The 144,179-nt window shown below is 35.5% G+C and overlaps 5 protein-coding genes and 1 pseudogene across 7 annotated transcripts; 4 read left to right on the top strand and 2 right to left on the bottom strand.

The window, feature by feature from the left end:
• Positions 1-22,684: 22,684 nt before the first annotated feature.
• LOC306867892 (protein SEC13 homolog) lies at positions 22,685-35,532 on the bottom strand. Its single transcript, XM_079413830.1, has 9 exons — positions 35,227-35,532; positions 34,266-34,310; positions 34,065-34,180; positions 33,726-33,877; positions 33,504-33,637; positions 30,894-31,027; positions 28,140-28,260; positions 27,750-27,896; positions 22,685-23,424 (listed from the first exon to the last, which is right to left on the bottom strand). Exons 1-9 carry the CDS (start codon positions 35,227-35,229, stop codon positions 23,314-23,316), a joined length of 963 nt encoding a protein of 320 aa, XP_079269956.1. The 5' UTR covers positions 35,230-35,532; the 3' UTR covers positions 22,685-23,313.
• Positions 35,483-47,636, top strand: LOC306867891 (cullin-associated NEDD8-dissociated protein 1-like). The gene is made up of 15 exons (XM_079413829.1): positions 35,483-35,658; positions 36,919-37,062; positions 37,236-37,390; positions 37,463-37,586; positions 38,723-38,979; positions 39,162-39,267; positions 39,751-39,896; positions 40,274-40,560; positions 40,647-40,788; positions 42,416-43,918; positions 44,065-44,160; positions 45,775-45,944; positions 46,093-46,257; positions 46,332-46,439; positions 46,527-47,636. Exons 1-15 carry the CDS (start codon positions 35,591-35,593, stop codon positions 46,749-46,751), a joined length of 3,696 nt encoding a protein of 1,231 aa, XP_079269955.1. The 5' UTR covers positions 35,483-35,590; the 3' UTR covers positions 46,752-47,636.
• A 152-nt stretch (positions 47,637-47,788) lies between these two features.
• On the bottom strand, positions 47,789-50,222 carry LOC306867893 (large ribosomal subunit protein eL32-like). The gene is made up of 4 exons (XM_079413831.1): positions 50,127-50,222; positions 49,417-49,517; positions 48,417-48,598; positions 47,789-47,964 (listed from the first exon to the last, which is right to left on the bottom strand). The coding sequence occupies exons 2-4, from the start codon at positions 49,510-49,512 to the stop codon at positions 47,835-47,837; spliced, it is 408 nt and encodes a 135-aa protein (XP_079269957.1). The 5' UTR covers positions 49,513-49,517; positions 50,127-50,222; the 3' UTR covers positions 47,789-47,834.
• A 1,462-nt stretch (positions 50,223-51,684) lies between these two features.
• Positions 51,685-58,248, top strand: LOC306867700 (protein SSUH2 homolog). Its single transcript, XM_079413528.1, has 13 exons — positions 51,685-51,729; positions 52,017-52,069; positions 52,294-52,383; positions 52,474-52,543; positions 53,558-53,687; positions 53,773-53,833; positions 53,927-54,045; positions 54,131-54,193; positions 54,285-54,367; positions 55,054-55,146; positions 55,551-55,656; positions 56,642-56,749; positions 57,242-58,248. The coding sequence occupies exons 1-13, from the start codon at positions 51,707-51,709 to the stop codon at positions 57,383-57,385; spliced, it is 1,143 nt and encodes a 380-aa protein (XP_079269654.1). The 5' UTR covers positions 51,685-51,706; the 3' UTR covers positions 57,386-58,248.
• Positions 58,249-58,586: 338 nt separating this feature from the next.
• On the top strand, positions 58,587-68,943 carry LOC306867701 (protein SSUH2 homolog; annotated as a pseudogene). The gene is made up of 8 exons (XR_013786125.1): positions 58,587-58,693; positions 62,576-62,671; positions 65,181-65,319; positions 65,465-65,544; positions 65,623-65,715; positions 65,928-66,033; positions 68,243-68,349; positions 68,690-68,943. The product of XR_013786125.1 is annotated as a protein SSUH2 homolog (transcript).
• Positions 68,944-70,534: 1,591 nt separating this feature from the next.
• On the top strand, positions 70,535-130,493 carry LOC306867624 (semaphorin-3D-like). 2 transcript variants are annotated; one of them, XM_079413392.1, is made up of 18 exons: positions 70,535-70,691; positions 92,859-93,055; positions 117,438-117,598; positions 119,489-119,551; positions 119,852-119,971; positions 120,156-120,249; positions 120,855-120,983; positions 121,922-122,064; positions 122,489-122,603; positions 122,690-122,759; positions 123,221-123,365; positions 124,508-124,730; positions 125,386-125,474; positions 126,383-126,424; positions 126,667-126,824; positions 127,806-127,870; positions 128,135-128,268; positions 128,359-130,493. In XM_079413392.1, the coding sequence occupies exons 2-18, from the start codon at positions 92,920-92,922 to the stop codon at positions 128,770-128,772; spliced, it is 2,301 nt and encodes a 766-aa protein (XP_079269518.1). In that variant the 5' UTR covers positions 70,535-70,691; positions 92,859-92,919; the 3' UTR covers positions 128,773-130,493. The 2 variants fall into 2 exon arrangements, with proteins under 2 accessions (XP_079269518.1, XP_079269519.1); XM_079413393.1 differs by lacking the exon at positions 70,535-70,691 and adding an exon at positions 91,547-91,812.
• Positions 130,494-144,179: the final 13,686 nt, after the last annotated feature.

The raw sequence follows: 144,179 nt of genomic DNA, 5'->3' as shown, positions 1-144,179 counted from the left end.
CTTTTTTTTTCGTAACATCTGTTTAAAAAGTGTAAAGAGGAAAAATGAAAGAGAAAAATGTAATAGGTTATTGTTTTATTTCATATATACACCATGCTCTTTTAAATATTCAGAGATTTCAGCCAAAAGCAGATAATGCTGAATCTAACTGCAGTGTGTAAATCACAGCTGGAGCGGGGAAGAGAAAATTGCTTTTATTGCCTTTCCAAATTATGCAAACGATTAGTTGAATAAAATAATTGTGAGGCCCAGCAAACTGGCAAACAGATACTTGGCTGTTGCTCGGCTGAGGAAATAACATCAGGAGGAAAACACGAGGTGAAATAATAATAGAATATAAAGCTGGAACTGACTGTGAAGAAAAACAGACTGACATATGATGATCTGATCACATGATATAAACAGATTAATACAGATAAAACAGGAAATATGCCTATAGAATACATACAGTATATATAAAATGTATTCTTTACATTTATTTATATAAGTGAATATAAGTATTATTTTTAACCAAATCTAAAACCACAAATTAATTAATTAATTAATTTTAAAAAATTATATATATATATGGCTGAAATAAAATAAAATAGAAACTTTTATTTCAGCTAATAGCAACTTTATTTTTTAACTTGAGGTACTTAAATAACTAATCAAAAACTAACTAAAATCAAAAATTAAAACTATAAATATGACAATGGAGTCTAATCATATAAGAACTGAAATGCTGCATGCAGGGTGTGTAAAAAAAAGCAAAAAACAAACGGCACTGACTAACTGACTGATAAAATGAAACGTATAAAGGTGGAACGAAGATTTCACACTTGGCGAATGAGCAGATTCATTTGATCTCACAACGAGCCGGCAAATAATCAGCTTGTTTTAGCAACCCTAAAAAAAGATGAGAAAATCAGCCATGCAAGACTGACTCGCCTGAAGCAGCCATTTTATACACGAGCCGTAGTAAAGAGAAAGTCTGTAATTCATCTTTTAAAAGGTCAAACGTGCTTTAAATACAGTTCAGCCTGGAGAAAGAATTACAGACACAACCTACTGTTAGTACACCATTCTACGCAGTTACTTAAACACCAGTCAGAAGTGTTGAGGCACAAGATCTCAACTGTTTCTTCTAGAGAGCAATGAGAAACATCTGAAAGCTGTCGATAGTTGAATGAACGACAAACACTGAAGCTTTAAATCAGTCAGATCGTGTGTAGCTGTTCATTTCTCACAGGAGAAACACAGCCTTAGTTCTCATGTCTGTTAAAGTGACACATTGGTATGGATTTGTTTTGAAAGTATGAGATATAATGCAGCAGACGCTGATAAGTGTTTGGTTAGCACTATCAGGAGCCGGCAGCTGTTCACTGTTGTCCAGCGAAAAGCAGCTCTCTTTTATTTTTCACTTGGACTTCTTGAAATTTCATTAGGAGCTGATAGTGAGAGCTCTTTATCTCTGTTGGTTGCTGGATTGAATGTGGTTTTAAAAGCAGACTTGTCTGTTTTTAATGTGTTTTTGTAGAGGAATGTACTGTGTTAAACTCAACGACAGAATAAAACACACACACACACACACACACACATACATAACTGCCTGATGTGCAGTTGTGTTGTATACAGATATTTCAGTTTTTATTTGAGTGTAGATTATTATATCTGAAAATGAATAAAAGTTTAATATAACAGTTTTTGTAGTATGGTAATTTATGACGAGAGAGCTTTTTGAGTCGTTTATAAAATTAGTTGGGACAGATTTTTCCTTAAGTAAACTAAACTATTGTTATCAATATCGGCAGATATTGATCATCATTGATCGTCATTCTTAATAATCGGTATCAGTATCAGCTGAGAAATTTAGTATCGTGCATGCTTAATATACACACACATATGATAATATGAAGTTTTCATCAACTGGATTGTGTTATATTATTGTGTAATTATTATTATTATATTTAGCAGGTGAGTGTGTGTGTGTGTGTGTGTGTGTGTGTGTGTGTGTGTGTGTGTGTGTGTGTGTATGTGTGTGTGTGTGTGTATATGTACAGGTGCATCTCCAATAATTAGAATATCGTGAAAAAGTTCATTATTTTTTGTAACTTATTTCAAAAAGTGAAACATTCATATATTCTAGATTCATTAGATGTAAAGTAAGACATTTCAAAAGTTTTTTATTTTTTTATTTGATGATCAGAGCTTACAGCTCATGAAAGTGAAAAATCTAGTCTTTCAAATTATTAGAATATTTCCTAAGATCAATCAAAAAAAGTGTATAATAATTTTTTTCTACATAAGTAATGTATAATAATAATAATCATCATCATCATCATATGTATTATTATAAAATAATATATAGAAATATGCATATTATATTTGCATATAATGTACATTTAAGTCAAACTTCCTGCCCAATGAGACATCTGTGCTGAGTCTCTGTTCAGTCAGCGACAGTGAAGCACAGGCTCTTGGAAAGCAGCACATCAAGCTGTCCATCAGAGCTGCAGGCAGGGCTTCATTTGTGCTGGAACAGACCCAACCCAGATCCAGCTCCTCCGCAATTACACCAGGAACCTTATTTATAGTTTAATTCACCATAAGACATTTATGCTATAATTTGTACACGCTTCAAGTATAAACACACCTAGTAACATCATAGCATTGCTCTAGTAACTAATGCTGTCTGTGACTGGCAATATCACTGTATCACATGGAGAACTCATGATCACTCTGTAAAAATAATGTGAGTGCACTTGTTAAACACACTCAAACACTTTCCATAATCAAGCTGACAGGCGGTCATTATTTCTGCAGCGGCCTGATCTCCTCATGCAGCAGTGGCTGGAAGGAGGCGGATCGCTGAAGATCTGGTTTAACATGCTCACTGTGAGCGTCAGTGGCCTGAATCTCTGGCCAGCGTCAGTCATGCGTGTTTGCACCGCTGTGGGCCAGCGGGGTTCACATGAGCACCACTGGAGCTGAAGGTACCACAGGGATGGCTGACAATAATGCCAATCAGGTCTGATCCCAAACGCACGACACTGGGAAACCTCAGCTTACCGACTGAGCAAAATATATGAGCTGTCTGATCTTTGGCAGGTTTACTGCATGGCAACACCTTAGAAAACAGCCATACATGTTTTATGAAAAAAGCTAATTAGATTTAAATTAAAATTAATTATTAATGATATTTTTAGAATATTTTATATATTTGTATTTAATATTTGAATTAATTATTCATTTAAATAAATATATTGCTATTATATACTATTATAACATTTAATTGTATTATTTATTTCATATCATAATTTACATTTATGTACTTTCTAATTTTACATTTAGACGATTCATCTTGTATAATTTAAAGTTTTTATATTTGCAATTTATAACAAACTAGATAATTTAAAAAAAACTAAATAAATAAAATATTTCCACATTTTTCACACCATTTCCTCACAAGGACTGTGCCAGATTACAGACATAAAGACAACTGTCTTTCAGGCTCTTAAAAAATAAATAAATAAAGTAACAATAAAAAAACTAAAAAACAAAAACAAAAACACTGCTACGTGTACCGAGTGCAGTGACCAACTGTGAGAATTTTTCCCAGCGGGGTGTTTATTGGTTTTTTTTGTGCCGGGGTGAGGATATCATAAGCAGAGGGTTGGGAGACAAAAGCAACAATAGGCATGAAGGCCAAGTCCCTCACAGCTAAACCCTGAGGAGATAGTCAAGCAGCTTTTGTTGGTTAAAAAAAGAAAGTATATAAAAAGGCAAAGACATAAAAGAATATCATTTATGAAAGGCTCAAGTAAAATCCAATCCTTTCTGTCTTGCAGTTTGTCTCAATCCAGTGCAAAAGCTGCTGCTGGAAAAAACTTCCACGAGTGAGGAAAACGACTGGAGCTTTAATTCAGTGTGATCGATGTAACGGTAAATAGATTCCTCAGACAAGCACCATTGATCACATAAAGACCTGAACGCTTCACAGCAATCATCTGTCATCTTCTGGAGGTCTAATATGGCTCCGTAATCATGGGAATTATGGGAAAAATACTGTGCCATTATATAAGTTTTATATATTTCATTCTGGAGGCTGAAAGTCAACATGAAACCGTCAACAAGCCTTTTTACTTCTCAAATATGACGAAAGAAAAAAAAATAGTGTTTTATAATATTATCAAAAACGAATTGGATCGTGGGTGGATGTCAATTTTTACTGTTAACTAAAACTGCTAAAAATTATTTTTGTTAACTGAAATAATATTAAATAAATATTACATTACAAGCTTAAATTAGAAATAAACTGAAATAAAATTAAATAAATTATAAATGAATATTAGATTACAAACTTTAAAAATAGACAAAAACATATATTTGTCGAAATAAAATTACTCAAACTTAAATAATTTATCAAAATTAAAATAGAAAAATTAACAACGAACAAAAAATCATAGAATCAATAAAATTCATATTAGATTAAAAACTTAAATAGAAATAAACTGAAATTACTAAAAATTTTATAAAAATACATTAAAAGCAAAATAAAAATGGCAACGCACGTAAACAATAATAAAACGATGATTCAAAATTGTAATAAATAATATAATAGTATTTACATAATTCCAAAATAACATTTTTGTACTGTTGTGGCAGTAAACAGCCTCAAGGGGGCAATAAAGTTCCCTTCAAATGCCTGTGCCATTAAATAGGATGTTTTTATTCAAGAAGATATTTAGTATTTTATACCTGTCAACAGTTTAAACAGTCTATTTTAACTTTAACTTACAACAGAAATTCATGAAAATTCATAACTGTTTTACATTTTGCTAAATTGGTGTATGAACACTTACAATCTAATTCGTACATTTTCGTAATTCCTGTGCAGGTTCGTAACTTCGTGGAAATTGTGTTGAATGTTGCTCAGCCTTTACAGTAATTGAAAGATGAAAGAAAGAAAAACAAACTGTATGCTAATGCTAATGCTAATTATCGCCTTAATTAGCCCCTTGTGGTAACACTGAGGAAGTAGCGCATACTTCCGTTGTTTATGAACTGCGATCTGACATTTCGGAAAGCAGCAACATATGAAAATTAGCTTGTGTAGCAAGAACTAGCATTTATGTATTTACACAGAGTATGCTAACTGGTTTGTACTTGCTAGAAGTTAATTTACTAGCATTTGCACATTGTGACTGTTCATTTTGTTCAAAAACCTCTGTAATCAGGCTAAAAACTCAGGGTTTTGTCTCCCTAAATGCTCTTGCATCTTTCACAAAAGTATGCTAAAGCCTAACGGTGCATTTCAGCTAAGCTAAGAAAGCTATGTAGCCAGCAAGATGCTTTTGCTGCAGTTTCCATGGCCTCTTGCCAGTTTTACAGCACAGTGAATGGGGTTAGACGCTTGCCATTTCAACAATCTTTCATCTTGGATTATATTCTTCATCTCGGGCGAGAGGAGAATCTGCTACTCCTGCCCTAGAGCTCTCTTTAGCGTCTGCCCACCATCGCGCAAAAAAAAGAGAAAAGCTCCCCACAGACATCTCTCTTGAACATCATCACACGATAATTCAGATTCCTCATGTTCCACTTGTGTGGCGTAGGGGCAGATCAGGAAAGCGTGAGTGCTCACATGAGACAGATCTGCCAGTTCGAGTCAAAGGTTGAGAGAGGAAAGTTCCTTTCGCACTCCACTGGGCCGCATGGAAGCTTTGCACCGATCACGAACGCTTAAAGTCACGTGTGCTGCGATGTATTACTGTGGTCCTCTGGAAACACACCTGCTCGGTCTCAAAATCCCAGAATTCACTACGTGATCACATTTTGACTAATAATATTACTTACACATTACATATGTGTCATAGATTAAACATAACCAAAAATTACCATGGTATTACTGTGTTTTTTGGATGGTAATCCCATGGTACATTTGGACAATATGCACCATGGTACTACCACTACTGTTTGGGAAATATACCATGGTAGAATTATGATATTCTTGGAAGAGCTATATGAAAACCATTTTGTGAATTTCAGTTGTATATTTTAAAGTACCATAGTATTACCATTGTATTTCACACTAAATAATAGAGTTATTTCACATCTACCATGGTTTTACCATAACATCTTGTAAATGCACCACGCTGATAATGTGTTTTTAAACATACCATAGTATTACAATGATTTTTGGACATGTACCATGGTAATACTGTAGGGGTTATTTGCATGCTGTACCATACTTTTTGTTTGTTTGTTTTTCTACCATTGTAGTACCATAGTAATTAGAGGGTTTGCTTAGACATAGTATCATGATAATACTGTGGTGGTTTTAGGACATTATCATCACTTACAATAAAGTACCATGGTATGACCATGATGTTTTTAGACACTGCACTATGGTACTCACTCTACTATTTAGGAAATGTACCATGGTAGGATCACGGTAACTTTGGAATTACTATACAAACACAATGGTACATGAATTTCAGCACTATTGTATATTTTGAAGTACCATAGTATTATCATTCATGGTACAGTAAAGGATTGAGCTTTGACACATCTGCCATGGTTTTACCATAGTTTTTCATACATTACCATAGTTATACCACGTTTTTCAACATACCATTGTATTACAATGATTTTTGGACATGTACCATGGTAATACAATTGTTTTTTGGATGTTGTACCATAGGTTTTTTTTTTTTTGTACATCTACCATGGTAGTACCATAGTAATTTGATGTATCTTGAAATACCATATAAATACCATTGTTTACCATATATGAATACAGTCTTAATTCAGTCATGGTGATATCATGCTGAATAAAATGGGCTGACAGCTATTTATTGTTTTAGATCCAAAATCTACTTTCCAGTTGAGACAATAACAAAATATGACATGTTACTATGGTAATACCATGGTGTTTTGTTTTTGTTTGTTTTGTTTTTTGGACAATATCATCACTTACAACAAAGTACCATTGTGCGACATTGAATTTTTGGACATTGCACCATTGTACTACTACTACCACATTATTTTGGAAATGTACCATGGTATATCATGTTATATTTGGAAGTACTGCATAAAAACCATGGTACATGAATTTCAGTACCATTTCAGTATATTTTAAAGTACTTTTTGCACATCTGTCATGGTTTTATCATAGTTTTTCCTACATGTACAATGGTGATACCATGTTTTATCATGTACCTACATGTACCATGGTAATACTGTGGATGTTTTTGGATGTTGTGGTGTTTTTTGACATCTAACATATTTGATGGTATTGCTAAAAGTGTCTACCATAATTATTTGAAGGTATTCTTTTGAGTATCCTGAAATATCATATAAACACTACTGTATATTGTGACATCATAATGAATAAAACTGGTTTTAAACATCTAAACATTAGATAATTTTCAGCAACATATTAATAAAAAATGACTTACACACAGAAGAGTCTTTGAGGGTCAGATGTAAGACTTTGACTGTATGAAAACTGAAGGTTTGTGCTGAAGAGATGAGAATAGGTTGGATGTTCTTTTAAATGATACGCAGACCTCAAACTCAAAGCGACAGGCCCCTGCAGCCAAAATGACGGAACGTGTCGTGGTTCCCCTTCTTGATCTTGTGTCTTGGAGCCACAAAGCAAGTCATCTAGAAAGGCAGAATTATACTGAATAATGGCCAATATGCCGGAAATAAACAACAAAAAGGCACAATAATGAGTGCCAGGGACTACTGAACACAAACTGCTGTGCTGAGAGCCGAGGATAACATCGCAGTAAAAGCTATTTTAATCTGATTCACTGAAATATGCCTCCTTAAGACCCAATTAAATCAAAGTTTTGTGTTTTTTAGTCCATTTCTGTTAGAACTGAGGCTGTATTCTAGTGTAGTCCTAAAAGTTGATTAAATCAGTTTATTAAAAAGGCTGTTTAAGCCAACAGACAATGCTGACAATAACAGGTTACATAAAACATCTGTTAACAGATCACAAAAACACTTTGAGACCAAATGATGTAAATAAATATGTAGAATTACCCTTAATAGTGACAAGCTTTAGCTTTAGAAAACTAAAACAGCTATTGCTAACTGAAGACACGTTTATGCAGTTTTGTACTGTGGCCATCTGCCTCATTTTTCAAGAAGCAAATATCAATTGCACTAAAGCCAATACACATGGTTGCCACTGCACTCAAAAAAGCATTTCAACAAGCTTGATTTGCTGAAATCAAAATCAGGGATGATAACAGGTAAGGGCCAGCCAATGAGATTGCCGTTTGCGCATTAGTTCTGCCCAGCAGTTCTTTAAAAGCTGAAAAATTCCAAAGGAATGCTGTTATTTTGACAGGAAAATGCAACAAAGAATATTGTTTAAATGTAGCACGTCAATTCTGCATGTTATGTAAGACTCTCTCGCTTTGTCTCTTTCTTTGTGTGAGACAGAGCAATGCAAGTTGTGCGCCTTCACACAAGAGGTTACGGTACATCAAATACAGGTGCGCTGTGAATCCATTCAGTTGAACTGAAAAATAGCACAGATCGCTTGACGGAGAGTGAAACTCTGAAGCGCTCAGTCAGAGTGTTTTGTGAGTGAAAATATATCTGTGCTTAAAGGGGTCATATGAAGCAATTTAAAGTTTTCCTTTCTCTTTGGAGTGTTACAAGCTGTTTGTGCATAGATATGATCCCTGAAGTTGCAAAGACTAAAGTCTCAAAACCAAAGAGATATTCTTTTAAGACTCGACCATGACCACCTAAAACGGCTCATTCAAACATGCCCCACATGTCTACGTCACGGTGTGGGGAGATTTGCAAATCAAGAAAACAACTTTGTCAGTTTGACAACACGCGCTGCAAATGCTCACAACACAACCAAATAAAGAAACGCACTGCAAATACTCACAACACAACCAAAAAAGAAACATGCTGCAAATAAAATTCTTTATTTGGTTGTGTTGTATTTGTCATTATAACAAATCATCATTACACAAACAACAGAAATGCTGCCTTAACACCTTAACATGGCCACAATGTGCAGGTCTCCACATATAAAATGAAATGCATTCAAAATTGACGCGTTAATGTGGACAAACAGTGGCCATGGACACGGTCAAATTTCACTCACTCCATTTAAAGATTTTCAAATGTTCACCTTCCACAGTCAATAAATCAGTAATAGTTTATAAAAAAAACACTACCTCAATACCTTGACATCAACAGATGGACATATAGTGCACAAGGCTGACAGTCAGTATAATGTTGATAATGATATACAACAATTTTAAATATTTGTTGTGTAAATGCATATTTTACACAATGTCGGCCTGTTAATCAGTCTGTGCAATATAATAGTCTATTAGACAAGCAAATCCATTTATTGTGTCTTTTTATATAAGCTATGTCCTATGCAATGACAATATAAAGGACACAGATATTCTCTGCCATTAACAATGTAGTGTAGCACTGGAAACATTCAGTCCAGTCTGTCCTCTTTGCATCTCCTGTAGCTAACACTAATTACATGCTTTGCTTCCTTATACAGTGTGTCCATTTATAGCGTCCTCTTTATCTTCATCCTTTACTTAAACCCTCAAAAATGCCATGGCAAGCCCTCTGTGAACAATAGCTTTCAACTTCGTTTATTAATTACTTTAACAAAATTAAAATAGCGCTGTAGAGCTTGGGTTGAGATAGGAAGAGGAGCACAGTGAGTTTCTGAAAATAACAAGACTATGAACAGTAGCTGAAGTTTTTTACAAATAACAATAGAGTAGCTTAGCCAAACATTCCGCTTAATGCAAACAATGTTCATCAAGCAATAATTTACACAACACTCCAATAAGTACAATATAATTCTGAGTAACTTCCACTTTAGGCACAATGTTGCCAGTTATAAAACGCCGTTTTAAAACGAAAATGCACTAGTGTAAACAGGGCCATAAAATGTTTCCGTCCAGATTTTTTTTTTTTTTTTACGAATCAGTTCACTTATTGATTCAATTGTCATTTGTCACCACCTACTGGCGTAATGATGTAACTTATAATCAAATCCACAAAACAAAAACAAAAAACTGTTTTCATACAACACAAGAAATAATGCCCTTTTTCAGTGCAAAACGTTGCACAGCATAACTTTAAATCAGAAAGTTAGACTAAAGCTAAAACAGAGTGAACTTTTCCAAAAATGTAGAGTTTGTTGGTAATAACTTACCTTTGTAAGTACACACTCAGATCAATGCAGGAAAGATAAAGAGGGTGATAGTGCCAGCGAAAGTTAGAGGATAAATTTAGTTTTGTAGACATTTATTGTCTGAGCCGACATTGGTTTTGGTCATAGACAGTCGTCCAGTTATTTCATTTATCTCCACAGATAAATGAACCGAGGCAAATGTATTGAGCTGTAGGAAGTGTCAAGCTTTAGTATCTGTGTTGACTATCAGACAGTTTCTAGTAATTAAAGATTGTGAAAGTGATTTTTTTTCAGTTTCAGAGAGTGGGGTTTTTGAAGAGAGAGATTGTGTTGTAAACTTTGCTACTTTTACTTAACTTAGAGTTTAAACTAATGCAATTAAAGTAAAACAAATTAAATTTAAGAATGTCTTGTATCCATTGGCATTTTAAGAAAGCATCTATAACATAAGTCCACAAAAATATGACTTCTCAAAAACACATGGTCCAGTGTACAGTACTGTTAAAATGTAACACTATAGCTTACCTGTTGGATATCACTGAAATTGGCATCTTGAAATGTTAGCTAAATGGAGGAAGGTAGCACTGGCTGAAACTGTATACATAACCCTGCAGGATTACATTGAAAAAAACAACAAAAAACAAACTATCACTTGTTTCTCTAGGGTGTCACTTTGGTTACATACATTTATAACATCTGAGAGAGCTAGCGGTTATTTGGTTAGGCTGATAATACCTGAAGAAAGCTAGCTGTTAGCATTACCATTCATCTCAAAGGCAGTTAGCTTGGTTGTGGTGTTTAAGTAAAAGAACATTTAATCATTTAAAGGGATAGTTCAACCAAAAATAAAAATTCGGTCATTATAACCTCATGTCATTCCAAACCCCTAAGACCTTCATTCATCTTCAGAACACAAATTATTTTTGATGAAATCCAAGAGCTTTCTGACCCTGCAAAGACAGCAACGCAACTGACACGTTCAAGACCTGGGAAGGTCGTAAGAACATTGTTAAAATAGTCCATGTGACAATAGTGGTTCAACCGTAATTTTATGAAACTACGAGAGTATTTTTTGTGTGCAAAGAAAACAAAAGTAACAACTTTATTTAACAATTTCTTCTCTTTCATGTCAGTCTTCGGTGCGCGTTATGTAGGGTGACCATACATCCTCTTTTCCATGGACATGTCCTCTTTTTGTACATAAGAAAATTAGTCAGGCCAGGATTTCTAAATCGTATAAATGTAGTTTTCTACATTCGCCATTTGCTTATGTGCGTTTTTGTATTAAAGCTGAATTTCTGACCATTACCACCTGCTCATGCAAACATTCTAATATTACATTTATTTTTTGCGCATTAGGGAGCCGCTATCAATATGCGGAGTATTTAAATCTCTTATGAATGAGCGCTCACTGTTCACTTCCACTTTTGATTTGGTGATCACACGCACTCTGTGTTAAGGGAGCACATCTTATAAGTTCAAATATCTGTCAACCTTCAGCATGGTCTGTCATGGTGACTGTATTATATCACTGTATTTTGACTGAATGCAATATGTATTTTAGGTATGGAAATGACATATTTTGAGTTTGGATATTATATAACCCCCCTCAAACCACCCACAAACCCAACCACCAATCAACCACCCACCCCCAATTTAAATTCCTGAAGAAATGGGGTAAACGCTCACAGGTTAGAATGTGTTGGTTTGTGTTTTAATATGTATTAGCTCAATATTAAAAGTTTATGAAATGGTAACGTTTTAATGCATTAGCGTACGACTTTGTTTTGTTGTATTGTGTTGGTTTAGCAAAGTCTTTTACAGATAAATTTGACTGTCTTGGTATGGTATTCCAGTATGATGGACAACGTACATATAGCCACCATGCTAATGAGGCATCTATATATGTATATCTATGTCTGCATATACCAACAGCTGCTAATGTGGTTATGCTAATTTCAACTCTCTGCTTAGGAAATTGTGTTTTCCTGCATGGCTTCGACAACATACAGCAATAAATGTCCCATGGAGTTAAGAACGATATTATTCCTGTTTATAAAAAAACGTTTAACTGTAAATCACAGAACAATTTGCTTCTGAAGAGAATACAAGCAACAAATTGTCAGTGAGAAGGTTTTGAAGGTTAAATGCTGCAACTCATCATAAACGGCTGCAGATGTCACCGCAAAAGAGCACCGCCGTATGTTTGTGAACCCCACATCTCTGACTAAGTGAAGAACGGCAGACTGTCTTTCGCGGGAGCTGCCCTCCCTGTGGTTGTCTGCGTTTACAGGCCACTGCCTCTCAGAGCAATCAGACCCCAGCAGGCTTTACTCCGCAAAACCAAGCAAACCCGATAGTGTGTGTATGAGCACTGTAGATCAGCCATCGGTGTCGCTCATCACAATGTCAAGTCCGAGAAGGGTGAGTCACGGTGAGCCAGATTCACTGTCACAAAACATTGACAGTACCACACCAAACCACTCACGTGAAACAGGACAGGAAACAAACATTCCAGACGTCGTATATTATAACGGATTGAAAATGAAGCTGTATTTATCTGCTTGGGCGAGTCATCAAATCACATTACCCACAATTCCAATGAGTGACCTAAATGAAGATTAGCTAAAGCTCCTGGCACGCATGTCACTTAACATGGCAAAAACCGCATTCAACACAGTCTGTTTGGGGGCTGGAGTCATATATATCCCTTCATTCCCATGATCTGATAGGGAAGTAAGTACGAACACATGACAAAAGGAAGTGACAATAACGGTTGTGAATCATATTTGTTTGATGATCCCGGCTGTTATACGCTTCATAAGCACACAAGCATGTGGGACAATCTGGCAAAATGTCGCGTTGAGGAAAAACCAGCCAAGCAAATTAATTAAACACTTCACCACATGCTGAAACAAACCCATGATGAGGAAGAATCTGGCCAACATCAATGTGAATATGGTAATTATGAAAAACAAATTGGAGAAAAAAAGGTCAGGTTATTCCATTTTAATAAAAAAAAATGACTAATATAATGTAATTATCATTTAGGATCTAAAATTAAAAGCTTAGTTCATCCAAAAATGAAAATTCTTGAAGATCATTTACTGACGTTCACGTCATGCCAAAACTTATGTCTTTCCTCCGTGGAAGGCAAAATGTGATTTAAATTAGAATTGATCTGAATTTAATTCAGTCAGCTATTAACAACTGGGACTGGATGACTGATTCAGTGAGCTGAATCTGCAAGAAGCAGATTCATTAATGAATCATTTAGGTTTGTGAACTGCATAAAATTATTAATTGACAAATGCAGATTCCAAAAACTATTTGGTTGAATTTTTCTGTGAGTAATGACATTAATTAATATTTTTATTTTTTTTATTTTATTCAGCCTGTTCTTTCACAGAAAGTTTTTGTATAGCTTTAAAAGACTTGGAATATACTCAAAAACAAGACTCGCTGATTCATTAAATTTTGTGGAATCCATAAACTGGTTCACTGAAAACACAGATATTTTCTGTGAATAATGACATTAGTTTTGGTCTGTTTTTTCAAACAAAGTTTTTGTATAACTTCAAAAGCCTCAAGAACCAGGTTCATTAATGAAACGTTCAGTTTTGTGAACTGCATAAACCAATTCACTTAAAATACAGATTGTAAAAATGATTCAGTCAACATTTTACATTAATTTTGGTCCATTCTTTCACACCATTCTTTTTATTTTATTTTTTTGCACAACTTCAAAAGATTTAGAATACAAAGTTCTCTTTGATGGTTCTCTTTTGATTATATACTTAATAACAGGATATGTTAATGAATCATTCAGGTTTGTGTAATGAATAAACAGATTCACTGAAAAATACAGATTCATAAAATGATTTGGTCAATAATAAGAGATGTTCCTCACTGCAGAACACAAGATCCAGGGGGCGTGGTTGGATATAGAAAAAAATATATGGATATAGATGGTTATATGGATATTGATCCAACTCTTCCCACCTTACATTTACCTAAACCTACCCGTCTCCACCCCCTGATCCCTAAACCCACCCATCCCCACCCCTAAACCTACCCGTCTCCACCCCCTGATCCCTAAACCCACCCATCCCCACCCCTAAACCTACCCGTCTCCACCCCCTGATCCCTAAACCCACCCATCCCCACCCCTAAACCTACCCGTCTCCACCCCCTGATCCCTAAACCCACCCATCCCCACCCCTAAACCTACCCGTCTCCACCCCCTGATCCCTAAACCCACCCATCCCCACCCCTAAACCTACCCGTCTCCACCCCCTGATCCCTAAACCCACCCATCCCCACCCCTAAACCTACCCGTCTCCACCCCCTGATCCCTAAACCCAATCATCCCCACCCCTAAACCTACCCGTCTCCACCCCCTGATCCCTAAACCCACCCATCCCCACCCCTAAACCTACCCGTCTCCACCTCCTGATCCCTAAACCCACCCATCCCCACCCCTAAACCTACCCGTCTCCACCCCCTGATCCCTAAACCCACCCATCCCCACCCCTAAATCTACCAATCTCCACCTCCTAAATGTGGATCCAACCCCGCCCCCTGGATCTTTGCTCTGCAGTGAGGGGCTACTGAATAATAAATTAATTAATAAAATGATATACATTTTCATTACAGTTTATCAGTTCAGCCAAACTGATTATGTGAACTGCATGAAAGATTTCCCGAGTCCCAGAGAGCTTCATGGATGAGCATGTCTAATGAGAATAGCAGCATCCTTAGATTTAATACGAGACAAACAAGATCAAGAATGAGGGTTAATGTAGGGTTACAGTTTTCTTAACCACTTTGGTAATATATTATAGAAGATTTGTCAAAAACTATTTTGAACGTGATTAAAACATCTTTGGGAATGTTTTATCAACAGCTATCAGTAATAGGCGTACTGAGCAGAGTCACGCTATCGCTCATTGCATTAAGTCATTTTCATTCACAAGATAGTGAACCACACATCTCTTCATTACCGCATCTGCTCGTTCCCACGATACTCCAGAGTCTTCAACGTTCCCGAAGCTCTGAATATGTTTATAATGAAATATCAAGAGCTGAAGAGAGGTTGTGGGTTTGTCGTGCAGTGTCGTGAGGGCAGTTTATGCCTCTAAAGACCATGCGCGCGTTTTCAGTTTGAGCGCGGATGGTAATATCATGAAGGCCTGCTGCTGCTAGTGTCGTTTGTAAAACTGGTGAATTGATAGGAGAGGGATGTTAGCCCGAGGGATTTGTAAAGTGTGGCACCAAAGTAGATTATGCAAATTGGACACGTTATCTTGATCGGTTCTAAAAAATAGATGGGAAACTGAAAAAATGAAAAACTTAAAATTAACTTGAGCTGAGTTTGGGGTGTGTTAGTGAATCTTTTTGATACTTTAATTAATTTAATGTGTATTTAACTCAATATAAGGTTTGATTCATCTGGAGCCAGATTTACACACGACTCAACAGTTTTGCAGATATAGGGTTTGACTATGATTCAGTTTTTTTTATTATTAAATTCACACAAAGGTCACTGTAAAATAACCTGAACACACCTCAGCTATAATGAGAAAGTTTTTAGTTTGTGAACTAAAATGAATTTTGATATTTTGGGCGGCATAATGTAAACATCCCCTATACTGATATTATGCTGAATAAAAACAAAACACAACAAAACTTATTAAAAATGTAGCATTATTATTATTGTTATTGTTATTGTTATTATTATTATTATTATTATTTATAATAAAAACAGTTTTGGTAAAATATCTGTAATATTTGAAAAAGATAACTTGTTTGCAATAAATAAATAAATAATATTTATTATTATTATTATTATTTTAAAAAACTAAATTTGTTCGCCATATGATGCACACAATATATTAACACAATATATTAATACTTATTATATTAATTATTAAAACATCATATTTTAATAATAATAACAAACACATTTTTCATTAAATTTCAACTTTTCTTAAAAATGCTATAAATGTTTTTCAAAACATAAACCATCATGAATAAGAGTACATTTCTAAGAACTTGACACGTGTTTTAGACTCGATTTTTAAAGAATTGTCTTTTTTGTTCAACATGGATACTCTTATTTATTAAAATAATTAAGATTTGTTAATTTGTCTTATGTAGATTGTCTTGCATGCATTGAATTTCATGCAAAAATGCCTTAAAATTATTATTTTTAAAGATTTATGAGTATATTTTCCAGAACTCATAGAGGGATTTGTAAAGTGTCGACTCAAAGTGAATTAATCTGACATTATGTAAATTTTTGCATTTTTATATTATGCAATTTAATGCACTGGATTCACAATTTTTTTATATGGCTTGTAGTGCTCAAAAAATCATATCACTGCATTCACTGACAAACACACATAACCTCACAATCGCATTTTCACAACCGGCCAGTACAATAAACTTTTGTTGAGACAATCTTTCTGTGATTTGTCAAACAATGTTTGCTATGACTGGACTTCAGCAACAGGACACAACCCTTTGATATTTAACATACATGCGATTCCAGAGCCTTCTAAAAATAGTAGGAGGAAGATGACGGCTCTATAGCGGAGGGCAAATGAGCATTCTGCTCTCTGACCTCATCCTGCTCTGAGACACGAGGCAGAGGAAATATTTCTGAAATGCCATTTCAAATGGCAACAGCATACACAGCCACATTCATTGAAAAATGAAATAAAAAGCAGCAAAACATAAAATAAAATAATTTAAAATAAAATAATATGCCATTATAATTGATCAGAAGAATTGATAAACAATATAAAAAAAGCAATAGGACCAAAACCTGGTGCAGAACTCAGTTCAAGGTCTTGAGCATTCATGCAGCTACGATCAATTCTGCTGGAGCTAAACGCGGGAATCTGTCCAGATATACTGCTGCAACCACTACAAGATATGATCAGGCAATACTCTATCAGTGCTACAACTTCCTCCAGATGCACACACACACTGTCTGCAAACTACAAATTTATTCTTGCTATTCTAATTTAACTCGGTTCTTATGATTAATGGGATCTCGCGTCTTGGAATATAAATTCTGATAAGGAAAGAGGATTATCTCCTGAATGAGAGAGAGAAAAACTGAATAAAATTGCAATTTTTCTCCTTGTTCTTCTGAGTGTTTCAACAACATTTTTGGTCAGCGCTGAATAACGGAGTTCATTGCTAATTAACTATATATGTCATTTACTGATTGTGATTAAAAGTGTTTTAAAAGTATCGTCACACAATGTGTCTTTTTAGAATGTGACATTCTCACCTCTCTGCATGCACAATTTATGAGATCTTCTATGCACAGTAGATGAAAACGTTGAGGCATGTTAAGCGACTCAGAATTTCTCCCCTGGTCAATAAACATTCAGTCCTTCAACTTTAACTCAAAACACATCAGCAACTGTATTACAATATCTTAAACATCACTGTAGAACATCACTGTAGATCAAGATGCAGAGGACTGCCTCAGGGTTACATACTGGGGCACAACTCAATTTTCGTTTGACATCATTTTACCAAAGTGTTGAGTTGAGTACCTCAAGGCTATGTACTGGGGCACATCTGATTTTGCCTTGGACTTCATCATTATACATTAGATAAAAGCTCAGGAATACCCCAGGGCTATGTAAGGGGGCCATTCCTGTTATGCAATTCCTTGTGAATTCTATAATTTATAAATGAATAAATAAATAAATAATTGTGTGTTGTAATTAAGCCAGACTATGTTTAAAACGAGTATACAAGACTTTTAGAAAAAGGTTCTGGTCAACCTGGAACAATTCAGCTTTATTATTAACTATAACTTAATTCATTACTTCATAATTTATAAATTCATTAACAATTAAAATAATGATCTGAAATAATTATGTATTCTATAAATATAGTATGTTTAGTTTGAAATATTTTTGAGAAAAAACAAATATTTCGTAATAAATTGCCAGTTTTGTACATTAGAAGTTGCATAGCTTTGTTAAAAATGGCAATATAAATAAAAGTAGTTAAATTATTTAAAATTCACACCATGTTCATTTTAATGTGATACTGTGATTCATCGAGGCATTACCACAATAAGAATGAGAACGTTTCTGGCATTACAGAAATGAAAATTGGATAAAAAGTACTTAATATTTAATAAAATAATGTGAATTCGTAATTGTATTGTGATAATGTTATAGAAGACAAAATAATATGATTTTCATATTTTAAAAAAAATCTAATTTTAACATTTATTCAATATATTAAGACATAAAAAAGTATTGCATATACGCTTGAGACATCATTTTAGACATAATTACAGACACAAAGCAAGGAAAAACACATGGCACTTGATTAACACGTGGGTTCAGAGCAGCAAACGCAGTCACTTGTGGTGAATTCACAGAGCTGTCTATTACGCACACCCTAGAGCTTCATTTGCGCATTTACCAATATAACCGATAAGCGAATTCGCACTAAACTCGGTTTATAAGTCTGAAATCCATTCACTTACCCTCGTCGTGCATTCTCTGCAGGCAAAAAGTCAGGTTTCTCCTCCAGCTTGGCATGGCAAATAACTAAGAGTAATGCGTTAAATGCGGAGAGAGGCGGAAACAGACGCACGTTTGTGGTGATGATGGATAGGGAGCACGCAGCCGGAGATGTGTCGGTGGTCAGGTGTAACGTGGACAGATCCTGTGGTGTTCATGCAGTGGTCCATGAGCGGGCATCAGCTGTCACTCCTGAGAGCGGAGCGCAAATGACTCACGCGTGTCACCGCCTCACCAAAGTGTGTGAACGCGTGGACCGCCGGAACGCTCTCAGATCCGCGCAATATGCCACAGCAAACTCATTAACCCTTACCTTCTGATGGGCTCGGAGAAGTACGCATCCTACCATTCAAGACTCTACTGAATGATTAGCATATTCATACACCACGGGTTAGTTTACATATTTTACTCCAAGGTACTGTATGGTGTGCAGATGGTACTTTGTGAGTAGAAAGATGCTTTGACGTTTTGATTGCCTAAACATAACTTTTTTTTAATTTTTGGAGAAAATTTTTAACTTTTTAAAATGATAAATATTTTGCATTAGGAAATTTTATTTGTTTTTATATAAAACATTTATTTGTTTTATAATATTTATTTAAAATGTATTGAAAGAGTATATTTTTGTTGCATAAAGAAAATGGTTGTGTTTGTTATAGATTGTGATGTCATTTTTAATTACCATGAAGCACATTCCTAGTAAAAGTGAGAATCGTCTTTGCATTTTTTAAAAGAATATCATCTTAAAGGTAGTCCAGAAATGCAACAAATAAATTATGAATATAATTTAATTATATAATTAATCAATTATATATTTAATCAATAATGAACATAGTTTATATGTTTACATATTTAAAATTATTATTATTAATTTAATTGTGTTATATATTGTGATACAAGTTTTAATGATAATGAAACACATGCCCTAATATAATAAAGTAAAAGTGGAAATCATCAATTTTATTAACTTAAATATATAATTCATTATTTTAAATGTACTATTTAATTAACTTGTATATCTAAAATATTTGTAATTATTTGTATTATTTAAAAATTGCTAATTAATTTAATATTTTTGTCATTATTACCATAAATTAGAACATTTTTAATATTAAAGGAATGATAATTAGAAGTAAAAAAAAGCTTAATACATACGTCACAATGCAAAAAAAAAAAAAAAAAAGTTCAGTGCTTCATTTACAATTATGCAAAATATGGTAAAAAAAACAATAAGAGGGTTTAAACTTCAGTAATATCAGTTTGCAAATTTTGATTTGGTAATTGGAACAACAGAATCTAAAAGAAAAATGGGAACTGTGTACTGCAAAATAGTGAAATGTACTGAAGATGAGTGATTCGGCTCCTGTAATACGAGTAAGAAACTTGTCAGAACTGCAAACCGAAAGTGCTAAGCTGATGTGTAACCCAGTGAAAATACGCATTTCTCAAAACAATAAATCAACCTGTTATTCTAAGTGACACTTCACTTGCGCTTGTGAGAGGCTGGGACACATTTGGAGGTTGTTGTTTTTTTCCCCATTCCAGATGCAAACTCATAACTGGAGGCAGAGGGAGGGTTGGCAGGCATCTGTGCTGATCTCCTGAACCCTTGGGCAACTCTGTAACCGAAGCATAATTTAATATGACAGTAATGGAAACAACTGCCATAGCACGTTCACGCTAGATGTTTAGATGGCATGTTTATTTGACAGATTTTGCAGGTGATGCCAACTGTTTCACTCATGGTTTGGTTGTTATATGGTGCTCCAGGTATTGCAATTTGAAATACGGTGCAAAGTCAACATGAAACGCTGTTTGCAACCATTTATTCCTATGCTCTCATGGCAATTTGTGGAAAACTTGTGGATAATTCATATGGATTTGTACCATTTTTATTCATACATTTTCATACGACCTTTGAAGGTTAGGTTTAGGAGTGGATTGTCATGCTTTTGTCATGTCATGCATATGTATGTGATTCATATAGAAGCTTATTTCCACCACAGAATAAAAATGTGAAAAAAAGTGTATTGCGACTTTTTCTTGCAATTGCGTGATTATATCTCATTTGGACTTTTTTTCTTTTATATCGCCCAATTGAGAGTTCACATACAGCAATTCTGACTTGTAAAATCTGAATTACATCTCCCAATTGTTATAAACTCACGTTTCGAACTTTTTTCTACAAATTCTGGGTTTACATCTTGCTGTTAATAACTTACATTTCTTATTCGAGACTTAATTGAAAGTTTATGACTAGCAATTGTGAGAAAATCAGTCTGAGCTGTGCGATAAAATGTTGCATTCTGGTAAAAAAAGTACGAATAACACAAAAGAAGATATTTTGAAGAATGTTGGTAACCAAACTGTTGCTAATTAGTCTGTGCAAAATTTGAGGTGATATGTTCACTTTTTCATAAAATCATGAAACTTGGTACAATTGTACTAGTTAGTGCCCTGAACGTTTTCCGGAGATATAAAAACATATAATCTTAAGTAAGTGTATTTTTCCTTACCTCTCAGGTAGAGTCAGGTAGTATGTTCCCAATACATACATGTTCCCTCTCAACGATCCTCTAACATCACACGCAGATGGCAACACAATCTTGCTAAACTGTGTCCTATCTGCACCTCTTCTGCTGCACCTCTGCCATTTTCTGTGGGTCTCTGGAATTGTCAGTCATCTGTCAACAAACTTCATTCTGGCCATTGCTTCTCAGTCTACTCTTAGTATCTTGGGCTTGACTGAGACCTGCATTTGTCCAGAAGACTCCAAAACCCCAGCTGTTTTATCACAGACAACATTTGGTAAAACCTCTAGACATCTCTGCAAATTTCTTTATTAAATTTAACCTACATATTGCTACCTGGGTGCCAACAATTCCTCTACCAGTTAGTTTTAGGCAAAACCTATGCTCCCTCTTACCCTTTCAAGAAATCCAATCCAATCCAAAGTTCCCAGCCACACAGCCATGTTTATGTGTTTATATAGAGAGAGCTAAACAGTCATCTAGTGGTTACACAATGGTATAACAGATGATAAATGGTGAATAAGTTAGAGATACATATTTAATAAATATTTTAGTAATATTTTGTAAAGTCGTCTTAAATTACAACGTTAAAGAAAAAAAATATTACTGTTGGTTCAATTATTATTGAACCAAATTTTTGTAAAAAAAATTGAACCATCCCTGATCAGTAGACAGGTGAATTTATGCATGTATTAGACTAGTGCAGATACTATAGGCCTTCTTTAATTATCATCAAAATTAGAATATAATATTACAATAAACTAAATATATCATATAGCCTGTTTAGGAGGAGGAGGATACTACACAGCTCGAAATTCAGTATGAACACAGCCTAATGGTACACGACTTATAAAATATCATGTTTTAAGTTGGTATTTATTTATTTTTACTGTATGTGTAAGTTAAAAGTATGGAGAACGATCCCAAACTAAATGAAGATAAATGTCTTGGCGTATGATGTGTTTATTTGAACCAATCAGATAGGAGTAAATGGAGAGTCAGCGAGAGCCTCATTTGATTGGCTACAAAAAGGTGTTTTTTTCTTTTTTTTTTGTATCTCTGAAATATATGATGGTATTCTTGAAAAAAAAATCTTTTAATGTATTATTGAAAAAAATATTAGTTATCAAAAAAATGAATAAAAAAATAACCTTAATATGGACTTTTGTAAATGCTGTGATGCTCATACGGCGATTTCCTTCTCACATTGCTGATTTCACCATTAACTCTTCACCTGAACAGTTTATGTTGCTGTATGCAACCACGAGGTGTTTTTGCGATGGCTCCATTTCTGAAAATGTTTAGGGCCGCAAACTATACAAGTGTACCAAGTTTCATGCTTTTATGAAAAAGTGAACATTATTTTCACATATCACCTGGACTAAATTGCACAAAACTTTGTAAGATTTTTCAAAAATTGTACGAATTTGTATTTTATTTTACGTGGTGCCAAATTCATAGGAATTCGTATGAAGGACCACCCCTAACTCCGCCCCTCACACAAATCGCACGAACACATACAATCATAGTCGTACAAATTAGCCACCTTGTAAAATACATAGGAATTGGTAGTGATAGTGCTGTATATACTCACAATACATTCCTTATAACCATTATATTGTACGTAATTACATTTTAGACAATATAATTTAATGAAATTATTAAGAAGAAAACAAGTTGGTTATATTTTAATATAGAAAACTTTATTCTTCAATGGTCATTTTGGTCTTGAAAGTCCATTGTGGCCAATATATTTTGACCAGCTTTCATTTATCAACTGTTTTTTTTTTTACACTTCTCCATTAATCATTTCTCAACCTAATTGACATGTTAAGAATTTTTACAAATGATTCAAATCAGCTCAAACATCCTGTTTGGAACTGAACCAATGGAAACGAGCTAAAGGTTGAAAACTAAAACAAAATTTCATATCCGCTCCGCCGTCTGGGATTGAGATGCACTGTTAATGTTCAAGAAGAGTCTTTGAGGGCAGAACGATGTCTGATTGGAGGTGTGAGAGAGGAGACAGACTTCACTGCTCGTTCTGCTGGCTGTCTGTGATGGCGGTCACGGCCCCCTGGCCTTTGTTGACGTCACTGATACAAGCCCACTGTCCATCCACTGACTCCTTCCACAGGGTCACCTATGCGCAAAAGTCAATTAGAAGCATAGTAAATGACATGCTTTTCAACTTTGGTTGAACAATCTCTATAAAACACCACCAGGTTAGACGTATGATTTACAGTTAATATCTTAAGTGAGCGTTTTAATCGTCATTAAACTAGTTTGATTATCTATTCTTGAAAGAGTGCTCTCAATTAAGAACGTTTGCTTAAATATATTCACCCTCAGGCCATCCAAGACGTAGACGAGTTTGTTTCTTCATCAGAACAGATTTGGAGAAATGTAGCATTACATCACTTGTTCACCAGTGCATCAGTGAATGGGTGCCGTCAGAATGAGAGTCCAAACAGCTGATAAAAACATCACAATAATCCACAAGCAATCCACACCACTCCATCAAGTGTAAAGATGCATGCTTGTAAGAAATTAATTGACGGACTGGAGTGGTGTGGATTATTGTGATGTTTTTATCAGCTGTTTGGACTCTCATTCTGACGGCACCCATTCAGGATCCATTGGTGAGCAAGTGATGTAATGCTACATTTCTCCAAATCTGTTCTGATGAAAACCAAACTCATCTGCATCTTGAATGGCCTGAGAGTGAATACATTTAAGCACATTTTCTTTTTTAGGTTAACTATTTCTTTAAAACGGTCTATTAGTTCTTTAAACTTCAATAGCAAAAAATAACAGTGCAAACTGTCAATTAATTCAAAACTTCGTATATGCAATAATTGTAGGTAAAATACTCGTTATTACAATATATTGGGTGATATGAATAATCTTTTTTTCAATAATGTTTTTTTTTTAAATGTACTGTATTTAGTTCTTTAAGCATTTGTAGTTGATTTGAAAAGCCATTGAGAGTAAAAGCATACATTGTTCAAATGTTCTGGATTTTTAAAGAAATACTTTTATTTAGAAAGAATGCGTTAAATTGACTGGTTAGGTAGGTTAGAGGCCATTAGGAAAAAGCAAACATGTTTTCCTGTTCCAGGGACAGCGACGCAATCTTGCTCATCTTGGTGGGGTAAGATCATTTTGGCAAGCAAACAAGGTAATGAAAACATCTTCAAGAACGACTAAAAAAAGTGCCTACTTTAGCTGCCTAGAACCACCTAGTCAGGACTGTATTTAACCTGCGCTTATTTTCAAAGCCCTTTTGCATTATTTAGCTGTCTGTTTTATAAATGCATCAGATAATGGCACCTTCGTCTGAGAGTAAATGGCTCGACCCGTCGCTCGCCGTTGTGAATAATTACAAGGCAAGAAATCACGACAACCCAGAGTCTAGATTTAAATAATGGCGACGTCGAGGACCGATTCCCTCACGCTGGGTGATATAACCTCAGTCATTAATTCCTGAACCTGAGAGTGCTTTAATAGTCAGGCACTGTAAAATGAGTAATGATGCTGGGTAAATGCAGTGCTGTAAGCTGCCCACATGCTCCAGCGGAGCATCTTCACTCCATAATCCCACAGGACGAGAGCCAAAGACTGTCAACATAGGTTTCATGGTGAAAAGTGAATGAATCTCAATGAATTTGTCAGAACATTCACAGCCTGTCCTTTAGTTGGTGACGGGATGAATCATGTTTGGCGCACAGCAGCCTGGAGGACATGAGAGCGTTTGTTAGCGTTTATAAGAACTGTTATTTTAGTAATATTATAGGTTTTATTATTATTTTATATTAGTTTTAATAAATTAACTACAATTTTATTAATTGTTTTAGTCAATTTGAGTAAATTAATTTAGTAATTATGTGTTTGTCTTTTTTTTTTCCATTTATGTAGTTTTTATAAATTTTTAATTTTAGTATATTAAGTTAAAGCTAAACAGAAATGAGAAAGGTAAAATGTAAAAAGTTAAAATGTATTTTAATTTCAAGGAAATGTTTTTTAGCAGTTTTAGTTCTGTTTAACTGATTATTAGTGCTCATTATTTAAACAATAGCAAAAATGGTTACATTTCAAACTGCCCATTTTAATGAACTAAAACTTTACATTAAAAAGATGTATTAAACGTATTAAAAAGTCAAAATACTAAGTAAAATATATTTAGGTAAATATTGCTCATTACTCAAATATATTGGTGAATATAAATAAAATAAAATATTTTTGGTAACACTTTAGAACACTTGTTCACTATTAACTATGACTTTTCCTTCAATGAATTCATAATTTGCTGCTTATTAATAGTTAGTAAGGTAGTTGTTAAGTTTAGGTATTGGGTAGGATTAGGGATGTAGAATAAGGCATTAATATGTGCTTAATTACTACTAATAAATGGCTAATATTCTAGTAATATGCATGCTAATAAGCAACTAGTTAAGAGACCCTAAAATAAAGTGTTAGCATATTTTTTTTCATTTACGTATAAACTACTGTTCAAAAGTTTGGTATCGGTAGCTTTTTTTTCATGTTTTTGAAAGTATTTTTGCTCAATCTTTTTGCTGCTTTTATTTGATCAAAAATACAGTAAAAAGTGTAATATTGTGAAATATTACAATTTAAAATAACTGTTTTCTATGTGAATAGATTATACTCTAAAGGGCTTTTCACACTGGATGCGAAAATTCGGCACAATGACGCTTTTGAATCGAAACAATAGATCCCTACGGGGCTATTCACACCAGGCTCAATCATTTGCGGTGCAAAAAAGCAAATCTTTTTTTTTTTTTTTTTGTATTGTGTGTCGATTTTATCCCCGTTGCGCCGCGATAAAACAGGCCGTCCAATCAGATTTGAGCTTAGATCATATGCTCGGAGCAGCTGCGGTTGCACAAAAAGGCAAAGAGTGGTGGTGCTGTTTCGAAAACCAGTGTAAAAAAAACACGGAAGAAGAGTATTCTGAGAGAAAAAGAGAGTTTTGTTATCTTTGGTATCTGAGAACAGATTTATTCTCACATGTTCTTTATTTAATTTCTATTAATTCTCTACGTAATTATGTGATCTGGAGTGTCTGTGTGTTATGAGTTGGAGCGCGTTAACTCTCTAGATCTTACGTATAAAAAAAAATCTAGTGAAATATTTCTACATGAAATATGAAAGCAAATAGACATCATGATATGATTATGGCAATATATTTTCTGTATGCAGCTCATGTAGGGCTGGGCGATATATCGCATGTAATTGTCATGCGCATCTCGTCAGTAAAGCCGGTTCCGCGATTAGCGGTAAATCTCCATCACCTGCTTTCAAACGGAGTGTCACAGAGCCATAGTTAATGAACGCGGTATTGCGTAGCTTGTCAGTGATCTAAGGCGATTCATCTGCGATAATGAACGTACTGCGTAGCTTGGAATCGTGGAACCGGCTTTACAGACGAGATGGGCATGATCATTGTGTTCGATATATCGCCCAGCCCTAAGCTCGTGGTATTTTTATAACAATAAAGGACGTTTATGACAATAAGCAGTGTTATTAAAATACAAAGAGTGCTTGTCTGCCTAATATAGAATCAAAATCAACTATAGATAACATTTGGAAGTTATTACATGCAGTCGATGATGGTTTAAAGTGGGTTTTAAGCAAAAAATATTAATAATTAACGCACAAATTTTCAAATGTGGTGCTACTTCTGTTTGTATTTTAAGCATTTTTCTTGTAAGCATTATAGTTTGTGTTTCTGGCATAGAAACACTTTATTTATCTTAATTTAATGCTTTATAATGAGCAGCGGACGATGTTAAATCCATATACGAGACACATATGAGGAAAAATGCATTGTTGATTGGCGCCACCTAGCGTGTAGGCGTGAATTAGCAGAAGGTGAACAATCGGTTCGTGTTCGGTGTGAAAGCAACGTTCGTCATCTCGCTCAGACTGGAACGGCTGGAAGTGATCTAAGCTGAATTTTCAGCATCATTATTCCAGTCTTCAGCGTAACATTATCCTTCAGAAATCATTTTAATGTGCTGAATTGCTGCTCAAAAATATATTTCTTATTATTATCAATATTGAAAACAGTCGAGCTGCTTCATATTTTGTGAAATTATTTTGATTTCAGGATTCTTTGACGAAAAGGTTCAAAAGAACAATTTATTTGAAACAGAATCTTTGGTAATATTACACATTTTTTAATGGTCACTTTTAATCAATTTAATGTGTATTAATTTCTTAAAATAGTTTTGAACAGTAGTGCATTTTATTGATTTTTTTTACAATTTTATTGTATTATTTTTACTTATTTTAAACATTTTCAATCTGATTGGCTACAATGGCTGATTGAAAAAGCCATTTTTGGGCACTTTAACAATAAATCAATTATTTTAATTTCTGATCAACTATTCCTTTAAATCCAGACTCTAAGGTCGTATTGGAAAGGTATAACAGAGCACATACTTTGTTGTCTCCTCCTGACACAGCCAGGATGTTTCCTGTGATGGACCAGCTCACGTGCCACACCACATCATTGAATTTGTGGAGAAGTTTGGCCGTCCAGGTGTTACCGGCTGGGTCGTCACATGTCCAGATAAACACACGACCATCCTATGGTGGAATATAACAATATAATATAAATCATATTCCAGATACTATTATCCAACTTACATGGCATTAAAGGTATACATTTTAGTAGTTAAAGCATTCCTAAGGAATCAAACACATGGCTTTGCCAAGAACGTATATCATTTTAGTTTAGAATAAAAATCAACTTATTCAATTTTATTTACAATTATAGCTCACAATGATATACAGTACAATATGTAGGGTAAAGCATTTGGCTGTGATCACCTGTGAGCAGCTGGCAATTGTGCTGGTAGGCAGACCAATGGAAGGAGCCCAGCCAACATCTCTCACCCAATCACTGTGCGCCTCCAGCTTCTGGTCCTCTTTCCACTGGCCATCCTCTTCTCTGAGAAGAAAAATAGGATTGTCAGCACATTGTTTTAATTCTATTATATTTGTAGACTTATTTTAATAACAATGACCAAAAAAAAAAACTATTTGTGGGTGATTTATTACTTCAAATATCATTAGCTCAATAAGAATGTAACATTTTATTATATTTGGAAATGGAGAAAACACACACACACAGGCAACCCAAAGTATGGAATAATTAGGATTTATAATGTTTATGAAAGAACGCTTATAATATTTTTTAAACGTTTATTGCAATTATAGTTAGTGCAAAATGTTAAAATAACTTTTCTATTTAAATATATTTCAACTGTAATGTATTCCTGTGATATAATGCATTTATTCATCAATTTACTCAGCAATGACTCATTGAATTGATTAAATTTTAACATTAAAAATGTAAAAAAAAAAAAAAAAAAAAAAAGTCATGCTGCTCTTTTTTACTTTCCATTTGTAAAAGAATCCTGAAAAACTATCAATTTTAGTTTGTATACATCTTATTTTTAGCACCAAATATGAAACCGTGTAACTGTTTTCAACACTGATAATAGGAAATGTTGCTTCAGCATCAAATCAGCATTTTAGAATGAATTCTGAAGCATCATGTGATACTGAAGACTGGATTAATGATACTGAAAAATCTGCTTTGATCACAGGAATAAATTACATATAAGAATATATCCAAATAGAAAACAATTATTTTAAATTGTAATAACTTTTCAGAATATTACTGCATTTTGGATCAATTAAATACAGCCTTAAAGAGCATATGTAAAATTATATAAAGAACTATATATTAATTATAACAAACTTATGGCCTCCAGAGTAGTGTTGTCACGATACTGGAATTTCTAACTTCGATACGATACCTTGAAAAATATCGATACTCGATACCATTTTCGATACCACGGTGAAAAAAACTGCCACAATATTAAGGGGGTAATTTTTTTTTATTTAAAGATAAATGTAACAAGTCGAGAACATGCGGTATATTTTACATGAACAAAAAAATGTCTTGAGGTACTGCCTTTGTTGATTTATTTATTAATCTTTTATTAATCTTAGTTAAATGTTAATTGAAACTAACGTTTACTAATACATGTACTAATTAAAATCCAAAGTTCTATTTGTTGATATTCTTACTTGCTTCATAACCAAAATATTTCCAGATATAGGGCCCTATGAAATCATCACCGTTTTATTTTTTTCTACATTCAATTTTTTCCATTTTAATTTTTCTGGATTCCGTTTTTTTCCGTTTGAATTTTTCCGGACTCTTTTTTTTTTTTAATGGTCAAATTAAATGCTATTAATCTAAAAGCATGTCTAATTCATTAAAATCATGAAAATTATACAATTTAACATTTAATTTATTAAAAGTGTAACAAAAATGACACGTTTAGGGCCGTATGAAATGATTTATATTTCTCACCTTATGTTTTATTGTTACCAAATTTAGCATGTCTATTATTTGAATGCATACAAACTATTTTTATTTATTCTTACAGTAGCCTTATGAACTGTGTTTTCCCCCTCAGAAATTCTGTGTTGTGTATTTAAATTTTACTGGATATCAGATGAAGGCATAAAACTATTTTAATTCATTTATATTTGAATTAATGAAAATTAAACATTTACATTTTTGGCAAATGAAGGGGATTTACTATTAAAATTAAAATATTTTGTGATTATTTCTTTAAAAAAATTAACAGTAGTAGTAAATAGTAGTATTATGTACATTCTACTAAATAATAGTAATATAGCCTATTTCTGGCACATGGTCAAAAAACCGAACTTTTATTTTGACGGGTTGCCGTGAATACTTCTAAAGTTCTGTGTGTGTATGATATGATGCTAGTTTTACTCAAATTAAATGGTAAAATGCTCGTAAAGTGCCTTTCAGATCAGTTCTGGAGATATTGATGTATTTATGTCCTCATTGAGACGGCAGACGCTGAAATCACCGCGAGCGCCACATTAGTAAACACAACCGCACGTGCAGCACATTCACACAGAGACGCGCAGAACATGCAGGATTCATATTTAAATCCACTTTTGCAGCTTAATATTTACATATACTAGTCCATATCGCGATTTGATTTAAGTGTAATGACCTACTTTTGATTAATTCATCCAAACTTTGACAAATTCCGTGACTTTCCGCGTTAAACTGTAAATTCAGTGTTTATGACTGGATTCCGTGCGCGTTCTCTGCATCGCGGAGATCATAGATCCCTACAGATAGCGCTCTTGCTGTGTTCTTTAACAACCAGAGCAGTCATCTTTCTATTCACTTCACTTTTGCTATTTAACCAGAGCGAAGGAGACGAGTGCGGTCACGTGTGGTGCTTGTCCACGCGCCTTTGGAGAGAAGTGAAAGTGACAGCTCGGCTAGTATCGGTGTATCGATACTTCGGGAAATTAATATTGGTACCGTTCAGATATTTCAGTATCGATATTTATCGAAATATCGATATTTTTGACAACACTACTCCAGAGTAAATATAACATTATTTTATTTTCATTTACTTATTTGGATTTTTTCTATTTAATTCTGTGTGGGTCTACTGGTACCCAAGTGTGACAGTAAAAGTACACTGTTCTCTCAAAAATAAGGGCTGCACTCACTTCCACAGCTTGACCAGATTGTCACAGCCTCCAGACACAAATCTTTTGGTGTAGTTGGGCTTCTGTCCTGTTTGCTGCTCAATAAGACTCCCTGGGACAACAGCTGGGGCCCAACTCACAGCGTTACAGCCGATCTGCCAGAGAGCAGAGAAACCATTAAAAAACTCAAATAACAGAATGCAGTACAACAAACTGAGCAAGTCTTGTATGACATCTACTATACTCGACTGAAGCCTCTACATCGCATGTCTATAAAGCCGTATGGTTCAATCAGCACTGATGAACATTGAAAAGAAGGTTTGGTAACACTTTATTTGTAGGTGTCCTTGTTACAAGTTACATGTACTTACTATTATAATAACAATAAATTACATGCAAGTGCCTATCCATATAACAATTACATGTAGTTAATTAATATTACTCAGTACTTAAATGTATAATTACACTTTAACAAGGACGCCTTAAAATAAAAGTTTGTCTCGCATCATAGAGATTTCACTGTAAAATCAGAAATTTCTAAAGTTCTAAATTTAAGTCTAAATTTTTCGTATGCTTTTTTTTCTCCACATTCATCATCACGCACAGAAACCTTGCACACCAAGTCAAAATGCTCGCTACAGATGCAAAGAATGCAGAAAATCGAACCCGATCCAATTTTGTTATGATGGACGAAAGTTTCGGAGGCAGTGTGTAAACGTAATTGACACAACGTGTGGTAGTATTAGTTAACGTGCGAAAGTTTTGGTCCTGCCTCTTGCATGAAGTCAGCCAGCGTAGGAAACATGTCCAAGCATCCTTTCTCCACACGAGTGGCCCATAGATCCAGCTTTCTCCGGAACGAGGACACTTGCTCAAAAGCCGAAAACACATTGCAGTCTCTGCCCTGCAATGAGGTGTTAAGCGTGTTGAGGCGTTCAAATATGTCCGACAAATAAGCCAACCTTGCGATCCAGCTCGAATCACTCATGTGCTGTGCCAGTGGGGATTGAACATTCGACAGAAAAAGTAGTACTTCCTCACGCAAATCAAAAAGTCGTGATAGAACTCTGCCCCGAGACAGCCAGCGGACTTCAGTGTGCAGAAGCAGCTGTTTGTAATGCGCTCCCAATTCATCGCATAAAATGTGGAAAAGACGAGCATTTAGAGGTCGTGCTTTTATCAGGTTGACCATTTTCACAGCTTCGTCGAGGACACTCGGAAGATCATTTGGCATCTTCTTGGCAGCTAAGGCTTGTCTATGGATTGTGCAGTGGGTCCACACAGCTCTCGGAGCTACCTCCTTAACCCTCGATATGAGACCACTGTGGCGGCCCGTCATTGATTTTGCCCCATCACTGCATATGCCACAGCAGCGTTCCCAGTCTATATCGTTCTTTCTCACAAATTCATTCAAATATCTTGACAAACCACACACAAAGGTCGTGGTTCATCAGCTGGTCCGGTCCACGTAAACTCCAGTCCTAAACTCAAATACTGATCATCATATCGTCGTCTTTTGGGTTTAAGCCCTGAAGTTGAAGGCTTTGAATCAGGGGGTCTCAGAAACCGCTCCATTATATTAATAGGCATATACCTATATTGGCGGGCTTGCTAAACAGCAGCGAATTCACAGCTATGGCCTTCTGGGTGAAATATTTTTTTTTTTTTTCATATTTTTGACTTATTTTTTTATATTGTTTAAAATAAAAATATTTAAATATAATAAAAAATACATATAATAATTAAACTCAATAATTATATATTTTATTTATAATAATTTCCCCCTCCCCCTGACATGCTCTGGCGCCCCCCTGGGGAGGCGCGCCCCACACTTTGAAAACCGCTGTATTATACAAACATATTAAATTTAATTGTGCAAAATTCATATTTATTTATTTTATAAGTTATTGTGCTAAATATAGTAATAACATAGTAAAAACTAGAGCTGTCAAACGGTTAATCGTGATTAATCCAAATATTCAAAATAAAAGTTTGTTTACATAATGTGTGTACTGTGTTTATTTGTCATGTATAAAGACACACACATGCATCTATACATTTAAGAAAAATGTTGCGTTTATATATTAAATATTTATAAATTAAATAATTTATATGAATATAAATATACACACAAATACATGTAAATATTTTCAAAATATATGCTGTATGTGTGTGTCTTTATATTTACACATAATAAATATACACACATATATTATGTAAACAAAAACTTTTAGTTTGGATGTGATTAATAGCAATTAATCGTTTAACAGCACTAATAAAAACATACATTTACATTTATGCATTTAGCAGACACTTTTATCCAAAGCGACTGACATTGCATTCAAGTTACAGTTTTTATCAGCTCATGCAAAAACTTTAAATCTTTGTACTTTTACTTATTAATGAGAAGTTTTTGATCAGATACAATCTGGTTTTAGTTTAAAAAAAATAATATATTACTGTTATATAAGCTATTAGAATGCATTTGGGAGGTTATTCCAAATAATAATAATAAATTAAATTACACACACACATACATTTATATAAAATCTAAATCTACTATATGCAAATAGTAGTAATAGTAATAGTATATTTTAAGATATTATGGTCGCATATAAAGGCTAAACTCACTGTATGTGCATTGTTGATCTTCTTAATATCCCAGTGTCCGTCTCCAGAGCAGGTCAACACTGAAATGGCCCCATCTGAGCTGCCACAGGCCAGAATCAAGCCGAAGTCATACGGTCCCCAGCAAACAGAGTTCACTGCAGGAGAACAAACGTGTGATTGTCCACAGCGGGATGCACTTCTGTGTCACAGTGTTTGATAAGAGAGTCAAAAGCGTGAAGTTACCAGAGGAGTCGTGGCCTGTGTATTCATACATCTTGTCCCAGGTGCCGTTCTCCTCCTTCCAGATGATCACCTTCCTGTCGTAGGAGCAGGAGGCCAGGATGTTGCCGTACATGGGGTGAGCCCAAGCCACCTGCCACACCGGACCCTCATGACTGCCCAAAGAGATTGAAAGAATTAAAATAAAAGAACTACAAATAAACTAAGAGGAGCTAATAAGATATTAGCCCCGTTATCAACCATAAGTCACTATTTAACCAGAGTCTTAGTTTATGATAAAAGTCAATGTATAAAAAAAATAAAATTAAAAAAACCCTAGTTTTGTTTGTGAGCTTCACTCACCCCCTCAGATCAGCCACGAGGATCTGCCCTCCATTTTTAACGTCAAAGATCTTCACAGAGCGATCAGAGGAGCAAGTGGCCAGTCTAGTGCCGTAATAATCCATCTGAGCATCATGCTGAACACACAACGACAAAACAGAGTTAAAAAGCTAGGAAAGATGCAGTAGATGTAGAGGAGACAGAACGGATGAAGACACTCACGATCATATCCTCATGTGAGGTGTCCACTGTGTTAATGACTGAAACCTGAAAGACACAACACCACAGACGTGCTTGAAAAGATAAACCGTTATTTGTCAAAAACATATACATGATTTTAGTATGCATCAGTAGAATTTTTGATATTATCATGCATTTTATCTGAATACGCATACATTTCAATAAACATTGTCATGTAAAAAAAAAAAAGGTATAAGCAACTAATAAATACTTTTTAAATTTGATTATTATTATTTAATATTTATTTATCATGCACTTACCTAAATTAAATATTTTACTCAATTGACAAATACTAATATGCCATTACTCATTTAATATTTTATAATATATATTTAAATATAATGCAAAAGTCATTTTTTACACTTATTTCTCTGCATATACTGACATATGCAATCATTTTTTTATTTCTAAATTAAATATTTTAATCAATTGACAACACTAAATACTACACAGAAAAGTAAGTAATTTATTATTTTTCTGCAAATACTGATGTGCAATTATTTGCTTGTTTATTTATTTGATAATTTATCACGTAATTAACTGATTTATATATTTTAATCAACTGACAGCATTAAACATGATACAAAAACTTCATAGAAAAAATATATAAATTGGTATAATATCCAAAAAAACAAGGTATTCCAAGCTGATAGGTCATTAAATTACAACTAATTGTATAATAATAATAATAATAATAATAATGTTCAACAACAACTGAAAACTATCAGATTATTGTATATTATCAGAGCTGTTTTATAATCTAACAGAAATGTGCTTTTAATCTCAGAAACAGTTTTGACATCTAAAAATGTGTTTTATTTCCCATCAGGCCACTTGCTGTAAAAACTACAGAATCGGGGTTTGTTCACATTTTCCCATTCAACAGCTCAAGAACTACCGGGTTTGAACAAATGTCTGAGAATAATCCAAATGTAACACTCACCATATTTGAATATATCGCTCCTTCACCAATGAAACCTTGAGAAAGTGTCCTGGTTGCTCTTCAGAAATGAATTTACTGATAATATTTCCGACGTGGCGGACTGTGTCTCCGCTGATAAACGCTCCGGGTGGAACCAAATAAAGGTTCCGCTTCATGTTTCTGCATCTCACATTGATTCCAGCAGATGACAGCAAAGCGAGTGAAATTATTCATATATCGCTCATCTCTATTTATAAACTGTCCGAAAGTGTCATATGTCCCAGTCTGTCCAGTGTCCATCCAGGCGCTATGATCTTCATCAAGCTCAACTTTCTGTATTAATTTGTTTACATCGCCATAAAGCGCAGTACTTTAAGAAGTCAAGATGTCGAATATCACCTTTTACATTTCCAATCTTTTGGAAAAAATGACATCCACTGACAAAGACTTTCGGTAAGACAAGTTTCTGACTCATGGCTAATGTTTACCAAAATAGGCCAATGACAAAGCAACATTTTATATCTGAATAATTTTCAGATTCATACTTTAAAATGCTTAACTGGAGACCACTGATATACTACTAAATATAACGTAGCAACTTTCATTTTCTGTAAAGCTGCTTTGCAACGACTTGAATTGAATAAACATTAACTTTTGTAACTGTAGCAATAACCTGGAAGCCAACCGCAGTTAAAATGGAAAGAAGAAGAAGACTTTTATAACTAAAAAGTAGCTGTTGTGGACTTATTATTATTTATTTACAAGTAGACTATTCTGTTCTATTATATTTTAGTCGTCTTTTGGTAGCATAACTTGGTATTAAATAAATCAAAATTAATGATAACTATATTAGTTGTTTTGCATGAGCTATATCAGCTATCTTGGTAGCAGCCTTATTTACCATAGTAAAACCATGCTTTGGACATGTACTGGGTGCATTACATATAAACTGTAGTCTGTTTGGTTACTGATTACTTGATGAAAACTGTAGCTATTAACGTAAGGTTAGGCTAAGTCATGCCCTGATAGCACACGTATGTCTGCAAGATGTCTGTTAAAGATCTCTTGATCTGGAAAGCATCTGCTGTCTACAAACATCTGGCAGACATCTTTCAGATGTTAGTTTTACATACACTCTAAATCATATAGACATCTAATAGACGTCTATTTGACATCTAAAAGGACACATCATATAGACGTATTGCAGATGAGCAAACACCCTAATACGTCTTTCAGATGTAAATGCAGGCATCAAATATATGTCTCCGTGATGTACGTGTGCTATCACGGTGTATTTTTACTACTTTTTAGGTTTACTTTTTTATCAAATTTGTTTTAAACTTATACCATTAAATGCACCACACTGATATTAAAGACAAACGAGGAAAATATATTCCTTGAAACATGTCTTTGTGAATATAATCAAAGCTGATTACGACACAAAGTAGTATTTTTAGAAAGGAAAACTAAGAGAATCAATACATTTTTTATAATTTACTGCCACTGTGTGAACAATATGCAATCGTGTAATCCATAAAAAAGTAACTAATCTGATTATAAGCATTTTAAAATGTAATATACTCTAATCACAAGTACTTAATTTTGGAATTTGATTACGTTATCCAGATTACCTGTAATCGGTTACTACTGTGTACTATGCGATGTGGATTGTGAAGTACATAAACACTAATCAAAGACTATGATTTCTTTCAGGTTTATGGCGGCCAATGACCTGATGATGGAGCTCCAGAAGGACTCGATCAAACTGGACGAGGAAAGCGAGAGGAAAGTTGTGGCGATGCTACTCAAACTTCTGGAGGACAAAAACGGAGAAGTGCAGAATCTGGCCGTCAAATGGTATTTTCTCACTCAGATTTTCTTCCAAACTTCTTCCTTTACAGTGATATAGTGTTCATGATTACACTCTAAAAAATGCTGGGTTAAATACAACCCAGTTTGTCCATATTTTACCCAGAGCTGGACTGCATTTAACCCAGCATTTTTTTAGAGTGTATTTCTGGTTTGTGTAGTCTTGGTCCTCTGGTGGGGAAAGTGAAGGAGTGTCAGGTGGAGACGATGGTGGACACTCTCTGCTCCAACATGGTCTCCAACAAAGAGCAGCTGAGGGACATTTCCAGCATGGGCCTGAAGACCGTAATCGCCGAACTGCCACCTTCATCTACAGGTATCGAGATGATATTAGAGAAATTTCCATCTTTTTGGGATCTTTAGTCATAGCTGTTGTATTGCGTTGAAGGTTTGAGCCTCACAGTCAACGTCTGTAGGAAGATCACGTCCCAGTTGATTGGAGCATTGGGAATGCAAGACGACGTGTCCATTCAGCTGGAGGCTTTGGATATTCTCTCCGACATGTTGGGCAGGTTGGTCCAAATGTCTTGTACTTGCATGTACAGTTGAGGTCAAAAGTTTACATCCCCCAAAATAAGAGGGATCATTTTTGTAGTATTGACTCGAATAAGATATTTCACTTAAAAGATGTTTACATATAGTCCACAAGAAAAAAAAATAGTTGAATTTATAAAAAATGACCCCGTTCAAAAGTTTACATCCCCTTGATTCTTAATACTGTGTTGTTACCTGAATGATCCACAGCTTTGTTTTTTTGTTTAGTGATAGTTGTTCATGAATCCCTTGTTTGTCCTGAACAGTTAAACTGCCTGTTGTTCTTCAGAAAAATCCTTCAGGTCCCACAAATTCTTTGGTTTTACAGCATTTTTTAACCCTTTCCAACAATGACTGTATGATTTTGAGATCCATCTTTCCACACGAGGACGACTGAGGGACTCATATGCAACTATTACAGAAGGTTCAAACGCTCACTGATGCTCCAGAAGGAAAAACCATGCATTAAGAGCAAGGGGTGAAAACTTTTTAAATTTGAAAATCAGGGTAAATTTAACTTATTTTGTCTTCTGTAGCCTCTGAAGGGCAGTACTAAATGAAAAAAAAATATGATATTTAGGCAAAATAAGAAAAATCTTCTGTAATAGTTGCATATGAGTCCCTCAGTTGTCCTCAATGTGAAAAGATGGATCTCAAAATCATACAGTCATTGTTGTAAAGGGTTCAAAAATGCTGCAAAACCGAATAATTTGTGGGACCTGAAGGGTTTTTCTGAAGAACAACAGGCAGTTTAACTGTTCAGGACAAACAAGGGACTCATGAACAACTATCACTAAACAAAAAAACAAAGCTGTGGATCATTCAGCTAACAACACAGTATTAAGAATCAAGGGGATGTAAACTTTTGAACGGGGTCATTTTTATAAATTCAACTATTATTTTCTTTTTGTGGACTATGTAAACATCTTTTATGAGGAATGCCTTATTCAGCTCAGTACTAAATTAAAAAAAAAAATATGCATTTTGTATGATCCCTCTTATTTTGGTTAAATAATTAACATTATGCAGATTCTGAAAGGGGGTGTAAACTTTTGACCTCAACTGTAAGTGTTTATGAGCATCCACCCGCCAGTCTTATACATTTTTTTGCCAGGTTGAGCACTGCTCTGGTGAGCTTCCATCAGTCGATTCTGACCAGCCTCCTCGCTCAGCTCATGAGTCCTCGTATGGCTGTGAGGAAACGCTCTATTATCGCTCTGGGTCACCTGGTGCCCAGCTGTAGCCCCGCTCTGTTCACGCAGCTCACCGAACACCTCATGGGCGAACTGTCCCGCGGGCCGCCCACTACCAATGTCCGCACCTACATCCAGTGCCTGGCCACAGTCAGCAGACGAGGAGGACACAGGATCGGTGAGAGCGGATTTAACATTTCTGCTATAATTCTGTCAGTTTTGAGGGATTGTCGTGTCATTGTGTGACTAGCTAGGATAAATTCAATAAAGCACTAGTGTATTCTGGATATTTTTAATATAACATGTAGTATTACATTACATTTTGAATGGTGGCGTAATACTGAGTCTTATGATCTGAAGGGGAACACCTGCAGAAGATTGTGCCAATGGTGGTGAAGTTTTGTAACGTGGAGGATGATGAGCTACGCGAGTTCTGCTTTCAAGCTTTTGAAGCTTTTGTTAGCAGGTAGAACTATTCTTTCTATATTATTTGGTCTTAAACTAAAAATTATTAATTTTTTTTTTACATGAGGGAATTCTTTTTGCATTTTATTAATTCGTTTAAATCGTAACACTTTATTGTATTATGTTTGTTTAAATTGTAACATATTTTGACATTTTGTGACATTTTATTTTGGTTTAATTTATGTTTTGTCATTTCGTAAAATTTATATTATTTTTTTATTATTTAGATTACATTAGACCTATATCATGTTTTGACAGTTTTGACTCGTTTTATTTTATGATATTCTTTTATCTGATATTATGTTTTATCATTTGTGTAACATTTTATATTATTTTGATATAAATTATATTAAGTTTCATCATCTTGTTTCATTTTAGTTAATCATATTGGTAAATATTATGTTATTTTGTTGTTTTTGTAACAATTTTATCACTGTATGTTTATACTTGTATGTCAGAAATTATTATTATTTATTTTTTACAGATGTCCAAAGGAAATGTCCCCTCACATCCAAGCAATCATTAAGTTGTGTTTGAAGTACATCATCTACGACCCCAATTACAACTACGATGCTGATGATGACAAGGATGACAGTATGGACATTGAGGACACAGAAGATGAAGATCAGGGTGATTTTTTTTATGACTATCCTTATGCAACTTTAAGAGTAAACATGAATAAAAATGATTCCTTTGAAAATAATTAAAAAATATTACTAATGTTAGATTAAAAAATCAAGTTTATCAAGCTATGAGATGAGGCTGATGGGCATGTTCATGTTTTTCCAATGCTATCTCACGACCAATTCGTACGTATTTTACGAGGGGGCTAATTCGTACGATCTCACTCGTACGATATTTCTAAACCCCCAGTGACGAGTAGGTTTAGGGGCGGAGTTAGGTGTAGGTCATTCATACAAATACACATTGTGCAACTCGTAAAATACGTACGAATTGCTGTGAGATCGGGCTGTGTTTTTCACAGTCAGCACACTTGTAATCTATAGGGTCTGATGATGAATACAGTGACGACGATGACATGAGCTGGAAGGTGCGGCGTTCCTCTGTGAAATGTCTGGAAGCGATAATCAGCAGCCGCAGGGATTTGCTGGTGGAGCTCTATGGATCCATAAGCCCAACTTTGGTGTCCCGCTTCAAAGAGCGTGAGGAAAATGTTAAAATGGACATTTTCTCAGCCTACGTTGCTTTGCTCAGACAGACCAGACACCCTCATGGTTCCACTTTGGACACAGGGGCTAAAGAGGAGCCTGCAATTTCTCTCTTGAAGAAACAGGTACTAATTTTTGCAGGTTATCAACCCAACTTACATGTAGCATCCAGTGCATATCTCCTAAAAACAGCTCTCTCCTGCATTTACAGGTACCGACAATTGTAAAAGCCTTACATCGACAGCTAAAGGAGAAAAGCATGAGATGTAGGCAAGGCTGCTTCAGTCTTTTGACAGAGATGGCCAATGTACTGCCTGGTCAACTAGGAGAACACATACCAGCCCTCGTTCCTGGTCAGATTAAAAGAGATTTAGCATAAAACACTATGCTAACATCCTGTCCACATTGTATAAGACTGTCTACAATGGATGCAAAGCAATGAGTTACCAATAGTAAACTGAAGCCCTGTCTGAATTCTGACATCAAAGGCAAACTGATTTGGAAAGTTTGTTTTGACATGTCCAGTGTAGACAGCTTCTAGCAGATGAAGCATGATCCATGCTGACTATAGTCACACCTGTTGTACACATGGTGTAAGTCACTATTCTTAGTAAGAATAGCTAACATGCTTACTTCAGGTTGTCCATTGCTAATGGACACTAAAGGTCATTGCACACTGAGTCGTGCGTATTTCAGTTTTTTCGTATTTCCTATCAAAATGCATGCTACGGATGCAAAAACGCAGAAAATCGAACCTGATCCTAATTTTTTTATGATGGACGAAAGTTTCGGAGGCAGTGTGTAAACGTGATTGACACAACGTGAGGTCGTATTTATTTTTTAATGTACGAAAATTACAGACTCAAAAGTGTGCAATGACCTTAAGTTCTGGTCAGTGATGTTCCTTTTCTTGCTCTAGTTTCAACAAATACATAAGAGTCTATCAAGTTGCGTTTGGACCTTTTGCATCCAGTTGTGCATTTTAGAGGGTTAGTTCATCAAAAAATTTAAATTATGTCATTAATTACTCACATTCATGTAATTCCAAACCTGTAAGACCTTCGTTTATCTTCGCAATATGGAGCCCCGCACATTACATGCAAGAAAAAAATAATAAATTGTGCACATGATTTACTAAAACGTGCACACGATTACTATTTTGCTCCCTCGATTTGCTAAATTGTGCACTCGATTTACTAATTTGTTCCCACGATTTAGCCTACTATTTTTTTTCCTGCATGTCATATGCAGGGCTCCGTATCGGAACACAAATTAAGATATTTTGGATGAAATCTGAGAGCTTCCTGACCCTTCATAGACAGCAATGGTACTACCTCGGTCAAGGCCCAGAAAGATAGTAAAGACATCGTTTAAATAGTCCATGTGACATCAGTGGTTCAACCATAATTTAATGAAAATACAAGTATACTTTTTTGCGTGCAAAGAAAAAAAAATTGTATTTCTTGTGTGATCCTGCATCAGCAGCATCACACACATGCGTTGTGTGATGCAGGAGCCTCATTCTGACGTAGAACTTGGATGCACTGCGGCTTGTTTGCAAGTAGAGGAATGCACACTGGTACTCTCATGAACACGCGTTGAAGACTGACACAGAGGAGAAGAAATTGTTGAATAAAGTTGTTTTTTGTTGTTGTTTTCTTTGGGCACAAAAAGTATCCTCATAGCTTCATAAAATTACGGTTGAACCACTGATGGCACATGGACTATTTTAACAATGTCCTTTCGTTTCTGAGCCTTGAACGTGGTAGTTGCATTGCTGTCTATGCAGGGTCAAAAAGCTCTCAGATTTCACCAAAAATATCTAAATTTGTTTACCAAAGATGAACGAAGGTCTCACGGTTTGGAACAAAATGAGAGTGAGTAATTAATGACAAAATTTTCATTTTTGGGTGAACTATCATTTTAACCAACTTTGTGGCATATTATTTTATATTCATTTAAGCCTCTATCTCTCTTTAGGTATTATTTACTCCTTCACAGACAAGTCGACCTCTTCAAACATGAAGATTGACGCCCTTGCTTTCCTCAATGTTCTCTTAAGTAGCCACAACCCAGAGATCTTCCACCCACACATTAGCGTTATCTTACCACCAGTGATCCAATGTGTCGAAGACCCGTTTTATAAAATCACATCGGAAGCCCTCCAAGTCACCCAGCAGATTGTCAAACTCATGCGGCCGCTGGACAAGCCTGTCTCTTTTGATGCCAAACCTTACATCAAGAGCGTGTTCGCTTGCACCTCGAAGAGGTTGAAGGCGGCTGACATAGACCAAGAGGTGAAAGAGCGGGCCATTTTCTGCATGGGCCACATTTTGAGTCATTTTGGCGACCAGCTTGGTGGTGACCTGCAGCCCACCTTGCAGATATTTCTGGAGAGGCTTAAAAATGAAATCACCAGACTTGTCGCAGTGAAGACTTTGACTCTTGTCGCTTCCTCGCCACTTAAAATCGACTTAAGGCCCATTTTAACAGAGGGGATTCCAATGCTTGGATCCTTCTTGCGGAAAAACCAACGGGCCCTTAAGTTGAACACGATAACAGGTCTGAATGTGATGGTCACAAACTACAGCGACAGCTTCAAGCCACCTTTGATAGAGTCCACACTGAGTGAGGTTCCTGCTTTGATTCAGGAGAGCGATATGCATATCTCACAAGTAGCCATAACGCTGACCACCTGTATGGCCAAAGTTTGCCCGTCCTCTTTGAGCAAGATTGAGGGGACGATCTTACCTGAAGTGCTTAACTTAGTCCATTCTCCACTGCTACAAGGTGGTGCTCTTAATTCAATACTTGAGTTCTTCCAGGTTCTTGTAGCAACGAAGGCCAACAACATGGGTTACAGTGACCTTCTGAAAGCCTTGAGGGGGCCTTTCTATGATTTCAAGTCTACTGATTCAATGTCCGTGCATAAACAGTCCTACTACTCAGTGGCCAAGTGTGTAGCTGCCTTGTCGATGGCCTGCCCCAAAGAGGCTTCTGGAGTGGTCACCAATCTTATTCAGGAGATTAAGAACCCCAAATCATCCGAATCAGTGAGAATTCTCTCATTGCTGTGCCTTGGAGAAATTGGACGGTTTATGAACTTCGAAGGGCAGAAGGAACTGAAGGGAGTCATTATGGAAGCCTTTGGTTCTCCTAATGAGGAAGTCAAGTCTGCTGCATCTTTTGCTTTGGGAAACATTTGTGTTGGAAACTTGGGGGATTATCTGCCATTCATGCTAAAGGAGATTGGCAGCCAGCCGAAGAGACAGTACCTGCTTCTGCACTCCCTCAAAGAAATGATCAGCGCTCTGTCAGCCGACAGTCTCAAGCCTCACGCGGAGAACATCTGGGCTTTGCTGTTCAAGCACTGTGAATGCGCAGAGGAGGGCACTCGCAATATTGTAGCCGAATGTTTGGGGAAACTCACATCGGTCAGTCCATCTGAACTCCTACCAAGGCTAAAGAAACAACTGTCATCGGGTAATAAGAGATGAAATGTTACCTTGAATTTACTCGGTAGATAATGAGCTAGTTTCAAACATAGTCTTAAAATGTAGCAAAGTGTTTGATATACATAATTGGGCTGCACAAATCTAAACAAAAAACAATATTTATTGTTCTTCCAGGGTCTCCTCTTTCTCGCAGTACGGTTGTAACTGCAGTGAAGTTCACCATTGTTGACCACCCCATGCCCATAGACTCACTTCTCAAAGGATGCATTGGTAACTTGCATGTTTTTACTTGTATATACAATGCCTTGCGAAAGTATTCATACCCCCTTTTTGTCACGTTTTATGTTGCTGCCTTATGTTAAACTGCTTTAAATTACTTTTTTCCACATCAATCTACACTCCATACACTATAATGGTAAAGCAAAAAGAAAAAAGGTTTTAGTATATTTGCACATTTATTAAAAATAAAAAACGTTAACGATTCCATTGCATAAGTACTCATACCCTTATCTGGGACAGTTGGAATTTAGCTCAGGAGCATTCATATTGCTTGTAGGTGTTACTAGACTTTGAGTGAAGGTAACCTGTGGCAAATTCAATTGATTGGGTATGATTTGGAAAGGCACACACGTCTTAATAAAAGGTCCAACAGCTGATAATGCATATCAGAGCAAAAACCAAGCCCTGGGGTCAAAAGAACTGCCTGTAGAGCTCAGAAACAGGTTTGCGTCAAGCCACACATCTGGGGAAAAGTTCAGAAAAAAATTATACATAATTGAAGGGTCGCAGAAGCATGTAGTGTCTGTTACCCTTAATGAAAGAAGTTTGAAACAACCAGAATTCTTCTTAGAGCTGGCCTCCTGGCCAAACTGAGCAATTAATGGAGAAGGGCTTTGGTTAGACTGGTGACCAAGAACCTGTTGGTCACTCTAGTTGAGCTCCGTGATCATATGTGGAGATAGGAGAAATCTACAGAAGGACAAACATCACTGCAACACTCCATCGATCTGGGCTTTCCGGCAGTGTGGCCAAACTCAATCCTCTCCTCAGTGAAGATAAAAGAAAACACACTTGGAATTTACAAAAAAGCACCTAAAGGACCCTCAGACTCTGAGAAACCAAGATTCTCTGGTCTGATGAACCTCATTTCTAAGCATCATGTTTGAAGGGAACCAGCTCTGCTCATCACCTGCAGAATACCATCCCAAAAGTAAAGTGTGCTGGTTTTTCAGCAGGAGGGACTCATCAGAATAGAAGAAAAGGTCAATGCACCAAAATATTGAGATAAGACTTAAAGAAAACCCAGTCCAGAGCGTTCAGAACCTCAGACTGGGCAGAAGGTTTACCTTCCAACAGGACAGTGACCCTAAGCACACAGCAAGAGTGGCTTATACACACCGCTGTGAATGTCTTTGAGTGGCCCAGCCACAGCCTGGACTTGAACCCAATCAAATATTTCTGGAGAAACCTGAAAATATGCGTCTGCCCCCATCCAACCTGAAAGAGCTTGAGAGGTGAAGAGACAAATTGAAGATAATTGCCAAATGTTGATGAGCAAACCTTGTCGCATCAAACAAAAAAAGACTTCAGCTAAATATTTAGTTAAGGGTATAAGTACTTGTGCAATGTACTTATTTGAGTTTTTAATTTTTTAATAAATTTACGAAGTTGTGACAATTCTGTTTTTGCTATGTCAATATAGTGTATGGAGTGTAGATTGATGTGGGGGAAAGGGTAAGTTAAATCAGTTTAACAAGGCAGCAACATAAAATGTGAAAAAAATGAAGGGGTATGAATACATTCACAAGGCATTGCATATAAATGCATGACAGATACCATCGTAAATCCTTGAACTAATGGCCTAGTTTGTAATTCTGCTATTAGGTGACTTCCTGAAAACACTCCAGGATCCTGACCTCAATGTTCGGCGGGTGGCTTTAGTCATGTTTAATTCAGCTGCCCACAACAAACCCTCCCTGATCCGTGGACTTCTGACATCACTTCTCCCACATCTATACAAGGAGACGCAGATCAGAAAAGACCTTGTCAGAGAGGTACAAATTATGAACGTTAAAAGCATAAGAAAAATGCCATATCAATGTTGTGTGTAAAATATTGGAAACACTATTATACACAAAAAGAGTATAAGAACTCAAGAAGACTCAACAGACTAGAATTACGGCATGTTTAATCACATCTCAGGTTGAGATGGGCCCCTTCAAGCACACAGTAGATGATGGTTTGGATGTCCGCAAAGCGGCTTTTGAATGTATGTACACCCTGCTGGACAGCTGTCTGGACTGTTTGGACATCTTTGAATTTCTGAACCATGTTGAAGAAGGCCTGAAAGATCACTATGACATTAAAGTAAGTGCATTTTAATAATAAATATATTTTCACTGTTCATTTCCTTTAAGATGTTCATGTTTCTGGTTTTGCAGATGCTGACCTTCATTATGCTTGCCAGACTTTCTAAACTGTGTCCAGCCGCTGTAGTACAAAGGCTGGACAGGTTAGTGGAACCGCTAAAAGCTACGTGCACCACAAAGGTAAGGCTTAACATGACAGCATTTTGTTGCAAATATGGGTTGTCTTAATATTGCAGTAAACAATTGTCTACTTTTATAACATAAAAGATAAAAGCCGGTTCAGTGAAGCAAGAGTTTGAGAAACAAGAAGAGCTGAGGCGCTCTGCCATGCGTGCAGTTGCCGCCCTCCTGTCCATCAGCGAGGTGGAAAAGAGTCCCACTATGGCAGACTTTGCCAATCAGATCAGAAGCAACGCCGAGATGGCCACCATATTCGAGAGCCTTCAAGGAGACCCCTTAACAGAGGCTGTAGAATCGATGGACACCAGTTAGGACTCGCAACTGCAATTTGTTATGGTTTGTGGTTGCAAGAACCTGCAATGGACTACAGATTTGTTGTGAAAATAAACCAGTACTTTTAAAGCTTGAAGCATATTACATTACCAGCATTTTGTAGACCAGGGGTTTTCAACCACGTTCCTGGAGCCCATCCAACAGTGCATGCTTTGAACATCTCCATAAACACATTTGATTCAGGTCATCAGCTCATTAGTAGTCTCCAAGACCCGGGCTGCATCCAAAATCGAATACTTCCCTACTATATAGCAGGCCACAAAAACAGCATGTGACAAAAGTAGTATGTCCCAATCCACAATAGAATAGTCTCCTGAATACCCAACTTCTTCCAGTGTGATTCTGAAGCATGCATATGATGAACACTTTATCCCATGAGGTCACAGGAGAGGATTTATGAATGGCTGTGAAGCACCTACTCAGGAGTGTATGCGATTTTGGACCCCAACCAGGGCTGTAAGGAGATGTTTAATCAGCTGACTTGTTGCTTTACTAACTTGTCAAGCCAAGACTTTTCAGGCAGCATTTGCACACAAAGGAACATCCAAAACCTGATTTCAAACGAGTTTCTGAGGCAGCATAACAGTTTACCGATCTACAACAATACAGAACGCTTTGGTGATAACCAAGAGAATATTTAATTACTGCAATACTAATTTCTCACTTGAAATGACATCGAAAGTAGAAAAAGTTGATTAAAAATAGACATTTCAAACAATACTGTCCACCAACTGCAAATTCCAGATGCCGTTTTTATTTTTTCACTCAATTGTCACACAATCAAACATAGGATTGTGAGACACAAGAAGCAAAAACCACTGATGCTGCCTTTAAAATCAATCAGACATCTCATCAAACAGGATGTGATTTTTATCCTTATCCCTGCAGAGACAGTTTCAGCTTTTGGATGCAGCTCTGAAACAGATGTGTGATAAAATGGAGATATTCAAAGCGAGCCGTGAACAGGGTTGCAAATCTCATATCTACACTATAAATGAGACTGAAAACACGAGTAGTTAACACTTTTTTCCACTTTATTAAAAAGACGACAAGATAACCAGATTATTCGTTCTCCTCGCTGCGGAGTCTGGCGTTGGGGTTTGTAACCTTAATGGCCAACTGAGCGGCCCTCTCTACAATGATCTTCCTGTTCTTTGAAGACACATTGTGGGCGATCTCTGCACAATGGGACCTAAAGAGAAAGAATAAGCTTAAGATTATCACACTCTTATTTTAAAAAACAATATTAAATAAGCCAATGCAGCATTCATCATTGAAACTCAAGTTATCCGTTTACACAAACTTCACACCCTAGTTCTCTTCGAAGAAGGAGACCCAAATACAAGCACTAGTCACTTGTTGCAGATTATCTTCCACCTGCTGGCTATGGCAAGAGCTAGAGGTGGAATGGGTATTTCCTCCGCCATGCTATTTCTCCAAATTCAACACCTGAGATGAATACAGGCAATTCAGCAGGTATGATCAGAGAGATATAGACAGTCCAGACCGCTTTAAACAAATAAAATCTAATAGTTACATTATACTAAGACCACCACATTAAAACATTCAAAGGATTTATATGTAATAGTAATCTGAGCACACTTACATTAGGTATAGAAGTGGCAATTTATAAAAAAATCTTACTTGTTGCTCATCATGAGGACTTCAAGTTCCTTGACATTGTGGACCAAGAATTTCCTGAATCCAGAGGGCAGCATGTGTTTGGTCTTCTTGTTACTCCCATAACCGATATTGGGCATCAACATCTGACCCTTGAAGCGTCTGCGCACTCTGTTGTCAATACCTCTGGGCTTCCTCCAGTTTTTCTGCAGAGAGATCATTCATATTAGATCATGGACGTAATTGAAAGCTAAATTAACTTTGAGTTCTCCATTAAAAGCAGTTGAATATTGAACTACTAATATTTAGCTGATCTCTTAAATTAAATGTTTTTGGGCAGTGCTGCTGCATTAGACAACCATACAAAATGATACCACACTCCAAGTAGATCTGAGAACCTGCTACAAGTGTGCTTTCTGATCTTCTGACCAATGACTTTCCATGATTATGGAAAATAACTCATAAAAAGGCAACTTCTAGCTGAAAGCACAAAATATTGTAGAACTTGAAGTCACAATGAAACCAAACTAAAATCAGATCTTTCTAATCGCTACACATTTGAGTAAAAAAAAAAATGCATAAATAAAAGTTAAGAAATGTAATGCTTTGTTTAGACATTAGGGGATCAAAATGAAACATGCACGGATAAATTCACAAGATCTACAGCATGCACTGTAATCAACATACAAGCTTCTGTAGCCATTTCAAATATATTTAAATGCATTTCTGCTAAAAACTGACAATTACACTTGGTTTAACTGCTCAAAATAAAGGCTTTTCAGTGTTAAACCCAGCACAACCTAATAAAACCGGTTACAGAGATAAATTATTTTTATAAAACGAATACGCTTGTGATCCTAACATCTCCAAACATTAAAAAACTTAGAATGACTAACTAATATGCATTTAGAAAACAGCTTAATTCCAACATTAACTAATAAAATATCTTCTCCATCCAAAACTACATTATTTCTGCAACAAAGCCTGGAAACCACAGCTTCAGAAAACCCCTTGATAGTCCTACCTTGATCTTGACATAGCGGTCGGACTGATGTCTGATGAACTTCTTGGTCCTTTTCTTGAGGATTTTAGGTTTTTTGAGGGGTCGGAGTTGAACCATGATGCCTATAGAGTGAACACAGAGTTTAAAAACACAAGAATAATATACATTTAAGAAAATCTAATAACAAGTCGTTCTCTATAAACATATCTCGCATCTTACACCAAAGCAATCTACTTTGACATGTAGCATGCGCATTAGCAATGCTAGCCAGCGCTAAACTCGTCCAAAGACCTTGTGTCAACAAAATTGAGTAAATTACATCTTAACGCACACTTTTATAGTTTAAATCTTAAGTTTATACACTAAACGGCGCATCATGCACAACACATGTAACTAGCACTAAACACAACATGCGTCTGAATCATCTAGTTTTAGTATAAAATATATATTTTTAAGGTTAAGGCGAGCAGAGTGGTATGTATATGCAATATATTTTGTATATAATATGTAATAGATTACATTTTTGTTCAGTGTTTCTCTCACATCACACCAATGGCCGCCATGTAAAGACCCGGTGTGATTGTTTATATAAATATCGCTTATTCTATCGCTCCACGAGCCACAATATCAGCGCATTTCAATAGAGTGAACACTACTGCTGCGCCATGGACTGATACAAGTGTATTTTAATCATGATGTTAAAGGATGAATTGAGATTTTATTCCGCTCACCGTCGGGCCTGCCTCTCCCGAAGACAGTCCTGAAGAAGAGGAGGAAGTGACGCAAGGACGGAAGTGATATCAGTCAGCGGAAGTCGCTCCTACTCTGAAATGTGATCGTCCACAACATTTGTGAAACTAATTTTGTTTACAGAAAAATTTTGCATATTTTATATAGGCTTATACATATTATATATATGCTTGACTAATACAGCGAGAAAAAAATAAATACATCTTTAAATGAGTACTTTGTTTTTACTACCAAGTAGAACACATTTTACAAATGTTTCTTAAAAGATGTAAATTCAAATAACGTTTTATATATATATATATATATATATATATATATATATATATATATATATACAATTGGTGCTTTTCATTCATAGTCATATATGTAGGCTGTACATTTGCATTGTTTTGTTTTTTTCATGTTGTTTTTTTTAAGCACTAAAAAAAAGCCTCTTGTTAACCGATTAGTGCATAAAAATGTCCTGATGTCTGAATGTGATTGATTCAGCTTTCTCAGTACTTTATCCCCTGGTTTCACAGACAAGACTATAGACTAAACTGTAAGTCTGAGCTGTTTTAACTGAAATAAACTTGCACTGACTGATCTTAAAATATATCAGTGCCTTTGTTTTGTCTCAAGATCCACACCAGTAATGTTTTTTCTAAGCATGTTTATAAAAGTTAAATGTCCTAATTGAACTATGGCCTAATCCTGGCTTAGTCTGTGAAACCGGGCCAAGCTGCTTGCTATGGACACAACTCTAATAATAACTACAGGCCTATTAGAATGCACACTAATTATGTTTATTAGTCTTCTGGCACAACATGCTCACGCTCATTAAAGTCTGGTGGATTCTGATTGGCTGTCAATGTTTTTTTATGGTATATCAGCTTGAAAAAAAATGTCCTTAGGGTGAACAGGCCATTGAATGATAATTAAAATTTAACATATATTATATTTATCATTCTTGGCGTGAATGAGCCTCTACTGCACATTTTACAGTCAGAGCCGAACACTATCCCATGATGCAATGCACTCAAACTTGACTGTTCATTTCAAGAGTTTGAACACTGTATACAAAAACTGTAATAAAAGGGCAAATATATGAGAAAACTCACTAGATTAAAAAAGTAATGTGAGTTCTGCTGTTTTAGATGTCCATCATTGCACAACTGTTGTCACATGCTATTCAAGAAAGTTAGTAGTGTCAGAGACACAGGGTCATTTGCTGCAACAATAACATTTGTCAAAAATTTACTGAAGCTAAATAATTAATAGGGGCCTAAAAATTAACAGTTGCTGTTTGTTCTCTACAAGAGGGCATCATAAACCTGAAAGATGGTCATATTATTTTCTCTATAAATCTGTAAAACACGTATATGCAAAACATGCTCATTCTACAAATGCAAGGTTTTAGTAAATTATTAAACGAAGAAAAGTACAGCTTGGGTGCGAATATTTATTTGCTGATGTGAACTTTGAATGCGTTTCATGAAATCCTCTGATGCATTAATCAAAGTGCGTGTCTTTCTTCCGTGACTCTCACTTCTCACAAAACGAAAGTTCACAGCTAGCAAGGATGGACAGGACGCATCTGCTGAGGTAAGTTTGGCAAAATACACTAAATTATGAAGCGAAGCTCCTTGGAAACAACAGCAATGCTGCGTTTTAACTGAGAATCGCCAGTCATTTCTATAAAACTACCTCTAAAATCTTCTGAACCTTGGAAATCGCGATAAAAGATGAAGAACTAAGCCTTCAGTCGCTAAATAAGGACTTGTTAAGGCATTGAAGTGTCTTTTTTCTCACGGCTGAGGCTGTGGTGTCGACCTTTATTCATGCGGTGTGGTTAATAAGTTAATAAAAACATTTGTTTTGTTTTCGTATAGTGACCAGGATGACGCTCACTCTGGTCCATCTTGTCCTGCTGGATCTTATGCAGGTAATCATCAATCAATATCTCTTAACCTTCAGCAGTTCACTTTAAAGTCTATATAATTTGCATATTCATATTTTAAGTGCACTTTAAAATAGTTCATCTCATTGAAGCAAAAGCTTCAGTCAGCAGAGAAACATGTTTCCTGTCCCTTTCTATCCTCGTGGCATGAATAACTGCTGAAAAAAGAGAAGATATGTTGAAATAAATGTATGATATGCATTATTCAGATCCAAACACAGTGCCAAAAGATGGGGCGACGGCCCCTCCTGCAGATTTGATGCCTGTCGTTCCTGGATATGAGAGTTTGGGACCTAATGGTGAGAAGAGCTTCGGTAGCTTCAGCTGAAACTAAGAGTAAAATGTTGGTAATGAATGTGACTGTGATTTTTTTATTATTGCATGCGCAGTTATTCCACCGTCAGATTTTGGATCGGCGCAGCCACAAGCCCCATCCAGAGCTCCAGAGAGACGCTTTGAGTAAGAACTCCAGCAATTAAGCAATAAAACCATTCAAGATATCAGTTTAAACCACTTCAGTGGTAAAATACACAAACCTAGTGCATGCTCCATGCGTTCTCTTCTGACACATTAGGACTAAAATACTTTTAAAATAATTTTCCCTGATGAATAACCTATATTCATCATCCCTATCCTTTGTCTAGCGTTGTCTTATTAGTTGATCACATTGTTTTTTGTGGGGTTTTTGCCCCCCCCCCCCCCCCCCCCCCCCCCCCCCCCCCCCGCTTTGCTAAACTGGTTTTCTTGTCATGCTTGAATGAGGCAATTCTGGATTTATTTATTCAACTCCACCCTGTTTCTGAGTCATTGAACACTGTAACATAGACTCAATTGATAGTGCAAGCATATATAAATGGAGCTTAACCAGATAAAAAAAAGAAGAGAAACTTTAAGTGATCAGCCATTAAAAAAAATAAAAAAGACTAAATAAATACATAAAAAATAAGTAGGTTACAGAAATAAATGTAAGGATAAAAAAAAATTATACATTTTTAGATGTAAGCGTAAACAAATCTTATTTTTTGTGTTATTGTTTATTTTGTGCAGCATACGCATCAGTGATATTTTAGTATCATTGATATATTATTTTAAGTTTTATTTTTTTTATTTTCTGTTTATGCTTTATTAATTTTGTTATATTTTTATGTCATTTTAATAGTTTTTTTTTAAATATGTCTGTAGTTTTTATTAGGTTTTAATTTCAGTTTTTCAAGTTTAGTACTTCAGCTAAACGAAAATGAGAAATGTTTCTTTGGCGACTCGTTAAAATAAAATAAGTTTTAAATGTTTTATTTTATTTTAGTTAATGTTTATTTAAGTAATGATAATGTTCTTTAAATGGTTCATTCATTCATTCCTTCGTGCATTCTTGCATGCATGCAGTTTCATTCATGAGTATTTTGAAAATGTAACGTTGTAAATGACTGGTCAAAAGCTGCAAACCCAGCTGAAGTTCACACTTCATGTCCTCAGCATTCCTGCGATCACTGAAGAACTCGCTCAGGAGGCCTTCATAAAATATGCCAGCAGCAAATGCTGTTACAGCTCTAAACCAGCCAAACAGATGATGTTCACAGACCTGCAGTCCCTCAACACATATCGGGTGAGCAGCGACATTCACATACATCACATCCAGCTAGATGTAGCAGCATGCTTACATTTATCTTGGATACCTGTTTTACTAATAGTACCGGTTGGAGACTTTTACTGAGTCCAGAACAACAGAATGGGACAGTGAACCATACAATGGTGAGTAAAGTCATTCTAAACCGTATATTTATATATCATTCTAAAATGAAATGAAATTGTATGTTTAAATATGTATGTCCCTTCATTTATCAGGTCAGGTGGTGGATGGTTTCGGAGTGGCTCCTGCTCCGTGGAGCATCCCGGTGCCCATTCCTTCCCTCTTCCAAGACTGCAAGAAAGCCGTCCGCGTTCCTCACTCATCCTCTGTCAAAGTAAAACTTTCTTCAGTCTTTCATTCATCAAGTTTATTGAAAATGAATGTTGATTAATTTTGTTGTTGTTGAATTCGAAATACAGGGTTGTCATTCATGTCTGAATCTCGGTAGATCTGCTTGCAGTAGATGTGTAAATTCAGGCAGGGTAAGTACCATATGACGATCAGATGGGTTTTTTAATACTTCCTTCTGTATTTTCTGTCTGTTGTTTCATTATAATGCTTCTATTGTTACAGACTCGATGTGGATCCTGCAGTGGCATGGGTCGTACTGCATCCGATCAACGCTGTATTATGTGTCAGGGCTCTGGCATGATTAAGTATGAAGTCAACCTTTTTAATCAATTAATTTATTTATATATATATATTTCATATTAAAGATTTCTTAAATATAGAAAAGCCAGTACTGCTTAATTTAATTTAATTTAATTTAATTTAATTTAATTTAATTTAATTTAATTTAATTTAATTTAATTTAATTTAATTTAATTCATTTATTTCATTTGCGTTAGTTATTTATGTAATTTTTTTGGCTCTTTTGCTTTTTTGTTTTTTACATTTAATTTTCTATAAAATACAACATTACATGAAATTTCTCCAAAAATTGATGAGTACATTTAGGCTCGTATGCTAATTGGTCAATATAGAGTTCTAGTGCTAAAACACACAATATATTCAATACACAAATATCACTTTACTGATTTTTTCTTATTTTAGGTTTTTTCCTCCTCAGAATTATCTTTATAATTTTTACTTCAAGGTGGCAATGCTGTTCCATAAGTATGTAAATCCATAAGTAAATCCAACTACTAGTGTAAAATATCCAGCAGAATCCCTAGTAACCACATTAACAATACACTGATAACCGCTCAGAGCACCTTAGCAACCACCCAGAACACCCCAGTGTCATTGTTGTGGCATTTGCAGGATTTTATGGGTCAAAACCTGTTACATTTTCTTTGTTAAATGTAAGAATATTGAGCTCATTAAATGATCTGTATTCTAGGTGTCATTCCTGTGGAGGAGTCGGTTCAATCACGTGCCAAACATGCAAAGGTCAAGGAAAGCTCCTCTGCTTCATCAAACTTAAAATTACATGGTGAGACAACTAATATTTTCACAAGTTCACTGTGTACAAACAAGCTAATGAACTTTTTTTATTAGTGCTGCCAAACAATTAATCGCATCCAAAATAAAAGTTTTTGTTTAAATAATATATGTGTGTATACATGCATGTATATATTTAAGAAATATGTGTTATGTTTATATATTAAATATATTTAAAGTAGAAAAATATAAATATATTTACATGTAAATATTTTCAAAATATATACTGTATGTGTATGTATTTATATATACATAATAAATATACACAGTATACTCACACATATATTATGTAAACAAAAACTTTTATTTTGGATGCGATTAATCGCGATTAATCTTTTGACAGCACAATTTTTTAATACATTCATTTATTTTCCCCCACACCTTTTATCTTCTCAGGAAGAACAACGTGCATGTGGCTGTGATTGACAAGGGCTCGGGATTCCCGGTTGCGCTTCTTGATCAAATTAACGGAGAGAAACTTCTTACTGATATGGCTCCAATGGTGAGCAAAAACAATTGCTTTGTTATTTAAAGGAGTGATAACATGATGCATTTTCTGTCGTTTGGGAACTATGAAAACATATCGCAACTTCAGAAGTCAAAAGCAGTCCAAAAAGGCCATTTATTGAAACTACAAATTGTTGAAACATAAACTTGACCTGCCATGTAGCACCTACTGCTCTGCATTTATAATCCACAAGTTGTCAGCGAAGTCCGTTTTTAACAAAATCTCTGATTATTTCTGTTCATATCCATATCCATGTATGTTAAATATGCAGGCAAATGTTTGAGATTGCATAAGAGTTCAAAACTGTTGATCATTTCATATGCAAAAAATGGCCTGTTTAATTCTAAGCTTAAAAAGGTTGTAAATGATCATGAAAAACTAAAATAAGTATATAATATATACATAACAACATGTAATATTTTAAATTATGATACATATTTTGAAAAATACATGACATACAAAATAATCCTTGTGCTGAAAATCCTTTACCTAATTTATATAAATAAAAATTAAATTGTAAATCTATAATTATGCTAAATATTATTAACAAATTCAGTCTTTTTGTCAATTTTATTTATTTTTTGTCAACAATATTCTTTTAATTAGCAAAGGTACAGTATTATACATATATATATAGAGGGTTTTTTGTTTGTTTTTTTTTTATTTTATACAATTGTATTTTTGGAACTGGGTGATCCTTAGTTTTTTAGTCAAACATTTGACAATATTCACTCAAAAGATGTGGTGAATAAGCTCAGATAAATGAGGCTTCCAATCATTCACCACCAAAAAGAAACAAAACCTTTTTATTGAAAAAAAATGTTGCAGAATTGAATCCAATATTTGGTGATAATATAGCATAATGAGAAATGTATAAGCTATTTTTTTTTGTTGGCCGATTATTTCTGACCAACAGTTATTTGACAACATAACCTTGTTTGTTTGGCTGTGACACTGAAGCTTTGCATCATGACTGCAGGTTTATCCAGTTGTGAGTTTTCCAGACAGCTCTGTGAACGCTGCGTCTGAAAGTGGCGTGAGGGAGCATCAGGCTCAGTTCGCCACCACTTGCCGTATTCTGCAACAGGTAATTATTCTGTTAAAACAAATCAAACACTTCTGATGAAACACCAAAAACCTGCGCGTGTCTCTTTAAGGGCACATCTCAGAGGCTCTTCTGGGAATGAATTAAACGACTGCTTCCTGTTGGCTCAGTCCCATGGAATCCTAAAAGAAAACAGATTAGAGCTTGTGATTGACCGAAAGCAAGTCTGAACAGTGCCATATATTCATACAAACTAGACACAAACGATGACAAGAAATAGAAAACCACTCACTGCCTATTTAACTTTACCTATATTAAACAAACAAAACAAAACTGAAAAACAACAAAAAAGTCTTGTAACATAAAATTCACAATAAATTCTTGAGAAACTCTTTGAAGTAGAAAGTTCTCTAAAAGTATTAATAGTAAAACAGCAAGAAATGCTATATGTAAAGGGTAACTGATGTGGAATATTTGATATCATATGGAGACAAAGCATGTGTTAACTCGTTTTGTTTGTTGTTTTTTTTCTAGAGGCAGACCATTGAGCTCCTTCCCATCACGCGAGTGCATTACACCTGGAATGAGAAAACCCACATTTATTTTGTATATGGAACCGAACATAAAGTCTACACCAAAGATTATCCTGTCAAATGCTGCTGTTGCTCCGTCCTTTAGACATGCTGTATTATGCCTGTGCGGCCGTTACTGTCCGTTACACCTGCAAAACAGTTATATCATCTTCATATTAATGGTTAAACACCTTTCAGATTATTACAAAGATACTGGAAGACAATTAGAAAAAGATGGAACGTAGAATGTACTCGATAGAACATATAGAGCATCTGTTTTTCACCCCAAAATCAAAGGGAAAAAAAACAAACAAAACATTTTTTTTTGTTGTTTGTTTGTTGTTGTTGTTTTTTTAAGTACAGAAGCTTGTTTCCACCACAGGACAAAATATTGTTTTTTTTTTTTGTTTTTGTTTTTTTGTTTTCCTCGCAGTTTTTATTTTTATAGTGTATGTCTCAGTTTCGTCTTTTTTTTGTTTTTTTTTGCAATTTTGAAAAAAAAAGAAAGAGTCAGAATTGCAAGATAAAAACTTGGCAATTCTGACGTTTCTCAGTTTTCCCATGCAAACTTGCAATTGCGAGAAATAAACTTGTAATTCTGATAAGAAATGTCAAAATTGTTAGATAAAAAGTCACGGTTGACTTTCTGTGGTGGAAATTCTTATTTTTTTGTCCATTGATTTTGGGTAAAATATTATGTTACAGCATTGTTTCGTTTCTTTTTTCAGTCTTTCTTTCCTTTTTTTATTTTTTTACTAATTTCACCATGTATGCTCATAAAGAACACTTATTATGATAGTTGTTACACAGACAATTATGACAGTCTATCATGTTAAAAAAATGTTTTTAATACATTACACACATTTTTTGCTTAGTTTTATGTTACAGTAATGTGTAGGCCTTTCGTTGTTGCACTATGGCTAATCCTATACTGTCCTAATCAAATAAACTCTACTTTTCTAAGATTCTACTCATATCTCTCATATCCTTCCAGAGCTGTACCAGTTTCTTTCTTTGCAAAACACACACTGAAGTGGCAGCATGAGTCTCCATCCACTTTCATTGGATGTTTTTCTTCTTCTTTCTTTCTTTTTATTCAGTATGAGCAAATTAAGATCGACGCGGTCGGTCACTGGAGTTATAGCGACGACACGAAGGCGAGTAGCTGTGTTATTTTAGAGTGTACTGTACCTTTAAGGATTCTGTCATCTGTGAGTTGTATCAGGCGCTTCATTAATCCAGGCTGCCAGAACATTATTGTGGGCGTTTCTTCATTACTGTCCAGTTTTTAGAGTTCAAAACTGAGGAAAAACTCAGTAAACATAAACGGGAAGCGCTGCCGGAACCAAGATCATTGTGAAACAGGCTCACCAGCATTTTTTGTGCGTTATGGATGACAAAGACGAATATACAGGTGTGTAAATGACTGCTGAAAAACGTGCATAACGGTCTTTTGTTGTTTTATTACCTTAAAAGTTTTACTTTAACATAAACTGCGATTATTGTCTAGTCTGAATAGCTTGCAAGAAACGAAATGGTTCGTATCTGTAGCATGTAGTAAAGCCTACAAAAAGTAATGCATTTAGTCATTACAACACTCAATATATCCCGAAACATTTTAAGTGATTATATTACAATTTTAGAGATTAGTTTAGTTTAAATTATTTATTTTGCGTTAAAGTTTACTTCAATTTGGGCAAGAAACTGCTAACTTTTTTAAATCAAGCGGGTTTTGCAGCAAAAACGTTCATTCTGCAAAACAAAACTTTATCCAAAGCTGCTAAAGTGCTAAACTCATTTTCAACAAATTCACTTTGCAAAACACTTAATAAATAACAGTTTTGTTGAGGATCTTGGACGGCTGTCAACCACGTGGACGTCTGTTTTGATTAAAAAACAACAGAAACTGACGAAAACACTTAACCTTTTCAGTGCTGTAGCCTGATATTAACTGTAAGCCACTGCTAACTGTAATTTAATTCGACCAGCATTAGGCTACATGAGTGAAAGTTTAACTGAGTAAGAATTACTATGCTTTAGTTGTGCAAAACATCCAAGTTATCTAGTAGCTTATGTATCTCATGGACTTCAATGGAAGGAAGGAAAGCTGACCTTTTGCACAAAATGAGTTCACACGATCAATGCCACAGTTTGTGTGACTATATAGTGAACAAACAGTGCAGAATCCTAATTAGTATTTAACGTTATTTAAAAAAAGAATCAACAAAAATATTGTTATTTCCACTCTTAAATGGCAAGATATAAGATTTTAATGTGATTTAACAAAACGTCATTTTCTACTTGGAAATAATTGACTAAAAGTGTTTAAAAATGGTGTTTTGAGAACTAAGCTTAATTGAAGAGGGAACTATATGCACTCAAACTGGAAAAATGTAGTAACATTCATTAATATGATATCTCATCATAGTCGTTTCACATTTTTAAGACTCATATAACCCTCGTGAAAAACATACACTAGCATATTTTTAATATGTATCAGTGTTGGGGCTAATGCATTATAAGTAACACAAGTTAAGTAATCGGATTACTTTTTAAAGTAACTAGTAATGCATTACTTTTCAATTTACAAGAAATTATATGAGTTACTTTTTCAAATAAGTAACGCAAGTTACTGACTGACAGCTCCCCTGAGAATTTTCATATTAAAAACAAGCAATAAAGCACAGCCCAGATGTGAAAATGTAATGTGAAAGTAACATAACGCATTACTTTCCATTAAAAGTAACCAAGTAACGCAATAATTACTTTTTAGGGTGTAATGAATGTACATGAAATTGCACGCTAGTTACAATCAATTGAACGTTTACATTTATATTAAATGCAATACGTACAACCTGAGGTTGCTTTTTGACCAAATTAAGTACATTTTTATATGAAATTTAATAATTACAATGAGATATGGTTAAAGTGTGATGCTGAATGTACTGACAAGCATTTATCATTAAAATATACTTTATTATAATTTCTATTGAAACCTGAATGTCATGTATTTAAAATAAAAAACACATTTGTAATTCTCTTTAAACGCCCTTTTATTCAAACTGCAAGTGTTGCAGGCTCATTAAGGTCTGCGTTCAACAGAGTTAAAGGGACAGTTCACCCAAAAATGAACAATTCTGTCATTATTTACTCACCCTCCGCTTGTTCCGAACCTGTATGAGTTTCTATCTTCTGTTGAACACAAAAGAAGATGTTTTGAAGAATGTTGGCAACTGAACAGTTGATGGTAGCCATTGACTTCAATAGTATGAAAAAACATTTTTTTGTGAAGCTCATACAGTTTTGGAACAACATGATGGTGAGGAAATAATTACAGAATTCTGTCATAAAGTTAAGATGAAAGCTTTAGTACTTTTCAGCAATAACATTAAACCAATCTTAGGTACGACGTGTTTATTGTATAACTTGTGCATAATACTCTGTTATCTAATTGAACTTTTTTTTAACTTCACTTATCGCAAGAGCGAAACTGCATTCCGAGGAAAAATGTGCTCTCTGAAACTGTTTTATCTTAAAATTGAACGTATCCTGTTTGTTAAATAGATCTCTGCTTCACAAAGTAGCAGCGCATGTCTGTCAGCAGGAGCACAATTAATCATGTACCAGCTTCTTAAAGGCACAGCGGCCAATTGAATTCATCTAGACAGAAGCAATTGTTTTATTTCGGTTACCGGTGCATTTTATTTGTGCAGCGCTATTATTAGACACCAGACTATGTTAGAACGACTAGTCTGCAAGTACACATCAAGTGTGCCAACTGGGACAGAGCCATTGAATGCTGCAGTAATGACGTATATTTGTAGCCTGACCTGAAGTCTATATTTCCCTCAACAAAAACCCAATAAGATTTTTCCATTGGCTTTTGGGTTATTCCAGAAAATAACCTCCGTGACCAACAAAAGTTTATGATTCTTACATGTTAATGAACACACCTTTAATGAATTTTGAAGCTTAAATACATTACCAGAAGTAAAAAGCTAAATGTAGGCAACCATTCACCACAAAGAACAATCTCATTTTTTTCATAGCTATAAAATTGTGATGAATGTGCATTGCTAAATTAGCGTTTGAATTGTATCAGAGACGACCTGCTCCTCCCATCATTCACCGCTGCTGTATATTTTGAGGGCATTGTTTCTCTGGCATACAGGCCTGATTTTGCCCATTCTTCACGCTAAATCTGAAGCACGAGCTCTATTGAAGGAAACCCAGTCCAGTTTATATTTATATCCACTTGTTAGCGGCATTGTTCACGAACGTAACAAGATGTTTGTGTGAAGTATATATAACTCACCGATGCATTCAGACAAGCACTGCTGAGGGAAAGAACACTAATGACTTAATGAACAGCTGCCAACTCGTTGACAGTATTCTGTTGCCTAGCAATGCAACTTGTCTTAATTAAAGGGGTAGTTCACCCCAAAATGAAAATTTGCTGAAAATTTGCCCACCCTCGGGTGAATTTGTTTATTCTTTGGAACAGATTTGGAGAAATGTAGGTTTATCAGTTGCTCAGCAGTGGATGGGTGCCGTCAGAATGAGAGTCCAAACATGTGATAAAAACATCACAAGCAATCCACAACACTCCAGTAGACCAATTAATATCTTATGAAATGAAAAACTTTGTTTGTACGTGACAAATCCATCGTTTAGATATTTTAACATTAAATTGTCACTATCCATAATAAAACTTCCTCCAGTGAAAAAGTCCATCTGCTGTTGTTTTCTCACATCTAAATCCTCACATATGTTTGTGTAGATCCGTTTTAGACTGTTTATGCTTTTAAACAGTGCTTGATCGGTGCATATTTCTCTCCTGATTCAGACGAGATTACTTTTTCACTGGAGAAAGCAATATTATGGATAGAAAATGGAAGCAGAGTTTGTTTCTTGCACTTCAAAAGACATTAATTGATGGACTGGATTACATGTGGATTATTGTGATGTTTTTATCAGATGTTTGGACTCTCATTCGGACGGCACCCATTCACTACAGAGGTGAAAAAAAAAAAAAACAGTATTGTGAATGTCAACAGTGTGTTTAAGGCGCTAAAATCTAACAGGTTGACAAAAATTCCAGTATCCCTGATGATGTTCCAGGATCAACAAGGATGATGATTAAGTTTTACTACTTGGAAAAAAAATTGGTCTCTGGTTTAAGGCAGCGACTGTTTGATAGGAATGTTGTTTCAGGACCAACAAAGGATGTTGATACTGGAACAAGCTGCTCTTGGATACATCAGAAATGTCATAATCTCTCTCTCTCTTGCTGCAGACACTTTCGACCCCAGCCTTCCAGAGGAGGGTCCGTCTGCTCCGCCTCCAGGCTGGCTGGGCAGTGTAACAGGCTGTGAGGAACACACGGGCGGAGGTGAAATACTTTCACGTGAAACACCCATATACAAAGATAGAATGAAAACAATTACAACCTGAAACAAAGACGAAAATCAGTTTGATCCTGATTTGTATAATGGCATTCCTCTTATTATTATTACTAAGACGATATTATTATAATACTACTAGTACTACTACTACTACTAATTAATTATTGTTAATATTATTATTTTGATACTTTTATTATAATACACTATTATATGCACTAAGACATAATAATAACAATATTTTATTATTATAATAATTATTATCAAGGCAATAATAATCATAAAAATATCATTATTATACATGTATTAATGTTAATATATTGTATATATTATATATCATTATTATATATGCCATCACACCCCATTGGACTTTTGTTCTGTTTTCATCCCTCATGTGCTCTGTGTGACCTAGTTTCTGTCTCTGATTGTTTGTGTGATTTGGTTCAGGTGTGTCTGGTTAATTATCCTTATTTGCTCTTCTATATTAGTGGTGTTCTGTTCTCTGTTTGCAGTCTGGTCTACTACGTCCATGCTGTGTGCTATGTGCGCATGTCTGCCTGTGTTTGCCCTATTATGGATTTATTAAAAGACTATTTGAATCTATCTTCGCCTTCTCCGTGCGTGTATCTCACCAGAGGCCAGGAGACCTTGGGATTTCTTTCAAGCAGAAGTTACTCTTTATTGAGAACTCGCTGTGCGTCGCTGCAGTCATCCAAGTCTGACTATAGCTCAGCACAGTAGAGTTTATACCTTTCAAGGGGGAGGGATACATAGAGGTGGAGACAATCTAAACAAAGCATGCAAATGCAGTACAAGAATCAGCCCATTACCAGAATTTCCCCAGACCTGACCTCATCAGCATAACCGTGTCATTCAAATGCATAGGTGCTAATCCAATCAGCCTGACCGTATCGCCCATACCTTCACATTATCATAGAGATGTGCCTTGAACTTAGCATTCACCTTTAACTTGGGTCAGGAAGTGCATACAGACAAAAGGTTAATGTCTCAGACACCTGGGCTGCCTGATTTGATCTTCTTAGAATGCCATCATCTTTAGCTCAAAATGTAAAATGCAATGTGCATAACTTTTTCAGTTTGTATACTATTACATTGGAACGTAGATTTACCATTTTATACATTTGTAATCCAACAGTTCCCCCTTTGAGAGTTCTAATAACTCACAAAATACAAATTTAGACACTTAAAAGTTCTTTCTTGTAACCTGTGATCATTACAGGCACATAGCACTTGATCTGTTTTGATTGTCTGTAGTGACGAACGGCATGCTGACACAGAAACAAAACATGCAGCTAGGGTCCGTGAAGTTCTTACGGGTAATAGTCTTTTCTGTCATTTCCTCGTGATGGGCGTGGGTCATTTGTTGAATGAAACACTTCATACTAACAAGTTTCCAGACCATGAAAAATTATCTTCAGTCATCTGGTATAATTTTGCTGAAAGATCAAGAATGTCTTGTTGGATTTTGTTCAAGTCCTCTGTTGGATCCATTAACCTGGTGCAGCACTCAGGGCCGATAATGGTGCAGGCTCCCCCTTGCGCTGCAAGAATGTAATCTAAGGCCACTCCGTTCTGTAAGATCATTATCTTGTGAGAAGCGAGGGTGTCCGTGATGTTACCCAGGGCCAAAGCCGTATCATTGGCCAGTTTCTGTACATAATTCGATAAGCTTCTGACTTGATCAATGGCCACCGATGGGATTCCTGCTCCTACTGAAGGCTGGTGTGGCATGCAAACGTTCTTTCCAGCAAACAAGGCTTTTCTTGACAGATTCATCAAGTATATGTTGTTTCTGGAGTCTACACTTTGTGAGACGTCCATGATGATTACTAGTACAGCAATCTTGATCATGTTGATGGATGACTGAAGTTCTCGTATGTGATTCTCTGCATTGTGTATTTTATTTTATTTATTTTTTTGTTTGTTCTGTTTTCTGTGACAGTTGGCTCGGCAGTGGGTCTAGTTGTCTTTTAGAGGCTGTGGCTTCATACGCAGGTGAGGAGGTGGGGTCTCGGGACAGCCATCAAGTGGTATCTGCACAGAGCAAGAAAGAAAACAAAAGACGACAGAGCAGTATTTGTTGTAAAAGACTGCAAATACTAGGGTTGTATCATTTGTTCGATCTGAGTCTGCTATTGTTGTTCCTTCTTTCCCTATTTCTTAATTCCTGCGACACCTAAAGAACAGTGAGGTAAGGATGTACTAGTGGATGGGGAAGGCCTATGAGGGAGTCTTCACCGCAGGGTTGGCCCCCGAGGCCTGTTGCACTTCGGTTCTTCCCTGGGTTTCTCACTGGTCTGTCCCTGTAGTTGGTGTGCGAACTTTACTCTGCGACATATCCATCCTCTATACAATCCACAATGTACATAACTTTTTCAGGTTATACATTGGAATCTAGATTTACCATTTTATACATTTGTAACCCAACAGTCTCAAATGCTTACGTTATTGTTTTCTCACTTGGGTTCTTGTTTGTAGACTGTACAGATCAAATCTGTCCTCCTCCGCCAGACTTTGTCCCTAAACCTGAAGATGACAAGAATGCCTTTGTTCCAAATGTCATGTAGGAACAGACGCCGTTCAGAAAGTCAGGGTCCCGCACTCTTCATTCATAAAGGTATGCCTTTAAACAACATATATTCATATAAATATTATAACTTACCACCAAAACTAACTCAAAATAAAGAGTATCTTACCTAATGTGCCTCCTACTCTTAATTTATCACCGTAAATCGGATTTTGCTCATCATGCTCAAATTCAGACTCGCTGTATGTTCTGTCACGGGTCTGGTCACAGTCACAACCGACGGTGTACAACCTGCCACGGAAGAGGGAGAAAAAGGTCATTTAGGATTAAACTGACCAACAATGTGTTTTATATGCTCATGTGAAAATAAAATATCTCACCTCTTTCTCTCAGGTGTGTTTCTTGTCATGGAAAGGGTTACAAAGGCTGCCTCACGTGTAACGGTTACAGAAACCTTTTGCATTTCATACAGCTTACAGTTACATGGTAAATGTGCCATCACAATTGTGTTTTTTTTATTGAAAGTATGAGTTAAGCTACTATTCTGAAACACTGTCTGTGGTAGATGCATCAGTCCGTTACTAGTTCTTATGATCTCAGATCCGGTTTTAGTCCCTGTTTTGGTCTAAACAATAATCTGACCCATTCATCTTTGTTTTTATGTGGTTGGCTGTGCATAACATAACACCGTTTCACAGGAAGAACTAGGTGTTTGTGTTTATACCCAACCGGGTGCCTGAATTCCCGCTGAAGACGTTTGAGAAGGTGTCTGGAGAAGCGTTCTTTGTAGATGAAAATCTCCTGGTATACATTCATTCATTAATTGGGCTAACTGATAAATTCATTATAACTCAGATATTTAAATAGGCCTATACTGTATATATATATACAGGGGTTAAATTGGGCCGGGGCCGTCTGGGGCTACTGGCACATGCTTACCTTGGTAACTCAGACTTTCCTCGTACAGTTTCAACATTATAGGCTATAGTTTTCTAGGGAACCAAGTTCCAAAAGCGACTCCTACTGGCAGAGAATCAAATTGGATTTTCAATAAGCCTGTCTGCTGTTTCCCCCATCTGTCCATATAACGCTGTTTTAAATTAATATAATAATTTAGACTTTTGACCCATCTCTTTTCTTTAAAAGAAAAGAGGTTTTGTGAAAATCTGTGTCTCAACTGTAATTAAATTGTGTTTTTAACTGTCATTTTACAGTTTAATATGTTACTATAGATTTTGCCCTACTCTGCTCATATGGTACTAATTTTATTTTTTAATTAATTTCTGCAGGTCTTAAAAAGTCTTAAATTTGATTTTAAAAATCCTGCAGACAGATGTAGCTTTGCATTTAGTCATTTAGCAGACACTTTTATCCAAAGCAACTTACAAATGAGAAGTGAAATGAGCATCTACAATGATTTTGATCAGCATTTTAGTGTCCATAACAGAAGGCTCTCAACTTGTTCTATTTTACAGTTTGTCAATTGATATAATTGTTAAGTGTTACGATATAATTGTTAATTGTTTGTTAATTGATTTTGTAGGCTTTGCATACACATGTGCACCCCTCAAAAGCCGGAGACCCCATGAGCCCCCCTACATAAATTCCAATTTAAGCCCTGTGTGTATACTAATATATATATATATATATATATATATATGTGTGTGTGTGTGTGTGTGTGTGTGTGTATATATATACACACTCACTTGCCACTTTATTAGGTACACCTTGCTAGTTACCGGGTTGGACCCCCTTTTGCCTTCAGAACTGCCTTAATTCTTCGTGGCATAGATTCAACAAGGTGTTGGAAACATTCCTCAGAGATTTTGGTCCATATTGACATGATAGCATCATGCAGTTGCTGCAGATTTGTCGGCTGCACATCCATGATGCGAATCTCCCGTTCCACCACATCCCAAAAGTGCTCTATTGGATTGAGATCTGGTGACTGTGGAGGTACAGAAAACCATTTTAGTACAGTGAACTCATTGTCATGTTCAAGAAACCAGTCTGAGATGATTTGAGCTTTGTGACATGGTGCATTATCCTGCTGGAAGTAGCCATCAGAAGATGGGTACACTGTAGTCATAAAGAGACGGACATGGTCAGAAACAATACTCAGGTAGGCTGTGGCGTTTAAACAATGCTCAATTGGTAGTAAGGGGCCCAAAGTGTGCCAAGAAAATATCCCCCACACCATTACACCACCACCACCAGCCTGAACCATATCCATGCTTTCATGTTCTTCACGCCAAATTCTGACTCTACCATCTGAATGTCGCAGCAGAAATCGAGACTCATCAGACCAGGCAACGTTTCTCCAATCTTCTATTGTCCAATTTTGGTGAGCCTGTGTGAATTGTAGCCTCTGTTTCCTGTTCTTAGCTGACAGGAGCGGCACCCGGTGTGGTCTTCTGCTGCTGTAGCCCATCTGCTTCAGGGTTCGACGTGTTGTGCGTTCAGAGATGCTATTCTGCATACCTTGGATGTAACGAGTGGTTATTTGAGTTACTGTTGCCTTTCTATCATCTCTAACCAGTCTGCCCATTCTCCTCTGACCTCTGACATCAACAAGGTATTTTTGTCCACACAACTGCCGCTCACTGGATATTTTCTCTTTTTCAGACCATTCTCTGTAAACCCTAGAGATGGTTGTGCGTGAAAATAAATTAGTGTGTGAAAATCCCCAAATAAATCCCAGAAGATCAGCAGTTTTTGAAATACTCAGACCAGCCCGTCTGGCACCAACAACCATTCCACGTTCAAAGTCACTTAAATCCCCTTTCTTCCCCATTCTGATGATCGGTTTGAACTTCAGCAAGTCGTCTTCACCACATCTAGATGCCTAAATGCATTGAGTTACTGCCATGTGATTGGCTGATTAGCAATTTATGTTACCAAGCAATTGAACAGGTGTACCTAATAAAGTGGCCGGTGATTATATATATGTATACATATATACAGCACACAGATGTTTATACCCTATACATTGAAGCACATCGCTTGTTCGCAGGTTTATCCGATGAGGGCTTTCCTGACCGGGAAATCTGCGATGCCTCAAAAGATGCGATTCAGAATCACCTGCTAAAATATTCTGCTGTGAGCCGGATCCTGCAGCAGGTGAGCAGAAACTGAGCCAGCAGTGTGTGCTACCAAATGCACAGCAGAATTATGGATACAATCAACAAATAAATGACTTTCCAAATTTGAAAAGAGCATTGTGACAATGCAGTTCCACATTTGACCACTAGGTGGAAGCACTGCCTTGATCAACTTAAAATTTTGAAAACAAGTGTGCATATGGGCCTGTTTGATTGAGATTGATGTTTAAAACTTATTTTTCCACTTTTATAGGTTAAAATATTAGCAATTTATGCTCGCAAAGGAATCAGATTATACAAATGACATATTCTGTAGCTAATATTCTCTGTTACATTGACATTTTCCTATTCTCTTACAGCGTCAAACAATCGAGCTGGTTCCTCTCACTCAGTATATTACGCTGACAGTGGGAAAGACTACGATTACTTTGTTTTTGGGCGAGAAAATAAAGTTCACGCCACCAAATACCCTTCTTCTTGCAGCATTTTGTAATAACTGAATTTGTTTTGTGACTTTTTGTGTTTGTTTTGAATTTGTTTTGTGTTTTGTGACACAAAACCAGTCTTAAGTAGCTGGGGTATATTTGTAGCAATAGCCAAAAATACATTGTATGGGTCAAAATTATTATTTTTCTTTTATGCCAAAAATCATTAGGATATTAAGTAAAGATCATGTTCCATGAAGATATTTTGTAAATTTCTTACCATAAATATATAAAAACTTATTTTTTGATTAGTAATATGCATCGCTATGAACTTCATTTGGACAACTTTAAAGGCGATTTTCTCAATATTTAGATTTTTTTGCACCTCACATTCCAGATTTTCAAATAGTTGTATCTCAGCCAAATATTGTCAGATCCTAACAAACCATACATCAATAGACAAATGATTTATTCAGCTTTCAGATGATTCATACATCTCAATTTTGAAAAATTGACACTCAAGACTGGTTTTGTGGTCCAGGGTCACATTTGAGATACAAAATAAAGATATGAAGTCTTGTTTTCTGAGAATCAGAATTACACTGCCCTCCAAAAGTTTGGAAACACCCCTGGCAAAGTTTTGGTGCAAATACATTAAAGTAACTTGACATTATCATTGAAGACCAGCAATAAAACATAACAATGGCAAAATATACATGACAGAGTTAGACATGCCCCTTTGCCAGCTGTGATGCCTGGTTACTGGTTTAAACTTGGCACAGGTTTTTAAAAGATTCTTGGGTGAGCACACTTTAATACTGTAGCTTCAACAATTGATTGCCAATTCAAAGTCAATGTTTGAATAAACTCGGATGCCCAGATTATGCACAGCTGTAATAGCTGCTAATGCTGGATATTTTGATGAATCAAAAATTTCATTTTTTTTCTATGTATAAACTATTTATGTAATAAAATATGTTTTCCTAGTTTGTGTTGTCCCTTACCAGTGCAAAATTATCACAAATAAAAAAGGATGCATGCCAATATTGTCCAAAACCCCACTTTTCTAAGGCGTTTCCAAACTTTTGGAGGGCAGTGTAAGTGAGATCATACTTAAAACAAGAAGAAGAAGAAGAGTTAACATTTCTCACTGTGGTATGAAAGCCATTTTCCCTTTAAATTAAATTCTTGTCTTAAGTAAATGTATTTATCCAAAAAGAGGCTGAACATCACTTTTATTGTGATTAGAATATCAACGTTATTTCCATAGTTCCAAATTAATTAAAACAAAGATTTTAAAACCCTGAAGTGTTGCTAATAGTACAGCTATTGTGTTCTCCCTACATGTACATTGAGATTAAATAGCTGACATAGGCCTGGCTAAGGGTTTCTGAACCGTGGTTTTATTACAGTAAAATTGTAATAACATTTGTGGATACCATGGTTTAACTATATACTAACCATGCTTTTATTTATTTATTTTGTGTAGTAACCCATGTTTAATTTTCGCAAGGGTAAGGGCAATTTAGTCCTTACATTTTGTTTACTTGGTCTAAAATGTACCTTCATAAAACCTAAGAAAGCCTGTACATATAGGCTACTGCACATGCGCCCACTATAGACCCTATATAGTAAAATAATGGCAGTAGCCTACAAAGTTAACTTTCGGCTTCGAAGAGGACAGCTAATGTTCCCATCAAACCTCGACTCTCCTCAGTTCGTATAAACAACACACCTGCCCGAGTATCACTCTCAGCGTGGGGCATTATGACACTGGACGGATGTGAGAGGGCTGGGAGTGGAGGAGTGGCTCTGAGAGGTTGTTTATAGTGAAGGAGGCGCGGAAAACACACGCGACTCGCTGCGCATCTTCACACGACTCACCTCACCTCACAGAAACCGGAATAAAACCAGCAGCAACGGGAAATAACACTCGGTAGGTTTCCAATTGTTGTTTGTGGTTACTCTGTCAACTTTAAATTGCCATGGTGACGCTACAGTATAGTGATAAAGATGCCAATAACATGGTATTTTGATATACAGCCTTAACCAGAGATTCATATGCCATAATATTTATATCATATGTAAGAGTTCTTCAAAAAATAACCATGTTTTACTACATACAACTTTTTTTCTTCATTTTAAGGGTTTATGTCTGTTTACCAAAAATTTTTGATTTATACGGGTGTAATCGTTTTAAAAGTTTGTTTTATAGGAAAATACATTGCATTTATGCTTTACCTGGGTGTTTCTGAGACCCCATGTTGAAGTAGCCTATCTGAAGATGTAAAAACTATTAACAGAAGACGTTATTTTAACATTTAGCATTTGTTGAAAGTCAGTTGTAAGCCCAAAATTGAGAAACATAACTAGAAGTATCAAGCTGTTACTTGTTGAATTTAAGCGTTAGACATGGGGGTCTCCAAAGACCCAAAACAGAGCATGAGGTTTAATACTTTAAGACAATTGAGTGTGAGTTGATTTTACAGTATGCAGTACAGTATACAGTATAGCCTGGCTGACACAACCTCACTCTTGTGGACAGGACAGGACTTACATTGCATTTATTTATATGTTGGACATCAGTGATGTTCATTGCCCTGTTTGCTGGTGCACATATTGTGTTACTCTGATTTGTTTGTTTCTGTCCTTCACATGCTGTAAATTTATTCCCGTATATAGAGATATTCAAAAATTATTTCAAATAATTGTGGTTCATTTCATCCAAAATATTTGTTGACATGAGTAGATTTTTAGAGACAAATATTTTGGTGTGTTTGAAATCTTCAGTATATTTCAAATAAATAAATAATATGTTTGAGATATACCATGACATCTTATATTACAATTATTAATTTTATTAAAATATATTTGTAAAATATTTTTAGTTTTTTTTTAGATATTTATGGTTTTTATTAAGTGCAGTGTATTATATTAAACAATTCTGTTAATAATGTTTTTGGAATTTAACAATATATTTTAGTTTTTACAAACTGAGAATACTTGTGTTAAAAAGATTATTCTTTTTAATTTTAACAATTTATTTTTATTTAATTGAGTGCTGTCAAACGATGAATCGTGATTAACTGCATCCAAAATAAAAGTTTTAGTTTACTTAGTATATGTGTGTGTACTGTATACTGTATATATAAATACACACACATGTATGTATATATTTAAGAAAAATGTTACGTTATATATTAAATATATTTGTAAATAATACAAATTATATGAATGTAAATATATACATGTAAATATTTAAAAAAATATATGCTGTATGTGTGTATTTATATGATAAATATACACAGAACACACAGATATATTATGTAAATAAAAACTTTTATTTTGAATGTGATTAATCGCGATTAATCGTTTGACAGCACTAATTTAATTGATCAATTATTTTAGTAAAAGTATCTAATTGATTTTAATTTAAATCAATTATATTAAATTAAATTATTATTATTTTTTTTAAATGAGAAAGGAAAAAATAAATTAGAGCGCCATAATATTTGACCGATACATTGGTGACCAATCAGAATCAAGTATTCCAGAAAGCCATGACTTCTTATAAGAACAAGATAGGAAGCAAATGTATAAAACATGCAAGTTTTGTGAAGTTGACGGACGCTTGGCTTTGATTTGAAGACTGATGGATTGCATTATCAGGATGTGTTGTGATATGGCAGTAAGTTCTTGTCAGGGAGGGTTTAGGTTTCACACCCACTCTGAGCACTTGAAAGCGAGAGGAGAAGTTGACAGATTGACTGTGATCTGGTTTTGGGAGGAGTCCTCACGTAGAAGCCACATGAGAAAAGCCAGGCGGTGTCTGCGAGGGCCTTATCTATGCTGGCCAGCACTGCAACCCTGCTGCTATTGTTGTTTTATCTGGACTGAGCTTTGTTCTGCTGGTAACAATAGCTCTGTTTAGAGAGCAGGCATACAGTATGATTGTTCAGTGCAGGACACTTAGGCCCGGTTTCACAAACAGGGCTTAGACTAAACCAGGATTAGGCCATAGTTCAATTAGGACATTTGAGTAATTTTTATAAATGTGCTTAGGAAAAAACATTACTGGTGTGCATCTTGAGACAAAACAAAGGCACTGATATATTTTAAGATCAGTCAGTGCAAAAATCTTTCAGTTGAAACAGCTCAGACTTACATTTTAGTCTGGGACTAGGCTTAAGCCTTGTCTGTGAAACCAGGGGTTAAAGTGCTACAGTATTAAACAAAGTTTGCCTTGAGATGTGCTTTGATTTACCAGTCAAAAGTGTAGATTCAACCACTCATTCTTCATTAGTAGTAGCTTATAGGCAAAGGTTAGGATGATTCCAGGTGCCTTGATCATAGAGGGGCTCCAAAGGGGCCTTTCACTATCTGCTCCAAGTAACCCACTTGCTCCATACATGTCCATTAAAAAAAAAAAACTAACATTTGTTTTTGCAACCTATTCATTTTATTCAGTTATTTTAATTACGTTTTTCAATAAATTTTTACAGTTTTACAATATTTTAATTATTCATAGATTTTATTTTTTTTACAATTATTTGTTTACAGTAACAGTAAACAGTGTTTGTTTACAAATTGTATGCAGTTATTTTATTCAAATATTTTCTTAATTATTTTTTAGATTTTAACTGTCTATATGATTTTATTAGTTAGTTGTTTTTGAGTGCAATTATTTATCTTATAAAATGTTTTTTTTTTTTAAGAAATATTTTTTATTTCAGCTAACAATAGTTTTTGATTGCTCTGTGGTTTTACTCGGCAAAAAAGCGTCTGAGGATTCTGGTTTGGTGTGACATGCATCTGACCTGCTGAAATTTGTGTCAAGGATATCAGATGACATTTTATGGAGTTTAGGGAGAAGTTGTTCACATTTTTATCCCTTGTGAACAGATGAATCATTTCACATTTTGGCTCTGGAAAACCAGATATATCAATGTCCTTTGTACTTACTATGCATATCTACAGTTTCTTGGGAACGTCCCAATCTTGCACAGGACTGATTTATATTTTCAGATCTGTTTCAGATTATCAGAGCATCTGCATCTGGGTAATGTCTATTATTCTCTTATCTATACTCTTCTGGTTCTTATATATTAAGTTGAGATCTTTCATCCAGACATGCAACTATGTTTTACTGCCATGTTGCTGATAGTTCTTTGTAATAAATACACAAAGTAGAAAGCAGTTTATTGATTCTAATAATTATAGATTTTACAAAAGAGACAATAAATCACATAAAATGTAACCTTATTTAACTCTTTGGAATTTCACTAGTAAAAATAATATATATATATATATATAATATATATAGTTTGTGTGTGTGTGTGTGGTGAATAACAATGAATAAAGAGTGGCTAGACCGATTAATTATCTGTCCTTTTACATCTAAATTTAGCATTTAGTATGCAATGTAAGATTAGAAAAAAAAGCAGGGAAATAATAGAGGACATAGACCACCCAACAAGCAAGTCACAAATGCCACTATTATTCACTTATGGCTTTAATACAGACTAAAGTAGAACCACTGTGTCCAATTCTGTGGAAAAAAATGACTTGGTCATCTAAAATAAAACCTTTTCCCATAGAAAAAGGCTCATTTGCTCTCATCCATATTGAAAAGAAGAATTAGATGCCAGCTTTATTGGCATCTAATTATTTTGTTGCAGTTTAATTTTCATGTTAATATGTAAACAAAATCCAAATCCAAAATCCTTTCTGAAAACTGAAATTTGAAATATATTTTCTGACAAAAAGCTTAAAATACAATAAATTTGAGAATGACTTCTGAAAAATGAAAAATAAATAAATAAATATTTTCTAAATTAAAGTGAAACTGCTAATACATATGTATGTATAAGAAAGTAAAAACATGAATAAACTCACCTACAGTATATTTTAACTGTCGTTTAAAGGTGTTTAGGTGTTTACTGTCCGTCATTGAACTTGTTAACCTGGGCAGGTGGATCTTGGGAATCAGCCAGAGATGCCGATCAGCCGTCATTGTATTTGTGTGTCTGTAGAAGAATTGCTCTGAATGTGCGTGTGTTGGCGAGACAGCAAACAACATCCTCCGTAAATGACTCAATAACCCATTGTGGTGCCTCTCTATTATCTTAATTAATTGGTCCTTCTCTCTATCAGCCCAGCAATAACAATGCGCTGGCAAACATAGTAGTTCCTTCCCACAATGCATCTGTTCGAATCTGCTGTCTGGCGCCAATCCCAGGGAGGTCAGAATGAGGCTGGAAGTGGCTCTGTGTGGGCCAGGACGAAGGGAAACTCTGTCTAAACACCCAACCATAATAGTAACAAATAATAGTAACTTCGTCATCATTCAGCCAAACTCAATTTTCAGCCAAGCTAAATTCTGATGTTATTTCTGCTTACACAGAGCCCAAAACAAGCACGGTTGTGATTGTACTACTGACTGAGATTCACAATGTTCCGGTCATGAATAATGTATATATTTGTCTTTCATTGTTTCTGAGGGATTTCATTGTAATCTGCAGCTGTTTATTCCTTTAGGATTGGGATGGAGTGTGTGGAGCTTTGCGCAGTTGGGAACAAATCTAACATTTGTTTACATGTGCCGTTTTATAGTTGTAGTCACACACAAAAAGACTCAAGATAGCTCTTGTGACATCCATGATAAGCAGCACAGAATCTGTCTGGCAATATAATGCTATAAAAGTAAATAAATCAACCTAGAATCACACATAACGCTTTAGCAACCATTTATCAACGCTCTGGCAACATTTCACTTAGCATTATGCTGGTCACTTTTGCACAAGGGCAACTGGCATTTTCTTTGGAAAATGTAAAAATCTAGTGCAATCTTTCCTTAAAGGGGTCAGATGCCCATTTTCCAAAAGTTGATATGATTCTTTAAGGTCACTGCACACTGAGTCCGAAATATTCATCCGAAATTTTCGCACATTAAAAAATAAATACGACCTCACGTTGGGTCAATCACGTTTGCACACTGCCTCCGAAACTTTCGTCCATCAAAAAAATTCGGATCAGGTTCGATTTTCTGCGTTTTCGCATCCGTAGCATGCATTTTGATAGGAAAGTATGGGGAATACGAAAAAACGCATGCGAAAATTTCAGACTCAGTGTCTTAATGATTTCGGACTTTAGGGTCTTAATGAAAAGTCTGTAACATACTTTCTCAATGGTAGTGTAAAAAACACCCTTTTTACCCTGTAAAAATCAGCTCTGTTTTCAGCAAGCTGTTTTTAGTCCATGTTGCTTTAAATACTAATGAGCTCTGCTGACCCCGCCCCTCTCTTCCGTGGAGTGACAAGCAGTACTGTTTACTTCAGCCGCGAAACTGGATAACTAGCACATTATTAGGAAAGGCTATTTGCAAACATTCATAAAAACCCTTATACTCACTTCTTCTGTAGATGAAGCTGGATCACGAATGATTCGCGTGAACATAGACACATTTAGGCAGATCGGGTTCGGCGCATTCCCTTCAAAAACGAAAGTAATGTTAATCCTCTGCCTCTTCAGCGGTTCAGATGTCAGGAGTAAATGACGACTGCTATATTCATTACTACATCCAACAACAAAATACCTCAATCACTTAATCGGAGACATTTTGTCTTCCCCTGCACCGGAGTCGACACAATGGTTTACTGATGACAGCTCACTCAGGGCGGGTATAAAGTAAGACGGTCTTGTCAATCAACTCTCGTGGGAGGGGCCTGTGCAGAACTACGTCATTCTGACAGGGCTCTCAGAACGGCCTGATTTGAGAAAGGGGATTTAAAAAAAAACACTTGGTGGATTTTTATCATTATATGGTGGATGTGTACACACACTTCCAACACACATTTATGTAAAGTGAATTTTGCATCCGATGACCCCTTTAAACGGTCTTTTATTGCAAGTTTTATTTTGGACACCATTGGGAAAGGGAAGTGGTGTGTGGCCAAGTACGGTGACCCATACTCGGGGTTTGTGCTCTGCAACACTTGGAACCTATCCAAGTGTACACACACAGAAGTGAACATACACCCGGAGCAGTGGGCAGCCAATTGGGGGTTCAGTGCCTTGCTCAAGGGTCTCACCTCAGTCGTGGTATTGATATTACTTACTTTAATTTAAAAAAAATGTGAAAAAGTTGGTAATGTAATCTAGATTACTAATTTTAGATGATGCAGCCTACTCTGACTACTTTTTAGATTACATTTAGATTACTTTTTTTTACCTAACTTTTTAAATTTACTACTACCCCCCATTCAGAAGAATTATTTATGCGACATTTACCTGGCCATTATATATTATGACTAAATGTTATGACACACTGTTTTTGGAAATAAAACTTCAAAAGAGGGAAAAAAAGAAGATAGGGAAAATCAATAAATTATGAATAATTTACTGCTATTTAATGAATTTTATGTAATCAAATCATAAAAATAACTATAATCTGATCATGAGCATTAATATAATGTAATATAATCCAATTATGCGTACTTAATTTTTGGAATCTGATTACGTAATTCAGATTGCATGTAATCAGTTACTACCCAGCACTGTTTCTATGTCAGAAAAGCTATCTATATCGAGCTGATTATATGATTAAAGCAGCAACATGTATTAGTTAACGAATCATCTACAATGGTAAAAATGTTTAAGGTCACAACATAGTATTGTGCAATGAACTGCATGAAAATGAATAATTAATTCATAAGTAGATTACTGATGCTCAACTCTTCATTTGTGTGAAAAAGGAATAAAAGTTGTTTTACTGCTACTAGTGGTCATTACAGCTGGAAAGTGCAATGAATTGTACATATAGGTATATGTTTTTGGAATTTTTCCAAAATGTTTTTCCAGTGAGCTTAAGTTGTTATGTCACACTGCTCAGATTACAGTTCTCTTTGGTGCTACTAGCAGTGCAGAAATTCCACACCCCAATATCACAATACAAATTTTTACTAGACCTCAGAGACGGAGGTGTTTTGGACACATATATCTAATTAGCCATATCCCGACACGCCTGTCTAAATGTCAAAACCCTGCGTTCCTCTCCGTCACATATCGCTCCACCTGGAGCAGAGATACTCGCACCCCCTCTGGCTGGACGACCCTTGAGGTCCCGGGATGTCAGAGAGCTCTGCGGGGATCCTTACCTCCCAGTATGGGGCTCTTGCTCTGTTTTTCTCTTCCTTTCAAAGGAACGGCACTGGAATTCTTCAAGGCCAAAGAGCCAAAGATAAATCAACTGAAGATTATAGAGGACTGCTAATCAGCTGAGATAAAAAATTAATTGTCATGGGGGTTGCTATCATAAGTGATTTAGCCTCTTTTTTTGTAGCGTCCTGCAGGCCTTGATGCTTTTGTAACCGTATGATGTGGAAGACGAATTCATAGGTATAAGAGGTCTAGCTAAAGGATAAAAGCTGTTCTTGTTATTTAGTATCACTAGTTCACTATCTGTTTTGGATTAGGCGTAAATCATTTGCTAACTCCCATCAAGCGCACATGTTTTAGAGATGCTCTCTTTTATTATGACGGTTGACCCGTGCTGTTTCATCTCCTACAAATTGCTCTCAAAGGCTTAGCAGAGGGATTTCTAAGCTGTCTATAATTGGCTTTAATTAATGTGCTCCCAGGTTCTCTCATGTGAGGCAAAACAGAAACCTCTAGCTTTCCTAATGAACTCAATTCGCAGACAACAACAAGAATAAGACCTCTAATTTTGGTCTATTGCTGCTGTAAATATAGTCCCCTCAAGTGCCCTGGGAACACGCTAATGTACAAAAGAGTCTCTCTGGAAATACTTTGATTAATTCCACCTGGAGTACCTTATAATCATGCCCAGACGGAATCAGCAGACTCTTTTTTGGGATTTTATCCATTGATTTTGGGGGGAATTTGTGGAATGGACTTCAAGGGATAGTTCACCCAAAAATGTAAATTCTGTCATTAATTACTCTCCCTCGTGTGGTTCCAAACCTGTGAGACCTTCGTTCATCTTCTGATCACAAATTAAGATATTTTTGTTGAAATCCAAGAACTTTCTGACCCTGCATAGACAGCAACACAACTGACATATTCAAGGCCCAGAAAGGTAGTAAGGAATCATTAAAATAGTGAAATCAGTGGTTCAACCTTAATTTTATGAAGCTATGATAAAACAAAAATAACAACTTTGAAGTTGTTACAGTCACAGAAGAAAAGAATTTGGTGAATTAAGGCGTTATATTTATTATTTCTATTCCGTTGCTGTCTATGCAGGGTAAGAAAACGCTCAAATTTCATAAAACAAATAGCCTATCTTAAAGGGATAGTCCACCTAAAAATGAAAATCATCAAAATTTCATTAAAATATCTTAATTTGTGTTCTGAAGATGAACGAAGGTCTTATGGGTTTTGAGGGTGAGTAATGACAGTATTTTCATTTTTAGGTGAACAATCCCTTTTATTGTGGTAGAAGAAAGTAACTATTTATTTTATTTTACAGCTCTTTCAGACATGACAACAAAATAATTAAGAATTAAACTCTATATTAATGAATAATAATTAATTGTAATTATTATGTAAACTTAATTAATTAATAATAAAACGTAAAACGTAAAGCCTATTGAATCAAGTCTCTTTCAGACTTGTCAACAAAATAATTAATATTAAACTAAATATTAGTTTTAATCTTAATTATTCTATGAGCTTAATTATTAAATCATATATTGATATTAATTAATAATAAAAAAACTTGGAACTGAGTCTATTTCATGCATGTCAACAAAACAACTAATATTAATTAAACTAAATCATAATTATATATTTTAATTATTTATAACCTTATTTATTAGTCAATATTAATTAATAAATAGTCGTTTGAAAACCGTCTTTGTTTTTGATATTCAGTATAATGATGCTAGTGCAGAAAGGACCATAGTAAAAGTGGCAGATGTTTTAAAAACTACCCACATGTGAATCCCCTTTGATTGAAAGTTTCGTACTGGGTCTGGTCCGTAAACCCAAACCCATCACAGAACAAATAGTCAAGGTAAAAAAGGTCCTCTCTCTCCTCTCAGTATAACAATACCTCATTCCAAATAAAGCATTCAAAAGGAAGAGGCGAAAGACAAAATATGCATGCGATTTTAAACAACCTGTCTCCACTGGCAGTCTGAGCCTGACTCCAATCTGCAGGCTGAATGTCAGTACTTGAGGTTGCTCCACGGGGAACCATGACAGCCTGTTTTATGGGTGGTGTGACATCCAATGCCTGGAATGAGCTCACTCAGACCACCAGGGAGGAAAACACACGATAAGTCTGTATCATCTGCTGAGCAGGAGTTTGTTGACATTGTCAGTGAGGTCAGATGTATGAGGAGCCACACATGAATCAAGATAATTGCTATTAATGACAAAATTATGAGATAATTAAAGAAGACCACGAATGATTAAAGACATTAATGACAAAATCATGTCTACTCGCATTAGAGAAAACAAAGTCATATTACTCTCCCTCATGTTGATCTAAACTCGAATGGCTTTCTTCTGTCAAACACAAGGAATAGGCCTAGTTCACCCAAAAATGAAAAATTGACGAACATTTACTCACCCTCAGGCCATACAAGATGTAGATGAGTTTATGTCTTCATGGGAACAGATTTGGAGAAATGTAGCATTGCATCAATTGTTCACCAATGGATCCTCTGCAGTGAATGGGTGCCGTCCAAACAGCTGATAAAACATCTCAATAATCCACACCACTCCAGTCCATCGGTTAATGTCTTGTGAAGAGAAAAGCTGCGTGTTTGTAAAAGCACAACTTCAAACCATTGCTTCCAACATACCCATCCATAATCCAGTTATTTTCCCCATGCAATTATAATGAATAAGATCAAAAATAAAAGTACCTCAAAAATATTTTAGAAGACAAAAGAAAACAAAATAGTTTTGCGTGAGAAACAGACACTGTTTTCACTGATATTGACTTAAAATGAGTTGACTTTACCAGGAGTTTACATGTTTTATTTACAGAGACCTTGTTTAGTAAGAACTTTATATCTTACTTGTAAGCAAAACACTTTGATTTCTCTCTTGTATTTGTGTTTCTGTTCAAAGCAGGTTGTTTACATGCATATCCACTATTACACAACAGCCTTTGCTGTGAAACCTTTGTTGTGGACCCAAATCAGGGATGAGCTTGTTTTGTTTGTCTTTACAATGAAACAAATGGGATTTAAGTCCAGCAGGTGTTGTCTGGCATTCTCTCATCTCAGACTAAACAAAAAACAAAGTGTGTCTAGACAATGATGTTAACAAGCTGCCTTTAACTACTCCTTTGTTGTAAAACTCCCAATATAGAAAAGAGATGAGCTTTAATAGAGAGAAACATTAAGTTCCCACGATTTCCTGGGTGCCAGAGGTATTTTCAGTTCATTTCTCAATAGAGTGAATCACAGGGATGGAAAACAACATTAAAAGATAGAAATCTGTATCCTCATTGTCTTTTATAGACGTTATGAATATATGAAATACTCATCCTATGAAGCACTGCAGATTATCTAATTGAAACAGCAACACCTAAATGTTAAACTACTGACTTTAATAAGTATAATTTACTTAAAAAATAATTAAATATATGCATATAAGTTGATTAAAAGTAAAGAGACGGTCAGTTTCGTTATTCATAATTCTTAATGTAAGTGAGTGGTCACTGATAAGTGAAATTGCAGCACTTCTTTGATTTTGAGTATACTGTAAAAATATCCTGTTAAATTTATGATATAAAAAAAAACAAACAGCTGCTTTGGTTGCCAGATATTCACCATATGGTAACAATGTCTCAGGTTGACGGCACGGCATATTCCTGTATATATTTAACAAAAAATAATAAGAAACTGATTTTTTAATATGTGCAGGGGATGTTCTTTTACATTAGTTTTTGGTAATTCAGAGATTTAAATAAATAAATAAATAAATAATACAGAAGTACAGTAAAATTACTTATAATGCAAGGTTATGTTTTTTAACGTATATGAGATAACTTACTGTTAACTAGGTTTTTACTGTAGCATTTTACAGTATTTTTCTTTAAAAATTACAATCTTTTATCAGTTTATATAATATTTCATCAGGAATTTGTATTTCATATTTATTTTATTATGAAGCTAAAATCACAGCATATCTATATAATAGAGTAGTGTAACCAGTGCTATTTAAGTATTATTGACTTACTAATATCATTTTTATAAATAATATTAATGATTTGAATTATTTTTTAATTGTTTTCATTTTAAATTTAGGTAAAGGTTTAGTAGGTTTTGTTGTTGTGGTGTTTCATTTTTAGTAGCTATAGTGTTTATTTTTTTCAGTTTAAGTTTTAGTTATTTTATATTTTTTTGCAATTTAAGTTTATTTCAAGGAACAAAAATGTTCAAAGTTTTTAATTTTAGTTTTACAGTTATTACAATTAATTGTAAGAACCCTGATTATAACTAAAATTATACTCAGTGTACATTTATCTGCAATAAAAATATATAGATTTATCTTCCATATTGTACTTTTTAGCATATCTAAAGTGTAAACATTATCTACAAATAACTACAGTACAAATGTAATTGTGATTAGGCTGCACCTATAGGTTGGGCTGTATGTAAGTGGAAATCATGACTTTAGTACCCGAGGGTTTTCTGCAGTAAAAGCTTGAGAGGAAATCTCCTACGTGGATCTTAACCAAACGACTAATGGGAAAATCGGCACCATGCTATAGCCGGCAGGTTCATGCTGTGTTTTAAAGAGGGGGTTAGTGTGCTTGAGGCAGTTCCCAATCCAGGGTCATGCAACTGAATTAAACGGCTGTTTAGTTGTCCTCACAATTACTAGCAGGAATGGCTTGCGGAATCCTTGGAAGGAGGAAATGAGGTGGAGTTCTGCATATTGTGTTTCAAACTTCCTATGGTGCATTGGTTAGGAGTAGCGGTTTGTCATCCAGATTCTCTAGGGAACATTACAGACCCATCTAGATGGTTGTTTTCCCAGTTATGAGGGATTTGCAACATGTATTGTTTCACATGCATTGCTGTCTGGAATGAATACCACAACATTCCATCAGGATTCTTGAACTGGGACGATTCTTCCCATCACCTCCCCAAAGCAGAGTTATTTGTCTAACTGTATTTTCAAACATTTCAATTTCACATCTCACATGCTGGATATTCCCCCGCTTTTTAAAATACACAGACGAACGGCTGTTTATTTTAATGTGGTGAGATGTAATGGGCCTGACAGTCAATCACTTTCAGTTGCACATGTTGATTTAAAACTTCCAGTAGGACGTAAGTTGACCGATTACTAATCATAGACTTTTCCCCAGCTTTTCCCTCTCAGACAGACTCCCAGATGAGCATGGAGCATTTCCGACAGACAATAACAGAGTTCAGACTCTTTTTCGAATGCGGTGATTTTGAACATTATTTAGGGTGCGGAAAAGGGAATCTGGCGCCTACCAAATTGAATTGCTCTGAAAGGCCCCCACCAGACAATCGTAGATTAAGTGTGCTGAAATTGTTCCATGTTGTGTGCAATTTAGACCCAATAGGCTTCCTGGATGCTGATAGGAAGCAGAAACTTCCAGCGCATAACTAGACAGTAAATTTTCCTTGACACTCCTTTCCAAGACATATAGTTTTGATATATGACATATTACTCAGCTCTAGTATCAAGAAATGAAGAAAGAAAAGAAAGAAAGAGAAAGATTAGTTTAAATGGTTTTCTGGAAGTAAATTGTGAAATGGCTAAAAAAGTTGTTGGTTGTAAATCAGTTTGTTGGTTTTATGGAGTTTTTATATAACATTCAGATTTACCGTATGAGGATACAAGATTAAAATTAATCACTTAAGGAATTTGCTTTTTTTTTTTTGGTTTAATGAAAGACTGACAAATCATTCTTAATCCTAATATTGATACTCATGTTTTGTTTTGCCATTTTGTTTTGCTTTCTTGTTTTGTTTTATCCTACTTTGTTTATTTTCTTTGCTTTCTAGTTTTGTTTGCTTTGTTTTGTTTTATCCTACTTTGTTTATTTTCTTTGCTTTCTAGTTTTGTTTGCTTTGTTTTGTTTTACCGTTTTGTTTTGCTTTGCTTTCTAGTTTTGTTTGCTTTGTTTTGTTTTACCGTTTTGTTTTGCTTTGCTTTCTAGTTTTGTTTGCTTTGTTTTGTTTTACCGTTTTGTTTTGCTTTGCTTTCTAGTTTTGTTTGCTTTGTTTTGTTTTACCGTTTTGTTTTGCTTTGCTTTCTAGTTTTGTTTAGTTTAGTTTTGTTTTGATTACGTTTTGTTTTGTTTTCCTGCTTTATTTTCCTTTTTTTGTTTTGTTTTATACATTACACCCACCTAGAAATGTAAGATTACAGTATGAAAATCTCTTATTGCCTTAAAACAATATTTTCAGCATGCAAAATGTCAACAGAGATGACATGTTTGCAATATTTGCATACTGATAACTTGCATATTCCTTGCATATAGTTAACCATTTATTCTATTCTTTCCTTTTTGATTCCTTTTGGAAATGCAAATGCACTACTACTACTACTACTAATGCAGAAATGGTAATAATAGTAAAAATTGTATATTGTTCACTAACTCTCACACATACAGACTCTAATAATGCACTTCCTGAGAGGGAACCTTTTTTATCTCATTGTTTCTTGCTGGTAAATGGTTAAAAGAAGCGCACGCAAGAAGAATTGTTGGAATTTGCTCACTGAAACATAAAACAATGATGCCAAGTAAATATAGCATTACTCATCAACGCTGTATATTTGAAAATCGAGAACCCTGGACAAGATGAGGCAGATATTGTACCATTTTAAATATTATTATAACTTCTGGCCTTTCAAGGCACCCCATCACATTACTCCTTAAGGCAGAAGTGGCCGATAGCTCTGGATCCTGTCAGACTGAAAACAGCTGAAGTGGACCGATCATCTGTCTCTCTTCATTTTGTTGCCAGACGCAGGTATCTGCGGGTGAGGAGTGCAGAGATGGGCTGGTATGTGAAGGAGAGGTGCTTTCTCTGGTCTGTTGATTACTGACTTCAGTGCAGAACTGGACTCAAGGAGCAGATCGTGATGTTCAAGATCACTGGGGTGTTGCTGTGGGAGTTGTAGGGGTGTATGGTTGAAAGATCTCACGCACGGGGCAAAACATTGAACTATGTGACACGGACATGCTTGGTTATTTGGTTATGAAGCAAACCAGAGTTTCCAAAACTGCCCAAGGGGTCCATCTGTTAAGGAGTGGGGGAGTTATTGTCCGGCTGAATGTTCACATGAACCAGAATTTGCCTGCTACCACACTCAAATAATAAAACAAATTAAATTAAATGTTTGACTTTGATAAATGTGTTTCTTCAACTTTGAGCACTTTTGTATCCCAGTTGTTGATATTTTATTCATTAATGAAATTACAATTTAAAACAATACAAAAATAATCAAAATTATTTTATTTATTATATATTTATTATTTATTTAATTATTTTAAATAGTATATTTTAGTATTAATTGATTTTAGTTGACTTTTTATGAAAATAATGTGAATAAAAAACGTAAATATATAAAAATTTAAAATATATATTTTTTATATATATATACACGTGTGTGTATATATATATATATATATATATATATATATATTCAATTGTGTGTTTTTAGTATACATAAAATGCCATTAGCTTTAACAAAGTATTATATTCCATCATCATTTCCATCACATAATCAATAATACAATAAATCAATCGAGATGTGCTAGAAATGACATTTTCAAGACTCTCAGAAAAAATTCTAATAAAAGTTGTTATTTTGAACTTTCTACATTCTGATTCTTTCTGATTTCAACATTGATAATAATATGATTTTTTCTTCTGAAAGATCATGTGACAATGAAGACTGGAGTAGGCCTAATGATGCTGAAAACTCAGCTTTGATCACAGGAATAAATTACATTTCATAATATATTAAAAGAATTTAAATTGCAATAATATTTCATAATATTACTGTTTTTAAAGTATATATGATCAAATAAATACAGCCCTGTTGAGCATGAGAGACTGTTAGAAGGCCAAAAGTGGTCATAGTCGAAAATACCCAATAATATCCCAATATAATTGATAATATCACAAAAACACATTAAACACACCAATAAATAAAACGCCAATTGTTCTTGTCTGGATTTCTTCCATTCTTTGATATATTGAGAATGAGTTCAAGCAATCAACAGCCTACATAAAAGTTTACATTCATATTACAATGATCTCAACCAGCTTTATGAATGACTTTCTGCTTAACTTCCAGTTTACAGTCTACATTAAACACATAAAGCACATCACAACAAAATAACAAATGACTTTTAATAAAAGCATAAGGAACATTTTTGCCTTCGCAATGCCATTTGAAAGCAGGGTGGAGGTCCACACCATCATTCAAACATGACACCTTCCTAACATACTCAGATAACCTTCCCGCCCTCTAGCACTCGACACATTTGTCTATATTATGTTGCAGAGAAACTGTAATCCTTCCTGAAAACCTAAAGTCTTCCTAATGAGCTCAACAAAGTCGTCCTCAAAAAGCGAGGTGGATGTGTTCACAAAATCCGCTGGCATGGCTTGTGTTTGTGTCTCAGAAGCTCACTGGTGCAACATTACCCACGGGAATAATGGACACCTGATGAATCTGCTTCTGCTCGCTCACTGAATGGTTCCCAAGGAACGTGAAACCTTTTGACTGTTGTTTCTCTAAATTGTGGACTTTTGCATTATAAAAAGCCTAATGAATTGTGAAGAATTCAGTGTTTTTGCACTCAATGGCACTGCTTCGCAGAGAATAGGGCTGATTTTGAATGCGTTTGGTGTTAAAGCGGCCCTGGATGCGTGTCCCGCTATGTTAAGCTGGTGTCTTTGTGCGTGTTAAACGGGAGGCTTGGTTGCTTGTTTTTCGGCTGGTTGAACCCAGTGTTGTTTGCTCACGGGGTAGCAGGTCTTTTCATAGCTCGCTGCGGATCTTAATGTGCCGACTGGCCCCTTTCATTCACATTGAGACTTTCAATGAATAAGTAATTTTCCGCATCTCTTTTTGTACAAGTTGGGTTTGGCTGCTCATTTATGAATTCACTTTAATTTTATACAGTTAAATGTAACTTAGTAGTTTTAATAAGCCAGTTAGAGCTGGGCGGTATGACAGTATATGTGGTGGTACAATTTATGCGATATATTTGTGTGGCTATTAGTTCAGTTCGCCTAATGAGAAGAAATTGGAAAGAGTCCCTAACAAGTCAAAACGAGGAAGAACTAGTTATAAAGAATGACTAAAAATGTAAGATGCAGTTAAGCAATGTCTATGAATGTGGATCAGCCAATCAGAATTCAGAGTCTAGTAGCGCTGGGCTGCGTTTCTCAAAAGCATCGTAAGCTTCAGTTGATCGTAGCTCCATTGGATTCAATGGGTCTACGATTTAAGCTTACGATGCTTTTGAGAAACGCAGCCCTGTTTTTACTCAAGTGTATTAACTCAAGTTTTAGGCTTTAGCACACATAAATAATTTAAAACCCGATCTCATGAGAAACGTAACTATTTTACAAATTGTCAATTCCGTATGATTTCGTGCAATTTTATTTGCATGCAAAATATGCATTTGTTTTAACTAAGCGTGATCATCCATATCGCCATTCCTCAAACTAACATTCCTCGCCACCATTTCACCAAAACATAAAAAAGTTTTGAATTGAGTGTGTTGTAATTAATTTTTCATAGAATTTTCAGCAAAAATAACTAAACTAACTAAACTTTCTTTATTGGATGTTTGAACATTCATTACATTTTGGCGCTATGTATGATTTAATTTAGAATGTACATTTTTGTTGTTGTTTTTTTGTTAATAATTTTTGGGGGGAATATGTAAATAAAATAAATATTTGTATACAAATAAAATTAAATTCATGTATAAAAACAAATTAGTTTTGTACAATTTAACCACCAATTCACCAATAATTTTTCAGTGTTTTTTAATAGAATTTTCAGCAAGAATATCTATATTATGATATACCATCACCAGGATATAAAATGACTCCTATCAAAGATTTTAATTGGTTGATTGCACATGTAAATTGCTGAAATGTCTATCTGACATTTATAGAATGCTAAACTTTCATTATTAAATGTTTGAACATTCATCACATTTTTGCATCATTTGTTTTAGAATATATATATATAATATAGTATAGTATATAGAATGTCATAGAGCTTGCATATTGTTGCTCTTTTGTTGGTTTTGGTTGCTTCTATTGTCCTCATTTGTAAGTCGCTTTGGATAAAAGCGTCTGCTTAATGACTAAATATAAATGTTTATAAATGAAAAACTTGAATAAAAGTATATCAACCTGATAATATCACAAAATTTGCCACCAATTCACAAAAATGTTCATGTTAAGCAAACATAGCTACATTGTGATATAGATATACCGTAAAATTACTCGTATTAAAGATTTTCTTTTTTGAAAGCACATATTCATTGCTGAAACATCTATTATGTTTATCAAATGCTAAACATTCTTTATTGGATGTTTGAACAACATTTAGCTTTTTTTTGGGGGGGGGGGGGGCTCTATTTATATTTGAATGTACACAAATATAAGCACTGAATATTTAAAAAAAAAAAATTTGAAAAAAGGTCCTTCCCCTAAACCCACAATTGGTTAAGTGAATGTTTTATTGTTTTATACAAACATACTGCAATTATATTTGTGGCCAATAGTGATCTGTTGACAGGGTCTGAAGTGGCGTTATTTTGGGGTTTTTTGCCGGTTCAGACCAGAAGTTGTTGGTGCAGAGCAATGAAAGACTCCCCGCGCTCCCTCTATTCTGTCCACTCACAAGCTCAAGAGGAAGTGAGAGTGTTCAACCATTACTTTAACAAAGTCCCTGACTATGTGTCACCCTGCAGGGTCATTATTTTCCCATCTGCCTGTTAAGATGTTTGCAGTATTTCCAAGAGGCTTTTTGTCCTAGAGAAACCTCGGTGTGCTTAACATGTGAGGTCCGGACGGAAAAGTGTCCCGGCCCCCGTGATCGGAGCTCTTCGACTGTATTTTCATTTGTCTAAAGCAGCATTAGTAGGACAATGTCTACAGTCACTCTTCAAGCTTTGCCAGTCAAGGTCGTAAATTAGGTCATTTCTCGAGCGTGACCCTGACAGTCGCTAGTTTTCCATGATTCTTAACAACGTAGGGAAACGTGTCCAAGGAAACAGGCTCTATATCCGGAGTGAGCTGCCATTTCTCTCTTGCTTCACGTTGTGTGGCTTTAGTCGTCTGGAAGTGACTTAATATCAACTACTTCCTCTTCCTGAAGCTTGACGATTTTCCCACAGTTAGTGCGTGTTTGTTGTCTTTCCTCATATTGAAAGAGCTGATGACTAACTGTTGTCTAGAACAGGTCAGTCTACAGGCAAATTTTGTTTGATATAGCACATGTCTATTTATTTTCTTCCTAATTAATATTCACAGTGGTTCCCTATTTTTTACATTTACGCATTTGGCAGACACTTTATCAAAACACTGCATTCAAGGTTTACATATGTTCATACTCTACCATTTGGAATCCTTCAGAAAGACTTTTTGGAATAATTTAATATCTGATCAATTTTGGTTTGCACTTACCAGCTATTAAGGCCTTAAACTATAACCACAAATAATATACACATTTACATATTTATATATATATATATATTCAAAGTGCAAAGTGGACCAGACTTCATGCTGATAGTCAAAAGTAAGTATGCAATGTTACAAACTCTAGTAGCAGCACATAATAGGCTACAAATCTCCAAAGAGAGTCATTAATAATGATTGAAACCAAATCCCACTCATTCTATAAAAACCAAGGCCACAGAAGGGACCTTTTTAATACAACATAATTCAAATCTCTCCTGCGCTCCCAACTGGATTCATATCTGCTAAATAGAGACCCAAAGAATACAGATAGTACTCTAATGAAAAATATGCCTATATTAGTATCTGCCAGACCATCACTACCTTTCACAGCTCACACATAGTTGTTGTCGGGCCAGGAATTATATGTTTTCTTTTGCTTTCTCTGGGAGATTAATAGGTTTGAATGAACAAACAGAGCTAATACGAGTCCCTGATCTCTCCTGGAGCATCTGTGCTCCAGCCAACACAGTAAATCCAGTTATCACAACCGCTGAATGCATCCGGAGGGTATACCGTAAAGCAGCTGTTAACCTGATACCACAGCACTTAAAGAAACAGTTCACCTAAAAAAATACAATTTGCTGACCCTCAGGCTGGCCATCCAAGATGTAGATGAGTTTGTTTCTTCATCAGATTTGGAGAAATGTAGCATTCCATCACTTGCTCAGCAATGGATCCTCTGCAGTGAATGGGTGCCGTCAGAATGAGAGTCCAAACAGCTGATAAAAGCATCACAATAATCCACAAGTAATCTTGTGGCAAACTTGAGAAGTGAAAATTTGTGTGTTCATAAGAAACAAACTCCATTATCAAGATGTTTTTAACTTCAAACCATTGCTTCTAATTGAAATATAAGTCCATAATGCATAATATTTCTTTCTCCAGTGGAAAAGTAATCTTGTTTGAATCAGGAGCGAAATATGCACAGATTAACCACCATTTACACGCCACCTCTAAACAAATATGTTGGTGGATTTTGATGTGAGAGGACAACAAGAGATTTTCACTTGAGAAAGAGTTATTATGGATTATGGACTATTTTCTTGGATTATATTTTGGACAGAAGTGACAGTTTGAAGTTAAAAACACCTTAATGATGGATTTAATTCTTACAGTCACACAGCTTTTCACTTCGCAAGACATTAATTGATGGACTGGAGTGATGTTAATTACTTGTGGATTATTGTGATGTTTTTATCAGCTGTTTGGACTCTCATTCTGACGGCACCCATTCACTGCAAAGCATCCATTGCTGAGCAAGTGATAGAATGCTACATTTCTCCAAATCTGATGAAGAAACAAACTCATCTATATCTTGGATGGCCTGAGGGTGAGTAGATGTTCAACAAATGATCACTTTTGGGTGAACTATTCATTTAAATAGAACCAGGAATGAATTCCAGCTATCGGACGTCTGATAAACACATCTGATTCTCACTTTAAAATGCTGCGGTAATAAATTTCCCGATAAATCAGCGTATCAAAGGGAGCATTCGGTTTCCGTCACTCGAGGAACTTGAATAGTGTTATTATGTCCGAGTAACAGCGTAAAGATCTTAGATTTTGAGGTGATGAATGGAGCAATAGAGAAAGCCTATCTTCATTTTGCATATGTTTGAGCTCAAGCCCATTTTTCGTGTCGAAACTGTGCCCAGGGGTCCCCTCGCGAGTCTAAGTGGCGCAACATACAATACCCTCATCATGGGAAAATGCTTCCCCTGAGCGCAAACACAAAAACTGCTGCTCTTTCAATGAGCTCGCCAATTGTTGGACTTTCTATACCGCGAAACGTACGAAAGTTGCTATCAGACAAATGAAATCCATTCCAGTGGATTGAACTCTTGGGTGTTCTTTGACAGTGTTTAGTGGTTAGCATTTACAGGAGGAAGCCACTGGAGTGTTTCTAGGTTGCACATGCGATCTGTTTATGTAGGGTGACCTCTTAAAGGAAAGAATATAAAGATCAGGGCAACTGATTAGCCATGGGAACTTTTCTTGAAACAATGCTCCGGTTTCCTTCTCCGCGCGAGGCTGGTTCTCGTGCAGTCGTGAGCTCGGCACGCCGCTCACACACTCTGAAGGTTTCGGGTTTCTAGTCTTGAAGTAGCATCTGTTGTGCCTCCAGGTTTAAGCACTTGCTCGGAGAGTTTTGACTTGAGGAGACTGTAAAGTACATTGGGCGACGCTAGCGTGCTGACGTCTGGTAGTTAATGCCTGAGGATGTGGCATAATCTGTTTTCTATTTAGAAGAGATGACATGGACAGGGTTAATGTCATTGTGAAAGAATGCCATCTGGAGCTTTCCATTCCGTAAGGAGGCAGAACATTTTCAGTTTGATGTGGAGAACGGTCTGGTATCTTCATCTAACATTTGCTATTTGGGAATCTTATTGTCAAAACTATTCATTTTGACTGAAATCTAAAAGTGAAACCTTGGATTTCAATGTGGAAACATTGTTTAATCATTATGTAATGTTTAAAATAAATTTTAATATTTCTTTAACGTTTATATAATATAATAATTCTATAAATATTAAATATAATTTTTTTATTTTACATTATATTATATTGTTATTTAATATTGATTAGCATCATATTACAGAAACAAAATAATGGTACATAAATTATGGTAAATAATGGTATGTTAATATTATATTGCACTAACGTGTCTTAAAAATAAAAATAAAAAATTAAATATGCTTTTTTTTTGTCCAAGATAATATAGTCCAGTTACAGATGATTATATATGAATTATTTGTAGAACTTTAAATAATGCTGAAAAAAACGTTTAATTTTTTATAAAAATCGAAAATAATTAAAAAATATAATAATTCTATAAATTTGAATGAATGTAAATATATTTTTCATTTTTTTATTTCATTGATTATATTATATTATTGTAATTTAATATTGATTAGAATCAGATTACAGAAACAAAATATATGAACTGCATATTGCCCTGTAATGTCTTATAATCATTTTATATATATATATATATATATATATATATATACACACACAATTATTGTCCAACATAATATAGCCCAGATACAGATTATTAGATGAATGATTTGTAGAACTTAAAATAATGTTTCAACAATCATTTAAAAGATCAAACATAATTTAGAAATATTATAATTCTATAAATATTACATATATTTTTATTGATTTAAATATATTTTATATTTATATTATATTATTCTATTGATTGGCATCATTAAGTTGTCAGTGGTGTTTCACGTTTACATTATTACTACTGTATTTATGTTCAACTTACAGTACAAACGGAACAATACAGTATTACTGTGATATTTAATTTATATTTATATGCTCATGTCTGTTTGTTGTTTTTCCAGCACTACGAAGGTGATGTGACATAGAAGACATCCTGTACGGTCAGACTACAGGAAGCTGGAGATGAGGATTGTGGGATTGTGGAGGACTGGGCCATACAGTCCCCTGCTGATCTTTCTGCTCCACACGCTGCTGCCTCTAATACGGACCAGTAATGCTGGAAACCAGAATATACCACGACTGCAGCTCTCTCATACAGGTCAGAACTCACACTCTTACAGATAGGTACGCTCGCTGAGTGTCGTTCCTGTGGCAATCTGCAAATCTTCAGTTAAATCTTTTCTCTGAAGCTGCTTTCGCTTATTTCCGTTTAGCCGTGAGGACATCAGCAGGGTCAAGCTGTTTTAACAGACACAATGCAACAGGGGAAGAGTGCCATTAACCTCTGTTTCCTGGAAATCTAAAGTTAATTAGTCTGTATTTTTGTCTTCTTTTACGGTTTTTTTGTTTGCTTTGTTTTTATTAAAATTTTATGTAATAATTTAACACAATATTGCTCTGTTATGTGTCTTAAATAGACATAAACATAGAAATACATTTAAAATGTGATATAATAATTATGTAATATGAAAACAACAGCAATGTGATAAAAGACGCCACTTTAAATAATTGTTTAATTGTTTAACAATGATTAAAATTATTCTCCATTTGTAGAAACATCAAAAATAATAAAGTAAAAATAAAATATTAATAAAAATGCTAAAATATAATACAAATACATCTAAAAATACCAACAATTGATAAGCTTCCATGTTTTTATATCATGTATATAATAAATTAAGTGTGTATATATACACACACACACACATATTACATAAAACATTACAATTTAAGTTAGTTATTTATTCTTAAAAATATAAAAAACATGATAAAAAAATTAATAAATAACTGATCAACTTTTTGAAAAATATATATGTAGAAACTTCAAAAGTAATAAAATTATAATGAATTATTTAGTTATGTATTATATACAGTGTGTTACTTACATGATTAAAAGTATGCTAATTATTGATTATCCAAAAATATAGATTTTAAAATGAATATCAGCAGTTTCTGAAATCAAAATATGCTGCATGTGATAACCAAACCCCCTTCCTTCAGCCACTTCCCAGTTTTACCTACATAAAAATGTAATAATAAAAGAATGAACAGATTAATATAATTTAATAAATTCTTATTAAATGATTTTACCCAACAAAACACAATTTACACCAAGAGAACTAATAAATTCCAATAATCTAATCCCTTCCATAACAACATTATCACTGATAAGGATGAAACCTCTGGGCCACATTAACGATACTACCAGCCACAAAGCAATACATCACTGGACTGCTCTGCGACTGTCTGTCTGGACACCCACGCCACACAGTCTCATCCCCTGAGCCATCTGCCATTATCAGCACATCACAGCCGCCCCTGTTACTGACCCCTCAGAACACCCGGAACCTGCAGGATGCGGCCGCTTCCTCTCAGGAAGGTTCTGTATACAGTGACGTCAGACAGAGCGCTGTACCTATAGTGTAAATGTGCTTCCCATTATCTTCAGGGCTGTTAATAGAATGTGTACATCATCTCAGGGGCGCCATGCATTTACGAGTGCAGGGCGGCAGACATCCAAAGGTTGGCAGCGAGACGCAAAAGCCAGACGTTATTCATTAATTGAGACAAGTCACTTTTGCTTGCAGGTATCTTTAAGTCTAATTTGAATGCCAAGCTAAATAAGACAGGAAATGAGAGCAAGTACACAAAGAAGACTTTTGAAATAGCTGAATATGATGGTTTTATTATGACGTAGGAAGCTTTTGAGGGACATGACAGTTCAGGTTTGCATCTTAGACTTTTGTTTGGGGGGAAAATTGTAGATGATCCAACTTACAATAAGGTAACAACCCTATAGTACTGTTGTATCTGTAGAAAGAATCAAATAAATGAGTGAATCGTTATCTTGAACGATGTAATATCAGTGCAACTATACTGACAACAAAATATGGAGAAGCTTATGCATCCTAGTATGATAATGCTATTTTGTAAAGCTTAATAGCTAATTTGAATCAGTCATATGAACCATTTGAATGCACCAACATACTAAAACACATAATATGTGAGAAGCCTGGTGTGCGATACAGTGTGACGCTAGCATTTTTTTCATGTTACGATGTTTATTTATTGAAAAAATTATCTTGTCATGCTAAAATCTGCTAAATATAGCTGTAATTAATTTACACTATTGCAAAATGTAGCTATTGTAGTAGAAATTGTGCTAATGTGTAGAGTTTTGTTTAATGGACAAATCATAGTTGATCCAATAAAAATATGCTACCAACCCTATATTACTGTGTCATGCAGGCAAATAAATCAGTTTTTTGACACCAAACAGTAGTTGTTAATGTTGTAGCTAATGTTAACATTAACATATTAGGATATATCTAGTAGCTGTCATATGAACCATTCGAATGAAAAATTACGTTAGACTATCGTGATTTGGCTCAGCTATAAAATTTGTGTGCGATATGTTGTGATGGTAGCATTTTGTCATGCTACAATGCTAACTGTTTGAAATGTAGCTTGTTACTGGAAAAATTGCAAAAAACAAACAAACAAAAACACAAAAAACACACCTGGATATATTTTACATGACTGAAAAAAATATTTTTAGATTCTTAGTTTATTTCCTTCAACATGTTGAATAGGAAGCTGATTCTTATCACTTTATAAACAACAAATTAAATTTTATTTGAAAACAAAAGAAAATTATTTTGTTACTTATTCGCCCAATTGTTGTTGCAACCAACTTTACAGGCATCTGATACCGATGTCCCCCAAGGCTATATCTTAGGTTCTATGGCATTTAAGTATGAAGGAATAGTTCACGCAAAAATAAGAATTCAGACATCATTTCCTCATCCACGTGTCTAATGTAGTTATGACGTAGTAGTGCAGTAGCTGAAGTGATAATGTGCTAATGCTTCAAGTGTGGTTTACTACCCACTACTCTCCTCAGGTTTTTATTGGAAAGCAGCTGTCATACTTCAACTAATGACTTGGTTCATTATTTTTGAATTGAGTCAACTTCCTTAATTAAACTGCTTATTTAACCTCAAAAGTTTAAGTTTTGCTCGCAGATGCACAGACAAGTGATTTTCCAGTGTCGTCTGACTTTCCTACTGGTGTTTACCAGTTAAACTCCCGCAAATTTGGGGGATTTTCTTTCTGACAGATGGGTGGATTAAAACCAAAAGAAACATTCCTGGCATTTGAGACTGGATAAATGTCTCAATCTCTCCACGACAGGAAGGATTTTTTACATAACACCCACCGGTCTCATTTTGACAGCTGCACCACATAATGTGTGTACTAGGAAGATTTGAGAAGAATATTTTAGATATGATCAAAACACTGTGTACACAATGAAGATTCACCCACATAACCTTTGCAAACTTGGGACTTTGGAGTCATTTCAATGACATTTTATATATATATATATATATATATATATATATATAATATAATATAATATAATATATATATATACGTATATACATACAGTGCCCTCCAAAAGTATTGGAACAGTAAAGACAAAATTGCTCTGTTGGCTGTGGATTCAAGACATTTACAAATATGATTAAAAGATGAATATGAGACAAAACTACAGAATGTCACATTTTATTATTGGGTGATTCAACACACAGATGTTTTTCCAGCTAAGAAGTTCAGCACTTTTAGAGTTTCATCCCTCTATCTGATGTGAGCATAAGTATTGGAGCAGTTGCCTCACAGGTCTTTCTAAGTGGTCAGCTGTGTCCTGCTGCATTCTTTCTTCAGATATTAAAAGCAGGGAATGTGTCGTATCAGTTATATACATTACTTCTGCATTCTGAATCTTGTATTCGATGATGACGCACACAAACCAGGATGAAGACGAGGGAGCTGACTTTGAGAGAAAAGCAAGCAATTTGGATGCTAAAAGAAAAGAGGAAGTCAGTTAGAGCTATAGCAAAAACAAAGGGCATGGAGAAATCAAGAGTTTGGAAACCACCAGTAACCAATGACCTGATCGGCTGAGAAAACAACAGTAGTTGATGACAGACAAATCACAAAAGCTGTGAAAATTAACCCTAGAAGACGTGTCTGTAAAATCACCAACAACTTCCAGAAAGCTGGGGTGATGCTCTGACAATCTACTATCCTCAGGAGACTTTGACACAGAATTACAGATGCTACACAGCAAGATGCAAACCTCTGACCAGCACCAAAAATAGAAAGACAAGATTAGAGTTAGCAAAAAAGCACAAAGGTGAGCCAGAAGAGTTTTGGAGCTGTGTTTATGGACCGATGAGACAAAGATGAACCTTTATCTAATTGATGGGAAAGCAAAAATGTGGAACGGCAATAATCCCAAGCATCCAGCCTCATCTGTAAAGCATGGTGGAGGTGATGTCATGGCATGGGCATGCATGGCTGCCTCTGGAACAGGCCCTCTCAACTTTTCTGATGACTTAATGTATGATGACAGTAGCAGAATGAATTTGGAAGGGTACAAAACCATCTTGCCTACCAATATTCAAGAAAATGCCACCAGATTCATTGGGAAGTGCTTCATATTGTATCAGGACAATGACCTAAAACACCCTGCCAGTTCAGTCAAGGAATTTATAAGGGCAAAGAAATGGAAAGTCTTAGATTGCCCAAGTCAATCTCCAGATTTAAATCCGATTGAACATGAATTTCACAGCTGAAGAGGAGAGTAAAGGCAGAAACTCCCCAAAACAAGCAACAATTGGAATTGGCTGCATTAAAGGCTGGGAAAAGTATTTCAAAGGATGAGACCAAGAGTCTGGTGATGTCTATGGGTCACAGACTCACTGCTGTGATTGTGTGCAAGGGATCTGCAACTAAATAATAGCTTTTAATCTTTTATATCTGCCTTATGTTCAACTGTCCCAATACTTATGCTCACATCAATGAGTGGGATGAACTCTAAAAGTGCTGTTCTTTTATTTGGTAAAACATGTATGTGTTGAAACGGCTAATAATAAAATGTGACATTCTGTAGTTTTGTCTCATATTCATCTTTTAATCATATTTTCAAATGTCTCCACAGCCAACAGAGCAATTTTGTCTTTACTGTTCCAATACTTATGGAGGGCACTGTATATACTATATATATATATATATATATATATATATATATATATATATATATATATATAAAAGACCTTCTGACTTGTTCACAGTGGCATATTCAAAGAGAACCACTAAATTAAGCTGGGTTATTTTTCCAATAGTCCTCAGAGGCCAAATCTTAGCAAGACAGTAAAACATTTTTATTGTAGTCTCTCATTGCAAAAATACAGCCCTTTGGAACCAGGAATGTGACCTATGGGATGTAGTTCCTGATAGCTGACACAGTGCTGCGTCACAGTGATGACCCCTGACTGTGTAACCCCTTTTATATCCATGGCAACAAGGTGCGGGAGATAAGTAGAGCAGATGAGTGAGGGTCCCGGGCTAATGAAGCCATCGGGGCGTTAACACTGAACAGAGCCAGGAAGAAGAATGCTGCTAATTAGAGGAAGGAAAGATGAAAACAATCTGAATCATTATCTCTGAGGCTGATGGGGTCTATATTTCTCAAAATAGACCTTCAGAGAGAATATTAGCTGTTAAGTTTAATAGCACAGATACCTCCTGGAGAAAAGGACACTTCAGTACATTTTATAAAAAATAATTATGATGAAAATAATACACCTACACAGCAAGTATGCTGATACATGTCAATTCAGAATCCCACAGGTCACAATAGTGACTGTAAAAATGTTTTTTTGTTTCCATCTATAATGCTCTAAAAACATTACCAACTGATATTTTAGTGCACTTCCTGCAAATATGGGAATAAAAATAAAGGATCTCAATTAAAGGGGTAATATAATGCCCATTTTCCACAAGTTGATATTATTCTTTAGGGTCTTCATGAAAAGTCTGTAACATAGTTTGGTTAAAATTTTTCATTGGTAGTGTAAAAAACACCTTTTTACCCTGTCAAAAACAGCTCTTGTCAGTGGAAGCCGTATTGTGTCATTCTCCTTTAAATGTTAATGTCAGTCCTGTCTTCCTGTGTCTTGTGTTCCCCTTCCTCTCATGCCCATATTTGGTTAGTTCTTGTTCCTGTCCTCGTTTTGCTTATCAGTTTATTAGTTTCCAGCCGTGTTTAATTACTCCTCACCTGTTTCTGTTCTTCCTCGATTGATTTGCTTCTGTTTAATAGCCCTGTGTTTCCCTGTCTTCACGTCAGCTGTTAGATGTCATTTGTGTGCATCATGTCTCCTGCGTTCTCCATGTTCCTTGGCATTTGGTTTCTATTAAAGACATGGTGAACGTTACCTCCTGATTCTCCTCGCTCCTTGCTCCTGGTGATCGTGACAGTTAATGAGCTCTGCTGACCCCGCCCCTCTCTTCGAGCCACTCTCTAAGGGACTGTTTACTTTAGCTGCATTCATCATGAAACTTGTTAATTAGCACATTATTAGGAGAGGCGATTTGCAAAGATTAATTTGAAAAACCTTGTACTCACTTCTTCTGGAGGTGAAGCTGGATCACGAATGATTCGCGCGAACATAGATGCATTCAGGCAGATCGAGGGTGCATTCCCTTCCCAACCAAATGTAATCCTCTTCAGCCACTCAGATGACGGGGGTAAATGACTACTGCTACGTTCATTATTACATCCAACAACAAACATCTGCTTCGGCGGTGAAACAACTGGTGACAGCTCATTCAGGGCAGGTCTGAGGGAAGACACCAGTGCAGTCTGTGCTAAAATGCTACTGTCAATCAAACTATCGTGGGAGCAGCCTTCGTCTACGTGACGTCACACAGACAGGCATCTGAGATTGGCTCGATTTGAGAAAGGGGTAAAGATTCTAGTACATTAAAAAAAATCATTATAGGGTGGTTGTGTACACACACTGCCAACACACATTTCAGTTCAAACAACTTGTAAAAGTGCATGATGTAGCATTATATGACCCATTTAAATATGTGCAGTTTCACATGATTAGTGCAAATGACCAGAGCATTTTATTTCCTGTTTGCACCTTGAGAAGATGATGGATGAACAAAAGGCTAGTAAAGTATGTTAACATAAAGATATAACAACGATTTTTAGTACACATTATATTTAGGGTGTCTAGTATTAATATATGCATTCACATATATTCAGTTGTGTTGAGTGTGGTCATAGAGTGAGTAAACATGTTGTCATATTTATGACTGCTGAAATATGTGATTTCAGTACTTACCTTATCCCACCGGTCACAATTGTGACTGAACATAAAACACAATTTTTCACACACTTTTCCAAAAAATAAAACAAAACAATAATTATTTCAAATGGTTACTAAAGACACATCATTTGGATATTTTCATGTCTGGGAAAAATTTGGGAATAAATGGGTTAAAGGAATAGTTATCTTTAGAAATAAAAATTATATTATCATTTCCTCATCTTCAGGTTGTTTAAACCTGTATGTTCTTATTCTGTCTGTGGAACGCAAAACAAGAGTTGTCTATAGAGCCGTTTTCCATTGAGGAAAAGAAAAAGCTTTTACATGAATAACAAACTAATTTTTGGTGTGTTTCTTTCACAGAGCTATCATATAACTTCAACAGACTAACCTTTCTTGAACTGTTACTTTCTAGTACTTTACATGTTTAAGTATGCTAGTCAACACATCAAAATACTTTAAAATATGACAAACAGATTTGAAAACATTTAAAATGTACTGTAATGTAAAACTTTTGATTTTAAATGAATTCAAAGAGCATTAATGAAGGAAACAGTCATGTTACTGTACTCTTTAAGTAACCTTAAGTGGCCTTAATTAAGTAATTAATTCATATCTACTCTTAAAGCAACTGAAATCAAATGTCAAATTCAATCAAATACTTAAAGAGTACAGTAACATATTTCAGTTGTCTTGAAGTGTCCTGACCTCATTCTTTAAAATGCAAGACAAGACGTCCACCCAAAGCCTAAACATCATTGCTGACTTTTTATAATCATACTTTCAGAACAGATCACAGCAACCTTGTGACAATTGGTGATAAATGCCAAAGCCATTCACTCTCGTCTTTAGCAAGTCTTTCAGAATGATGATAGATAATGATAGTCTGTTTTGAGCAAAGGAAAAGCAGCAAGGGCTTTGGTTTGGGTCGGGTCATTGACAGGATTTTGTTTTGCCTCACTTGACATGAATATCTCTCACAAACTGCTCTTAAGTAGTGTATACGTCCATGTGCGTGTCCGTGTGTGTTTGTGAGCACTTTCAACACCTCCAGTCCAGGATTGAAGCAATTAAACATGCACCCAATGGCTCCTTAGAGAGATTACGTCGTTCCAGAGAGTAATGAAGAAAACAAGTCTGGAGTGGAAGGGTGCTGCAGCGGAGGCCTCTCATCAGTGCTATGCGTCTGTAGAGGCACACTTTCCCCCTAGAGAAAGGCCTTTAGTCCACACTCCTCCTAAATAGGCAGCAAACTCAAAAACACGTAGGTCAAACCGCACAAATCTCCAGTGGGATGTGCTGGTCATCAGAAGACCATTGTTCTTAGTTTGTTTCCTTCAGGGCTCTTCAACATGTTGAATGGCAAGTCAATGTTTATTACTATATAGACAACAAATTTCCTTTCATTAGAAAACAAATACAAATTCAGTTGTTATTTACTCACCCTTATGTTGTTTCAACCAACTTTACAGGGATCTGATAAATGGTGTCCCCAAAGGCTATATATTAGGTCCTATTGCATTATGAGTATTAAAGGAATAGTTCACCCAAAAATAAAAAATGTGACATAATTACCACATCCCCATGTCGTTCTTAACCAGTATGTTCACATTCTATCTGTGGAACACAAAATTAGTATTTTTTTTAGCTCTATACAGCTATTTTCCACATAGAAAAATTAAAAGACTTTACATGAACAACAAACTAACTTTTGATGTGCTTCTCATACAACGCTATCATATGACTTAAGCAGACTCACTAATTCTTGATCTTTAAAAGGTCTTGAGGTTTTTATCTAATGTCACCTTTTATCTAATGTTTTATTCTAATGCTATTTCTCAGCGTTAGCTGACTGTGGCTGGCACAAAGTTTGCAAAAGTTCACTGATCTGAAGTTTGGCACCAGCAGCAAGTTTGAGGAAATACAACAAACTCCTAATCTTTGCTGCAAAGTCCCACAAAGCCTATAAAAACAAATGCAAGGATACAAATGAGAAATTAAGGGAGAGTCTAAACCGGACTAGGAAGATGAATTACCCTCAATGGGACATTTCACAGACCAGGCTTACATGGTATTTCATAAGACATAAGGCCAGGACATGAGGATGTCCTCAAATCCAATGGGGAATAGATGTATGGACAGACGGGCAGGGTTTAACACGGGAACATGTCGTAAGTTGTAGTTGTGTTGTAAGTCACATTGTTTACATCTGAAGGGAATTTGATACTAACTGAGTTAGTAAAAGCTTACAGTGGGTCTGTATTTATAGGCAGTTAATGGCTCAAAACACTGGACTGTTTTTTGACACATAAACAATATATACTGTAGTGTTTACAGTCAGACGTGATAGAGACTATGATTTTTAAAGGCTTTTAGAATGACCTAATAAACAGCAAGGGACAAACAATTGCAGATACAAATTTTAAACTAAATCTGGCCAAACATACACTTCTTTAAAGTCCTAAAACAGTAACTATTCAACAAGGGTTTATAAATCCATTCATACAAAAGCATCCATTATTTGCCATTAGGATGAAAACCAGAAGTTGATAAATGACGCCTTTGGTTTTTCCATTCACTCTGTTACTCTGCTTCTGCTAATGTTGGCGACCCAGAACACAACTTACAACCAGGGCTTATGGGAAATTCGAATGACTAGCTGCCACTGACCCAAAGGAAAAAGAAGTCAGTTGAAATGGGGTCCATCCATGTCTTCCATCACCACAAAAAGCCTTTCTGGACAGTTTGAAAAAAGACAAATGAGAGAAGACAGGGAAATTGATGCATGTGGGAGATAAATGAGGAGGTATATTGATGTTAACACCTCTCCCACCCTCAAAGCGAGTCTCCTCTGGTGTCAGTTTCATGAATCGCAGCAAAGCAGTTATATATTTTTCCTTGACTGATGAGGTTTCTTGTATTTAGAGAAGAAATATTGGTCTTTAGTTAGTTTTTGAGTGAAGGCTCTAAAGTCGAAACAAAAGCCACAAAAAGAGTTTTGAATTTAATTCCAGTCTATTTTTACTCATAGGATATCAAAAGTTCATGCATGCCTTTTAATTTATAACCTACTTAAATGGCATTTATCTTCAAAAGTAGTGTGGTTTGCTTTGGGAACAGATCAACAGTGCATACTAGAGGTCTGCTGCCAGTTTTCTCCAGACCTGTTTATACAGAAGGAAAAATAATGACAAGAAGAACATTCGCACCTTGAACGTTCCTTGTGATCATCCTGAACAAACAGCTGGAAAACGGCTTGGCAACGAGACTTCAATGCATCCAGGCATTGATAAAGAGTAAGAGGATGTAGCCACCTGATACAAAAACAAAACAAACTTGGCTGTCATTCTCACAGTGTACTTTCAATTTGCCATTGACTTATATTACTTAAATTATAATTGAGACATTATTTGGCACGTTTCAGGTTTCTAATGAACCTGTCCTAAGACATTTTGAAAGGGTCACTTTGGCCTTCACAACTGTCTCTTAACAGTAATAATAGTCAGTAGAGATATTTTATACAGCTCTTGGGGAACTCTTAATGTTTTATTAGTTGTCATTAAGCACTCGCCCGCAGCCTTTGCTTCGCCAATTCTGTTTTATTGCACGTCATTTTGACAAATCCAAAACAGATTTTTTTTCAATCCAGTTTCGTTCTTGTTCAGACACTATGTCAGCGTTGTGCTGCTATTACCACAAGATAAATAATTTGATTGCGCTAAAGACTTCAGAAAACTGATAATCTAATATCCAGCGATTCTAATGGTATTACAGTTGTATCGGTTGTTTATAATAAGGGTTGCAAATCTTGTCCTGTAGTATTGATTTCCATCAGTAATTCAGTTTTCAGTCAAAGCCTGATCTTTATCTAGGAAACTGATTCTTAATGTTCTTTTCAGCAGAACTGTTGACTGCAGTTTTACTAATGGGTCACTTAAAGTTCATGAAATTTTCTTGACCCTCTTGATTCTCAATCAAACTTTTTCCTTTATCCTCTTAATTGAACATGGGAAGAGGCCTCTTATATCTAAATATCTTGCTAAGCGAGTTCTACATCACATTTACTCACTGTTGCATTAGCTTAACTTATATTCTCCACAAAAGTATCAAGAAATCAAGACAGTACAAATCAAATCTCACTGCACTTAGTGTACAAACAAATCTTCTGTACCCACACATTAGTATAAGAAACATTGTAGCTAGTTCCAGAATTTTGGTAAAATTGCAAAAACTACGATCTGAACGATAGGGTTGGTGTGTGTAATTCAGATTTGTGGAGAAAGATGAATGTCTGTTCCAAACCATAGTGAAGCCAGCTTCCTCTCAACCACAGACTCCAGATGTTATGTGCAAGATGTTCAGAATGAGTTACAGGTCAAGGACAGTTCAGTTTCTGAAGCACTGTTTTAAAACCTACTGCTAACATAGACAGTTGCCTTCTAAGGTGCCATTCACATGCACTCTGGTGTTCCAAAACAGCTCAATGGAGTGCAACAAAATGGAACAGAATTCAGGAATCTAAACAATTTTGTGACGCTATAGATGCTAAAGCATTGTAACTGAAAATGTATCTAAATGACTGATTTGAAACACTCTTCATAGGTAACAAATCTGGGTGGCATTCAAATAGCACTTGACTCACAGAGTTTGATGTTCGCATTTTGCTAAGTTAACAATAATAAAACGCACAATCACATGACAGACTATTAGTAAAATAAAAGTGAATGTCCAAATTTGTCCATTTTTAATTTATTTTCATAAAAGATTACTGAAAAATATAGCTGACACTGTTTTTCCTCACAAGTTGTTGATTCGAAACACACTTCATAGGCAGCAACTCTGTGTGATGTGCTTGACTCACTATTGATTTTAATTGAGTTTGACATTAGTATGTTGCTAAGCTAAGAGTGCTAAACACAAATACATTACATATTGTAAAATAAAAGTGGCAAATTATTCCATTTTAATTAGATTTAACTTTTTTAATCAAAAGTTATCATAATTAAGTAAAAATATATTTATAGGAGAAATTTTTCATAACGCTACTTGCTAAATGCTATGTTCCTCACTAATTTGAAGCATGCTTCATAGGCAACATGTTGCTAAGCTAACAATGCAAAACATACATAATATACACAAATATCATAAAATAAGTGGTAATCACACCATTTTAAAAAAAATGTCAAATTTAAACATTCACAGCTGATTGTAAGAGTTTAACGGAAATATGTTGCTAAGCTAACAATGCAACCATACAAATATTGGGTAAAAGAGATCGTTTTAATTGTTTTTATCAATGCTTTGCATTAACGACTTGTCTTTTGACTCGCCTGCCATCTTGGATTCAATATTTCGCTGACCTTGTTGCACTGCATTCTGGGATTGTGTCCTTCACAATGAATTTGTGCAAAGCTGCCTTTGAATCTGAATCACTTTGAATACCAAAAGATAGAGAGCTGCATAATGTTGCTGCCTACATTCTGAAACATCCTTCATGCCACCTTAAAATACTTCATAGCTAGGGAGCTCACTAGGTTTAGTAACATTAAATAATATTTAATAATAAATGATATTTTCTACACCACAAGTTCTTTACGTTGTCATCATTATTCCCTGGCCATGCTTCATTTAGTTTATATGGAACAATTCCTGAGTCTTGGGTCATTACAGAAGTGCCAAAAGAAATCAAAACAATAGCAGAAAGCCAAAACAGTAACAGGAATAAATAAGCAGCTATATTCTCCTCACCACATAGGATATACAAGGCCTCCGAGAGGAAACACAGTCAAATTTATTAGCTTGTATACGTCACTCTTCAGGGGACTACCTGAAAAAGTTGGCACTGATAACCGTACAGTAGGCCAACAGAAGGAAGCCTGCGTGTTTCTGCGACAGATTGATGTTGTTTTGCGTAGACATGCATCTCTTGCGTTAGTAGATGGAAAAGATAGTGTCCAGATCCGTGTTGATTTTGATTCTTCCCAGTGCAAGTGGTCAGACACAGATGCAATGGCAGGGAGATGTTGAGCTCCGACCTTTGGCATTCCAGTGACTTTCCCATCACTCAAGCCCTAGACCCAATCAAAGGCCACCAGCACTTGATGAAATCCAAGATAACGAGGGAAACGGACTCCCCGCTGCTTGAAGAGTGACAGAATCGGTCAGTGACCTTAAAACTCCTCAATAGAGTCCCTTCTCCGGCTAATCAGCCGTCTAATATTATGAGACCACTGTTTCAAATGTTCATACTGATGTGGAAATTGAATAGACTGATTAATAGTATTAAAGCACACAATCACCACTAAGCCGATCGTTCTTAAAGGGGGCATAACACACACAGTATCACCCAATCTCATGTTAATCTTGAGTACCTAAAGAGTAGTGTTGCATCCTTCATATCTCCAAAAGTCTTTAGTTTTATCATATTTATAAAAGAAAGATACAACTTTACGATTCTCTCCAAAAAAAGCCGAGCTCCTGGAGGCGCGCCGTGGGCGGAGCTAAAGAGTGACGAGCACTTGCGCGCCGATCCTCAACAAAACAGAGACATTTGATGCCGTTTCACTTACCATCTGCAGTTCTGAATCATGACCTGGATCTTTTATAGCTGGGACCGTTCCGTCTTTCAGTATCAAACGATGTGCAAATCCAGCGTTGAACTGGGCCTTGTTTATAAAACGTTCGTCGTTGCTGCACCGAAAAACAAACTGCATCAACCGTTACGTAACGCTGGGTTCTTCGGGAAGCTGAACAAGATTATCTTTCCCTTACAACCAAAAACACTTCTTTAGAGACCCGAGTGAGTCCCGTGCAGTACAGCCAAATGAAGCGCGTTGATGGGCACGCTCTTGCTCTTGTTCTCGCTCTGGTCGATGTGTGCACGGGCGCGATCTTCTGGGAGAAATGCCCATATAAGGAGTTCTACACTCGTTTACGTCATGATGAGCCACAATCGAAAAAAAATCTCCCAAACTTGTACGAACCCGGAAGTAAGATTTTTGGCTCAAAAATACCCAAATTTTTTGAAACTTTGTCCATGTTTAGCATGAGAATCCAACTCTTTAACAGTGTAAACAACTCTGAATGCATGAAACAGCATTGTATTCCCCTTTTAAAGGGACAGTTCACCTAAAAATTACAATTCTGCTATTATTTATTTACAGGTTATTCACATGTATTTCTAAGCCTATATGACTGATTATAACAGACACACTCCAAAAGGAAAGAAAGAAGAAGCCTTAAAAAACAGTCTGCTAGAGTTACATTGTTAAAAGTTTTTTTTTTTGCATAATAAATACATATATTTACAATGTTGCAGAAAAATTGTTAGGATGTTGCTTGCATATTCTTACGTTTTATGTACCTCATTACAATGCACAATATTTGGCATCCCTGAATTTTTTTTTGCAACGTGTTTGTGTGTGTGTGCATTTCAACCCTGTTACTAATAATCAGTTATAAAATATAAGTTTTGTTGTTTTTTTTTTGTTGTTGCTTTCTTGCCCAACACTGCATAAATAATTTTTTTAATGAATACTGAAATATGAAATGATAAAAAAAATTAAAATGAAATGATACGCTAAATATGAAACTAAAACCACCAGTTGTCGATTCGTTCAACTGGCTGAATCGTTCACAAACAGGCAAGCGAGGCTTTGTTTGGAGCCATTTTCGTTTGTGAAATCGAGCAAAACCAGGCGATATTATGTCTAAAATTTAACACAAAGTTAACTTATTGTTTATTGAACTGTTGCATAAAATCAATATCACAACAAGTCATCATCCTACATCATGTTCGTCAGCAATTGTATGCAATGTTAGATTTTAAAGACAAATCGTATTAATAAATATTTATTATTAAAGTTTCTTTACAGTTTTAGGGTTTCAGTCTTCTATTAGAGCCACACTTCCTAATTTCTCAGAACTGACTGTTTTGAGAAGTTTCACCCTTCACTGGCCATTTTCATTGCCCTCTGACCTTCTGCGAAAGGCAGGAGATTATTACAGGTGTTTGGCAGAGTCCCGGCGAACGTCTGTGTTTGATGTGCTCATGGAACACGAGCAAATGTTCGCAATAGACTTGCGTCAGACACAAGGCCGAGCGTTTGAGTTTTACGATCTCTGAAGACTGTGAACTCGCCAGCACCCCATTCCAGAATACTAGAAGCAAAACAACTCTGGTCTTGATTATCAGGATTTTGCTTTTATTGATATTGGGTAATAAAGACACTTTTACTTTAAACTCAAAGAGCTCAAAGCCAAACAGAACTCTGTGTGGCCTAATTCCATTTCCAAGCCTAATTCACACGTTTCGTTACGTGAAGAGGAATGGTAATCAAGACAGCTCACCTTTAACCCCTTAAATCTGTAAGGTCTCGGCAACTTGGCCTTTGAAACGCTTAACTGAGACCAAACAAAAGATACACTGCCTGGTGCATCAATGTCACATAGCTGATGTAAAGACGAACAGTGTCTGACAGTCTACAAATTAGAGGCTATAACTCCTGTTACCCTGTAAATAAATAAATATTCTGGCACCAGGGAAGGACATAATTTAGACCTTTTGTACAGCATGGCATGAAGACAAGCAAATAATCATTTAATTCTTTCAGTTTTTACACAATTGAAGTGTTAACTGTATTCATTGGGCTCAATTGTTCAACCCTGTGATCCAAGTAATCGCAAGAAAAATTCACAGAATTTAGTTTTTTATTTTATGGGTTATGAAAGTTTTATGTGACTACAAACCTATATTTTGTCCTAAACTAGCTATCCTCTGCAAAGCAGCATTGTAATTGTTAACTAAACAATAAAAAAACAAAAAACAACAACATAAAACTATAATTGGTAATTGAATTAAAGCTGAAACACACCGTGAATATTAGATGAAAAACTTAAAAACGTAAAGGAAAAACTCAAATGAAAACTCAAGTAAATATACAATTAAAGCTAAATAGAAATATCACAAAATAAAAACTAATGAAAATGACAAATTTAATAGTAAAAATAAGTAAATTACGAAAATCTAAATTAATATGTAAACGGAAAATATTAAATTAAAAGCTTATTAATTTATTTATTTCCAAAGACAAAGTAACAAAAAGCAAAAAAATAAGGTTTTCAAAATACATTTAGACATGTCCTGAATATTAGTAACAGGGTTGAAATACTGCAAATATATTTCAGAAAATAAATAGTAAATAAACCATATACACTATATACCAATTTAAACTTGTATATAATTTATATATATATATATATATACACACACACACACACACACAGTATATATACATTTTCATATAAATATAAACAGTTTGTCTCCTGTTGTGGACGAACAGCTCTCTGAAGGTTAAGCTCCTAATGTTCACTGACCTTTTGTTGATGAAGGAATCAAGCTGACTTTAAGCTCTATTTTGGCTTCTTGTCATGGAAAGTGACATTTCGCCACTAGTGGATCCCAAGATGTCCAAACATGATGTTCTGAATAATAAAATAAATATCTGAAATAGCTGCCAGCAAGCTAAACACATTAATGGATCAAACAAACAATATTTTGTACTTCATCAGCATCTACAGGTCCTTCTCAAAAAATTAGCATATTGTGATAAAGTTCACTATTTTCTGTAATGTACTGATAAACATTAGACTTTCATATATTTTAGATACATTACAACACAACTGAAGTAGTTCAAGCCTTTTATTGTTTTAATATTGATGATTTTGGCATACAGCTCATGAAAACCCAAAATTCCTATCTCAAAAAATTAGCATATTTCATCCGACCAATAAAAGAAAAGTGTTTTTAATACAAAAAAAGTCAACCTTCAAATAATTATGTTCACTTATGCACTCAATACTTGGTCGGGAATCCTTTTGCAGAAATGACTGCTTCAATGCGGCGTGGCATGGAGGCAATCAGCCTGTGGCACTGCTGAGGTGTTATGGAGGCCCAGGATGCTTCGATAGCGGCCTTAAGCTCATCCAGAGTGTTGGGTCTTGGGACTTTCTCTTCACAATATCCCACAGATTCTCTATGGGGTTCAGGTCAGGAGAGTTGGCAGGCCAATTGAGCACAGTAATACCATGGTCAGTAAACCATTTACCAGTGGTTTTGGCACTGTGAGCAGGTGCCAGGTCGTGCTGAAAAATGAAATCTTCATCTCCATAAAGCTTTTCAGCAGATGGAAGCATGAAGTGCTCCAAAATCTCCTGATAGCTAGCTGCATTGACCCTGCCCTTGATAAAACACAGTGGACCAACACCAGCATCACTGACTGTGGGTACTTGACACTGGACTTCAGGCATTTTGGCATTTCCCTCTCCCCAGTCTTCCTCCAGACTCTGGCACCTTGATTTCCGAATGATATGCAAAATTTGCTTTCATCCGAAAAAAGTACTTTGGACCACTGAGCAACAGTCCAGTGCTGCTTCTCTGTAGCCCAGGTCAGGCGCTTCTGCCGCTGTTTCTGGTTCAAAAGTGGCTTGACCTGGGGAATGCGGCACCTGTAGCCCATTTCCTGCACACGCCTGTACACGGTGGCTCTGGATGTTTCTACTCCAGACTCAGTCCACTGCTTCCGCAGGTCCCCCAAGGTCTGGAATCGGTCCTTCTCCACAATCTTCCTCAGGGTCCGGTCACCTCTTCTCGTTGTGCTGCGTTTTCTGCCACACTTTTTCCTTCCCACAGACTTCCCACTGAGGTGCCTTGATACAGCACTCTGGGAACAGCCTATTCGTTCAGAAATTTCTTTCTGTGTCTTACCCTCTTGCTTGAGGGTGTCAATGATGGCCTTCTGGACAGCAGTCAGGTCGGCAGTCTTACCCATGATTGCGGTTTTGAGTAATGAACCAGGCTGGGAGTTTTTAAAAGCCTCAGGAATCTTTTGCAGGTGTTTAGAGTTAATTAGTTGATTCAGATGATTAGGTTAATAGCTCGTTTAGAGAACCTTTTCATGATATGCTAATTTTTTGAGATAGGAATTTTGGGTTTTCATGAGCTGTATGCCAAAATCATCAATATTAAAACAATAAAAGGCTTGAACTACTTCAGTTGTGTTGTAATGAATCTAAAATATATGAAAGTCTAATGTTTATCAGTACATTACAGAAAATAATGAACTTTATCACAATATGCTAATTTTTTGAGAAGGACCTGTACTTGTGTAATACGCCTGGAAACGGTTGCCAAATATCATGAAAATAAACAACTCAGTAACTCATTAAACACTCGACATTAAGTAATAATCAAGTTGCGTTATTGTTTGCAATGGATGAGTGCAAACATTTATGAATGGATCATTCCATAGCGCTCGAGTCCAGCTGTATCATGTCGACCAGATGTGTGTGTCAGTCTTGATAATCGTTGAAGATCTCAAGGCTGAACGCTGTACCCCCTCAGTCTTACAACCCTAATCATTTCATCACATACAGGCCAGTGGAGTCAATTAGCATGCTAGTTTAGTTGCTAAGTAGCATGCAATGAATGTATTTCAGTCGTATGTTCAGTTATGACTTATAACTGTTCCAAACCATCATATAATGAACAAATGTCAGTGCTTAGATGTTTTATGGATGGGATGCTTTAATGGAAACCATTTCCTCTTGGATTCTGGCTAGACCTCAATGTGAACCTGTACTTTGGTCCAGCACCTTAAAAGCCTGAGAAAGTCTGTCCATCAGGCTGATAGAAGGACTCTATGGACCGGGTGGAGTCACATCCAGATGCGCCTCAGTGTGATATATGGAAAAGAGACTTTTGTGGCCATGCTTGTTTTGTAGACTTTGGTAATGAGAATGTGTGTGTGTTTAGGAAGTGGGTGGGAAAGGGGGATTTTTCTTCATTTATCAGACATGCGTATTAAACAACGGTGTGGAAAATGTTCCCGATCCAGCTCATGACACATGATCAACACATGCTAGACTCTCTATGACCATGATTTCATCGGAAGGTTGTTTCTTTTGTCGACAATAAAATAAAGATGTCGAGTGTGATCATGTGACGCAAGCGGTGTTTTCACGCTATATGTGAACGCTCTGAACAAACAAAACACAGACTATCACTGGAGAGGAACAGATTAGCTTATTATGGATTTAATGGGTTTTTTATTTATATATATATATATATATATATATATAAATTAAACCTTACAGACTCAAAGCTTTTTTTCAGCTTTAATAAGAAAAATAAAGATCAAAGTTTTAATTCTGTGTCAAAGTAAAAAAAATAAAAATAAATAAATAAAATAAAAATCACAACATGAATATATTACCATTTGTATAATTTAATATTCAGTGTATTTGTTTTTTATTATTATTCTTAAAAAAATATTTCTAAATAAAAAGTACATACAAATTCTAAAAAAAAAAAAAAAATTAATAATTTCTACATAGTATGTATGGATGTAGTACATAAGATAACCAACTAAATAAATATGAAGAATAATATCTAACAATTTAAAAAGGAGCCAAACAAATAAATAACCCCATGCAAATACATATTACTACTGCAATTAAATATTCAATTTCATATTTATTTTGTACTTTTAAAAAAAGCAAAATAATTTATAAATAAAACATACATAAGAATGACTAACTAAAATATTAAGAATAATTTCTAACTATTTAAACAAGGAGACAAATAAACAGTCTAAATACATTTAAAAATAAATAAAAAATATCACTAAATGAACTGAGAAAGGAATAAAGAAAGAAAGAAAGAATGAAAGAAAGAAAGAAAGAAAGAAAGAAAGAGACACATATTAATAATGCTTTATTATTCCATTTATATTTCCTTTTTTACAAATGAATAAAATAAGGATAAATCAATACATGAATCAATCAATAAATAAATAAAGACCAATTTCTAAAATGATAAATGTGTAATTGAATGAATGAATAGCAATTCCTAAAGAATCATCTCTAAATACATTGAAAAAGATAAAGATCTTTTTATAGTTAATGTAATATTCAATGATCCAAGTTTCAAAAAGTAATACAAACTTGGAAAGTGGAGACTTGTTCAGCACTGAAACTGATCAACATGAGATCTTAAAAAAAATTTAAAATGAAGTAAAAGTATGGGTCGCCTGTGTTTGAACTCTCAATATGAAATGGTGCCAAATTCTCCAGAGCTGACGAAGAGCCGCTGCCTTCCGGAAACATTATAACATGGCGCTGGAAGCTGCAGTGGAAAGGATTCCAGCAGGTGCTGTGACTTGTATGTTGGCCTCTGTGCTAAATGGCTTTCATGATGGATAGCATCAACATGCCCAATTATGAGATTTATTTTTGTTGTCGGTGAGAAATCACCTTGTGTCATCTAAGAATTCCTTTAATGGTGAGCCATGCAATGTGCAGCTTTAATGCAGGATGAAAACTAAAAAACTGCAGCAGGAAGAGATGTGGAATATAATCCAGGAAGCATTCATTTTGATCATACGGGTTTCAGTAATTAACTCTATGTATTTTAGTGTACCACAATCCTGTTTATAATGGCAGCGTGTAACCATGTTTTTCACATAAATGGCCTTTATTTTTATTTTTTAAAGTTACAGCCTCATTATCAAGCGCTGGAATTTCCTCACACGGGTTGCAATGCAAATGTTTGTCATAAAGTTAACATGGCCTCTTCATAACACACTCAGACTTTGCTATCTCTGAGTATAATTTTGTATATAAGCATATAATAAAGGTCATGAGCAAACCATAAACGGTATAGAAGGCTTGTTCATCTGGTCTTTAATAATGTTTCAAAATGTTAGCAAAAAACATTACTAATTTACGCTGATCATGGAACTTTTTTTTTTTTCTAGAACATTTAAGTTGGATGTTCGTTTAATATTATTTTTAAATGTTACTACTTGTTTCAGAACATTCAGAGAACATTCAAATGGAACATTCCCATAATGTTTGCCAAATGATCAAATGGAATGTTTGCACAACCAAGACATTTATTTTAATATTTAAAAAACTGCATGTTTTAAATAGTCAGAAAACATTCATAACTTAATGTAATAAAATTTGTATAACTTAATGCTAACATTAGCAAAACGTTCTTCTCAGAGCTTAGTTTTGTTAGCTGGGATATAAGGCAATGTGAAATTAATATAAGAAAACTAAAATTATGGTCAACATTTTTGAAGCATTTGTTTATTTTATAATTCATAGAGAATTCATTCATGTTGCAAAATAGCACTTAGTTTATTAAATCAAATTTATCATTGGAAATTAAAGCCAGGACAAAGGCTGGGTTAAGTTACAAACAAATGGAATTATACATCTGATTAAAATTACATTCAAATTAATAATTGAATAATAAATGTACATAGTTAAAATCATTATTTAATTGTATTCATGTTTAAAATAAAACATACAATAACTAAATACAATTAAAAAATATTTTTTATAAATGTTGTAATTTAAAATAAAAATACAAATACATTTTATTTGTAAAATAGTAATAAAGTAATAAATAAAAATGTTATGCATTCTTTTAAAAATATTTAAAATATAACAGTGGCTGAAATCTATTGAAACCTGTTTTCACCCCTGGAATTCTAGCATTATGATTGGTCAGATCGCCTGCCAATCAAGCTCTTTGAGTCAATTGTGACATAAACTCGTAATTGCGAGTTATAAAGTAAAAATTGCGAGATATAAACTCAATTCTAAGAAATTAAGTACCAATTGTGAGACATTATTTGCAGTTCTGCCTTTTTTTCTAAGAATTGAGAGTTTAAATCTCAAGTTTTTTCACGCAACTGCGACTTTATATCACGCAATTCTAACAAATTAAATCAGAATTAGGAGATGTAATTAGAAGTTCTGACTTTTTTCTTAGAATTGGGTGATATAAACTTGCAGTTACGAGTTATAAAAATTTGCATGATATAAATTCTCAGAATGATATAAAATTATATGGTATAAAATGCATGATATAAAAAACTGGGATATTTAAAAAAAAGTCAGAATTGCGAATTTATATCGCAATTTTGACTTTATAACTCGCAGTTGCGACTTTATATCATGCATCTCTGAGAAAAAAGTCAGAATTACGAGTTTGTATTATGCAATTCTAAGAAAAAAGTAATTACCCTTTTTTTTTTTATTCAGTGGCAGAAACCGGCTTCTATAGAAATCAAATGTTGCTGGAGATAAATGTAAAAATATGAAAACTTTACAGCATACTATTACTTAATGCCATGTTTAAAAAAAGACAAGAAAAGAAAAAGAACAGAAAGCAACATCCAGATGCATCATTTAACCTTCACCTTGACATGACCCAGCCAGAGAGACCATGAAGCCAAAAATGCCGTCTCTAGACCTTGAGCTATTTCCTGTGCAACATCTCGACTCCCTTTCATCGATATCAAGGCAGAGTGTGCGGCTAAGAAAACACCTGTCAAAGTTTATTACCGCAATCCTCCCCTCACCACAACATGCCTGACACCTCCATGAGCCGGACGTTCTGCTAGTCAAACCGCTTGTCGACTTGTAATCATGCACACTTATGCCGAATATGTGGGCCCCTTGTCCCACTGGAATTGTGGGTGGCAGGAGTGCAGCTGTCAAGGAGCGTGTTGAGGGTTAATTGGCCTTAATTAGGAGAGTTGTTTTTGCCTGTTTAAGCACCAGCGAGGGGGGGTTGCGGAGATGTGGACGTGTCTGAATGTGTTTATATGAGAAATGCATCATGTTTAATTGTGTGCGAATGCCGCTGTAGGGGAATGCAGATATTTGATTGGCATATTTATTTTACATATCTATCAAAGATCAGAACCACCTGGCAAGGACCTCGATCTAACAAGCTTCAAACTGCAGCACAATCCTTTCAAAATAGGTCTATGCAGTAAAACACATTCTTAAAAATATATGCTCTTTATTGCCACTGATGGTTCCATGAAGAACCTTTAACATCCATTACACAAAAGGTTCTTTATAGTGGAAAAATGTTTCCTGAGGTTATTGAAAATGTTCTTCACACTAACACAAATGGTTCTTTAAAGAATTGTTCACCTGGAAGTTTTAAAAGAACCTTTTTCCACTATAAAGAACCTTGAAAGGTTCCATGAATGTTAAAGGTTCTTCATGGAACCATGGATGTCAATAAATAAGCTTTATTTTTTAAGAGTGTATAAAGAATCTTTTGTGGAATGGATTTTTAAGTTTATTCATATGCAATATAAAGACCAATAAAGAACCTGTATCTTTAAAACTCCATGAAGACTCCATTGATTCCATGAAGGATCTTTAACACCCATGGAACCTTTTCATTGCAAAAGGTTTTTATAGTGGAAAAAGTTTCTTAGAATATTAAAATGTTATTTACACTGAGGGAAAAATGGTTCTTTGAGGAACTATTCACTGAAAAGTTCTTTGGAGAACCTAAAATGGTTCTTCTAGCATCATAGATTTCCAGTGTCACTCTTAAAAATAAAGGTTCCAAAAACGTGTTTTCACAATGATGCTATAGAACAACTATTTTGAGTTCCCAAAAGAATCTTTCAGTGATTTAAAAAAAAAAAATTAATATGAAGAATATTTGAATAATTTAAAGAACCTTTTTCTACTAGAAAGGACCCATGCATATAAAGATTCCATGAATGTTAAAGGTTCTTCGTGGAACCATGGATGTCAATAAAAAAGCTTTATTTTTAAGATTGTATAAATAATCTAATTGAAAGGTTCTGTGGATATTTAAGGTCATTCATGGAACCATCAATGCCAGTAAAGAACTTTTAGTTTTAAGAGTGTGGTTCCGTGAAGAACCTTTAACACCCATGGAACCTTTTCATTGCAAATTGCTCTTATAGTGGAAAAAGGTTCTTAGATTATTAAAATGTTCTTCACACTAAGGGACAAAAAAATTATTTGAGGAACTATTTACTGAAAGGTTCTTTGAAGAACCCAAAATTGTTCTTCTACGCTCTTAAAAATAAAGGCTCTTTATTGGCATTCATGGTTCCATGAAGAACATTTTACATCAATGGAATCGTTCCATTGCACAAAGGGTTTTTATAGTGGAAAAATGTTCTTTAAATTATTAAAATGTTCTTCACACTAAGAAAAAAATGTTCACCGAAAGATGATGAAATGGTTCCTCTATAGTAACACTGCGAAACCTCCTTTTGGAACCTTTATTTTTAAGAGTGTAGCTTATTTTTAATTAACATATTGAGTCTTCTATTTCAGGTCATGTGATACCATAACATTTGGGTGTTCAGAACAACTGAACAGACATCTATGTTTGAAAATATCACATTTTAGTAAAACCTAACTGTGGTTTTCTGGCAGAACTGAGTTCGAGGAACAGCTCTGCTGTGTTCTGGGATGGTGGAGAGAGGGGAGCGTACCAGGCCTTACTGTTGGATGAGGACCGGGGATGGCTGCTGGTCGGAGGCCGAGACCACATCTACATGCTAAACTTTGACAGCTTCACCCAACCGGCACGCAAGGTCAGCGCGCACAACCACCATCTGACAGCGCATGATGTCATTTACCGATCACGAGGATAAGGGTCACCAAAGTGAAAACAGACCATGACTACAATGTTTTACTGTTCGCATGAATCTGTACATCTGTAATGCTGTTTTCATGGCCTCTCTGAAGGATTACAGTCTTAAAACGGCTCCACCACATACAGAACATCTGTTGACTAGCACAGAAAAATTTAATTGACTCGTCCCTCGGTTTGTAAAAGTATATGAAAAAAACGTATGTACTGTAGTATACTTACAGTTGTAAGTTGTAACGATACAACATTGTAAACGATACAAAATTGTAAACAAAATGTAAAGCATATTATCTCATAATACAAACGCATATAAACACATATACAAAATATTATTGCACAGCTCTGCATGTAAAGTTTTATCTGCACACATACATTATTCACGATAAACAATATATTTATACTAGATAGCAAATCACAATTGCTTGATTGTTTATATCATTGCAAAATGTAAACTTTATTATCACAAAGTTCGAACGATATTAAGATATTATGAACACTGACATTACGATTTTCTGTAATGTGTATTGTGAAAAGTGCTATTTAAATAAAATTGACTAGCAACACTGCGGAACACAAAGTTTGGCTTTAACACCGTTATCATGTTTGTGTTACATTTAGCATATTAACTGAGATTGGTGTGGTACAAATGTTTACCAGCCTTGTTTAAACAAATTACATCCAATCTTTCAAGTCAACCAAAATGAAGCTAGGTTTCCATTGTATATGCTACTAAAAACACACTTTTTGCTAGTTTTAACAAACTTAGTGTCAAGATAAAGCTATTTTCTGAGGTAATTATCAGCAGGACTGTCCCGTAACGTACAATATTCTACATAAGTTCAATATACTAGCTACGTACTCGTGTTTGAGTTGAACCGCAATGTGTGTTGAAAACTATAGCCTTGCTGCTGGCTATAGTGAATTAGCATTAGCTTGGTGTCTTTGTTCACAGTTTTCAAGTCAACTGTCACTACAACAACTGTCACTTACTGAGCTAATTAGCTAAAGCTTCATCGCCGTCTTCATCTTCTTCTTTGTTTTTTATTGGCAGTTCGGATTCTTAAATAGAGCTAGCTAAAGCTCAACTTGACTGTTTGTAGCTAGCTTCTGGAATAATAGCACACAGTTTAATAATAACACAGATATTTGAAGGTGCCTCTATCGCCCCCTTGAATATGGAGGTTAGTATGCAAAATCAATTTGCAATGTGAGCTTGCAATGTGTTTGCCAGGCATTCATGTCTGCATTTGCATTCTTCTAGCCTTAATTCTACACTACACACCATTACCGCTAAATAAACATTACATTTGGTTCAATATTAATTGACTCTGTCTTTTATAATAGTGAAATACCAAAAGACATCTGCAAGAAATGATGAGGTCAAACGTAAGGTCATGGCACAGCCATACATACGTGATCTTCATAAGAATTACAGCACGCCAGGTTCTCAGTCTCCCAATTATATAATTATGTACAGTGTGCTGATTGCCAGCTAATGATTAGGTCAATACCTGGACGTTATTTCCACATGGAAATGATTACAATTTGAGAGGCATGCAGATTGTTGTGCTAATCAACTCAGCTCAGGTTTTTACAAGAAAATTGACAAGTTTTAAAAAGTAATAAGTTAAAAAGGGGTGTACTTTTTTTAATAATTAAATTTTTTTAAAGCAATAACTATTTTCAAATATTAAATTATTATTAAATCTAATATTACTATATATATATATATAATGATTTGAATGTTTGAAACAACCCTTACAACGATAATGGGCTATTTTGCTATGCATTATTTTCCGTTCCTTGGGAAAACTATCTCTTTTATTTTTAGATTCACTGGCCAGCTGGACAGGAACACATTGAACGCTGCAAATATGCTGGAAAGAATCTATCGGTAAGTAAAAACTAAAGCTTTCGAGAACCCATAGATGTCTTTTTAATGAAGTGCTTTCACAGACTGAGATAAGAATAAAAGCTAAAAAAAAAAATCATATTTATGGCACTATGGAGGGAATATTTCAAGTTGGAAAGTCTTAAGGGAGGGTAAGTCTTTTAACATCAGCCCAACCCCAGCAATAGCAGACAAAAATCAGCAGGTGCATTACTGTGTGATTTAAAATGCTTCATATCCACCTATCCTCACCATAACTCTTTAAAATTATGCTTTTAATCAAATACCACATGTATCTCTCAGATGGACTGTGCCAATTATGTGAGACTCCTACAGCCCTTCAATAAAACTCATGTCTATGTATGTGGAACCGGTGCATTTCACCCACAATGCACCTACATTGACCTGGGACACAATCTTGAGGTGAGCAGACTTTCTATTTTTCGGCCAACAACCAAGGCAGTAAATACTTTTAAGGGTCATTTAAGCCTGTTATCTTGTGCAAATGAGGAGTTACGGGGAGAATTGGACCCTATTGACCGTAGAGCTGAACTAATAATGAGGGTAATGGTGCAAAGAGAGTGAAAGTCTTGTTTTGGTATGCCAGAAACCCACTTTCCGGCTCCTCAGCCAAGTTGGAGAATCCGGGAGAGGAAAATGTCCTTTCAGTCCACAGGAACCCTTTACCGCCCGACTGACAGGTGAGTCTCCTGAACACATCGTCTTCAAAAACAACCTTTGTAGATAAAAATTCTGAGGAAACATGCACACAGATTGTTAGACGTACTCCCATATAAGTCACTGATAATTGGATCCGTATAAATCCTGGCCAGATGTTAGTTTGTGTGGGGAAATTTGGAAGTTCCCCCAGCAAACAGGTTTGTCACCCATATTTGTCTTCATTGGACACTTACTATGCAGTAATTCGACTTAAGGAGTTTTTAGAAATGACCTACTTGCTGTTACAGTGTGGTCAGGAAATGAAACCCAGCTGCAAAATTTATATTATATTTAGCCTTTTTTTTAAGGCATGTATAGCCCAGAAGACTATAATGCATAAACCATATGCTACCTAATTAAAGGCTATTACTGCAACCGGAGACCTTTTTGACCATTTAATGATGCCTTTGCAATAATCAAAATGTCCTTTTCACACAAGCTGCTGTAAAATAGAGTATTTTGACAAAGGATCTAGAGTCAGAGGGTAGAATCATTAAAAATGAGCTATGTCTCATGAAAAATCATTTGTCATTTTAAGTCTTTCAGGATGTGATTTTCATTAAACAGCTATTAATGCTCACTTTAGATGGGGACCTGTATTCTGGGACATCCGTAGACTTCATGGGAACAAACGCTGCCATTTTTCGCACATCTGTGCATAGCAGCAATCAACACTACATCCGCACTGAAGCTTACCAGGACCAGTGGCTAAACGGTAAGAAGTGAAATAAAAATGTCATTGTTTTTATTGTGTGTGCAAGCATAGCATGGCCTTACTTGCCAAACTGGACTAGTATGGGTGCAAGAAAATATTTGTATTGGCAGAAAGTTTAATTGATAAACAAACGTTCACATTGCTCATAGGTTAAAACACCAAACTATTGTTGATATCACAGTTATAAACACTGTTTGGCCCAATTTAACTAGGAAGCAAGAAGGTCTAACATACCTGGAGATAGATATTGATTTAGAATTCCTTTCATCTTATTGGTAGTTCCTCAACATGCATCCCAAATATCTGTAAACTGGATGCTGCCATCTTTTCTTCATGGACACACATGGCCTAGTAGTAAATCACTAAGATCAATGTAAATATGACAATTAATTAAAGTTTTAAAGTCATATGTAACATGAACGAAGCTGTAAATGTTGAAATGAAACATTTGGAGTTCTATACTTCTTCAGTTAGCTTGCAAGCCTACAGTTAGCATACAGCTACCCAAATCAATGCTAGCTTAGATATTTCTGCTACAAAAGGAATTTTACAAATTATTTAAATCACAAACACAGCAGGTGACTGGCTTAAAAAAAAACTCTCCTCTTGGATCCCAAAAGGTAGCTGTTTGTAATTAATTAATGTTTTAATTAATGTCACCTGGTGTGTTTGTCATGTGACGGATCACTCTGTATTCGAACTCCTTGCAGCAGACAGGAAAAAGTCATGAAGTCAAAAATGTGTCATGTTTTAAAAATGTGTAGAGATATTTTGCTAAAGTACAACGCAAAATACTGGTTAAGAAAATTTTGGCAGTGGATAAGAAGGTGGTTCATGGTCTGAAACGTTTGGAAACCACTGTTTTGGGGTGACTGGTGCTGACTAATTAACTTTTGTGATTTCCTTCAACCTCACTCTGATGCCAATTTTTTTCACAGAGCCAGAGTTTGTGGGATCATATTCCATCCCTGACACACACAGCTTGGATGATGACAAAGTCTACTTCTTCTTCAAAGAGACCGCCGTAGAGTCCAACCAGCTCGACAAGCGTATCTACAGTCGAGTGGCTCGTGTCTGCAAGGTGAGCACCAAGTCCAGTGCCGTAATGAGCCAATAAAAACATGAAATGGATCCAAAAGACCTTTGTGTGGTATGAAGAATCAATGAGTCTATTGTAGACACTAATGAATGAATGTGTAAGCTTCAGTATCATCTGTTGCACAGTAGTAGAAGTAGTCGTGCATCTAATAATGGATGAATGAGGGGTTTGTTTGAGAGTAATTAAACACTAATCTAGCAACAAATCTAGCAAACAATGTTTTCTGTTCAGGCTTTTCATGTCAGAGCATTCTTGTAATGTTTCATATATTTATTTTGTGCTGTATTTATTAGTAATGCATAACAATTTAATGTACTACTATATATTTGTTAGTGAGATACTTTGATGTCATGATATCTCTTAAGGCTGGAATAGTGTAGTCTTACATGTGCTTGGTTTTCATTAGAATGACATAGGAGGAAAGCGAAGCTTGATTAATCGCTGGAGCACCTTCCTGAAGGCCAGGCTGGTGTGCTCAGTACCAGGATCTGGAGGCATGGACACACACTTTGATGAGCTGGGTATGTTCACACACTCTTAATTACACGTTAAAACTCGACCTAGTTAGATTTTTTATTCAGCCATTCTGCTCATTTTTTGTTTTTAGAGGACATATTTCTCTTGGAGACCAAAGATCCACAAAATCCAGTCATCTATGGTGTCTTCTCCACCTCCAGGTAGGTTCATTACATGAAAAGTCTGATTCATGAGTCATTCTTTGGGTCGCCACCCCATAATCTTAACTTTTTAGAGCCACATTCCAGTCAATGTTATTTTTGTTTACCTCAATTCCTGAATTATCATTGCTCCATCCAAATCAACCAATCCGTCACACTCATTCCCATTTAACTAACTCTTCAGGTTCTCAGACCTCTTTTATTCGTTCCAACAACCTAAATCTGATTATCTCAGTTTATCTTGTGAACTGACATCAGTATCAAAACGCCCCTAAAATCAACAAACTGGTCACAGGATGCTCTCCTCCCCGCTCCCTATCCATTTAGAACAATCCGTCTCGGTGCTCCCACCCAAGGAATGGATAGCTTGAGGCCAAATGGGAGGGTGAAAGGTCACCAAGCTTGAGGAACTCTGTTATTCTAACCTGGCATCAGGCTAATACATGTTTCCTTTTCAAAAGCTCTGTCTTCAGAGGTTCAGCCGTTTGCGTCTATTCCATGGCTTCTATCCGAGCCGCCTTCAATGGGCCTTTTGCACATAAGGAGAGCCCTGATTATCGCTGGATGGAGTACAAGGGGAAGATCCCTTATCCACGGCCGGGGACGGTAAGTTCTCAACAGGAAGGAATTATGTTTGGTATAGTAGAGAAGATGAGTTGTCATGTTGAGGGATGCATTCCAACACATGCATTTGTGTTGGAAGTACTTGAAATACTTCAAACTATAATCTTGGTGTTGTGAGCACAAGTGCAAGCAAGATTTGAGATTTACGATTGATACTGGATTACAGATATGTTGGGGCAGCTTGGAAACCATGTGGCCGGCCGGCCACTCCATGCACAAGCTGCACTGCCTCAAGGGGGTTGTAAAAATGTCGGCAGGCACTCTGGGGGTCACTTGTCAGTGCGGTTAGTAAAGTGGCTGGAGTATGGACTTTTAGTATTGAGGTCACCAAAAGGAAGTCAATTATCAGGGCTGTGAGGTCTGCTCCATTAGTTCCCGAAGTCATAACCACAGAGTTGACCTCAACTGTGAGTTGACAGCTAAACCCTTTCAAATGATGGGGTTTGGTGACTAGAACAGGGGTGTCCAGACCTGTTCCTGGAGGTCCACTGTCCTGCAAAGTTTAGCACTGACCCTAATTAAACAGACCTAAATCAGCTCATAAAGGTCTTCAGGATTACCAGAAACGTCCAGGCAAGTGTGTGAAGGTTGAAGCTAAACTCTGCAGGATGTTTGCCCTCCAGGAACAGGTTTGGACACCCCTGGACTAGAAAGTGCAGTTACTATCATGAACATATTTTAGACTTGTTTCACACGTAGTAAAATGGATCTACTTGAGTTTATTTCATTTAGACACCATGCTTTTTTCTTTGCGCATATCGTTTGAAGGTCAGCATGTTTATTGGTTTTACAAGGTAAAAGCTGGTAAAAACTTGCTTTTGCACAGGCAAGGTGAGTAAGCAAGTTTATCAGAATAGATCATGTTAACATGTATAACATGCCATGTTTTGAGGGGTTTCACTAAACCAAATTGTTCATGACAACAGAAGATTCCTTCAAAACTGCTTGTCTCATTATGAATAAACAAGAATTAAGATGCTTGCCCCAACATGATCTCGAACAGTGGCCAAAATCCACATCTGCATAAATGTTTTTGACTACCTTAGTCTGGGACTGTTACTCCAAATTCAGTCCCCACAGGGTTCCAGAATATAAGCTTAACTAAAGTTCCTATATCCCTTCAGTGTCCGAGTGAAACCTATGACCCTTTGCACAAGTCCACCCGAGATTTCCCAGATGATGTGGTGAGCTTCATGAGGACCCATCAGCTGATGTGGGAACCAGTGATAGCCATCCATAGGCATCCCGTCTTCACTCGGATCAACGCCCCCTACAGGCTGAAGAAGCTTGTGGTTGATAGGGTTGATGCCGAGGATGGCCAGTATGACGTCTTACATCTTGGCACAGGTATGTTTGAAAGCGGTCAACAAAAGATTAAGGTATTCAATGAATGGGATCTTTTATACTAGTAAAAAGTGTGACAACTAGCTGTTGGTGTTCTCTATTATGAAAGCATTAGACCTAAAATTGCACTGTAAATATGGAACTCTCTGCTAGATCCAGTAAATTCTATCAAAGATGACCTCTGTTCCCACGCTGGTCTGTGGTCCTGTTAACAGGGATTATCCTGACATTCCGAGGAGCCAATGTTTCTTTTCCTGTCTAACATTTGTCCTCCTGGACTGGTGGGTGTATGCGTGTGTGAACTCTGCCACATTTAAGTGAATCATTTAGGGCAAATAGATATTCTGTTCAGGACAAATATGCTTAACCTGTGTGTACAGAGATCCGACTCACAATCTCACTGTGTATAGAACTAGAACAGTGTAACAGCTGTCAGCCCTCAGGGTGCTGCATAAATCCACACGCCAAAAGCCAGAGCGCACTCACCATGGTAATGAAGTAAGGGTGCATTATGGGATATATTTAAAGATGGTACAGTTGATGGTTCAGGTTGAAGTTTGATCGATCTATCTATCTATCTATCTATCTATCTATCTATCTATCTATCTATCTATCTATCTATCTATCTATCTATCCATCTATCTATCTATCTATCCAGATGATGGCAGAGTATTAAAGGTGGTCTCTGTGCCTAAAGAGAACTGGGAAACTGAAGAAATCATTCTAGAAGAGCTTAATGTCTTCAAGGTAATATAAAATCTCAGTTTATTCTCTCACTTCTTGTTTATCATGCCATCTCTTGGACTCATGACCTCTGACCCTGGGCTCGTATTGGTTGTTGTTTTCATGTCAAGCACTTCCCAAACACAAATAACTTCTAAAGAAGAAAACCAGATTTCCCATGGCTGTCTACTCACTTGAACAAACCCAGGGACAGGAGAGGCAGCGTTACACCAAGAATATTGTGTTTAGTGAACAAAAAGAAGATTTATCCAAAACTTTAGACAGTGAGGAATGCCTCTGTTTTGTTCTGGGGATGAAGGGAATGTAAGCAAACAGAAGTCAACAGGGTTAATATGAGATGCCTGGAGAATGTTCTGTAGTAGAATAATAGATTGACAATAGCATTTAGCTTAGAGTTTTCATATTTTAAAGAAATATAAGACCATAAAAGTAGTCTGTACAGCTCAAATTTCAGGTCTTTCGAAGTCAGACTATAATTTTGTGCAAGGAACGGACCAAAATTGTACTTTTAAGTTGTTATTCACTGAACACCACTGCATCCCTCAAATCTCCAGTCAAAAATTAGTTAGTACATCATGAATATTTCAAGTGATTTTATCCACATCAAAAATTTAATTATGTGTATTACAGAGCAGTATCAATCAAACCTTTGTGGAGACAAATGATAGCAGACATTGCCTGCCAATTGGAGAAAGTTAGTCGTTTTAAGAGTCAAGGCTCATTTGCTGCTATATACGAAGGAGAAATGAACCAACAGAGCAGAAAGCTTTAAAACTTTCACAAGGGCCTGTTATGATGAGCTGCTCCTATTCAGCGCCAACAATGCGTGTCTTCCTCCTCTTTGTTCAGGAGACGATTCATTTTATGTGATGACATATTTTTTTTTTTCTCTCTCTTGTTCTGTTTTGTAGACACAAACCCCAATACTACGCATGGAGCTCTCCACTAAGAGGGTAAGTGGACTTGTTTTGTGGGTGGCCACTTGCTTTAACAACGATATGAGCTTCATGTTTTTGCTATTAAACCCACCATGCATTGCCCCATAGACAGCCATAGTCAGCGTGTCACTGTAAATGTTAGATCTGATAAAGGTTTATTGTTCTAATTACCATTTTTAAGTTATTTATTAAAGGTTAGTCTGTTTTATATCACATTTAGACATACATCCTCATTTATTAGATTTTTTTTCCTCTAGCAAGTGCTATTTGTAAGCAGTGACGAAGGGGTCGTCCAGCTGCCTGTGCAGAGGTGTGAGCTATATGGCAAAGCATGTGTAGACTGCTGTCTAGCTCGTGACCCATACTGCGCTTGGGACGGGTCCTCCTGCACCAACTACTTCCCTAGCAACAAAAGGTACTTCCCTTTGTATTACATTTAATATATTCTCAATGGTCAGAAAATCATATAGGCCTAATCATTTTAGCATTTTAGTAATTATTTAAATGAATGTTTCTGAAGAAATAAATATTAAATCAACGATAACAACTGGCAACAATTTAAGTTGTCCTGGTTATGTTACTTACTATATTATACTATAGTAATAACAATAAATTATGCATAATTGCATGTAAATAACTCTAAACCAAATCCTAATCATATAGCAAGTTCATGCATTTACTTAATATTACTTAGTACTTAAATGTGTAATTATACTGTAACAAGGACACCGTAAATAACAACAATGGTACAGTTTATTACACACATCTTGGTTACACTTTATTTTAAGGTGTCCTTGTTATGGTTGAATTATACATTTAGGTAGTGAGTAATATTATCTAACTACATGTACTTACTATGGGTTTACGGTTAGGATTAGGGTTTGGTTTAGGGTTACTTGCGTGTAATTATGCATAATTTATTGTTTTTAGGAGAATATAATAAGTACATGTAACGTGTAACGAGGACATCTTAAAATAAAGTGTTTACTAATATTTTGTAAATATTTAATATGCAAATTTGTAAATGCAGATTATTGGAGTATGTTTTACAAGAAAATATTATTTCAGCCATTCTACTTCAAAATGGCATGGTTAATTTCAGTGTGTTACTTGTTGTTTCTTTGTAATTATTTCTGAAATGTACTAGCAATTTCTGAGTGGAAATGGTTTCTACACCTTTTTTTAGTGTAGAAGGGTTTTCAGTCTTAAATATATACATTTTTAACTAGTTTTATTAGCAATCAGAGGAGACATTGTAGGCTTGGTTACAGTGAATTTGTATTAATTTTATTTGGAGTTTTAGTTGAAAACAGCTTGAATTATAATACTGAAAACCACCAGCTAATGTGTCAAATAATATATCTGAGGGTCAGTGACGTCCACTTGTGGTCCGCAGGCGTGCTCGGAGACAGGATGTGAGGTATGGAGACCCCTGGAGCCAGTGTCAGGACATGAGAGACGGTAATAAATCACTTTCTGTCCATCTGACTACTTTCCACCTTCAGGTTGTATAAGAAATTGGCCAGTCCTGGAAAAACAATGCACACTACTCCCTCTAGTGTACTAGTGTACAAAATGGATACTTACACATGCTAAGATATGTGTCCCAGTTATGAAATAAAAACTGATCTTGTTTGCACTCTTAATACAAGTTTTTGGTCTTGCTGTTAAAGAAGTAAATGAACACATTCCAAATAAATACAAAATAAACAATCGTCTCTACAGGTTCAGAGAATGCTGAACTGAAGACGGTTTACGCCGTGGAGACGAACTCAACCTTCCTGGAATGTGTCCCGCGTTCACCACAAGCCACGATCAAGTGGATAATTCAGCCAAACCACAGCCAAACCAGCAAAGAGGTCTGTCCACGCCCTGTTTAAGAGATGTAATTGTGAAAAACCATAAAATAAGTGGATATACACTTAAATCATTCGCTTTTTATCTCTCAGTTGGTTCCAGGTGAAGAAAACCTCATCCACATGCAACGCGGGCTCCTCCTCCAGCACTTAGCATCCGCTAACGCTGGCCTGTATCTCTGCATAGCCTACGAACACTCGTTCTCCCGCACGCTAGCACGCTACGAACTCCACGTCATCCCCCAGAACCACATGTCGAAAGCACAGAACACCCATCCTGGAAATTACGCAGCCTTGTCGCGGAGCTACAAGGAACTCCATCTAATGGGAGTTAGTGGGTTAACGGCCGATGAGTACTGTGAACATCTTTGGTACCGTGAAAAACGGCGACAGCAGAAACTTCGCACTCTAAAGTGGAAGCAGGTGCCTGAAAACCGTAAAGCGAGGGTTAGGCGACAAAATCCACCAAACGAGCCTCTAGATGGAGGTGAAACAGCAGATTTTTGATGAAGAGAAGGACTGTGTGTCTTCATCTGGACAATTAGCATCTTGTTTATAGCTTAAAGCCTACATTCCGACTAGATGCAACCAGCAAATGCTACTGTTAGCACAACAACAAAGGCTACAGACCATAAGAACTGTATTATTCTTCTATTAAGTCCACACTTAAGCTTTATTTTGTAGCCTGTGCTAGTGTTAGCATGTAGCTTTAACACAGTATAACCAAACAGACTGTAGCTGCGTGACTGTTATGAATTTGTACAGTCTGGCATCCACATTTCACATACATTTATTCTATTGTTTGTCAGCCTTCTTTAAAGACAAGCACCTATGCTAAACGCTAGGTATGCTTGGAAAGCTAATATTGAAAATGGACAAACTAATGCACTGTTTTGAGTGAAAGCAGTGCAAATATGAACTGACTTCTCTTGCTTTCACTAGGCATGTAGATTAAATAGTCCCTAGGGCTGTATATCATATTATATTTGTACTCTTGATACAGTCAAATGTACAAATTAACATTTGTTCCGACAACAGCAGGTGCCTCCATGTTCAGAGGAAGTTTGCTGAGGATGTTCCCTTCGTATGTTTCCTTCCCCTTCAAGAACAATCTCTTCTGCTCTTTCCTGAGAACATCCTTGAGTAAATATTGTGTTTTATGACTCCTTTGCAAATCACTCTATTCTGCACCCTTGTGTGTACAGTATGTGTAAGATGTGTTCGTGTGTGAAAGCATCTGGGGATGGTAAGTAGAAAAGATCAAGATGGCCTCCAAAGATCAAAGAGATTTTAAATATCCTCCGCCGCCCGTGAAAATGACTTCCAGAATCATCGCGCTTTTGTTCTTCACCATAACTCACCATTGGCTCATTGTGGAATCTAGGTTCATGGTTGGTTAAAGTGTTTAGTTAGATTAAAAACACTAAATGTACATTGTTTTAATGTATGTTGATTATATATTGGAGCTCAGATGTTGGGTTACTCGTCTCTCTTTAGCTTTTCTGGAGCACAAACATATAGGCCTATACTATAGCCTATACTTTTAATGTGGTAGTGATTGCTATATATTTAAAATCATAATACCTGATTTTAGACTTGCATATACTACGGTTCAAAAGTTTTTTGAAAGAAATTAATACTTTTATTCAGTACTCATTAAGTTCACCAAAACTAAAAGATGCTCTAATGTTACAAAAGATTTCCATTTCAAATAAACACTGTTCTAATCATAAAACAATCCTGAAAAAAATCCAGAAATCTATTAAGCAGCACAGCCATTTTCAACACTGATAATCAGAAATATTTCTTGAGCAGCAAATCAGCATATTATAGTGATTTCTGATATTAATTTCAGTGTCATGTGACACTCAAAACTGGAGTAATGACACTGAGAATTCAGCTTTGCATCACAGGAATACATTTTATTTTAAAATATAATTGAAATAGAAAACAGTTATTTTGAATAGTAATAATATTTGATAATATTACTGTTTTTACTGTATTTTTGAGAAGACAAATGCAGCCTTGGTGAGCATTAGAGACTTCATTCAAACACATTAAAAATCTTACTGACCCCAAATATTTAAATGTTTGTGTATATTTTGTACAGTGTAAGTGAACAGCTTTTATTTTCATTTGTGATCAAAATGCACATCATGCAATATATGATAAAATATAAAATGCAGATACACACCAAAGGTCAAAATTAAAAACATTGGTTTGCTTACATATCCTGCCCGGTACCTAAATATAGTTATTAAGAGTGTGTGGTTTATTGTCTGTAGGCTCATTTTCCATTTCCATTTACAAGCTCAAATGAGCATTACAAACATATATACCCAAAACAAGTATTATAGCTATTTTGGATCGATCATGCTAACAGTCACTGCAAAAACATTCTTTAAGAGAGTGTGTGTTATAACCGAAATATTCTTAAAATTGGTACAAACCACAGGTAAATCTTTTTAGCTACATGTACCTACAAAACAGTAACACCCATTTTTTCTAAATTTTTACTGTAGGTTTTTACTGTATGGTCACATTATGGGCACATTTTCTGAGGTATAGTGTAATGATCAGTCCACTGAACAGCAAGTTGAAGAATCCAAGTGCAGATTTTATTAAACAAAAGTGATATCCTAAATACAAACAAATGAAGACTTGACTTGACTTGACCTTAACACTCACCGAAAGAAGGGTTAAATACATTCAATACAGCACAAAAATGAATGAATGAACAGAGGAACCAATAGCAGGAATACAAGAGAGCAAGGGAAGCATGACACTAACAGCATGAATCAAATTACAAAAAAAAACATGAAAACAACAATATGAAACAGAACCCAAAACCCCACGTTACATGTAGCCGCAAGCACAGGTTCTATAGCTTTGAGGTCTTGACACTATATAAAATGGCCATAAAGAAACAGCATAAATCAAATAAACCTTTATTAATAAAATGCACAATACAGCATGCAGCAGTAAATGTTAATATTACATTGAGATCCATTAAGCATGCTAAATCTACAATGCGTAAGGTATGTAGGTAGTGCTGTCAAACGATTAATCGCGATTAATCGAAACCAAGATTAACGTTTTTGTTTGCATAATATATGTATGTGTACTGTGTATATTTATTATGTATATAAATACACACACATACAGTATATATTTTGAAAATATTTACATATACATTATATTATTATATTATATATAAATATATTTAATATATAAACATAACATATTTTTCTTAAATATATACATGCATGTGTTTGTATTTATATATACATAATAAATATAACAGATATACACACATATTATGTAAACAAAAACTTTTTTTTGGATGCGATTAATTGCGATTAATCGGTTGACAGCTCTAGATAGTTTACTTCTGGAATCTGGATAGTTAAATGTGCAGACAGATTTTCTCATTCAAGATGATATTAAACAATACCTGAACAAAGGTATAACATACCATGAGAAACAAAGCTGCATGATGTGTATCAAACTTGTGTTCATGATTTTGGCAGCTTGCCAGCAGCCATATCACCCAGCTGGTTGCTCACTGAAGCTAAGCAGGGTTGAGCCTGGTCAGTACCTGGATGGGAGACCTCCTGGGAAAACTAGGTTGCTGCTAGAAGAGGTGTTAGTGAGGCCAGCAGGGGGTGCTCACCCTGTGGTCTGTGTGGGTCCTGACGCCACAGTGTAGTGACGGGGACACTATACTGTAAAAAGCACCGTCCTTCGGATGAGATATTAAACTGAGGTCCTGACTCTCTGTGGTCATTAAAAACTCCCAGGAAGTCCTTTTGAAAAAGAGTAGATGTGTAACCCTGGCATCCTGGCCAAATTTCCCCACTGACCATCATGGCCTCCTAATCATCCCCGTACACTGATTGGCTTCATCACTCTTTCTCGTCTCCACCAATAAGCTGGTGTGTGGTGGGCATTCTGGCGCAATATGGTTGCAGTCGCATCTTCCAGGTGGATGCTGCACACTGGTGGTGGATGAGGAGATTCCCCCCTTCTATATAAAGCGCTCTGAGTACCCAGAAAAGTGCTATATAAATGTAACAAATGATTATAAATTATTAGAGCAGCATAGGTGCTTTTGACTTGATTGGGCCCGAATGTTTTACACAGCTTTGAAAAGTCCACCTCAGCATACTGAAAAAGCAATGAGGAAAACAGTATTAGTGTTCAGCTAACACACTAATAGATACGAGCATTCAGTAAACACACTAATAAAACAGTATTAGCATTCGGCTAAACACACACACAAAACATTATTAGCATATTGCAGTTGTCTTTGTACAGACAGAGATGGTTCAAAACAATGCACCACAAGTTTCGTGTCGTTTACCTGTGATTCCTGAGGTTGAACTTGTGCTTGCTGTAGATCAGTGGTAGGAAGTTCTTGTGATCGTCAGCAGAACAGATATGATAGTTAATGTCTTCTGGTGTCTGATTCTGCTGAATGTATTTCACTACAGAGTGATTCTGGTGCTCTGTAACCTCAGTTAGTTGAGTTGGAGCTGTAAAGAAAATTCACACAATCTGTTACAGTAAAGACTGCTACAAAAGCTTCCATAAATACTAAGATAACTGACATCTGTTTTAACTATATATCTAAACATATACTGTAAGAAAAACTTTTCATACTTCTTTAGTATCCGTTAAGTTTTAGACATTTACTTTAACTCTAAAACACAACAATTTACAATGCATAACTCAAAATATGGGTAAAACACCTGTGAAAAATTAACAGAAAATGACAGAAAATTCCTTACATTGGGTCCTATTTTACATTTACATTTATTCATTGAGCTGACGCTTTTATCCAAAGCGACTTACAATTGCTATATATGTCAGAGGTCGCACGCCTCTGGAGCAACTAGGGGTTAAGTGTCTTGTCAGGGACACATTGGTGTCTCACAGTGGATTCGAACCCGGGTCTCTCACACCAAAGGCATGTGTCTTATCCACTGCGCCATCACCACCCATTTTACAGACATTTCTAAGTGTATATGTAGTAGACATACTTATGAAGCCATAACTGAAGTATCACTCAGCAGTGATGCATATTCTGGTGTCGTTGCTGAACTGTACAATTTTTGGTTATGTTTGTACAGTAATAATCTCCTAACTCATCAATACTGACATTATTTATGAACAGATTATGTTTAGGCTGCACTGAATATTTCTGTTTGAATCTATTATTAAAGTAAAATGTTGCTGGTGGTTTTGAAAAGGAGTGTAATATCAGAACTGGAGGATCTGGTGGTTTCACTAACAACCACGTCACCTCCTTTACATCAAAATCACAGTTTATGGTCACATTAAAAAAAAAAAAAAAGTAATCTGTTAAAGTCTCAGCTATTTGACACCATATGAGCAGATCTGTCATAAAAAAAAAATCTGATAAAACAGGTGTAAAACATTTGTGCTGTTAACACATACATCCTCATGATAACTGTCATAATAAATTTACAATGGACAGTAAACTTACTGAAAAGAAGGAACATGATCTTTATGATATTAAAACACTTCAGCATGATTCAGTCTTTATTTCACTGGACTTCAGAGATTAAACTTTACCTCACAGCTTTCAAATTAACAGCAGGGTGATTTTAACCATATCCAAGAGGAAGTTAAAGACATCATAATCAGCCTATAGAGTGTATGTATATATTACATGCATACTCTGGGGCGTAGATTACGCGGGGGACGCACTTTTTCGGGCAAGTGTGTTGGCATAAAGGTTTTCAAGAGCCGGTGTGAATAAATATAGATTTAAATTCAAAGAGACAGGATAGACCTGATGTTTTATTCGGACCCAGAATAAGTTGAGATGAGCATCACGGAGCGCTAAACGCTCATTACATGCAGAGTGTGTTTCATTCATACTCGAAGCCGGAGGACGCTCTCGCGCAGACAGTGGCACCATCAAATTCCTAATATATGAAATAAGAAAAAAACGACGAGTTTGGATTTGCGATTGCGACGATATATGGTTTATTTGTGTTTTTCAAGTCATCTCCAGGTAATAAATGAAGTATATGAACAATGCAGTGCTAATTGACATAGCATTCATTACAGTAGAGAAACTATTCTGCCTCATGGGACAAAAAAAAAAGTGTTTGTAGTATATAAACAAATCATTATTATTGGCTATTTCCAGCAGTGTATCTGATTTCTAAGCAGTTGCCCAGTCAAAAGTTTTTGAACATTAAGATTTTAAATGTTTTTTAAAGAAGTCTCTTCTGCTCAGAAAGCCTGGGTTTATTTGATCCAAAGTAGGCCTTCAGCAAAACAGCACAATTTAAAACAACTGTTTTCTATTTGAATATATTTTAAAATGTAAATTACTCCAGTCACACGATCTTTCAGAAATCATTCTAATATTCTGATTTACTGCTAAAAACCCAAAAAAACATTTATTATTATGATGATGTTGAAGACAGCCGAGTAGATTTTTTTCCAGGTTTCTTTGATGAACAGAAAGTTCAGAAGAAATCTTTTGTAACATTATAAATGTCTTTATCATCACTTTTGATCCATTTAAACCATCCTTGCTAAATAAAACTATTAATTTCTATCATTTCTTTTCCAAAATAAATAAAATAATAATAATACAGACTCCACACTTTTGAACGGTATAGTGTATAATGTTACAAAAGCTTTTTATTTCAGATAAATGCTGATCTTTGGCTCTTTCTATTCATCAAAGAATCCTGAAAAAAAAATACTCAACTGTTTTAAATAATAATAATAATTTTAAAAGGTTTCTTGAGCAGCACATCAGCATATTATAATGATTTCTGAAGGATCATGTGACTCTGAAGCCTGGAGTAATGATGCTGGAAATTCAGCTTTGATCACATTTTCCAATATATTCAAATAGAAAGCAGTTGTACATAGAAAAACTGTATTTTGGATGAAATAAATGCAGATGGTGAGCAGAAGAGACTCTTTTTTTTTTTTTTTAAACATACATATATATATATATATATATATATATATATATATATATATATATATATATATATATATATATATACACATCTGTCCCCCTCCCTTCTGAAATGATGGCTACGCCCCTGTGCATGCTGACAATAACAAAAATAGAAATAGATCAAGTGATTTTTGTTTCCCCTAAATTTTCGCCTCTGAATAACTTACAGCCTAAATAAATGAGCTTTTTTTACATTCATAAAAATCAAAACGTAAGACGTGTCGCCTCTCATATCAAACCATATCGAATGTGAAACTAACTTAAGCGCGCTGTAACACAGCAGAGAACACAGAAGCGATGCTGATCTCTCAGAGACGTAGCCCTATATCATCACTATAAATAAATACGCTAACCCGAATAAACAGTGCATGTGACAACGCTGTACACGTCGTTTATACAGTTTCTGGAGCGCATGATGGAAATTAGGTATGTTGGCTATTTCTTAATATTCCAGCTTTATCCCAATCCTTTCCGAAAACAAACGCCCAGTTCATAAGCGCCAGCCTGTATAATAGCCTATACTACACTATAGCTATTTATACCCACATTAAAAAATACTAGTCATTTATACTAAATATACTATAGTGTTTTTGTACAAATTCTATTTGCTGTTCTATATATATATATATATATATATATATTGCCAATGTAGCCTATATGTCCTATTGCTCTACATGTATACCTGCCTATGCATTTACCCTATTTGTGGATTATTAAAAGACTATTTGCCTTCATCTTCGTCGTGCACTTTGTCCGACATAGCAAAAAAATCAGTTTAATATTTGGTTATTTATACATATGTGTATCTTATAGGCTACATCTTATTTTTGTATTATCTCTGTGTTGTTGTTGTTGTTGTCTTTGTGTACTGTGTCCTGTTTCATAAAACAAGTTTACCAAATAAGCCAGGTTTATTTCAGTCAGTCTCACTTGTTGTCAGTTGATTTGGATCAAAATAAGTCAGACTAATTGAAATAAGAAACTGTACCACTGTAATTTTCATAAAGGTTGGAGAACAATTACTCCATGCCCCTGTTATTTCACAGAATTATACAACAGCAAGCGAGTCAAGTATAAAAGCCTCTGTTTAGACAGGCAAGAGTATAAATAAGGCTTCAACTAGTCTCAGCCTCAGATATGTCTATGGTCTGATACATATGTCACACAAAATTAGAAATACTTCAGGAGTTTTAAAGTTGTCACCTGATTGGTGGAATTCTACTGGATTTCCAGGAGATGTTTGTTTTGCGTTCTTTAATGTTCCGCCTGGAAATAAAGATGCCGTGAAGCCAAAGCCCCTCATGGAAGAATAAAGCCATTGTGTTTACAACTGTGACAATGAGCGCTTAAAAATGCCAACGTGAGTGTGAATTTGAATTAATATTCCTGGCATATTGCACTTAATAACACCAAGCATATATCACACTCTATAACTCATCCATTCATGCTTCATTTTCCACGCCAACGTTCCAATAATCCCTGCCCACTCAAAGCTGCAGATATATTTGCTTGCTAAGCCTATCGATCCACACCTTATATCATCGCCATGATATGTATTGTCATATCACTCAGCCCTAACATGCAGTAATGCTTAAAACACATCTGACAAGATGAACTATCAAGACTGATTGGCTAACGCTATTTTTCCCCTTGTCTGTGCACTTGTATATTGAATTCTTTCAATGACTTTGACTAAATGTTGACTCTGTGTTTACAGGTATTCACATGTGTGTTTTCTACCTGTGTTTCTGTTTATAAATGGAGGTGAGTGCTAAAATGAAAACTTATTTGTAAAGCAATTCTACCATTCTGAACTTGGTATCTTGTATCATACTTTCTCTCTGTTTTCAGTGTCTCTGCAGGAGACTGTTGTGGGTTTTATTGGAGGCTCTGCAGTTTTACCTTGTTCTTCTAAAGAACCTCCGCTTACAATTCAAGACATAGGTGTGTACTGGAAACACAGTGACCAGAACGTGTATGGCATTATTTATGGTAAAGGCTCTGTGGAAGGACAGGATCCAGAGTACAGGAACAGAACTGAAAGTTTCCCCGAGGAGTATATGAGAGGAAACTTCTCCATTAAACTCAACAACCTTCAACACACTGATGCAGGAAACTACAAGTGTTTCATCCTGGAGGAATCAGTACTCCGGAGTGTTGAACTAGTGACTAAAGGTTTGTAAAACCACACGATTGACAAAACAGTTTATATTTTAGCCTATATTATTCTGCATAGACATTATGAAAGGATGCACTTGTGTTTTTCCTCCAAAACTGTAAATCTTTTGTCTTCCAGAAAGGCCAATCCCAGGTGAAGGCACAAAACCAAAACCAGAGATGATTGTAATGTTCATTTCCGCTCTGTGCACTGGCTTTATATTTTTATTGGCTGTAAATTCGTTCAGCAATGTAACAGTATAATCAACATGTACTTCATATATATATATATATACAGGTTGCTGATTTTAATATTAAATAATTAAAAAATACTTTATTTATTTTAATGCTTTTTTATTATTATTATTCAATCTGATGAAAATTATAGAACATTAAACAACTCAAAAGTAATCACCCTGTTGACAAATTAGAGGGGAATTTTATAAAAAAAAATAATGTCACAAAATCTTTTTAAAAATTCTGTTTATACAGAATATTATTTCTTATAATTTATTTTTTTAATAATATTCTAAAACGAAATATCACATCTTCACTCATTCATCCCTGAATCATAAAATGGCTCAGTTTTCTTGTGTCAATATATGTATTGAGTATAGTAACTGAAAACTACACCTAGGGGAAACACTTATGATTATATTGGGCGAGACATTTTAATATGGGGCACAGGCAGTTATCAGCCATTAATCTACAGTCACATCATTTATGATTAAGCTATTTTTAAACACTTGCAACACCCTTTTCTTCTTCTTTTAATGTGAATAAAATGGTGGTAATTGAGGCCCAAGAATGCTAAGGAGAAATCAACAAAATTATCCAATACATTAATTTAAGAACGATTTAACTTACCGGACAGGAGCAGTATTTTTACATTTTAAGAAAATTAACTCCCATACCACAGCAATGAGCAGAACACTCATCAGACCCAATATTACAGTAAGATTTGGCCATGTTGTCTGTGTTGGAGCTGTAAATAAAATGCAGTCACAGTTGTTACCGTAACTGCAGCTACAGACAGTACTGAATTTACTGAGTCAACTGATATCTGTTGAGAATAACTTCATATTTAATATGTGCTTATAAGTTACCACTGAGAGGCTTAAATATACAACTGGTTAAAAACGTATTAATAACTAAGATTTTTTAAATGTTTTTGAAATGTAACTTGCTCACCGAAATACAGAAAAACAGTAATATTATGAATATTATTACAATTTAAAATAACTTCTTTCAAAAGCATTAAGAAATCTTTACTATTCCAAACTTCTGATCGTGTAAACATGTATATAGTATGATATTCTTATGAAGCAATACCTGAAGTATCACTCACCAGTGATGTGTAGTCTGGTGTCGTTGCTGAATTGCATGTCTATGTTACAACGGGGCTAAATGCACACCTTAAGAAAAAAATGTGCTATTCACTGCACCTAAAATGTATAATTGCAGAAAAAATATATACGTTTGCATTGAACATTAATGGAGCAACAGATTTTGTGTTAAAATAAATCATACAAGTGGATTATTTTGTTTAAAAATCTTAAATGTATGAGGTGGCAAGAGGGGCTTTTTACCCCACACACAGGGTAAAAGGCTCACCAGCATGGGGTAAAAGGCACAGTATTGATACAAATATTTTGTGCCATCTAGTGGTTTAAAGGAAAATAATGTCAAAGGTGCCTTTTACCCCAGGGTCCCTTTAGCTTCATTGTACCCTAATAACTTCCCAACACATCAATAGTGGCATTATTTAGGAAACAGATGTTTAGACTGCAATGAATATTTCTGTGTGGACATTTTATTGAAGTAAAACACTGTTGGTGGGTTTAAGAATGAGTGTACTATCAGAACTGGAGGATCTGGTGGATTCAGTAACAGCCATGTCACCTCTTTTAACTCATATGGTTATTGTTTCCTGTTTACAGTACTGGTATTTGGGGTCATCTATACATTAATGCTGTGTTTTGGGAGATATGAAGTACTTTTGTACGTATTTACCACAAAAATCCTCAACTATACCATTAGCTTGAATGTGAAATGTTACATTTTTATTAAAAAAACACTTAAATGATAGCCCAAATTTAATTTAAGTTGTTTCTGGATATTGATCTTGGTCTTGGCCATCAGCTGGTTAGAGATAAACTGAAAAAGGTTTACAGTAAGAAAGAAATTGTTTCGACCAGCAGAGGGCCATTGAGAGCCATTCATTTTACTGGATGTGGCCAACTGCACGTATCGCAACGTTTGCAATGCATTTTGTGAATTTATGTATGTATAATCATTAGAAAATACATTCAAAATAAATATTGTTTCATACAGTCGAATTTGTGCAGTTTTTGATGCATTTTGAAATGTCTGCTTTTACAAAATGCCACAGAAATTTGACAGAAAAATGCCACATAAGACAGAGTCAGATTATAGTTGCATATTATTGCATATTATTAAATAAATCATATGTAAATAAAACCAACAGCAATATGCATAAATGAACAGGAGTGAAGAGTGAACATCGAATAACAATAGAAATGCTCTCTGTGATAATAATACCTCTGTTTGTGTGTGTGTGTGTGTGTGCATGTGCGTCCATTAGTTCTCACCCCTTTATATTTTTGTTCTGCATTTAGGGCTGATTTTATTTGCCAAATTCTTTACATATGCTCTCTGTGGCAGTCATACCTGTGTGTGTGTGTGTTGTGTGTAAGTGAGCATGTCTTTTCTACATTGCACTTGTGCTCTAGTACCAGGCCTTCATTTCTGTATGAAAATTGTCAGATTTATAGATTTTTTATTTATTTATTTAAAAAAAAAAGAGAAAAAAAAGTCATTTTTTCGCTTTTCCCATTCATTTTCAATTGGGATCATATTGAGCCCAGTTTTTTTTTATGTGAATATAGATAGAAAACTTATAAAAGTCACAAAATATTATTCCATTGACATGAAGGGAACCATTTTTTTTTACTGAAAAAAAACTTGACTCCTAGATTTGAGCAGATACGGGAAGAAGAAAAAAAATGTATAGAGCTTTCTGATTTTACAACATAACTGATTAGAAGTTTAAAGATGTCATGAAATGATAAACTCACAGAGCTTCATAATCCTTTTTAAGAACTGATGCATCACTTCAACATCTTGTTTGTTTCACATCTCCTTGTAGATTAAACCTCAGACCATTTAAGCTAATTTTAACCAAATCAAGAGGAAGTCAAGTTGCTTACTTTTTCTGCCTGTTAATAAATTTGGCCACTAGCCAATAGATAATCTCTTGCCTGGTATAAGTATTAATCTCATATATCATACGTTTTAGAAAGCAGTGCCAGAGAAACTAAACAACAACAACAATATAGCTCTGTCTGCCTTATTGTGGCTTGACTGCAACACCTAAAACACCTAAGACTATTCATAATAATAGTCTTATACACTTGTCTAAATAAGCAGCATGCACCACTGCACATAACTCTGTATTCCACAATGTAATGCTCTTAACCTTCCATTCAAACTCTGGCAATCTGGCAGGCTGCTCACCATCGTGAGAATTTGTTGGCGTACTTCAACATGAAATCAGAGACCACACTCAGGCTGCACCCCACAATTGCATTTGACACCTTTTTGAAACATTTTGAAATGTTCCGAAACCTAAATGCTGTAAGCACATGACTTGGAAAGTGAAAAAAAAAAAAACATATATATATATATATTTAAATATATAATTTTTTTTTTTTTCACTTTCCAAGTCATGTGCTTACAGCAAAGGAGGCTGTTACCATAACAAACATTTAGGTTTCGGAACATTTCAAAATTCAGAGGTTAGTCTTATGAACACGCCAATGTTTTTTTTTTTTTTATAATGTAGGTTCATTTTTTAAAAATGGATTTCTAATTATTTTATTAATAGATTAATCAAGCAGTGTTTTGGAAATGCCCATCACTTTAAGGACTTATTTTGATAGCCATATAATTATTTTCTATTGTCACATCTCCTGTGGTTTGGTTGGATATTAGCATATCCTTACTATTTCTGCGATGTAGTATTAGAGTATTCGAGTATGCAGTTTCAGATTCTGCATTGGTTTCCTTTGTTTCTAAGTTTTGTTTGAGTTTGTTTTCTTGTCATCACATGTTTTTTATTCAGTTCCTCTGTGTATAATTAGACCTGTGTTTCAGTCTTTGGTAGTCGGTTATTATCTTCGTACCACTATAGCAAAACTGTTACTTTTTGGATTTTCAGACTGAAGGTGTATAAAAACCAAATGATTGACTAGCCAAATGACTGAAACTGTTAAAACTTTGGATCACAGGCAAAAGTCCTCACAATTGGATTATGTTCACCTCCATTTGATCTGAAGGGAGGCACCGGAACCTTGGCAGTATTTAGAAAGGGTCAACAAATTAAAGGGCATTCAAATAGGAGACACTAATTATATCCTTTCACTTACATGCCAACTACAGTGCCCTCCAAAAGTATTGGAACAGTAAAGACAAAATTGCTCTGTTGGCTGTGTAGTCAAGACATTTACAAATATGATTAAAAGATGAATATGAGACAAAACTACAGAATGTCACATTTTATTATTGGGTGATTCAACACATAGATGTTTTTCCAGCTAAGAAGTTCAGCACTTTTAGAGTTTCATCCCTCTATCTGATGTGAGCATAAGTATTGGAACAGTTGCCTCACAGGTCTTTCTAAGTGATCAGCTGTGTCCTGTTGCATTCATTCTTCAGGTATTAAAAGCAGGGAATGTGTCGTATCAGTTATATCCATTACTTCTGTAATCTGAATCTTGCAATCGATGATGACACACACAAACCAGGATGAAGATGAGGGAGCTGACTTTGAGAGAAAAGCAAGCAATTTGGATGCTAAAAGAAAAGAGGAAGTCAGTTAGAGCTCTAGCAAAAACAAAGGGCATGGAGAAATCAAGAGTTTGGAAACCACCAGCGACACCAGCGACCAACAATGACCTGATCGGCTGAGAAAACAACAGTATCACAAAAGCTGTGAAAATGAACCCTAAAAGACGTGTCTGTAAAATCACCAACAACTTCCAGAAAGCTGGGGTGATGCTCTGACAATCTACTGTCCTCAGCAGACTTTGACACAGAATTACAGATGCTACACAGCAAGATGCAAACCTCTGACCAGCACCAAAAATAGAAAGGCAAGATTAGAGTTAGCAAAAAAGCACAAAGGTGAGCCAGAAGAGTTTTCGAATGGTGTTTATGGACCGATGAGACAAAGATGAACCTTTATCTAAGTGATGGGAAAGCAAAAATGTGGAGAAAAAAGAGAACTGCAATGATCCCAAGCAGACAGCCTCATCTGTAAAGCATGGTGGAGGTGGTGTCATGGCATGGGCATGCATGGCTGCCTCTGGAACAGGCCCTCTCAACTTTACTGGTGACTTAATGTATGATAACAGTAGCAGAATGAATCTGGAAGGGTACAAAACCATCTTGCCTACCAATATTGAAGAAAATGCCACCAGATTCATTGGGAAGTGCTTCATATTGCATCAGGACAATGACCTAAAACACCCTGCCAGTTCAGTCAAGGAATTTATAAGGGCAAAGAAATGGAAAGTCTTAGATTGCCCAAGTCAATCTCCAGATTTAAATCTGATTGAACATGAATTTCACCAGCTGAAGAGGAGAGTAAAGGTAGAAACTCCCCAAAACAAGCAACAATTGGAATTGGCTGCATTAAAGGCTGGGAAAAGTATTTCAAAGGATGAGACCAAGAGTCTGGTGATGTCTATGGGCCACAGACTCACTGCTGTGATTGTGCGCAAGGGATCTGCAACTAAATAATAGCTTTTAATCTTTTATATCTGCCTTATGTTCAACTGTCCCAATACTTATGCTCACATCAATGAGTGGGATGAACTCTAAAAGTGCAGTACTTTTTATTTGGTAAAACATATGTGTTGAAATGGATAATAATAAAATGTGGCATTCTGTAGTTTCTCATATTCATCTTTTAATCATATTTTCAAATGTCTTGACTCCACAGCCAACAGAGCAATTTTGTCTTTACTGTTCCAATACTTATGGAGAGCACTGTATATGCTATTGTCTGAGCTGGAATTGTTAAATAGTTTCAGCAGTTTTCTGGCCTACAAGATTAACTTTAGTAAGTCAGAGGAAACCCAAATTAAGAACTATTCTGTGCTTCCCTATAAGAGGATCTTCTAAGCGCTTTGGTTAAATAGGCATAGATTTTTTCCACTAAATTGAAGAAAAAAAAAAAAAAAAAAGTACACTGCTTTCTACTTATTCCCCCATTTGTACTTGTCAGCACTTCCTGCCTTGATATAGGTGAGACTTTTCTCGAAAGATTGTTGCAACACATCGGCGCCGATAGCCTAGTGGTTAGTGCGTCGACATATAGGGCAACTGTGCTCACAGTGACCCGAATTTGTATCCCGCCTCGAGGTCCTTTGTTGATCCCACTCCCCTCTCTCCACCCAATACTTTCCTGTCATCTCTCCACTATCCTCTCAAAATAAAAAAGTCACACAAAGCCCATAAATATAACTTAAAAAAGATTGTTGCAACACTTAATGGCAAACTACTTCACAGGAACTATGCAGTATGTTGCACATTAGAGTTATAATGTTTGTTGTTGATCTATAATATGATTTCCAAACCAGGTGTATATATCCCATCTATGGCCACAGAGAAACATTTGTGAAAATCCAGCATTGTCGTTAAGCACAAAAAGCAGTTC

This window comes from Barbus barbus (genome assembly GCF_936440315.1).
Source record: "Barbus barbus genome assembly, chromosome: 49".
In the NCBI taxonomy this organism is placed as follows: domain Eukaryota; kingdom Metazoa; phylum Chordata; class Actinopteri; order Cypriniformes; family Cyprinidae; genus Barbus; species Barbus barbus.
The sequence above is the reverse complement of the archived record's forward strand: the minus strand, read 5'-3'. Positions and strand labels throughout refer to the sequence as shown.

What these genes read in the sequence shown, in the direction of transcription:
- LOC306867892 (XM_079413830.1), bottom strand. An exon ending in CACAGGCCACGACTCCTCTG is followed by an intron (nt 33,638 to 33,725) that starts GTAACTTCACGC and finishes GTTCTCCTGCAG; the next exon opens with TGAACTCTGTTTGCTGGGGA. An exon ending in AATCTGGTCAAGCTGTGGAA is followed by an intron (nt 28,261 to 30,893) that starts GTGAGTGCAGCC and finishes TTTTCTTCTCAG; the next exon opens with AGAAGAGGATGGCCAGTGGA.
- LOC306867891 (XM_079413829.1), top strand. Translation starts at nt 35,591, where the DNA reads ATGTCGAATATCACCTTTTACATTTCCAATCTTTTGGAAAAAATGACA. An exon ending in TCCACTGACAAAGACTTTCG is followed by an intron (nt 35,659 to 36,918) that starts GTAAGACAAGTT and finishes GATTTCTTTCAG; the next exon opens with GTTTATGGCGGCCAATGACC. An exon ending in CTCTCCGACATGTTGGGCAG is followed by an intron (nt 37,587 to 38,722) that starts GTTGGTCCAAAT and finishes TTTTTTTGCCAG; the next exon opens with GTTGAGCACTGCTCTGGTGA.
- LOC306867893 (XM_079413831.1), bottom strand. Translation starts at nt 49,512, where the DNA reads ATGGTTCAACTCCGACCCCTCAAAAAACCTAAAATCCTCAAGAAAAGG. An exon ending in ACCGCTATGTCAAGATCAAG is followed by an intron (nt 48,599 to 49,416) that starts GTAGGACTATCA and finishes ATCTCTCTGCAG; the next exon opens with AAAAACTGGAGGAAGCCCAG. An exon ending in GTCCTCATGATGAGCAACAA is followed by an intron (nt 47,965 to 48,416) that starts GTAAGATTTTTT and finishes CTTTCTCTTTAG; the next exon opens with GTCCCATTGTGCAGAGATCG.
- LOC306867700 (XM_079413528.1), top strand. Translation starts at nt 51,707, where the DNA reads ATGGACAGGACGCATCTGCTGAG. An exon ending in GGACAGTGAACCATACAATG is followed by an intron (nt 53,834 to 53,926) that starts GTGAGTAAAGTC and finishes TTCATTTATCAG; the next exon opens with GTCAGGTGGTGGATGGTTTC. An exon ending in ATCAAACTTAAAATTACATG is followed by an intron (nt 55,147 to 55,550) that starts GTGAGACAACTA and finishes TTATCTTCTCAG; the next exon opens with GAAGAACAACGTGCATGTGG.
- LOC306867624 (XM_079413392.1), top strand. Translation starts at nt 92,920, where the DNA reads ATGAGGATTGTGGGATTGTGGAGGACTGGGCCATACAGTCCCCTGCTG. An exon ending in CTTATCCACGGCCGGGGACG is followed by an intron (nt 123,366 to 124,507) that starts GTAAGTTCTCAA and finishes ATATCCCTTCAG; the next exon opens with TGTCCGAGTGAAACCTATGA. An exon ending in TACTTCCCTAGCAACAAAAG is followed by an intron (nt 126,825 to 127,805) that starts GTACTTCCCTTT and finishes TGTGGTCCGCAG; the next exon opens with GCGTGCTCGGAGACAGGATG.